This window comes from Pipistrellus hanaki (genome assembly GCF_964339955.1).
Source record: "Pipistrellus hanaki genome assembly, chromosome: 2".
NCBI classification, from domain to species: domain Eukaryota; kingdom Metazoa; phylum Chordata; class Mammalia; order Chiroptera; family Vespertilionidae; genus Pipistrellus; species Pipistrellus hanaki.
Genome location: NC_140504.1, coordinates 152,630,675 through 152,739,786, shown reverse-complemented (window position 1 = coordinate 152,739,786; position 109,112 = coordinate 152,630,675). Strand labels below are relative to the sequence as shown.

Below are 109,112 nucleotides of genomic sequence, written 5' to 3'. Positions count from 1 at the left end.
TGGGTATTAGGGGGGTAGGGGGGAAGATTAAATGAATCAACCAATCTTTCTCTAGTTTTGACAGTACATTTTTTTTTTCTTAAGACTACCACTGTTGTATTATATGTAATTATATTATCTGTGCCAGTTTTTTCCTTCTTTACAATAATGTGATGAGTAAGCAGCCTACAGCCAGGCATCTCTATTTCTAGAGAAAAATATCTTAGTACAGAGACTTTTACTTTCAGCAGCAACTGCATGTTTCCTCAACAGGAAAGCAATTACCGTAGCTGAGTCTCAGATGCCTAAGGTATGTCATTCATAAATTCAAAACATCTGGGGATATTTTATTGAAGAATATAACAAAAACATTAAATGTGAAGTTTATAAATATTTGTTGAGCATCAACTATATACCAAGGGATATTACATGGTCTCCTCTGCTCAGAATCTCATGATCAAGTGGAAAGATGAGAGAATTTCCAGATCAAAGACGGTACAAGACATGTGGTGAGTCCCTTTGTTCCAGCCCCTCCGACCCCCCACCACCCCCACTCATGTGTTACCAAAGGAAGCAGCCTCTTTAATCAAATCTCTTTTTGGGTAGAGCATGGGTGATCCATTTGAAGGTACAGATAAGTCTCCATACTGGGTCTTATGGCCTTTGGGAGGCCATTATAATTGTTTTTCTGGGATTTGGGCAACATCTGGTAAGCTAGTAGATACTTTTACTGGGCGAGGTAAATAGCAGTCAGACTCCCTTGAATCTCTGGAAAAGAATTTTGTCAGTTTGTCATAAAGAAAATAGGATATAATGAAGATGTCTCTTGCCCTGGCCCACCACCCTGTCTTTATGCCCCTGACATGATGAGGAAAAGAGATAGATATCAGTGCTCTAAAAGGCCTGGGGTGTTTGACTGGAAGGATTGGTCTATACTGAGGGTCCCTATAGGGTTTCTCCTATGACCAAAGCCTCTGGTAGACTATCAGGGCGCATGGGAGTCCATAAGATCCAATATTAGAATGACGTACTCAGAGATGAATGAGTTGAATAGTCATTGAGACAGCTGCATTTCATGTTCATTTGCTTCATTTCTTTCAGTGGGTGAAGAACATTTTCACTGCATGCTGTTCAGCATACCCCATGAAGATACTGTTGGCATGAGATTGGTCTCACATATCCACATATCATAGACCTCTATTTCTTCTTCAAAGTTTGATCCTCTGAACACAGGAATTGCTTGGGTGTTGTTTTTTCCTTCACTCTGTGCACACTTTGTTTTAGAGACCTGAAATCCTTACCTTCCCCTGAGCACTCCCTGTGCTTTTCAACCTCAGCCTTTGCCATGCGGGTCCCCTACTGGAATGTCTTCCTTTCCCCCTTCCCACTATAAACTATCAAAACTGTATGCAGCCTTCAAGGTCCAGCTTGAACATCACTTCCATGAAACTAAGAAAGAGAACTTTCTTCCAGTTAAGATTAAGGGACTCTTTGTGCTATGTTTCAGCTGTTGTGTTTCATTTCCCTTTAATGAGTCCTAAGGACCTTAACACTACCCAAAAAATTTTAATAAGTGTCTTTCATTTACTTAATTGAAGTACATCTATCCTTCTGATTTGCTTGGGTTTTATTTCTCTTTTTATAAAGTAGTCATGTGTCTATATGTCAGCAGATAAAAGAACGTGTGAGGTTGAATGGACAGAGCCATGGTTTTGGTCTTGCCAGGGTCTTAGAGATAACTAGCCCAGCTCCCTCATTTTACCAGGGGCCCAAGGTCTAGACAGGTGAAGTGACTCTGGGAACTCAGGAAACACATGTAGATGGTTTGAGACTCATTTTTAATGTTCTTCTACCTGTACTTGTGACTTGGTAGATTCCTTTACCCAGGTTATTGTTTAAAATTTGGAGGTGTGAGGAACAGTGAAGGAGTAGGGATATGGATTAGTATAGGATAGGGATAGGGATAGGGATAGGGATAGGGATAGGGATAGGGATAGGGATAGGGATAGGGATAGAGATAGGGATAGAGATAGGGAAAGATAGTTGGGAAGAGGGAGTCCCCAGCCCTATTTTAGCTCTAAAATGAATAGAGCTGCTGCTTTACGCTGCCTGTTCTAGAAAAATGAAAAATTGGAGCTCAGGCCTTTGGCCATAGTTCAGCATGACAATGTTTACACATTGCATTTTGGCATCCTTTCATGGACATATTCCACCTCCTGCATCCCTGAAGTGAAACTGTCATATACTCCAGCCAAAATTCTCAGGCCACTGCAAAAGCTATAGAATTAAAATGATTAACTATTTAGATAAAGCATGGAAAATCTGGGTTATCTTGATAAAAAACACATGCCCCCTCCCAAACTTTTATAGAGGTCAGAATCTGGCCTGTTGATTTCCAGGTTGAAAAAACACTACTTATACTGCCGTGAGCATTGGCTTCATTAGATATCTCCCTTGTAAGGGGTGGGGGGTGGGGGGAAGAAATCCTTGAAAAGAAAATACGTCTAGTGTATTTAGAGAGCCCTAGTTTGGTAAGCTCCTAAGCTCAGTTCCTATAATACCACATAAGATCAGGTAAAGTATTTTTTCCTTAGCATTCTCTCAAAAATATTTCCCATATTTTTCTACTCATGTTTCATAGCAAGTTGATTACAGAAGTGAATGAAATACCCCCCAACAAATCCATTTTTCATATGCTATTTTGCTTATGCCAGTAATACAAATTACTTCATCTGCTTCTGCCTTTTCATTTCTTTGTATGAAGAGACTTTGTAATTTTGGCTTCTCCTCATGAAACTTCCATTATCATTTTCTTTTACAGTTATGGTCCTATAGCTCTCCAGAGGCCTACATTTTGGTCCTATAGCCCAGGGTCTATATATTTATATGAGGAAAAGAATGTTTGAGCAGAAATGAAGTGAAAATGAAAAGTAAATACTAATTGAAAAGGAGACATTATTTTAGTGTAGTAAGTGGGCAAAGTATTTTAGAATAGTAAGAGTACTTTTTCTTTCTTTCTTTTTGTTGTTAAGAGTACTTTTAATTTTTTTAAGAACTAGTGGCCTGGTGCACAGATTTGTGCACATTGAAAGGAAATTAAGTAGAAGGTGGTCGGTGGGAAAGGACTGGGTGAGATAGGCCAGACACACCCTGGAGCCAACCTCCCATGGCCCCTGCTGACCGGCCACACCTGGGGCAGTGCCATACCTCGAAGGGCATCTGCAGTCACCATAGCTCAGCAGTAAACCAGATTCGGGGCCCCTAGTGCCCCAGCAACAACATAACCCACCACCAAAGGTGGAATTGTGCGGCCCCATGAGGATTCGGACTCCCTCCTCTCTGGTTCTGGGGTGCATCACCTGAAAGCCACTGCTACCAAGGCACTGCAGCTCAGCAGCTCCTGTGTTGAGCATCTGCCCCTAGTGGTCAGTGCAAGTCATGCCTACCTGCCGGTCAGATGGTCAGATGGTTGATGGTTGCTTAGCCTTTTGTATATGGAGCTATTTTAGGATCATGAGTAATAGATATGAGGACTGGAGGAAGGAGAGAAGGTAATAAGTAATTAATGGAGTAAAAATGAGAAAGCCATCAAAAAGGACATAAAAGACAGATAAAGTGGAACAGAAGGAGATCAGACTCTCCCTCTCCCTTCCTCTCTGAAATCAATAAAAATATATTTTTAAAAAACAGTATAGTATGGATAAAGTTCTGTGAGGAAATGGGGAAAATCATGGTTCTACCATAAGGCAGAAAAGGACCCTGAGGGGATCTGATTTATCTGTCTACCTTCAGGGAAGAATTAATGCTATTTTTAGATACCTCCAGAGAAGATGATATCACTCCCCCTCACTAAAACACTCTTATAAAGCAGCAAACCATATGTCTTATCCCAGTAAGACCCTGTTTAAATTACTGGGGCTCAAGTCCGACAAATACTGTCTTCTTATAGAGTTGGACAGACTCCCATACTTCTTGGGAAGATGTCCACAGTTAAAAAGAGGCGCCACTAGACGGCGACCTTATAGCTATATTTTATATCCGAGACTTGGCAATTCTCTGGCTTGGTTGACCACACTCTGGACAGTCCATTTTTATAGCTGTTCTAAAGTAGCTGTTAAAAAATATATTAACACCCCTTTCCATATTCTAGTGAGATAATTCATTTGAAACAATACTATAAATCTAAACACTATAAGAAGAAATATTTAAGAGCTGTTAGCTTACTTGAAGCAGGTTTGTTTTTTTTTAATTTCAGGGAGTGAGAGAGATAAACATCAATGATGAGAGAGATTTTTTTATTTTGTTTTTTAATAATTTTTATTTAAGAGAGGGAGAAATATCAGTGATGAGAATCATTGATTAGCTGCCTCCTGCATGCCCCATTTCAGGGATGGAGCCCGCACTCAGGCATGTGCCCTGAAGGGAAATCAAACTGTGACCTTCCAGTTCATAGGCCGATGCTCAACTACTGAGCCACCCCAGCCTGACAGCAGTTTCTATATTTTGCTTATTAAACCTCTCAGGTTGTGTATCAAACACTCCCAGAACTCAATCATAGGAAGAATTTGCTCTTTCTCTAGGCCTCGGGTGAATATGTGCTTTAAAGTTTGTTCCTAATTGTTCAGTTTAATTATTATACCTCCCAATTTAATAGTTCTCCAACATTCTTGTGCTTTCCAAATATTTTGGGCCTATCTGCCACTGTTTTTTTATTTTATTTTTTATTTTTTCTTGATTATGGTATCACATAATTGTCCTCATCCCCCCCCTATTCCCACCCGAAACCCCTCCCCACGTATGACCCTACCCCCCTGATGTCCGTGACCACTGGTTAGGCTTATATGCATGCACACAAGTCCTTTGGATGATCTCTCCCCTTTTCCCCCACCCTCCCCTGCCTTCCCTCTGAGGTTTGACAGTCTGATCGATGCTTCCCTGTCTCTGGGTCTGTTTATGTTCATCGGTTTATGTTGTTCATTAGTTCCCCTAGATGCATGAGATCATGTGATACTAGAAATACTTATAAGAACTGAAAATGAGACCAGCCATAATGGTTATGCTGAGAGGCAAATGAATTAGTCTGTAGTGAGTTTAGTTCTGGGCCAACAGTTCTTCTGAGTCCCAATTTCAATGTCAAACAGTTCCTTATGTGTACATGTCAGCCATGATATTTCAGATCTGGTTGGTGGACAAATGGTGGTGATGCAAGTCCGACCATCTCTGGTTTGCTCCCTGGGCATCCTTCAGCTGCTGTCTGCTAGTATTATCTGCCACTGTGTTAACTAAGCTTCCTTCACATATGTTCATTCCAAAATAAGATTTTTGCTTCAATGTACTTAAATATATATTTTAAACAAGCTCTCCAAAATTTAAACATTAGGAATTAAAGTTTGCTTAGCAAAGCCTTCCTAATATTCTAAAACTTAGTCCAATCTGAAAATGTCTGTATAGCTTTATTTCCAGGTGACATCTGGCAGTAACTAGGCATCCAGTATAAACTACTAATTTTTCATTTTATGTATGTGTACAAGAAAGTACCACAATATTATAATCAGATTTTACCTTATAAAGTACACAGGAATATACTTCAAAATACAGTCTATGCCATAAAGTGATCATCAGATTCCAGGGTATATTTGCAACCCCTTCTCAGGAAGAAGGCCTGGGCATGGGAGGCACAGAGCCACTGGCAGCTTTGGTGACGTGTCCTCATGCTGTTTTGATTCTTAGACATTTGGAACTTCCGGGCCACTAATAACTGGGCTATTCATTTAAAAGCCGAATGTTTCTGTTTACTTCTTCTAAGCTAATTATATCCTCGCCCTCACGGCTTCCTTTGGCCAGCACCCTTGTTTGGGCCTCGCCTTTGCAGATTCCATCAAAGCCCTACTTATCGGAAGGTTCCTGCCAACCACTTAATCTTTTTTTCTTCCAACCCCAAGCAATAGCAGAGAGAACAAGGTGTTCTTTCCCCAAGTCTTTGCGAAACCAGAAACTATTGAAATCCTCTGGCCTTTTCCTCCAGGGGAAGCAGTTTCCTTCAGGCCACCCGATCCCCAGCCACCAGTACAGTGTGGGCTTTCTTAGCCAACTCAGTTCAGCCTTCTTCGGCGGTTGTTTTCCAACGTCTTTATGACCTCAAACCGACGATGTTAGTGCATAGTCTTGGGTTTGCCTAACAAGTGCACTGCCTCTCTCTTCAGGGGAGATAAATGTCTCCTGAACAACAACAACAAAAAATTAACTTATCTGCCGAAACTGGTTTGGCTCAATGGATAGCGTCGGCTTGGGGACTGAAGGGACCCGGGTTCGATTCCGGTCAAGGGCATGTACCTTGGTTGCGGGCATATCCCCAGTAGGGGGTGTGCAAGAGGCAGCTGATCGATGACTCTCTCGCATCGATGTTTCTAACTCTCTATCTCTCTCCCTTCCTCTCTGTACAAAATCAATAAAATATATTTAACTTATCTTTATTGTTAGAAGTATTTCCAGTGTCTTCCCTTTTCTCCCCCATGGACACCCTCCACCCTGCACCCACCCCTCCCAGCCTTCACCACACTATTGTCTGTGTCCATGTTACGCATATAAATTCCCCAGTTAATCTCTCCCCACCCACTCACACCCCCATTTTCCCGCTGAGATTCCAGCTTGTCCCATGCTTCTGTGTCTCTGGATCTATTTTGTTCACCAGTCCGTTTTGTTCATTGAGATTCCACATATGAGATCATGTGATACGTACTTTTCTGTGGCCGGCTTGTTTCTCTCAGCAGAATGAATAAATCGAAATTGTATGCAATGTGGCCACACGTTTCAGAGTGCGTGCGGCAGGGGCCCCGCCATTCTGTTCCTCTGAACACAGCTCTTTGCTCTTTCGTTTGCCTTGTTTCCAGTTTCATCTTTTTCTACATCCCTTCTCACACTTCCATTCGCTTTTCATCATAGGTTTCGCTGTAGACTCTGGAACTAAGCATGAGAAGGGAAATTACGAAGAATTTGTACTGATACTAATGGGGGGGTGGGGGGGGGAAACTGGCTTGAAAGCTATTTATATATTCCCATTGTGTTTTTGTTTTGTTGCTACTGGTGGCATCTCTAGATTTTCAGTGTCAACTATGACTTAAAGTATTTTTAAAATATTTTTGTAACAGAGAGAGAATGCTTATTTTGTGTTCCTGGGAGCAATCTATAGGAAAGTACTTCCTACCCCGCCGCTGGCATAGGTCCCCTAAGTGCTGACCTATTGATTCCCTAAGAGCATGGGGGCCTGTGGCTTACTGCTTTCACCGGGGGCCTGAAGAGGCCTTGTCTGTTATATCCACCTGTACCCCATTATGCAGAATAGGATCATTTTTCTCTCTGTGCCATAATGCAGAGGTTGGGAAACTCTGCTTGTAGGTACAACAAAGGAAGCTCGCCAACGTTGGGTGGGAGAGTGGGGCCCTCAACAGCTGAGGGAAGAGAAGCAAGCATTGAGAAACTGTTACTTAAAATGCCTGGAGCTCTTTGAAGCACTCTGCTCTCCTCCCCACTCCCACCAGGATGCTGATGGTGCACGTCACCTCCCTGCAAAGTAGGAAGTGAGTGACAGTCACACTCAAGACTCCATTTACTTTCCTTGATGCCTGTTAGCAAGAATGCACCTGGAAAAGAAGAGGTAGTAGGTACTGGGCGTATATGATCTCCACATTTGATTTTTTTTCCTCTATGTATCATTAAACACACTGTTCCTGACTTACAATGTTTATTTATTTTTTTTATTAAATTATTATCTGTGTACATATTTTAACATTGCCCCCCCCCCATACATACCCTCCCTCCCCAGAGTTTTGTGTCCATTGGTTGTACTTATATGCATGTATACAAGTTCTTCGGTTGATCTCTTATCTCCCCCAGATCTCCCTACCCTCCCCGCTGTAATTTGACAGTCTGCTTGTTGCTTTACTGTCTTTATATCTGTCTTTTGGTTCATCAGTTTATAAAGTTCTTTAATATCCATAAATGAGTGAGGTCACGTGGTATTTATGTTTGTTTTAAACTATCCATCTTTGGTAACCAATCTTTGAATATAACTCTTCAGCCATACTTGTGGTGTCATTCAACTTAAGTGTTTTGTACTTGCTAGAATCACAGTCTTGTTATAATAAACAGATTCTCTAGCAAGTCATCATTCTGATATGTTCTTTTTTTTTTTTTTTTTTTTTGCTTGTGATACAGTTTATAAAACCATGAATGTTGCTATCAAGATGTATATTTATGACCATTTCCTAAAGAAATTCTAACTAAATGCGCTCTCTCTCTCTCTCTCTCTCTCTCTCTCTCTCTCTCTCTCTCTCTCTCTCTCTCTCTCTCTCTCTCTCTCTCTCTCTCTCTCACACACACACACACACACACACACACACAAACAATTAGGAACTTGTTTTTTATGTTTCACATACTTACCAAAAATAATCATTAGTTATGTGGCCAAGAGACCTAAACATAAATCTTCATAAACTACTCAATAGTAAGAGACAATGTCTTCTTTTCTTTCTTAAAATATATTGTTGCTGATTTCAGAGAGAGGAAGGGAGAGGGAAAGCGAGATAGAAGCATCAATGATGAGAGAAAATCATTGGCCAGCTTCCTCCTATACGCCCCCCAACTGGGGATGGAGCCTGCAACCCAGGTGTGTGCCTTGACCGGGAATGGAACCATGACCTCCTGGTTCATAGGTTGACCTTCAACCACTGAACCATGCCAGCTGAGCTTTTTCTTTTCCTTTCTTTTAACTTTCCATAATATCTCTAGCATATTCACCTACACTTCCCACAATGATACATACTCATAGACTATCCATTGTTGTATGTAAGTTTGGATAGACCCAACTATCCAAAGAGGTATATAAATAATTCTCTCCTAAGTCTTCCTCTGCATCATCCTAAGATTTGCCTTCTAGCTATTTATGTATTTATTCTTAAAAGTATATATATCAGTGACTAGGACAATTCGTTTTCTTGCTGTACATGCTATTTAATTGACAAATGTTAATGAACAAAGGATTTTGAGGGCAGTTAGAAATATGAATATAAAAAGCCATGGTCCCTCCCCTTAAGAAACACAGTCTCATAGGGGGATAGACACATGAGCAGTCTAATAAATGCTCCTGTGCAGGTACAAAATAGGAAGGAGGAATAGAGAACAGAACCGTATCACTTTCTCCCAGTCTAATAAAATGGCAAGTGCTTCCTTTCAGCTTTATTGTTTTATGATGTGGATGAGGAATCTTTTCTATTCCCTTAGGAAGGTAGGCTCCCATTTCTCTTATGTGTTCTTTTCTAGAAAGTCTCAGGTGACAGTGAGAATGTAAATAACTGCAGTCTCATCTTGAATGAACCATATCAGGGGGCGCAGTCACTTCGTTAAGTTCTCACTTTCCACGGAAATTGGACTTTGTCCCTCCAAGCCGTTGCCTCTTTGGAGTCAATTAGAGGGGTGGCAGGAGTCAAGAGCAACTTTCTCCAGGAGGGATGGCACTGAGGCTGGATGACAAAGGCTATTCTTCTACTGGAACACAGTTTCTCTTAAAATCTCTGCTTTAAAACAATTTGTATTTGTTTTAAACATCTAAGAAAAATGTGCATGGTTCTGGTGGGTTTGCATGTTCTAAATACTCATCATGCACATACATGCAAGGAAAAGGTGGCTCTCTTTCCTGTTAGCAAACGCCCCACCATTTGGGGATGCTTCGTGTTTTAAGAACAGAATAGGACCCATGAGAATTTAGTAAGAAGTGCAACTTGAACAGCACCTGTGACAAAATTTCCTAGGAATCCACTATTTAGGAAAAAACGAAAGAGTGCCCAGAACATACAGACAAGTCTCAGCCGTGTCAGTCAGGTGGACAGCTGGAAAAGCATGTGACCTAGCCCCCTGACACTCCGCGAAGGGCTTCCAACGCTGAGGACTTGAGCTGCCCTGGCAATGTAGCTAAGCACTAGGGAGGGGCAGCCATCTAAATTCCCACAAGTTATTCTGACAGAATAGTCTCCTCAGAGATAACATTGGCAAAAGGAATGGCAGATAGGTTATTATAGCCAACAAATCCAGAAATTGTGTTTGCTCTTAGAGGTTAAAATTGAGGATTTCCTAAACAGTGGATTCAAAATTATATGAATTCAACCGTGGTCTGGAAAATGGGCTGCCATTTGGTGATGAAGTGGTGGGTTGCACCTTGGAGCAATTTAGTGTCTTTGTGCTTCAACTTCAAAAGTGTGAGTTTATTAAAACTGTATGTAGCGGATTGTGTAGCATGCTTACATTGGAACATGAGATTGTGCTTCTTAAATACTTAATCACAGGGCTCCTGACCTTAAAGTACTACTCTGGTCATATTGCTGGAGATAAAGGGTGAAAGGTTGAAAAACAGCCTCTACCTATGTACGTTTATTCAATGGCCAACATTAAAAAGCCATCTTTTTTTTTTTCACAATTAAATTGAACTATTTGCTCATTTAGCACATCTTAATCCAGAAATATAAGCCATGGAGTGTAGTGCCCTTGCTTTCTTGTTTTGGGTGTGTTTTTTAAATTTAAAAGAATTGCATATACTTAAAGTATATATAGACATAGTAAAATGATTATTATAGTCAAGCTAGTTAATGTCTCATCTCCTCACAAGTTTGCCATGTGTGTGTGTGTGTGTGTGTGTGTGTGTGTGTGTTTTGAGAGCATCTGAAATCTATTCTTTTGGCAAATTTCCAGTGTTCAATACAATATTATTGACCACAGTCATCATGCTGTCCATTCGATCTGCAGACTTATTCATCAGATGCCCATAAGATAGACATAATCTTTTTACAGATAAATCAGCTTTTTTATTATTATTATTTCAAATACTTGTGGTTGACAGCAATGCATGTCCTAATATTGGCAAGATTGGTTCTTTTGCGGACTATATACTCACCTGTATGATAAACTAAAGAAAACTATGAACAAATACGTAAAAGTCAGTAATCATTTGAGGAATATATATATAGCAGGGAATCATTTATACAACCTCAAAGAAAATAAGGAGAAAAGTTAAGTTGGTTAAAAAATCTGGAGTCAAATTTAAATTCTCAAGATGTTATGTGCTTTATTACAACATGTTTTTATCTTCTTGCCTGAAGAATGAACAGATGTGGTAAAACTATTAAATACCTAGTGTCAGGCGGCCTTTCAGCCCGGAGGAGCTCCAACGTGTCCAATGAATGATTTTCCAGAGAGAGAACCAGTACCAAGTCACAGAAATCTTCATTTAATCCGGACCAGGAAGTCCTCCGAGCCTCTGCTGCCTGATTTTAGAGACGGTATCAGAAATGAACTAAGGCACTCTTTTCATGTCAACTCCAAAGATAGAGGGGTTGGTGAAGACCCTCTTAGAGTCTATTTGCCTGTCTCAGAAAGAGATCTGCTTACCTGTTAGAGTCACATCGTGCTTTGTGTAGCTTTTAAGGCTAGTCCTGCATCAGGTTATTCTTATGCTTCCTACCTGCAAAACCCTGCCCTGGAAGTCCCAAATTCCTAAATTCACTGGAATACTGGTGAAGAAATTATTTTAGCATAAGCAAAATCACTGTACTCAGATCTCTGTTTATTATCAAGTCTGCCTTCAACGTCTGTAAGTGGGAGAAAATTTAGACTTTATTGGATTTTAGAACTCTGTAAGCTCTCTTGGGAAAACAAAAATTCATGGGCTTTGGGCATTTCAAGAACTCGTTGTTGAGGTGGTCAAAGGAACTCTGACAAGTAGAACAGCCTGTCATTAGTGAGCTAGAAATGAGCATGTGTGGTGAAACCTGTGTCCAGTGGACCTAGCACTGCACCAAGGGCACGTTTTATTTAAACCATGAATAGTTGGTTAGATGTATCCTAAAGACAACTCTCTAACGATGGCTTGCCTCCTACTTCCTGGGTGCTGTTGTTTCTAGTCTTTAATTTCTGCGTGTTGGGAGGGTGGGTCGGGTGAAGGGTATCACTACTATTAGTTGAAAAGCAGGTCATCTCTAGTGTGACCTTCCCTTATCTCCTCAGGGCAATTGCATTTCAATGTGGACCAAAGGGTGAAGTCATAGGAGTGAGGCGTTCATCATAGGATCTCAGAAAGGAGCTTTTGGGGAAGCTTAAGGGGAGAGGACAGATATGGTCTCCCCTGAGCCTCTGCAAGTACAATGCGTAACGTAGGTCGACTTTCTCAGACTGGGCTGAAACCAAGCCCTTGTTATAGATTGTCCTGGAGTCCTGGAGTCTGGTTTGTTAGAAGGACAGAGGGGTGTCCACAGGGAAGACGTGTATCCGGTGAAGCAGGATTATTTCCTTAATGAAAAACTAAATTCTAGGTCGAGGCAATAGCTGCCTTGTTAGGGAGGGGGATGGCTGCGGGTTTAGAAGTGGTATTTTTTGTTTTAATACTTAGGAAGATGTTTCAAGCAATAATTGTATATTAGATGTGCAATACTGTTGTCAAGTAGTGTGTCCTGCCCTGGAAGGGTGAGAATTACGGCAGGCTTTGGTTTATCAAGGGAAGATGGACATACCTTTCAAAGGGCACCTTTGGACCACATGGCTAATTTACCCTTTGAACTGCTGCTCAGCCTTCCCAGGAATGGAACTGGATTTTATAGAGTTCCCCTTATCCAACCTACTGCATGCTTACTGCTTCCTCTCTGTATCCCTCACAGCTCAGCTGCCAGGACCAGCGACCGGCAAGTCATTTTATTCATTGTCATTGGTCTGGTCACCTGAGGAACATTTTGTTCTTTAAATCCCAAATGTTCAAATTGTCGTGTAGAAACCAACTCCCTATCAATTTTCTCCACATTTAATCCTCAGCTTCCTGTCATATTTTCATTTTTCTGCATTGGTTCCCATGGTAACTAGCCTGTTGGCAGAGAAAGTGTGACTCTGCTTTTAGCCTTCTGCACATTACAGAATCTTTCTCGTGATCCTCAGGCAAGAGTCATTACAAAGAGACAAAAGAGACTAGTTCACTAGGCTAATGCCTTTAATCTCTCACCCTACCATGTGCATTTACCACCCTATCCCCAAACCAGCCCCACTGACCCAAAAAACAGCATTCAAAGATGCTGTCCAGAATCCCTATTGGTACAACTGTTCACTTACAAATGCAAGGATTGAATCTTTTGGTTCAGGATTCCTTTTCTAGGTATGACTTAACTGACATAGTAAATGCATAATCAATGCAATGTCCCAGCTGACAATGGCCAGTTGGGGGCAGTGTGGAGCAGCAACTAGTTTTCTTATAAACCGCTCCCAGATTGTATCTGGGATGGATGTAGCCCAGGGAATAAGTATGTCCTGAATGGAGCCTTAAAGTGTCCAGTGATAATAGTGGGGACAAACAGATTTCCTCCTATTGAGTAGTTAAGTGTAACAGGAAGGGAAGCCAAGGAGTCATCACAGAACTCAGCTACAGATGAGGAAGAGCTAACAAAGACGTAGAGGAGTAGAAAGGACATTGTAATTGGTGGTTGGATGTGAGCAAGGGAGCTTCCTTCAGTTGGGAGAATTCAGGGTTCAAGCATGGAAACAGTCAGAAACCCACAGAAAGCTGAGGAAACTGTGCATAGAGAAAAGGGATTTTTTAAGAGGTAACTATCTGCAGAAAGGGAGCCTGCACATAAGAGAATAGCTTCATGCAGACTTTGGCCCAACTCTATCTATGATATAATTTTCCAAGTAATGTTTTCCTTCAAAATATATATTTTGTTTTGAATTTTAGAGCTCTATTTTGGTTTGGCATTGTTATATGCCTAGCAACCCCAAATCTCCTATGTCCTCAATATTTAGATGAAAGTAAAAACTGTTTATCAGAAAGTAAACAGTCCTCGTATCTAAATATGCTTTTATTTTTTGGAAAAGTTAATGAATTCAAGGGAATGAGTATAGATGTTAGAAATAAAAATGGGGGTATCAGTTATAGTTAAGAAAATTATCAAATGTAAATTATTCCTTTTTTGTTAAGCCTTATAAAATATGTGATACTTATTCACATTGAAGTTTTAGTTAGCTAATTATATTGTACAAATATATTTTTGGCCCTTTAAAGGTTATTTTCCTACATTAAGAAAAGATTTCTTATATTAAAAACTTTTTATTGTGACTCAGGTTTTATGTCTCTGCAGAGACACACGTACATAGGTGTTTTTCTTTGTGCATTTGTTTTGCACAGGTAAGGAGGTTAAATAATGCCCTAGTATTTGGGTCAATTAAGGAAAGCCTTTGGTGGACAAAAGAAATCACATTATATTTCTTTGTATCTTTCCCTCCCTCTTCCCCTTCCCCAGCACTCGACTAAAGAACCTCTCTTAGTCAGGAAATCTTATGTAATGTTTTGAAAGTCTATAAGAAAACCAAGATGAAACTCTCAGGCAGATAGAACACAAAGCAGTTCTCATATTTGTTGGAATGGTGATTTATTTTCACAATGTGGTGCTGAAATAAATTTTATTTTCAATACTTGTAGAGTCTTTCCACTCAGAGGAGCCTTATTGATCTTGAATGTGGAAAAGGCACCCGTTCAGGGCTGTAATGAATGTCGTATGCTAAGTTTTACTCTAGGAAATTTGGTTTTAGTTTTGATGACACCTAGTGTCAATGGAATGCAATAAATGTTTTAATACTGCTTTATAATGTTTGGGCATTTTCCTTTAACATCATCAACTACATTTTCCTCCTGGAAAAACCTTATTATTTTCTGTTTGGAATAAAGAGAAAAATAATTGATAAACTAGATATTTTTGTCCCAAGAGCTAATCAAGTTTCTCTTTGTACTCAGTGTATAGAAGAGACTAAAGGAAGCTTAGCATTACATTGTCTTCATATGAAGAATAAATTTTTTCCTATTTGAAATTCAGAGGCAAATCTATTGAATTTTATTTATAAATTTCAAAGACCACCTCAAATAACCTTGCAAAAGTAGTTTGCAAGTACTTTAATTTTTCCCATTTTATAGCCATGCAAGTGTACCCCACCCCCACCCCCCGCCCAACACATACACACCCAATTGTATAAAAGTAAACCATATGAACTATGGTCTCTTTCTATTAGGAGAAGAAACATTAGCAGCAATTCTAAACCAAGATAGTGATGTTTTTAATTGAAAGAATTGTAAGTTAAAAGGGTTTTAGGGTGTCTGAATTTTTTAATGTAGCTGTGAAAAAATATTCTTTAATTCCTAAACTATTTGATAATTGATTACTTTTGACCTTAGTTATTTGGGAGGCATAATTCTTTTATTACTATATAAGTAAGTATTAATTCCACCTCCTTATATTAGTATTTTTAAATTTGCTAAACACATGTACACACACAAATTTTCATTTCAAGTCATATAATTCGGGTAGTGAAATATTTCACTCTTCTGTAAGTTTAAGAAAAATTCCTACTCAGTGATGCAACATTAGGCCAGTACTTTAGCAAAATTAAGACAATCTCTAGACTCATATTCTTTTTGACAACTGACTTCACTACCATATGTGCAGTGCAACAGTGACATCTTAAGGCCAAGTAACTGGAGCTCCTTTAGCCAGAGAAAGACCTTGAATTGGTATTTGTTTTCACAGAAATTCCATTGTATTATCAAGTAGTTTTCAAGTTTACAATTTTCAGTTGATAGGTCTTTATAAGTGCTTCTTTATTTATGACTTCTTTGTGAACATTTTAACGTGCACTAGTAAATACTAACATTTTACATAAACATATTGTATATTAATGCATGCATTTCACTGCATAGTTTATTGACATTCCCCTTGTAAAGCTTTTATGGAAGAAACAAGCCACAGCAGTATAGCAAAAGAGGCTTAATCTTTATATATTGGGGCCTTTTCTATCTCTTTGCTAGCCTAGGTGGCTGTATACAAACTCGAGTGGGAGGGGGCGGGAAACACCTCTTAACATTTAAGGTTTTCTACATGGGTGAACTCTAGCCAATTCAAAACTAATTACTTACTTTATTAAAAAAATTTACCATTTTATAAAAAAATAAATCATAACATGTTTAATTGAAATGGCTGTATTGTAATTAATATTTTGAGATAATTGTGATTTTGAGCTTAAATTATACATAAAAATTGTCATTTTTGTATGTGTTAAAAGAACTACAGTACCACAATTAACAGTACTTTTTAGTTGAACTACAGAATGATGTAAATAAAACTGAATGAAGACATTTACTACTTTATTAACAGACTGTGAATGTACTTAATGGGTTTTTTATTTTTTGCAGTGTGAGACCATAACAAAGTTGAAAGCTGCTTTCATTTTATGTGCAAATAAGTCCTATGAATCTATATTTTAAATTTACTGAATCAGTGAAATTACTTGGTCAGTTAATTTGCAAATGCAAGCTGTATTCTGCAGTTTTATTTTATGTATTGACACTAATCGGCAAAGGTGTACAATGTGATTAGAATGCATTTTGAAGATGCTTTCTGTACAGATAAAAATACAGGGACTAAAATAATGCTGTGCAGTGTATAGCAGAGCCATTTTTCGGCTTTGGTGTACTCAACTTTTCCAGTATTTAAAAGTGTTTTGAATAACATAAAAGTCTCCTTATTGTATAAATAATAAAATGTCACCTTATTGTAAAGTGTCTTTTGTTTAATGTCAAAGCGGATTTTTCTTAGTCAACCAAAGTTATAGTATGAAAAAAGCATGTTTATTTTAAACCAAAAACACAAATTGTAATTAACATTTGAAAATGTAACTTTTATTATGAACATGTATTATATGTCTTTAGTAGCAATTGACTTTTTCATATAAGCATGCCTTGATCATACAAAAGCTATCTACCTATTTACCGACCTATCTATCCACCCATCTCTCTATGTAAGTTAATATACATTCTATTGATTGACTATTTAATGGAATCATATGGTAAGTTTTATAATGACTGATCAGCCTAGCCTACTTCTGATATTTCTGATGTAAATAAAAATGTTTATATTTGATATTTATTAAATGAAGTTCACCTATAACAACTTCCCTTTTAGAAAATTACTGCCTGATTACAAGTTTAATCTTATGAAGATTACAAGCAAATTTTTTAATTAAGGCCCTGGGAAAAAAAATATACAAAGTTGGATTACAACACACCAACAGAATAAATGTATACAAATACTTGATTAGTAAGTATTTAAACAAAACACATCTCAAGATTTCTATGCAGTATACATTATTGGTAATGTCCTGTTTCTAATATCTATAGAATAAAATAAGGTCTTCAAAATTAAAAAAGAAAAGAAAAAGTACTTTTAAACTGCTAACACTTTGAAGGAAAAATATGCAGATCCAATCTCTTTAAATTTCTTGCATCTAGAAGTACCAGATTATTTTATGGAAGCTTAATACTAAAACATCATTTTAAAAAACCTTGTCAACTTTTAAATTCAAAATGGTGAGAGTAATTATACCAGCACTATTTTCTCCACTATAACTATATCTTATGTAGCATTTCTGTGACATGATTTCCTAAAACATGGGGAAAAGGCTAAAGTCATTTCAACTAAATTAAAACAAAAACAATACAATGCATGTTAATTTAAAACTTACATTGAGACCAACCATATCACAAAAGTCCTATCAGTAACGAAGTCTTATTTTTAAATGTCAAAGAACAACATTGTATAAAATTCAAGTCAATTTTATATTAAACAAAAGAAACTGGATGGTCATACTCAAGTCAATTGGTCACATTATATGTAACAAAAACAAAAATGGGGGAAAAACCATTCTACAAAAACACTTTGTCATTATAAAAATATTAAAAATATTAAACTTCACTAAATAAAAATTCACTTTTGAAGAAACTGTTTTGTTACAATGGAATGAAAATGAGTAGGATAAATCTTATGCAAAACACTCAGAACACTGTTATCACTGTTACAAATGTACACAACACCTTAAAAAACATTCGTTATCAATATAAGAATTCTAAGAATTAGCATGACCAAGATTATAAAACAACTCCAATTTATGTAGGAATTCGGTCTCTCAAATATTCCAGAATAGCGGCTGTTCCTTTCATTAATATGGCTGCTCTCGGAACACGGAATGGATTTCCATCGAGTAGTAATGTTCTAAGCAAAAGAGAGAAATAACTTTAACACTGTCCATTAGGAAAGCTTTTCTTCTAATTTCATTATAATATTATAAATAAGATTTGTGTAGGTTTTTTTTTTTTGTCTTTTTTAAATCTAACCATTTAAACAGTTGAAATTATAACTACAACAATAATCAAGACAACATTAACAATACGTACGTGAAAGGTACTCTGCTAAGTAATTTAAATTCACTGATTCAGTTATCTTAACAACCTATAATGTAGGCCCCAATAATATTCCTCTTTTCGAGATAAGGAAATACAAGTTCAGGGAGGTAAGAAAGACTTGTCCAAGATCCTACAGCTATTATAGAGAGGAGTTGTGATCTGAACCATCATTTAACTCATCCATTTCTAAATCTTATAATGACCACATACTAAAAGGTTAAATTATACAGGCTATGTTTACAGTTGTGAGTACGTGAAACACAGTTCATTCCTGTATTATTTTTATTAATTATTGCATTACTTTCCATACAAACAACTTTAAAACTACTTTTGCCCCACCCTGTATTTACACAAGTACAGAATGAGCATACAAGTACTCATTCCAAGGTCTAAAACGTAACCAAAATATCCCCCTCCGCCCCGGGAAACACTGACACATCTGCCCTCTCCACCCACCTTGATCAGGTACACACATAAAAATCTATTTACATATTCTGAAATGAGGTTCCAATTTGAGATTTAAGGGCTTGTTAATTGGTTTCTTTAATAATTAATGAAATACCTTAACTTATGAGATAAACTTTTATATTAATTTTCAATAACTTGAGTGTTTGTGTAAACAAAAGTTAAAGGAATCACACCACACCTAAATTAAATCTTCAAATACTATGTGCCTTGGGAATTCTTTTAAAGACTGACTTTCTTAATTTATAGAAAAAGAAGTTAATTACAGCCAATCCTCAGTATTTGCTAATTTGCCTACTCACTAAAACTCATTTGCAACCCCAAAATCAACACAGCTGACACTTTTGAAAGCTATTTTTGACACACATAGAACAGCAAAAACTTCGAGTTGTTGGATGGGCACATTCTCCGCTGAAGTTGAGCATGTGGCACTGCCTTCTTGCTTCAGCTCTCATTCTGTAAACAAGTGTCCTATCCCTTGCCTATTTCATGTGGCATCTTTTTTTCATTTTTGTCCTTATTCACTGTTTAAAGTGGCCTGCAAGTGTAGTGCTAAAGTACTCTCTAGTTTCTTAAAAGAAGGCTGCCATGTGCCTTACAGAAAAAATACATATTAAGTAAGCTTCATTCAGGCATGTATTATAGAGCTGTTTGGGCATAGTTCAATGCTAATAAATTAACAATATTAAATAAGGTGTCTTAATACTAACACATTAAAAAAGGGGTAATGTACTGATTGAAAATGTCATAACCAGATGCTTAAAAGAACCTACCTCTTGTACTTCCCCTAGGAGTAACAGTTCAGGATTCGCTAATTTGGTATTTACAGAGACTTTATAGAATACAACTGCTTCCGGTAAGGAGAATCAACTGTACGTGCCTCCTATAATGCACTAATAAGGGCTACCAGAGCAGATGCCAGCGCTGCCCGAGCAAAGTAAAGTATGTCAAACCATCATGTGCAGTTTTCAATAATTATATTACTTCTGACACATTCTGCTTCACTATTTAGCTTTCTGTTGACATCTCCAACTCCCTGTATAGTCACTTAACAAGCATTATTGGGTGCTTTCTATGTTCCAGGTACTGGAACAACTCTTTCTTAAAGGAGGACAAAGAAATGGTATAAATGAGTCTAAACAAAGCAGGATAGAAAATTAGAGAAGTGACTAATTCTGCCTGGAGAATAAGGAAGGTTTTCCAAATATGATATTTAGATTGATTATTGATAAAAGCAGGATAAAAGGATTGAAGACTAAGGTGACAGCAAACACAGAGAGTGAGGAAGACCATGACCCAGCATGAAGACCATTTGAAATAAATGGTGATAATCTGTACTCAAATTTTGAAAAATCCCATATGCACAGCTAAATGTATTCCCCTGACATTTTACACATTCGTTTCAGGTTACATTGAGTGATGAGAAAAGTATCACTAGAAACAATCAACTACTTTATCTACACATATATAATACCACATAAACAAAGCTTAAAAAATAAATTTGGTAAAATCTAAAACACAGAATTGAGATTCTGGGTTTGTTATCTATTATTTTTAACAGGACATTACAATTTTATTTCAACTTTCCTGGTAGAGTACCGCAATAGAACAAACAAAAAACACAGAAACTTCAACAAAGCAATCAAATACATGGAAAATCTTAGTAGAATGAAGTAATTACCTTAAGTTCACACAATTACCAAGCTCTGGTGGAATTTGTAGGAGGTCATTATTTTGAAGGTCCAATGTGACCAGATTCTCCATTATCTTCAATTTTTCAGGATTCACAGATCCAACCTGATTGTTACTAATTAAAATTGTTTCAAGAGTGGAGATGCGATACAGAACTTCAGGTAGTATTTTGAACCTATTTAAAGATGAACAGCACACCTAAATATATTGGAATCAGAGGCAAAATCATTCCTTCAAACAAAGATCTTAAGTTTCATATCTTGAGATAAAGTTTTCTTTAGTGTAAGTTATTTTATATTTGGTTCAAGTTCTAGGTTCAAATTTACCCAGAAAATAAAGAAAATGAACTAATTTTGGAAACCTTGAAATATATGTTAAGTGGAGAGATTTGGAACAGTTTCTTTTATTGAATAAAATCAAACAAAAGTTTAGAGTAAATTCTCCAATGTTTTCTTCTTCACATTCAGGAGACAAGGAAATCTTCCTGAGATTCTTTACATAAAATGTCTCTGTGTAGGTATTCTTCCTTAGTTCGCTTTTATTATGAAACAGAATCACTGCCAATATTAAGTAGAAATTTAAGGTTCCTATTTTGCTTTGACTGAAATTTCAAAAATAAGTGCATTTTTGGTTCTTGAAAAGATGACAAACTAGCATAAACTATCAGCTTCCTCTTCCAAAGCAAGGCTGAAGATGCCACAAAAGAGATAAGAAAACTAATGGCTCTCAGAACAATTAATACAAAATCCTCGACTGTCTCTTGGGGGACAGAGGCTAGGATAGTGTGAGGCAAACCGCATCTCATAAAATGGACTAGAAAAGATAAAGATAGGCTGTAGAACTTTACAACTGTGGCCTTTCACTTCCCTACATTGCCCTTCCTTTGCTGCCTCGATATAAAAAAAAAAAAAAATGTAAGAGTAAAGGGTAAAATCAAGGCAGCTCTGTATTTCCAGAGGAATAGGAGTCAATACCTAGGAGTACAGACTAACTACCCTGCCTCCAAATAGTCCCTCCTCTTCTTCTTTTCCACCAACCCATGAAAAGGCGTGGCTCACATGCAAAAAGACAAGTGGTACCCTTACCTCTCATCATATACAAAAATTTACTCTAAATGGATTAAAGACCTAAATGTAAGGGCTAAGACTATAAAATTCTAAAGAAAACAGGGATTAAGTCTTTATTACCTTAGATCAGACAATAGATTTTTAGATATAACACCAAGAGCACAAACAACAAAAGATAAATAAACAACCTCATCAAAATTAAAACCTTTGTGCTTCAAAGGACACCATCAGGAAAATGAAAAAATAACCACAAAATAGAAGAAAATATTGTAAGTCATATATCCAAAAAGGAATTTGTATCTAAAATATATAAAGAACACTTACAACTCAATAGTAAAAGGAAAACCCAACTGACAATTAGAGAAAAGATCTGAATAGGCAGGTCTCTAAAGAATATACACAAACTTGAAGTCCGGTGCACGAATTCATGAACCAGTGAGGTCCCTTGGACTAGCCTGTGGGAACAGGCAAAAAACGGCTCTAAACATCCCCAAAAGGATCCTGGATGATGAGAGGGTGCAGGCCAGGCCATGGGATCCCACTGGTGCATGTTTGGGACCATGGATAGACACGGGAGATTAGCCAGCCAGGTAAGGATCACAGGAGGGCTCCAGGGTGTGTCTGGCCTGTCTTGCTCAGTCCAGATCAGCCAGACCCCTACTGGTCAGAGCGTCTACCCCCTAGTGGTCAGTGCATGTCATATCGACTGGTCGACCGGTCAACTGCCCCCCCCCCCCCCCCCCCGTCAGTACACATCATAACCATCAGTTTAGCAGCCTTAGCATATCATTAGCATATTATACTTTGATTGGTTAAACGGATGACTGGACAACCAGACACTTAGCTTATTAGGCTTTTATTATATAGGATGATCGATAAGGACATGAAAAGGTGCTTGGCATCATTAGAAATCATAGGAATGTGAATTAAAACTTCAATAAGATACCACTTTTGCCAAAACCGGTTTGGCTTAGTGGATAGAGCGTCAGCCTGCGGACTGAAGGGTCCCGGGTTTGATTCCGGTCAAGGGCATGTACTGTGGTTGTGGGCACATCCCCGGTGGGGGGGTGTAGGAGGCAGTTGACTGATGTTTCTCTCTCATCAATGTTTCTAACTTTCTATCCCTCTCCCTTCCTCTCTGTAAAAAATCAATAAGATATGTTAAAAAAAAATTAAAAAAAAAAAAAAAAAAAAGATACCACTTTTGCCCAGACAGTGTAGCACAGTGGTTGAGCATTGACCTATGAACCAGACGATCACGATTCAATTCTGGGTCTGGGTACATGCTGGATTTCAGGCTTGATCCCCAGTGGAGGGGGGGGGGGGGAGAGTGTAGGTGGCAGCTGATTAAGATTCTCTTCATTGATGCTTTTATCTCTCTGTCTCTTTCCCTTCCTCTCTGAAATCCATAAAATATATTCTTTAAAAAGGCAAATAACATTAGATGGCTAAAATAAAAAAATCAAATAAGAATTGATAGAGATGGGAGAAATCAGAGGATGTGGAGAAATCATACATTGCTGGTGGCATTGTAAATGGTGCTGCCACCTTGGAAGAGTCTGGCAGTTCCTCCAACAGTTAAGCACAGAGTTACCATATAATTCTACTGCCAAGAGAATTGATAAGATTTGTCCATTCAAAAGCTTGTTCATAAATGTCTAGAGTAGGGGTGTCGAACTCAATCAGAGAAGGGGCCAAAATCTAAAATCCAGCCTAAATCGCGGGCCGAATGGTTTACTGAACAGTCATAAACTGACAATGTCATAAACTGACAGCGGAGTGCAGTGATGACAGCGCGGTGCGGGCCACATTGCAAGGCCTGGCGGGCTGGATTTGGCCCGCGGGCCTTGTGTTTGACACATGTGGTCTAGAGCATCATTAACAATAAGAACCAAAAAGTTGAAAACAATGCAAATAACCATCAACTGATGAGTAAATAAATAAAATGTGTACATTCATAAAGAAAATGTTACTCTGCAATAAAAAGAAACGAATTACCAATGCATGCTACAATTTGAATGAATCTTGAAGACATCATGCTATGGGAAACAAAGCAGTCACAGAAGACCACATATAGTTCTATTTATATAAAATGTCTGGAATAGACAAGTCTAAAGACAGAAAGTAGATTAATTGTTACTTAGTGCTGAGAAGGGGGAGAAGAGGATATAAAAGGATGGCAGCTAAAGTGTACAATAGTTTCTTCTTAAGGCAATAAAAATATTGGTTGTAATGATGGTGTCCATATCTGTAAATATACTATAAATCATAATTGCACATTTAAAGGGGGGAAAAATTACATGGCCAACTGTTAACACAGAAGTTAGGGTTAACTTTTGCCACTTCTCCAAAGACATTACTTGACAATGCAACTGATTAACAGACAATTCAAGAGAGAAATGATAATTCAATTCACAAATAAAAATTGAGAGATCTGAGAAGTGCATACATTTTAAAATAAAAACAACAAGGGAGATCTGGGAGAGATAAGAGATCAACTGAAGGACTTGAATACATGCATATAAATACAACCAATGGACACAAAATTCTGGGGAGGGAGGGCATGTATGGGAGGAGGGAGGGCAATGGTATATGTACAAAGATAATAATTTAAAAAATTTAAAAAAAAAATAATGACAACAGTAGTATAATGTACCCATGAGAAAGCAAAACTAATGGAGCAGACAGAACAAAAATTTTAAAAACAGCATTTTAACATCATTATGTCAATGAGGAATAATAGTATGAAACTTATAAACTTACTATAGTCCCAGTGCACGAATCCATGCACAGGTAGGGTCTGGCCATCCCGCCCCACTAGGGGTGGATCAGGCCGGGCCAGCAGGGGGAGGGGATGCAAGAGATTGGCTGGCTGGCCCCATCCCTTTGGTCGGGGAGCTAAGAGCAGGGGCGGGGCCTACAGACAGTTGGTGGGCTGGCCCCACCCCTTGGTCAAACTACTGGTGGAAGGGACAATTTGCATATTAGCCTTTTATTATATAGGATTATCAGGATTGAATGAATATATCTGAAGACCGTCAGACAGTGGCTAAAATACAGTAAATGTTAGCTATTAATATTTGTTACCAAAAACAACTTTCATAATAAAAAAAACAATATGACACTTTATTAAGAGCCCAACTTCTAAAGTCAAACCACCTGGTTTCATATGCCAGCTCTATTATTTACTATCTATGTGAATGTCAGGTGAGTTAGCTCCTAATCCTCAGGGTTTTATTATTATTATTATTATTATTATTATTATTATTAAGATATTACATATGTGTCCTTATCCCCACAATGCCCCTCCACCCCCCAATTCATGCCCTCACCACCCTGGTGTCTGTGTCCATTGGTTAGGCTCATATGCATTCATACAAGTCCTTTGGTTGGTCTCTCCCCTATCCCCCACCCTCCCCTACCTTCCCTCTGAGGTTTGAAGGTCTGATCATTGCTTCTCTGAATCTGTTTTTGTTCATCAGTTTATGTTGTTCATTGTATTCCACAATGAGTGAGATCATGTAATATTTGTCTTTCTCTGACTTTGCTTAGCATAATGCTCTCCAGTTCCATCCATGCTGCTGCAAATGGTGAGAATGCCTTTTTTACCACAGCATATCATTCCATTGTGTAGGTGTACCAGTTTTTTAATCCACTCATCTGCTGATGGACATTTAGACTGTTCCAAATCTTAGCTATGGTAAATTGTGCTGCTATGAACACAGGGGTGCATATATCCTTTCTAATTCGTGTTTCTAGTTTCTTGGGATATATTCCTAGAAGTGGGATCACTGGGTCAAATGGGAGTTTCATTTTTTGTTTTTTAAGGAAACTCCATACTGTTCTCAACAGTGGCTGCACCAGTCTGCATTCTCACCAACAGTACACGAGGGTTCCTTTTTTTCTGCATCCTCACCAGCACTTGTCATTTGTTGATTAGTTGATGATAGCTATTCTGACAAGTGTGAGATGGTTCCACATTGTCATTTTGATTTGCATCTCTCGGATGATTAGTGACTTTGAGCATGTTTTCATATGTCTCTTGGCCTTCCTTATGACCTCTTTTGAAAAGTACCTACTTAAGTCTGTTGCCCATTTTTTTATTAGGTTGTTTATCTTCCTTTTGTTAAGTTGTAGGAGTTCCCTGTAAATGCTGGAGATTAAACCCTTATTGGTGATAACATTGGCAAATATATTCTCCTATGCAGTGGGCTTTCTTGTTGTTTTGCTGTACGGAAGCTTTTTATTTTGATGTAGTCCCATTTGTTTATTTTCTCTTTAGTTTCCATTGCCATGTGAGCTGTATTGGTGAAGAAATTGCCTCAGCATATGTCTGAGATTTCACTGCCTGCGTAGTATTTTTATGGTTTCCCGTCTTATGTTTAAGTCCTTTATACATTTTGAGTTTATTTTTGTGTATGGTGTAAGTTGGTGGTCTAGTTTCATTTTTTTGTATGTATCTGTCCAATTTTCCCAACACCTTTTATCAAAGAGACTGTCTTGACTCCATTGTATGTTCTTGCCTCCTTTGTCAAATATTTATTGAGCATAATGGTTTGGGTCAATTTCTGGGTTCTCTATTCTATTCCATTGATCTATATATCTGTTCTTGTGCCAGTACCAGACAGTTTTGAGAACAATGTTTTTGTAATACAACTTGATATCTGGTATTGAGATCCCTCCAACTTTGTTCTTCTTTCTCAGGATTGCTGAGCTATCCGGGGTCTCTTTTTTTACTCCAGAGGAATTTTTGAAGAATTTGTTCTAGGTCTGTGAAACATGCCATTGGTATTTTAATGGGGAGTGCACTGAATCTATATATTGCTTTGGGTAGTATGGACATTTTAATGATGTTGATTCTACCAATCCATGAACATAGTATGTTCTTCCATCTGTTTATGTCTTCCTCTATCTCTTTTTTCAGTCTCCTGTAGTTTTCCAAGTACAGGTCTTTTACCTCCTTAGTTAAGTTTATTCCTACGCAACTTAATCTTTTTGGTACAATGGTAAATGGGATTGTTTTTTTTAGTCTCTCTTTCTGTTAGTTCACTACTGATGTATAAAAATGCCATTGATTTCTTGGCATTAATTTTGTATCCTGCTGAATTCATTTATTAAGTCTAATAATTTTTTTATGGAATCCTTAGGGTTTTCTATGTACAGAATCATGTCATTTGTAAATAATGAGTTTTACATCTTCTTTTCAATTTGATACCTTTTATTACTTCTTGTCTAAATGCTATGGCTAGCACTTACAGAACTATGTCAAACAGGAATGGTGAAAGTGGGCATTCCTATCTTGTTCCTGTTCTTAGGTGAAATGGTTTTAGTTTTTGACCACTGAGTATGAATTTGGCTATAGGTTTGTCATATAAGGCTTTTATTTTGTTGAGATATGATCCCTCTATTCCCATATATCCTCAATTTTTTTAAATGGACACAGTAACAGAACCTACCACAGTATCAGTTGCAATGCTACCTCCTTTATCTTCCGGCTTTTGTGAGAATGAAATGAGAAATACACGTAAAAATATTTAGTCCAGTGTCAGAAGATAATAAGCTCCCCAAAAGTATTAGCTATCCTATGTAATAAAAGCTTAATATGGCCCTGACTGGTTTGGGTCAGTGGATAGAGCATTGACCTGTGGACTGAAGGGTCCCAGGTTCGATTCTGGTCAAGGGCATGTACCTAGGTTGCAGGCACACCCCAGTGAGTAGTGTGCAGGAGGCAGCTGATTGATGTTTCTCTCTCATTGATGTTTCTAGCTCTCTATCCCTGTCCCTTCCTCTCTGTAAAAAATCAATAAAATACATTTATTAAAAAAAAACAACAAAAAAAACTTAATTTGCTAAAAAAAAAAAAATAAAAAAGCTTAATGAGCTAAATGTCCAATCGTCCGGTCATCCATTCAGCCAAAGTGTAATACTGCTCGCTATGACATGTACTGACCACCAGGGGGCAAACAGTTGACCAATCAACCAGTCGCTATGATGTACACTGACCACCAGGGGCAGACGCTCTGACTGGTAGGTTAGCTTGCTGCTGGGGTCCGGCTGATCGGGACTGAGCGAGACAGGCCAGACATACCCTGGAGCACTCCTGTGGTCCTTTCCCAGCTGGCCAACCTCTCATGCCCCTCCCCAGCCCAGATTGTCCACAGGTGGGGTCCGTTGTCCTGGCCTGCACCCTCTTGCAATCCGGGACCCCTCGGGGGATGTCAGAGAGCTGGTTTCAGCCCAATCCCATAGGCCAGGTAGGCCAGGCCAAGGGACCCTTCTGGTGCATGAATTCATGCAATATGCCTCTACTTCTTAATAATTAGTGGTAGTTTTATAGTGTTTAAAGAATTAAATCTAAGTTTCATTTTGGATAAAAATCTCTTGAGGGGTTTTTACTGCTTACATGCCCCAACTTCATTTGTTACCTCCACTTCTCTAGCTCCATACTTTATGGTCAGAGCCATATTAAACTTCTTGAAGTGCCCCAAACACAGCATGTTCTCATATCTGTGTGCCTTAGCACATGTTACTTGCTCTACCTGGGGTGCCTTACCCCTGTGTATCTGGAAAATGTCTGCCTATTTTTCCTAAGTCTCAGTTTCAATGCTACCTCCTTTATCTTCAGGTAATTTTAGGAAACACTTTTGTCTGTGCACAATGCTTCCTTATAGCAATTATATTAAAATGATTAAAAGGATCAAAAAATCTACTACATGTCAGTGGTGAAAATTCTAAGAAAGCAACAACACTTTAAATTCTATGTAGGACTAAGTGAAAATAAACCTGGATATTTAAATGAAGTAAAAATATAGGGCCTTTTTTGTTTGCTCTTTTAGTTGTATTCTCTGATTAAAACTACAAATTTTCTATAGAATAATCATTAGTCACAAATTTGTTCTCTTACCTATTAAAGGAAAGATTGATTGTCTGTAGTCTTATCAACGATTCCATTTCTTCAGGCAAAGAATTTAAAAAATTGTTTCTAAATTAGAAAGAAAAAGATGATTTACAAAGAAATTTTGTTCAGCTTCAATTTATAATTAAAGTGTTGATCACACACAAGAAATACACAGCTCTGCTTATCAATCTTCGATCTGATTTGCTTAAGGCTGAGTCCTGAAAATACTAAATCAGTTAGTTACCTCAAGTATTTGATTACTGTGCCAAATTCTAATACCAATATGTATCCCATTAATAATATAGTCAATTCTTTGAAAATTGATTTAACAGGACAAACAGTGTTAACTAACCCCTTATCTCCTTCAAACTAGTTCAGCAATATTTCTCCGGATCAGGCCCTTTAGATCATGTCTATAAAAACCACATTCTTTGATACTACAGATATTTGATTGGTGTTAATACAGAGATATCTTGCATACAGACATGAAATGCTACTGAAAAAATTTTAAAATATTATATAAAACAATTGATACAGGAAAGTAGAAAGATTCTACATATTTAGAAATGTGGAACTTTCTAAACATAAGTATTATGCAAGTCCATTTCTACTCTAAGTTTAGAATTTAAATATGCACAGTGAATTAAAAAAAATTTTTTTTTAGATCTTATGGTGAACCATGAAAAAAAACCAGAATCTCATTTACATGAGAAGGATCTGGAAATAATGTTAAGAAAGGTTAACAAAAAGGTAGAATTATAGAGGCTATATCCCTAAAATAAAAAATATCTGTGAAAAAATTATATTCAACCTGATTGCTATATATTACAATTGAATAATTTTCTCTAAATTATTTCTTTACATTCAGAAGTCAAGTGTAATAGTTAAATTTCAATCTATGTTTTTTTCTTTTCTCTGTACTTTTCTCCAGTTATTTTCATTAAGTTGTACTGAATAACCTACTGCTCATTTCTATCCTTTTCCTAGAAAGTCTTACACCTACTGATATTAGACATAAAAGCATATTTTAGTCACTTAATTAGAAACCTCCAGATATGGTTACAGAAAAAGGCATTCATACATACACACACCACTGAAGAATAGTAAAAAAAAAAATAAAAATACAACAGCAATGTGGACATGAATTCACCCTTTTTACTCTGTTAATACTGAACTAAAATACAGTTTACACTGTTTTGCAAATGCTGCCACCTGAAAATAGAAACTAATTACATTTAGTAGGAGCAGAGTAGATTTGCTTTCATTCCATAAGTAAAAAACAGATATAATTTAATTTATTATTATTTGACTACTGTTTGAGCAAAACAAGAGCTATACTTGAACTAAAAAACACTCCTAAACAATATATGAACAGTATGAAGCCTTGGTAGTAGACATACAGTTTTAAAGCCCATGCAAATAAATTAGATAACCCAAACACATATATTATTACCTTCAGAGAATTGTGATAATTCTGATCCTGTCATGTCAACTTTGAGCATAATTAAATTAAACTTCCTACTACATCTGCAGAACCTTATTTTCTTTTTGTTGATACTCATAGTGTTCCTTTTCATTATTTCTGGCATGTATGTGTAATATAATATTTTGTAACCAAATAATTTTGTTTTTAAGAGAAGCCATGCTAACCCTAGCTGGTTTGGTTCAGTGGATACAGTGTCAGTCTGCGGACTGAAGGGACCCCAGTTTGATTCCAGTCAAGGGCACATGCCCAGGTTGTGGGTTGATCCCTAGTAGGGGACATGCAGGAAGCAGTTGATCAATGATTCTCTCTTATTACTGATGTTTCTATCTCTCCTTTTCTCTTACTCTGTGAAATTAATAAAAACATTTTTTTTTTTAAAGAGAGAGGTCATGCCAGCTAGTTGGAATGCCAGTACAGGACAGTTTAATGTTATTTATTTCCAGAAAAGAAACCATATGAAGCAAATACTTACATGTTATTTGTTATTTTGCATAAGCAAAAATCTAAAAAATGTGTTAATATTTTCCAATATCTAATATAATTTTGCCATGTAACCTAACTTATAAATTGCCTACCAATGATAGATATCTGATTAAAACATTTCCTAAATGCTATATTTTAGAATTACCCTAAAATATTATTAATAAGCTAAAGACCAATTTCCAGACTTACTTAGGAAAATATGAGGGACAGGGCAAAAGTTAGGCAAAACTCAAAGACAATTATAATGGAAAAAGTAAAGAACAGTATCAATACATACCTGAGATCTAAAAAACTCAACTTCTGAAGCATACATAATTCCAAAGAGATAAAGGAAAGCTTATTAAAACCAAGATTAACATCAGAAACCATTTCTTTCAGTTCTATAATCCTGAAAAAAAAAAAAATTTTTAAATGTTAGCACTCAAACCATGGGGGGGGGGGGGGGGGGAATCCTGTACTATTTCTGCTAATTAAGATCTTCTGTAAATTTTACTTTCCTCATAAAAATTTTAATCAGCTTGGATGTGTAACTGATAAAAATAGTTTTAAAGAATAGCTTTAATATTATCTGTCCTGGAATTTCTAGTTATCCTTAAATGTATGATGAAGTTTAACAGACACTTTATTTTATATTTAAACCAATTATGGACAAAGAAGAAAAGTCAAATCTAGGCAATTTTGTAATGATTTGAATCCATAAAATAAATGGTCAGGCATATATTCTACAATATAACACAGTAGTTTTCTTTTTAGAGTATATTATATAACACCATCTGGGTATTTCAAAGTTTTATATGCCCACATTTTAAAAGTATAGTATAGTATTTGTTACCCCATCATTACATTTAATCATGACTGCAAGAAAAATTATGTTAATTCCAAGGTGTGATAAGCGTCACTACTAAGCAACTTAAGTCAAAGATTTAAAAAGGAAGAACTGAACATTTCTAAGTAAGCCTAATCAAGTTAAATAGTTTAAAAGTATACTATATATATACTATGATATATATACTGGTCGGACCAACCAGTAGCTATGATGCACACTGACTACCGGGAGCAGATGCTCAATGCAGAGCAGAAACCACAGGCATAGAAACATGGAACAGACTGATGAATCTCAGAGGGAAGCGGGGAGTGGGGGAAGAGGGGAAGAGATTAACCAAAGATTTTTATATACATACTCGAGGCCTAGTGCACAGATTGGTGCATGGGTGGGGTCCCTCAACCTGGCCTGTGGGGGTTGGGCTGAAACTAGCTCTGACATCCCCCAAGGGTCCGGGATTGCGAGAGGGCACAGGCCAGGCCAAGGGACCCCACTGGTGCATGAATCCGTGCACCGGGCCTTTAGTTTAACTATAAAAACATGAAATGCTATACATGGTTAGCCAAGAAATGAATTAAACTATTGACTATAAATCGCTTTTGTCTATATGAGCAAGAAAAAAAGAATACCAAACAGTGTTAGAGAAGATACAATGAAAGATACAATGAGTTTGGATATTTATAGATAGCCATATTCTTTGATTTAGTAAGTCATCTAGAAATCTGGCCTAAAGAAATGTTTTATTTATTGCCATAATCAACTTTATAACATATAAATTTTTCTATATTTAATCTTTATTGTTGACAGTATAACATATGTTATACTTTTCCCTCCCAATGACCCCCTCAACCCTGCACCTAACCGCCCCCACGAGGACTAATGCACTATATTCTGTGTCCATGGGTTATGCATATCCTATCTAATAAAAGAGTAATATGCAAGCCCTAACTGGTTTAGCTCAGTGGATGGAGCATCAGCCTGCAGACTGAAAGGTCCCAGGTTCGACTCCGGTTAAAGGCATGTACCTTGGTTGTGGGCACATTCCCGGTGGGAAGTGTGCAAGAGGCGGCTGATCGATGTTTCTAGCTCTCTATCCCTCTCCTTATCTCTCTGTAAAAATATCAATAAAACATATTTTAGCCGAAACCGGTTTGGCTCAGTGGACAGAGCATCAGTCTGCAGACTGAAAGGTCCCGGGTTCAATTCCGGTCAAGGGCATGTACCTTGGTTGCGGGCACATCCCCGGTAGGGGGTGTGCAAGAGGCAGCTGGTCCGTGTTTCTCTCTCATCGATGTTTCTAGCTCTCTATTTCTCTCCCTTCCTCTCTGTAAAAAAATCAATAAAATATATTTTTAAAAAAATATTTTTAAAATGTGGTGGTTCTATATCACCAATTTTAAAAAATAAAAAATAATAATATGCAAATTGACCATCACTCCAACACACAAGATGGCTGCCAAAGATGGCCTGCATGGGAGGGCAGTTGTGGGCGATCAGGCCAGGAGAGGAGGGCAGTTAGGGGTGACCAGGCCTTCAGGAAAGGGCAGCTGAGAGCAACTGGGCCAGCAGGGGAGGGCTTGCAGGGAAGGACAGTTAGGGGTGACAAGGCTGGCGGGGGGGCGGGGGGGCAGTTAGGGGCAATCAAGCCAGCAGGGGAGCAGTTAGGCATCTATCAGACTGGCAGGGGAGTAATTAGGGGTAATCAGGCAGGCAGGCAGGCGAGTGGTTGGGAGCCAGCAGTCCTGGATTGGATTCCCAGATTGGAGAGGATGCAGGCTGGACTGAGGGGCACACACCTCACACCCTATGCACGAATTTCATGAACCAGGCCTCTAGTGTGCATATAAATTCTTTGGTTAATATCCTCATGCCACCCCTTCCACTCCCCACTTTCCCTCTGATATTTGTCAGTTCATTCCATGCTTCCATGTCTAAGGATCTATGTTGTTGTTTTTGTTAATCCTCAACCAAAGGTATTTTTCCATTGACTTTTTAAAAAAGTAGAAGGGAGGGAGACAGAGAGAAACACTGATAGATTGGCTGCCTCCTGCATGTGCCCCAACCCAGGTTGGAATAGAGACTGAAACCCAGGTACATGCCCTTGAATGAAATTGAACCTGCACTTTCACTCCTCCGGCTGAGTGAGGTTCTATCCACTGAGCCAAAATGGCTAAGACTCTGCATCTATTTTTATTTTATTTTTTAATGTGTTTTTATTGATTTCCGAGAGCAAGGGAGAGATAGAAACATCAATGATGAGAGAGAATTATTGACTGGCTGCTTCCTATACAACCCCTACTGGGAATAAAACCCACAACAAAGGCATGTGCCATGGACCAGAATCGAACCTGAGACCTTTCAGTCACTGGTCAATACTCTATCCACTGAACCAAATCGGCTAGGGCTGGATTTATTTTTAAAGTACTATTTACAACATGCTGAATTATTTAGAAAAAATAAATCAGTCAAGATACAAATCATAATCTATAATGATAAAAGCATAATATGCTAATTAGACCAGACATCCTTCTGGAAGTCTTTCCGGACAACCTTCCAGAAGAAGCCACAGTGGTGGGGGCTAAAGCAGAGGCAACTGCCACAGCAGGCATGGGCCGAGGCAGAGGCCCTTGGCCGCTGTGGCAGGGGTGGGGGGGTGGAGGGAGTTAAGGGGGTGAGGCTGCCACTGTGAAAGTGGGGGCCAAGCCACTCGCACGAATTTTATGCATTGGGCCTCCAGTATAATTATAAATAGGAATAGCTTGAAATAAAATATGCCATTGGTTAATAAATCAGTGATGGAACTATTAGCAATCTCTCCCTTCATTTAATATAAAATTTTATTAATAAATATTATTTTTACAATCAGATAAGAGAGAAAGTGGTTCAGAAACTCTCTCCAGTAAGGTATATCTTCACTGTATTTCTTCTTTGGTCTTGTAAACAGTGAAATTTATGATAAAATAATTGTGGTAACAGAATAACACTGTTTTGCACAACCAGACTGTGAGATAAAATAAGGAAGTAAGCAATAAGGTAAAATAAAGTCTTTTAACTCCTTTCATCTTTTTTCCCCAATTAGCTTGTTTGAATCTCCAAGACAATCCTATCCTATCTGACAGTGAATATCAATGCTTAACTATTCTATCAAATATCTTCTGAGCCCTTAAAGTAAGAAAGAATGAGGAAATGAACTAAATCTCCCTTTGCAGTGGAAACTCTTAGTTATCATCTTTCAAGATCTATAATTCCAAACTATGCTCTGTAAAGTAAGTTGTAGTTTGTTGGACTTTAAAAATTTTAAAGATCAGCTGAAACCGGTTTGGCTCAGTGGTAGAGCGTCGGTCTGCGGACTGAAAGGTCCCAGGTTCGATTCCGGTCAAGGGCATGTACATAGGTTGGGGCACACCCCAAGAGGCAGCTGGTCGATGTTTCTCTCTCATCGACGTTTCTAGTTCTCTATCTCTCTCCCTTCCACTCTGTAAAAAATCAATAAAATATATTTTAAAAAAATAAAAATAAAAATTTTAAAGATCAAAATAAAAATTTTTTGCAGTCAGATAAAAATCATTCTATTTTCCAAATACATCACTTTTTCTTCTTTTTTAAAAAGTACTTAAGTACTTACTACATGCTAGGCACTAGTTAAATGCTTTATGTGGATTATGCCATTTGATTCTTTTAAATAGCTATATATATGTGTGTGTGTGTGTGTGTGTGTGTGTGTGTGTGCGTGTGTGTGTATATGTATGTATGTATATATATATATATATATATATATATATATATATATATATATATATATATATATAAAAAAGCCTAATATATGCCCTAACCGGTTTGGCTCAGTGGATAGAGTGTCGGCCTGTGGACTCAAGGGTCCCAGGTTCAATTCTGGTCAAGGGCAAGTACCTTGGTTGGGGGCACATCCCCAGTAGAGTGTGTGCAGGAGGCAGCTAATCAATGTTTCTCTCTCATCAATGTTTCTAACTCTCTATCCCTCTCCCTTCCTCTCTGTAAAAAAAAAAAAAAAAAAAAAAAAAAAAATCAATAACATATATATATTTTTAAAAAGCCTAATATGCTAAGTGTCTGTTCAACCAGTTGCTATGCTATGCATGACCACCAAGGGGCAAACGCTCTGACCAGTAGGTTCGCTTGCTGCTGAGGTCTGGCTGATCAGGACTGGGTGAGATGGGCCAGACATGCCCTGGAGCCCTCCGTAGTCCATCCCCAGCCCCGATCATGCACCAGTGGGGTTCCTCAGCCTGGCCTGAGCCCTCTTGCAATCATGGAATCCTCGGGACATGTCTGAGAGCCAGTTTTGGCCCGAACCACGCAGGCCAGGCCAAGGGACCTACCGGTGCACAAATCCATGCACCATGACTCTAGTAGGTAATAATAAATTATTATCTCTACTTCAGAGGTGAGAAAACTACCAGGAAGAGCAGCTAGTTAACCTGTCCAAGGCCACACTGCTGGTGAATCTAGGATATAGATATAAGCAATCAACTATATTGTCCCAATTCTTTAACATTGCCCAATCCTGCCTTCCATACTGTTGTCTTAATTGCAAAGTTATCTGTTACCTTTCTCTGGGTATATAGTTAATTGCAAGAGAACATTCATGCCGAAACCGGTTTGGCTCAGTGGATAGAGCATCAGCCTGCGAACTGAAAGGTCCCGGGTTCAATTCCAGTCAAGGGCATGTACCTTGGTTGTGGGCACATCCCCAATAGGGGATGTGCAAGAGGCAGCTAACCGATGTCTCTCTATCAATGTTTCTAACTTTCTATTCTTCTCTCTTCCTCTGTAAAAAATCAATAAAATATATATTTAAAAAAAAAAAAAAAGAACATTCATTTGTAAAAGTTCAATGTTTAACGAATTTTTTCTCAAAACCTAAAATTCTGCTATAATTTACATCAAAAAGATGTTTAAAAAAATTTATAATGAGAAAGACTTCTAATATTTGGAAGTAAAGTATCCTTTTCTGGGAGAAAAATATTAACAGGATTCAGTCAATTTTATTTTTGCTATCAGTGGAAAAATTCAATGGGTTGGTAAGCCACTAACATAAAGCCTCAAATGAAAATTTCTATTAATCTACACGAACCTGGCTTTGGATAGTCTCTTAAAACTTCCTCATATATTTTTCATTATGTGGGAAAAAGTAATTTAAAACTTTTAATAAATCTGATATCTAGTCTCCAAGTTTAAAATATAAAAGAAGAAACGAAGTTTTAGGAAAAAATCTACATATATACACCTCTCATAACAAACAGTAAAAATATCTCAGGAAATATTTAAATAAATTTTTCTAAATCCCTCAAGTATTATTAATGCAAGAAATTTTATATATATACTTTCAAGTTTAAAAACTAAAACATATATATATATATATATATATATATATATATATATATATATATTTTTTTTTTTTTTTTTTTTTTTTTTTTTCAACAAAGATGAAACAAAAAAGAATGAGTAACACCTTAATAGAAATGGCATCATGGACAGTTCTTACCTTTTTGGAATTTCACATAGCTGATTCTTACTGAAGTTAATAGAAGTGACAATGTTGCTTTTTACTGCATCAAACACTTCATCAGGAATCAAGGTTGTTTGTTTATCACTAAATGAAAAATGTTTAACTTTGAGAAGTCCAGAAAAATATGATTATTACTTTTCAATTTTACAGAACTTTGAAGATTTTATAAGACAATTTTTTAAGGTAGTTGATAATTTAGTTCTATAAAGAATGCCACAAAAACCTGCCAACCCACAAAATGTTAACTGTCAGGAATTCAGACAACATACTGTGTCACAACACAATGTGTCTTCTGAGCATTCATATATGTACTCAATGTTAATAAAATAGAGATATATCTTCAGAGTCTAATGTCTAGAAGTCATACAGTAAATAGCTAGTAATTCAGTAAATGGATTCCTCTACCTCAGAGTAGAACTAAATCTGTAATTTAAAAAATTGTTTTTGCCCCTTTTTAAAAATCTCTTAATATAGGCTACCTGTCAATTTTCTTTAGGTATATATTTAACTGCAAGATAAGAATCATTTTAAATGCTCAATATTGTACTAAACTAGTGTTCTCATAACCTAAACCAATTTCTCTCTCCTTTAGCATGTGACAAGGTAGACAGGGTAGTGGCCTTAGAATAAACAATTCCTGGTTCTACCAATAAGGAGCTTTATCATTCACCTTTCCTGAACCTCAGTTCTTTAAAATTAGAATATAAAGAGTTATTGTTATTTATGCCAGATCTTTTACAAATGTAAATATAAATTTCCTTTTCAATAAAATTAAATTTTTCAGTAACATTTTTAATAAAATGTAAGTTTAATCTTAAATGAAACTATATCTGTTGATGTTATAATTAGCCATTATCTTTATGTTCTTCTTTTACAATTTTTAATGCTTAATACATCATCCACTTAAAAGCATCCTCAATAAAATGTCCACTGAATGACTGCATGTACAAGAAAGCAATATAATGTGTGCAGTATGGGAGAACTGTGTAAGAAAGTTATTGTAACACAGATAGGAAAAAAGACAGCCTAAATTTCATACGTATTATGCCTTCTACTTTTTCTGCTAAGGGCCCCATTTTCTGCTGGGCAGAGGTGGCATTTTTATCTTTTCAATCAGCAATGCTCAAGTCATCAGAAACTGATTTATTGTAATCAAACTTTGAAGACTCATGCTATTTTTAAAAATTTAGTTGAAGGCATTTATAACTTAAAATTTGGAATTTGTATCTTAAATGGTATACTCTTTCCCAATTAAAGTCTCTGAGGAAAACAAATTACAATAAATTCAGAATCTAGGTAATCTAAGATTTGTAGTCTTAAGTGTTGTATTTATTATGCTTTTGTGATATTTGTGTCTTTAAAAAGTAGGAGTGATTATCTCAAATAAAACTGTATTACTATTATTTTATACATGTTTTTTGGAGGATACTGACTATTGAGAAGGTGGTTCCTACTGACACATTGAGGAAAAGAGGCAAGATATTTAAGCTGGCTGTGTAAATGAATTGGTATAATTCTGTATTTTCATTACGTTACCAAGCCAACCATTACAAGAACTTTGATAGTATTGGTTATTTTTATCATTGTTGCTTCAGTACTGATAGAACATTTGACAACCACTCCCAAACTTTGCATAAGGTATCCTCATTCCCCAATTGAATGTACTTTTATAATACACAAAAATTTTTAAGCTTTGTCTCAGCTTACATACCAACACTGTAACTGTTTCAGATTGAAATGTGCTACCTGAGCACAATGCTACTATGACATTATTTACTTTCATTCAGATATATTAACACAATACAACCTCTCAAGCTTTGCACACTTGGGGTGTTCATTAACTAAATTACATTTATTTCTAATTTACCAACATAAGCACACCTCCCTCCCCTTCTCCCCTACCCTGTCCAAATATAAAAATCCTCTCTAGATGTTGGAGTCAGAAAATTTTATTACTAACTAATACTGTCACCCTTTTATTTTTCATAATAGCAAAAGGTCCTTTATTATAAATATTTTACTATTAATAACCATTCATCTCTAGCATAATACATACAAGCCACCTAAAAAAAGGGCATTTAAGATCATTGAACTTATAATATGCTTCTATCTCATCACTGCTTTTAGAATTGCTATTATTCTAAGTCAAGCATACTAATGCAATTTTTCAAAAATTTACTTCTGAAAATTTCCTGTTTTGTTACATTTTAAAAAAAATGAATTACATACCTATAGTCTAATATTTTTAATGTGATAATGGCATGCACATTTACTCTTGATTCACTTGGTAGTGTCATGGCAGTCTCAATAGCAGAGTCATTTTGGCTAGGTCCATCATCTGGGGGAGGAAATGTTATATGAAACCAATATATATATATAGTATAAACTCATTTTTAAAAATTTAGAAAATACATAAAATTACATATATGATTTATTTATGTAATTGGTGAGAATGTCTTAGTTGTATGCTTTATCTCCAATAACTCAAATCTGAGTTTGAGTTTAATATTTAAATAATAGAAAATAAGATTACTACAATATGGCTTCAAAAAGTCTAATAAATCCGAACCTAAGGAAATTCAGAAGTAGAAAAGGACCTTTAAGAATAACTAAAATGAGAGCCTAGACTGTTTGGTAGCAGGTGAAACTTGAGGGCACCTCACTCTTATAGGTGCTTGCAGCGAGTACCAAAGGACCCTGAGGAACACTGAGACTCAGGAGCCGCATAGGGCATGGCTGACTTGGCTGACGGAAGCCAAGGCTATAGGCTCCATCCTGAAACTCTGCCCCATCCAAGCAGAACACAGAGACTTTTAAGGCTACCAACTCAGGGAAGCTGAGAAAGTGCCGAGACAAGGAAACAGATCACAAACAAAAGAAATGGAGGACAAAAAGCAACTGGATATAGAGTTCAAAACCACACTTATAAGGTTTTTCAAGAATTTCCTAGAAAAGGTCGATAAGACCTATGAGGATATGAAAAGGGATCAACTAGAAATAATAAGGGATCAACAAGAAATAATAAGGAATCAACAAAAAATAAGAGATCAACAAGAAATAAAGAAAACATTGTCTGAAATAAAAAATATTATAGAGTCCTAAAAACAGAATGGAAGATTGCAAGAATCAAGTCAAAGATTTGGAACACAAAGAGCCAGAAGACACTCCTCCGCAGAAGAAAAAAGGCAAGAGAACCCAGAAAGTTGAAGATAATGTAAGAAACCTCTGGGACAACTTCAAGCGAACCAACATCAGAATTATGGGGGTCCCAGAAGATGAGAGAGAGCAAGATATCGAAAACATACTGAAAGAAATAGTGACAGAAAACTTCCCCCACCTGGTGAAAGAATTAGACTTACAAGTCCAGGAAGCGCACAAAACTCCAAACAAAAGGAATCCAAAGAGGACCACACCAAAACAAATCATAATTAAAATTCCAAGAGCAAAAGACAAAGAGAGAATATTAAAAGCAGCAAGAGCAAAGCAGGTAGTTACCTATAAGGAGCACCTAAATGATTGTCAGGTGATTTCTCAACAGAAACCATGCGGGCCAGATGGAAATGGCAAGAAATATTCAAGGTGATGAATAGTAAGAACCTACAGCCAAAAATAATCTACCCAGCAAAGCTATCATGCAGAATCGAAGGCCAGATAAAAAGCTTCATTAATAAAAAAAGCTAAAGGAGTTCATCATCACCAAACCAGAATTATATGAATTGCTGAAGGGGGTTATTTCGGAAGAGAAAGTAAATAAAGATAAAAACTATGAACAACAAATACGTAACTATCAACAAGTGAATCTAAAAACCGAGGAAATTAAAAAAAAAAATCTGATGAACAATATTAACTGTTGAATATAATAGAATCAGAGGAATGGAAGGGGAGTGAACTAAAGATTCTCGGGGAAAAGGGGAGAGGGGGGTGTGGGAAGAGACTGAACATAAACTGTGCACCTATGGATAAGGACAATAGGGAGGGAGGGAAGGGGAGAAGGTAGAGTGGGAACCTGGTGGAGGGGAGCAATGGAGGGGGGGTAAAAAAGAGGAACATTTGTAATACTATGAACAATAAAGATTTATTTAAAAAAAAAAAAAAAAAATAACTAAAATGGCCGAAACTGGTTTGGCTCAGCGGTTAGAGCGTCGGCCTACATATATATAAAAGATTAACTAAAATGGTTTGGCTAAGTGGATAGAGTGTCAGCCTGAAGACTAAAAGGTCCCAGGTTCGATTCAGGTCAAGGGCATGTACCTTGGTTTCGGGCACATCCCAGTTAGAGGTGTGCAGGAGGCAGCTGATCGATGTTTCTCTCTCATCAATGTTTCCAACTCTCTATCCCTCTCCCTACCTCTCTGTAAAATATCAATAAAATAAAAAATCCTTCCTCTTAAGCAAAATAATATAATCCATTAGAATAAATATATTTAAAAAAATTATTTCCCACAAATGTCTACCAAATAGGCATATGCCTATCTTTTCATTTTAGAATACAATGAAGCTGATTATCAAAATCTGGCAATTTGTGTAATCCAGGAAGCTTTAAATATATTACTTACATTAAGTTTTTTTGTTTTTTGTTTTTTAAGCAAATGTAAGACTATTTTCTTGCTTTCTTCTTCTTTTTTTAAATTGATTTAAGAGAAGGAGGGAGAGGGAGAGAGAGAGACAGAAACATCAATGATGAGAAAGTATCATTGATCAGTTGCCTCCTGCACACCCGACACTGGGGATCAAGCCTGCAATCTAGGCATGTACCCTGACTGGGAATTGAACCATGACCTTCTGGTTCACAGGTTGATGCTCAACTACTGAGATGGGCTATTTTCAATAAATATTTCCTAACATGTCTGTGTCCTCACACATTCACACACAAATCACCTGTAGTCACACATTCACACACAAATCACCCCTCTCACTAATCTTTAGAGACATTTAACAATGCCTTGGCAATATTTCCAAAACTGATCTACAAATTCGATGCAATCCTCCCAGCTGTGTTCTTTGTAGAAATTAAGTTGATTATAAAATTCGTATGGAATTGAAAGAATCCCAGAAGAGCCAAAGCAAGCCTGAGAAAAAGAATAAAGGAGGAGGGCTTACATTTCCTGATTACAAAACTTACTACAAAGCAATGGTAATCAAGACAGTGTGGTCCTGGCACAGAATAGACATGGAAATCAAAGGAATAAAACCGAGAGGCCCTACATTTATGGTCACCTGATTTTCAACAAGGAAGGAAAGATCTTATTAAAAATAATAGCCTTTCCAACAAATGATACAGGGAAACTGGATAGCCACATGCAAAAAAAAAAGAAAAGAAAAAGAAATAGAACCCATATGTCACACCATATTTTAAAAATTATTCAATATAGATCAAAGACATAAATGTCTTTGTGCTATGGTAGAGGAAGGACAGAATGGACTGGAGCTGTGTGAGCAAAAAGCCAGGAGTGGGGACTAGGGGGTTAGAGCTCAGAAAGCAGATACCCCAGATTCCTGTGCTGAGTCATTCCCTCATGCATCTTTCCCACACAGACATTTGCCTTGCCTGGGGGAAGACAGTTGACCCACCCTATTGGAAAACACCTTGCCCTGAGGCCACTAAAGATATTCGATATAATAATTAGCCTCCAGGCAAAAGCAACTTCCCCACCCTGTTGACAAAAACTCTCATCACACCTCAGTATGACTGCCTGAGACCATTCAAACCAGAATCTTATCAGTCTGTAGGCAAAGGCAGTCTCTGGAAGCTTTGAGTTTTTGCCTGATCTAATTAGTCATAAAGTGTTTGACACTCTCCTGAACTAAAGATTGAGATGCATAGAGGATCTACCTAATACATAGTCACAAACTCAAACAGACAGCCAAAATAAGGATATAAAGAAAAATCCCCGAATGAAAGAACAAAAGAATTCTTCAGAAGAAGAGATAAATGAAGCATAAATGTAAGAGCAAAAGTACAAAACTTAGAAGAAAATATAGTGGCAAATCTTAATAAAATAAGATTCTGCAAAGGATTTTTAAATATGAAACCAAAAGCATAAGCAAATAAAGAGAAAACAGATAAAATAACTTCATCAAAATTCATTAAGACTTTTGTGTTTCAAAGGACATCAAGAAAATGAAAAGGCAATACATACAGAGCTAGAAAATATTTGGAAATCAGATATCTGACAAAATACTTACTACTAGACTAGAGGCCCAGTGCACAGGTTCGTGCACTGGTGGGATCCCCCAGTCTGGCCTGTGCCCTCTCACAGTCTGGGACCCCTTGAGGGATGTATTATAGTAGTGCTCGAAGTGGCAGACAGCTGGGGAGGAGCCCTAACCCTGGCCAGGTGCTGAGCCACTCCCGCTCATCCTGGCCCTGCTGTGCTTGCTGCCGCTGCCAAATGGTAGCACTGCCGCGGAGACGGGAGAGGCTCATGCTGCCACATTTGCACTTGCCAGCCATGAGCCTGGTGTCTGGTGCTCCTTGGTCAGCTGAGTGGCGCTCCCACTGTGAGAGCATACTAACACCAGGGGGCAGCACTTGGGTTGAACATCTGCCCCCTGGTGGTCAGTGAGCGTCATAGAGACTGGTCAACTGGTCATTCTGTCACTTAGGCTTTAATATATAAGATATCTATCTATCTATCTATCTATATATAGATATCTTATATATTAACATAAGATATATATATATATATATATATATATATATATATATCTTATATTAAAAAAAACTAATATAATTCAATAATAAAAAGATAAATAATCTAATTAAAAACTGGGCTAAGGATCTGAACAGATGTTTCTCCAAAAATGTATAATGGCCAATATGTACATGAAAAGGTACTCAAACCATTAGTAATCAAGGAAATGCAAATCAAAGCTACAGTGAGATACTTCACACCCACTAGGATGTCTAGAATCTGTAAGTCAGAAAAAAAAAGTGTTGGTGAAGATGTGGAAGAATCAAAACCCTCATACAATGTTGATGAGAATAAAAAATGGTGTGACTTTTTTGTAAAATAGTTTGGCAGTTCTTCAAATGACTAAACATAAAGTTACCATATGACCCTGACATTCTAAATGGATATAAACACAAGAGAAATGAAAACCTATGTTTACAATAAAACTTCTAAATATGTAAATTTAAAAGTATAGAAATCATACAATATCTGCTTTTAGAATCTTAAACTAGAAATTTGTAGCAGAAAGACAACTGGAAAATTCCAAATTATGTAGAGATTAAACAACACATTTCTAAATAACACATGGCTCAAAGAAAAAATCTAAAGAGAAATTTTTAAATATTTGAACTACTTGAAAATAAAAATACAACTTGACAAAATTTGTTGGATGAAGTGAAAGGAGTGGTTAGAGGTAAATTTATAGTACTGAATGCATATACTAGAAAATATAGATCCAAAATCGATAATCTAAATCCAACAAAGGGGAGAAGTCAGAGTGACGTAGGGAAGCTACTTGCCTATCATTCCAGCCTGGGAAAAAATGGATTGGTTAGGGGCATGGACCCCAATGCAAGCTCATGAAAATTTTGGACTATATAATTCTCAAAGAGTTCCCAGTCTCTTGTTCTTCTCTTGTACTCTGACATTCTTGCTTCATGACCCGCACTCGTCCTGTGTGCTTGCCTGTTCTCTCTCTATAGCCATGTGGCCTGAGAAGCCACATGACTCATGGCATGTGGACTCCACACACAATGGAGCACAGCTGGGAACACAAGGTAAGCTGGCCAGATGCTGGACTGGACTGTGCTTTAATATGGAGCAGAGACTGTGAGAAGTGGCCTTAATTCTAGCCCTGCTGAAGACAAGACTGTACTTTTTTTTCATGGCAAGTACATTGGAAACCCAAGGGCTTAATTCCATGGAAATAAAGATCACTCATCTTCCCTGTGAGTCTCAGGAAATTCCTTTCCTTGTGACATCCCAAGAACTCCACTTCCACTGGTAACAGATGGGGACACAGATGGCACCCCACCGATAACAATAGCAACAGATGCATAAAAAAGCATTTGACAAAATCCAACTCTCATTCATGATTTTTTAAAAAACAACACACTCAGCAAACTAGGAAAAGAGGATGAAGAGGACCAAAGTCTTGCCACCTTGAAGCTTCTTTTTAGAATGTTGATTTTAAGCTGTTATTAAGAAACAACAGGTTCTTGGTGCATTACACTTAACTCCTGGCTTGTGGGGGCTCTTTTGCTCCTGCTTTCCTGCATTCGCCACACACAATGGACTAATGGACTATATAGCTAGCCTGATGTTATACTGGGGTCAGCTGCAACACAGAATGGAAACTCTGGACTTTGACTCTGCTTCTAACTTTACTAAAACTCCAGCTATATTCTTCTATGACTGGACTAAGGGAAATGGGATGTGACAAATCCAGGGTTGATTCCATGAAACTAAAGCTTTCTATCATTAAAAAAGAAACAAAAGACTCAGGGGGGAAAAACCTTTGACCCCTTTCTTACCCAAGATATTCAGATTAAAAAAGAAAAATTAAAAAAAAAACAAAAACAAAACCTACTTCAGGAAGGAAATCTTACAATGTTTGCCTTAGCCCAATTTGAAATAAGTATGGTAAATAGAAAGGCTTCAGGTAGGGGTCTGTAAACTAGATACCCGAGTCACACTGCTTCTAAGTTGCATAGCAAGGATTTGCCTACCATGTGTTCTACTCTTCCTCAACTACCTATAAATCATGCAGTCATTTCTGAAATCTAATATCTTTTTCCTTCCCTTTTCTCCTTTGTCTAAAATGTCATATGTACCCAATATTATATCACTGTTTATGGAATTTTCATACTTATGTGAATTCCCCATACACATATACCAAAATTTTATTTTCTCCTGTTAAACTTGTCTCTAAATTTATTAGCCCAGCTAGAAAAAGTTAGAAGGAGGAAAAGGTATTACTATTTTAGTTTCCACAAGAGGAACTTTCTCAACTTGATAAAAACTATGTACAAAAACCCTACAGGGTAACATCAAACTTAATGGTGAAAATCTCAAAGCTATCCCCTTACAATCAGGTACAAAGCATGGATATCCCCTCTCACCACTCCTTTTCAACACTGTACTGTCTCTGCTAAAGCGATTGGGAAGGAAGGCATAAAACTATTTTTGTCCACAGATGACACAATCATCCAAATAGAAGACAAGAAAGAATCGGGGAAAAACCTTCCTGAACTAAGTAAGTGATGACAGAAGGTTAAGGATACGTGGTTAATATGGAAAAGTAAATTGCTTTTCTCTATATCTATATTAACAATGAACAAGTAAAATTTGAAATTAAAAACACAATGCGATTTACATTAGCTTCTGTCAAAATAAAATAATTTGTATAAATCTAACAAAATATGTAAAAGAACAAACTGAGGAAAACTACAAAACGCTGATAAATGAAATCAAAGAAGAATAAGAAATACCCCATTGTTCATAGATTGAAGACCAAATATTGTCAAGATCAATTATTCCCTACTTGATCTATAGATTCACACAATCACAATAAAAATCTTAGCAAGTTATTTTGCCAATACTGGCAAACTGATCCTAAAGTTTATATGGAAAGGCAAAAGACCAGAATAGCCAACAATCTATTATTAAAGGAGAAGAAAAAGTTGAAGGACTGACACTATCCAACTTTGAGACTTATTATAAAGCTACAGTAATAGAGACAAAAGTACAGAAGAGAAAGCCATAATTAGAACCCTTTTAATATAGTCAACTGATGTTTGACAAATCAGCAAAGGCCATATAAAATAGCAAAGGTCATGTTTTCCTCATATAGTACCAAATCAACAAGGCATCTACCAGCAAAAAAAATACTGCTTTATTCGTAACTGCCAAAACATGAAATCAAACAAGATATCCTTTAGTGAATTAATAAACTGAGGATATCCAGACAATGAAATATTATTCAGCATTAAGAAGAAATGAGTTATCAAGGTATAAAACATATATAGAGAACACTTAAATTCATAACACTAAGTGAAAGAGGCCAATTTAAAAGATTACGAACTGTATGATTGCAATATATGACATTTTGGAAGGGAAAAACTATGGAAACAAGAAAAAGATCAACTGTTGCCAGGGATGGAGAGGTAGATCATAGAGAATTTTTACAGTAGTGAAAATATTTTATGATATTATAATGACGATACATCAGCAAGAGTGAACCATAAGATAACTATGGACTTGGGTGATTATGATGTATCAATGTAGATTCATCCTCAATTAAAAAATAAAAAATAAAAATAAAAAAGCTTTTTTTTTTAAAGTATCATTCAGATAAGTGATATTGATAATGGGGAAGACTATCATATGGGGGTCAAAGGATATATGGGATATTTCTATACCTTTCTCTCAATTTTGTTGTAAACCTTAAACTATTCTTAAAAATAATTAAGTCTTAAGCCAGCCGGTGTGTCTCAGTGGTTAAACATTGACCTATGAACCAGGAGGTCACGATTAGATTCCAGGTCAGAGCACATGCCCGGCTGCGGGCTTAATCCCCAGTAGGGGGCATGCAGGAGGCAGTCGACTAATGATTCTCTCTCATCATTAATGTTTCTCTCTCTCTCTCCCTCTCCCTTCTTCTCTGATATCAATTTAAAAAACTATTTTAAAAAAATTAAGTCTTAAAAAATTCTGAATATTCTGAAATGACTTGGTTCATATCAGAATAAATAAATTTTTCTGGAAGAGAAAGCATACCTGGAGAAGAAAGGAAACTCTTTGGCAGGAAATACCGTATTTTTCAGACCATAAGACGCACTTTTTTCCCCCCAGAAGTGGGGGGGAAAAGTCCCTGCGTCTTATGGTCCAAATATAGCCTACACATATACTGTAAAAAAAAAGTTTTTTTACTTGCCCGGCTCTGTGTGGTCTCTGTGTGCTTGCCCGGCTCTAAAATGGTTCTAAATGCTGCTGTTTATTTTACAGGGTTGATTACATGTGTTTATGACTGTGATGTTGGGTTTTAATGCACTTAAAATATTTTAGGACACTATTTGTTTCAGAATCTTTTTTTCTTCATTTCCCTTCTCTAAAAACTGGTGCGTCTTATGGTCCAGTGCGTCTTATGGTCCGAAAAATACGGTAAGTCTTACAGTATGATTTTAATAATTAGTTTAAAGGGCAAGTTAGAAAATGGAATATACTGAAGTATACAATTACTTATATAACATACTAGAGGCCTGGTGCACGAAATTCATGCACAGGGTGGAGGGTGTCCCTCAGCCCAGCCTGCACCCTCTCCAATCTGGGACCCCTCGAGGGATGTTAAACTGACCGTTTAGGGCAGTCGGACATCCCTCTCACAATCCAGGACTGCTGGATCCCAACTGCTCACCTGCCTGCCTTCCTGCTTGCCCCTAACCGCTTCTTCCTGCCACCCTGATCACCCCATAACCACTCCCATGCCAGCCTGATTGATGTCTAACTGCCCCCCCTGCCAACCTGTTTGTCCCCAACTTCCCTCCTCTGCTGGCCTGGCCACTCCTAAAAGCCCTCCCCTACAGGGTTGATCGCCTCCAACTGCCCTTCCTTGCAGACCTGGTCCCTCTCAACTGCCCTCCCCTGCTGGCCATCTTGTGGTGGCCATCTTGTGTCCACATAGGGGCAGGATTTTTGACCACATGGGAGCAGCCATCTTGTGTGTTGGGGTGATGGTCAATCTGCATATTACTCTTTTATTAGATAGGATACTCACTAGACATGTTATAAGAGGCTAACATGCTAGGCTAAGTTGTGCATAACCAACAGTTCTGAGCTAAATTAACAGCTGCTATAGTTAGCCACTAAGTTTTGGAGTGGTTTAGTGGTATCTGCAGCAATATACTCATACAACTAACATTTTTGTTTAAATCTTAATGCTCTAATCATGTATGCCACAGTGACATATGCTAAATAAAAATTTGGAATATATCACAATTTTAGTGAAGCATTAAGAATTAAATTTATAGTATCATTTTCTCCTTTGCTCATACTAAATGAACATATCCTGAAAAAATGTGTTTTGTATTTATTTTTTGTCAGAAGTTAGCTAAGGCAAAAGATTCAAATACTTGCTATTATACTTCCTAATCAATATTATTTATATCCATATATATTATTATATACTAGAGGCCTGGTGCACAAAATTCATGCATGCGGGGGGGGGAAGGGGGGGCAAGTGTCCCTCAGCCCAGCCTGCACCTTCTCATAATCTGGGACCACTCGGGTAGGGTCCCTAAGCCTAGCCAGTAATAAGGGCCTATTGGAGCTTTCCTTCCTCTGGCTGCCAGCAGCTGGCCCAGCCCCGCCCTGCCACAGGTCACCTCCCTGTGCTGGTGGTAGGCGTGGGGTGCAATCACTTGGCTGGCCTGGGCCTCCCACTGTGGGGCGATCAATCGCCGCACACAGGGAGATCCCGCCCTCCCCTGTAGTGCTGCCAGCTGGGTAGCCTGGGCTTCCCTCTTTTGGGCAAGTGATTGTGGAGCCCCCCCATCAATCACCCCGTAGAGGGTAGTCTGGGGCTTCCTCTGAAGGGCGATAGTAGGCAATGGAGGGTATCCCTGATCAATCTCATTGCACCCGCCTTGACTGGCCTGGCACCAGTATGTCATAGTGTGGTAGTCCAGAAGGTCATCTTGCAGTTCGGTCATTTGGTCAATTTGCATATTGTGCTTTTATATATTGTCACAGATTATACAATGTATATAAAACCCATACATTATACTACATAAATAAGCATATATATGCATATGTGTATATAAATATAGACAAAATCCATATATTATTCTATAGAAGTCAAATTTTTTGTTTTGTTTTTAAATATATTTTATTGATTTTTTACAGAGAAGAAGGGAAAGGGATAGAGAGCTAGAAATATCGACCAACTGCCTCCTGCACACTCCCTACTGGGGATGTGTCCGCAACCAAGGTACATGCCCTTAACCGGAATCGAACCCGGGACCCTCTAGTCCGCAGGCCGATGCTCTATCCACTGAGCCAAACCAGTTTTGGCATAGAAGTCTAGTTTTGCTTTGTTTTCTAATTGGTATACTGTAACACACAAATCAACAGATTAAAAGACAGAACATTATTATTGTGGATTTAAGGATATTTTTATATCTTCAACATACTTATGGCCTATATGGATTGATTATTGCAACCAGACCTGGCAGGAACCATTCCCTCTAATTATTTATACCCCAAATACATGTACTATTAGTACTTGACTACCTTTCATATATCCTTCTAACACAGAAGAAAATTGATAAGTACCTTTAATCTTGCTTCGTAGATATTTTAAGACTTCTTGGGTTCCTTTCTGAAAAGGTAGGAAAGGCACATATTCACTAAGACATCTTAAAAGTTTTATACATCAACACATATGTATAAATTTCAAGTTTAAAAACTGATTTCCAAATATGCTTACATTTATAATTTCTCTTCGAATCGTTCTCATAGGATTTCCTTCTAGTGCCAGGAATTTCAAATGAAGTTTTCCCAATGAATAGGGCAGACTACAAAAGATTAAACTGACTTCAGGGAAAACATTAAGGGTAAGAATAATTCAAACAAATAGTTGATTATGAAACTAACAACATATAAGTAAGTGTCAAAGAAAACCCAAGTAATATAGGCCTACCATATTTCCCTTTGAAGTAGCTATATATACACGTAAAAGAAAAAATAGATTTGTTTGAAATTATATTGTGATTGCTAAAAAAGAAATGTGAGCTATGAAACATTCACTAAATTGTATCCAGTGCTAAAAGTAAATGGTCAAAATATAAATTTGACTGAATCAGTGATTCAAAATAGTTATCCTCACTGATACTAAATATTTTGATTCTGCCCTTAAAGCAAATAAATAAAATTCTTCCTAAATAAAAAAGACAAAAAGAAAAAAATTAATTTTAATAGCCCAATTCATATTTTCACTCAATAAGAAAAGTCATTTTTATCTTTGTCACACAAAAAGATAACCTGTTGAAATTAAATATCCAATCTCAAAATTAAGCATCTAAAATTAAATAAATAGGCACTGGTATAGAATATGATTATTGCCCTTAAAGAATTCTCAGGGGAAAAGATACATATGCACTTAACCAAAATATTATAAATAAAATTATCTTATGTTAGTGGTGAGATTTAAATTAGTACAGCCACTCATAAAGATCATCTAAAAATATTACTTCTTCCACAAAGTCTACCCTGATACCTCTCAATAACTTGTAATTCCTATAGCTCCTTCAAGCCCCCAAAGCATTTTATATCTCTCCCATGGCTTTACAGTCATTTAACAAATTCAACAAATATTTACTAGACACCTTCTATAAGTCCAGACACTGATCTAGAAGTTAGAGCAGTGAACAAAACAGATAAAAATGCAGCCTTCTGAGAGTTTAGTTCTAGTAGGTCAGAGTAGCTTGTAGATGAATCGCATTCTATTAGCATATTAAGCTTGATGTAAAGGACAAAATCTAATTACTCTTTGTAGGTCTGTACCTGATACCTGCACAGAAAACATTTAATTTAGAAAAAAAAAATTTATGTACTTTTTATAAATATTTTAACTTATGAATTATAACCAAACACAAATACAATTTCTTATTCACTAGATCTTTAAACTTACCTGCTAATATCATTGTTGCTTAGGTCAAGCCTTTCCAATGATTGTAGTAGTGTAATTTCCTCTGGAACAGATTTTAACTTGTTATCCTGAAGGTCTAGCACAAGGATAGAATTCAGATGCTTAAGATGTTCTGCCCCTAACATTTCAATTTGGTTTTCACCTAAATGTAATTCCTACAAAACCAAAGATCAATCATGTATATTTCTGTAATCAATGTTATACTACATAATGAAAATAAAATTGAAATCTTAATTTCAAATCATTGAAAAGCACATAGAAAAAAACATAACTTCCTAATCATTACAGTGCTTAAATTTTCAATTACATTTAAGCTATCTTACAGGTAAAGAAAAATGACAATAAGAAAAATTTTCAAAATTTTTCTAGTAATTTACAAATAATTAAAGGTCTAACCTGGTATAAAGTTCAAACTTTACAAAACCAAAGAAGAGAAATGACTTAATAGTTACATTTATAGAATAAAAATACAAATCCAAGAACTATACTGATGAAAGATTAGTTTTTTGTGTATTTTTTGAAGGGAAGAACGGGAAGGAAAGGAGAAGGGGAGGGAGAAGGACAGAGGGAGAGGGAGCAACAACACATCAATTGGCTACTTCCTGAACACACCTCAACTTGGGCCAGGGAACATGGCCAGGGAATGCCCTGCAATGCAGATACATGCCCTGGACTAGTAATTGAACCCCAGACCCTGTGGACACATGGACCAATGCTCCAACCACTGAACCACACCGGCCAGGGCAAAAAATTAAAGTGTTAAAACAAATCAGTATAAGTGAAAAAGTTATTTATCTTGTTATGTTTGTTATTCCACACTTTCAATGATAATTATTATGTGATTTCTCATTAACAGTATCTTTTAACACTATTAGCATCATGTATTAAGAGAAATTTTTTTAACACTAATGCATAAAAAGTATACATAAAAGAAAGCAAAACATGGCAAATTTACAAGATAATGTTAATGCTAAATACTTATAACCAGACAGATCTGATTATGATCAGGTAAATGTGAGAGGTGGCAACTTACAGAAAAAGATATATAGTGGTATTCCAGGTCTCCTACAATATGGTCCCAACTTACCATGTTTGCCTCATCATCTACTACTTCTCCAGGTATAAACTAATCATCAGGTAAAATGAACAAATTTCTATTTTTAAGTTATTTCTTTTAAAATTATATATACTACTAATACCATTAATGCATTTAGCCATATTAAAATTCCCAAAACTATTAACATAGGAAAAACGCAGCACTTACAACTAATACATATTTCCAACGTAAAGAAAGATTAAAAAATTCATTTTCATAAATAACTTTTGAAAATATATAGTTACTCAATAATAAACTAAATAGTACCTTTAATAATTTACAAGAAGGAAATTCTGGTAAAAAACGTAATTTATTCCTCCGCAAATAAAGCAATTCTAGTGATTCCATGCCAGCCAATTCAGAAGGTATAGATTCCAACAGATTTGAATTACAATCCAAATGCTTTAATCCTGTAATACATATTTAGCAAAAAATTATTTTAATAGAGAAAAAATATTGGTCTCTAATTTTGTGTACATTCAAAAAATATATAATGATGAGAACTTATGTATCTGTGTTGTTGTATACTTTTATAATAATCAAGAATCCTAGAATGCCACTGAATTAAATATGAACTAAGATTTTTTTCATTTAATTATAAGATAATTGCTATTAAAATTAATGTTTTATAATAATCCATGTCATCATAACAGATTTTTAAAAACTTTGGTTCTCTGTTAAATTACTCTAAAATGTACAAGGTGGGGCAAAAGTATTCAATTTCTCAGACATAAAATTTTATCACAATTTATAATCATTATTTCTTTTCCTTATTTTTTTTTTTTAATATGTCAAAATATCTTTTTGGTGTAGTTTGAGGAAGTTGATAAATAATAATGGCCTGGAGAAAATCTGACTAGTTGCTATTGTTTGCATTTACCACCATAAAATCTATTATTTTATTTCTCTGCAAATATCTGTATTAAAATTTATTTTGATAAAAGTATGTTTCACCAACTTCAAATATATGCATTTTTTTAAAACTGAGATTTACTTTTCATTCCACTTATTTCTGCTGGTAAATTCTTCAGTTGATTACTGGAAAGATTGAGTCGCACCAGACTGGATAGAGAAGAAAAACTAGCAGGAACAGTTTTAAGACAATTATTTGAAAGATCCTTTAAAAAGAGAAAGACAGAATGAATGAATGAACAATAAAAATAAATTATCCCTAAAGAGTATTCCAGAATTATGCAAAGATTGAAACATTATTACATCTATCTATATCTATCTATCTATCTATCTATCTATTTCTGAGGCTATTTTTTAACTCACCTTCACTAATAGTTTCACAAATCATCATTCAATTACCTCAATATTCTGTGGGCCCACCACATACCCAATAATGTAGCAGAGAGAAATCAGAATAAATTCTGACTTCACAAACCGTTTATAAAAAGTCAGTCATGCTCTACTATGTATCTTACTTTCAATAAAAAAATCCATTTGTTTATCAAATATTTACTGGCTGCCTGTAAATAGGGCAAACTATGGGTAAACTGAAGTCCGAAATGAAATATAACTTTGCAAGAAGAAAAATATTCTTGGGGGAAAAAAAGAAACTAAAGCTGAATATATCACCATTTTAATTTTCGATGAAAAAATATTCCCTCTTGATTTTCTGCTCACCTCAGTAAGTCTGCTTTGACTAAGTCTAGAAGTCCACTACACTACTACAGTACTCATTCATTCAAGCTTGCCTAATTAATCTTTATACCACAATGTTTCTTTTAGTCATTGTTTCTTTTTTATCTTTAAACAGTTACACAAGAACTTGCTTTTTGAAACTCCCCTTAAAAGACAATGTTATAAAACAAATAATTCTTCTTATAATATTTGAATTCGGTATAAGTACTCCATTAGCTATCAGGAAACTGTTAGATAGGGCCAATAGTAATAATGAATAGAAAAAAATAATTTAAAGGAAATGCTCTCTGAAGACTTTCAATTAATCTAAATTTAAACAATTGTATTCTGTAATTCTAAATAAATCAAGAAGATACAAAAAGGTAAAAGTGCTACATCACCATTTTTAAAAATACTGTTGTAAACAATAGAAAATAACATCATAATCTTTAATATACAACATAATAATCTCCAACTCCAATACTCTAAATTCTAAGAATTAACAGATTACTAATAAATAAATATTGTATAATATTAAAAGTTACTGACACTAAATGCAATGTAGTATTCTGGATTGGATCCTGGAACAGAAAGAAGAACATTAGTGGAAAAACTGAAAAAATCTTAATAAAATCTGTAGTTTAGTTAGTAATGTACCAATATTAATTTCTTACTTTTTACAGATGTCCTATGGTTATGTAATATGCTAACATTAAGGAAATCTGGGTGAAGGGAATACAGGAACTCTCTTTATATTTCTCCTAGTGGCCCAGTGCACAGATTCATGCACATTGAAAGGAAATTAGAGGAAAGATTCATGCAGTAATTACGTTGCTGCAAAACATTACATGTCAAAATAGTGTGTGTGTGTGTGTGTGTGTGTATAATACTATATACACACACACACACACACACACACACATATATATATATATATATATATATATATATAGTATTATTATAAAATTAAAACGTATGTGTGACTGGCATCAGTGAGTGCTTTACATGTATCGAGCATGCCCGAGTCAACGTTTATTTTTAAACTGCTTGTGTGTGTCATATGTACTCGATGGTCAGTGTCGGATGGATGATTGGTCAGTCACTTAACCTTTTATATATATAGAGATAAATCTAAAATCATTCCAAATAAAAAGCTTAAAATAAAAGTTCCTACTAAAGAAGAGATATTAATTCTTCACAAATTCATCTTAAATAACTCAAATCAACAAACCACTAAAAAAGTTAAACATTTAATTATTGTAGTTAATAATTAAATTAGATCTAAAATTTAATTAATGTCTAAATAGATATTTATACTGCCAATTCTTCAATAAATATTTATTTAGTACCATTATACAAAGTTAGTTTTTACCTAAGAAATATTACCAGTGCAAATTATTACAGATGCTTAAACTTTTAATGTTTTAATATATTGTTGCTCACATTATGGTTTATTTGATACTGAATCCTTAACACAATTCTCACTGAAACATCCTTTCATGATGCTACCTATAATCCAGGAACCTATTCAAAGAAATAACTGGGAACTGCTATAGTTTATTAGGTTTTTTTTCTGCTATAGACTCTTCAAAATAATTCAATTGCTCCCTTTTTCCATTAAATTCCTAAGGAAATCCCTCCTTTGCCATTCACTTTATCTACCTAACTTTCCAAACCTTATTTCCAATCTAACCAGATGGACAGAGTTATTGAAGGAATGGTTGAAGAGACTGTATATTTTTATTTCAAACACTATAGGAGATAATGGGATATATCAAGAATGTTTTTACAGAAAAAAAAAAGTAATTTTCCCTTAAGAAATAAACTTTGAGGCAAAAATGACATGAATTAGTTTTCCAAACCTGTAAGAGGGAAAAGAACAAAAATATAATACTAAATTACTATGTGGAGTAGAGATTATTACAAAATCTGATCTAACATAGCTAAAGCCTTTCTGATGGGATACCTTACAGTGGAATGTTATTCTTTCAGTGGTAAAGTGGAGAGAAAAATATACTTTGGAATCAAACTGGCTTATATTAAAATCCTGAATTCCTTACTTATTAGTTGAATGACTTTAATAAGTTGCTTCTTTGTATAAGCCTAGTTTCTTATCTGTAGTAGGGGATAAACTATCTACCTTGCCATAAGTAAAGGACAAAACAAAGTGCCCGTTGTTTTTATAATGCTTAATAATATGATTAAAATAATATTTCTATTGCTTTATAGTTATCTTTTTATTAAGATGTGACAGAAATGTAATAAAAATTTTGCCAGATTATGTTGCCATTTAAAAAGATAGAGCAAAAAGGCAGACCTTAAAGGTTACCTGGGTAAACTGAGGACAGGAAGGCATAAGGTCTATAAAGGAGGAAGTGGAATGGGTATAGTAAAGGGAATTGGTATTTGCTCAAAACACCTTTCCTCTAATTTGCTAAACTAGGGGTGTCGAACTCAATCGGAGAAGGGGCCAAAATCTAAAATCCAGCCTAAATCGCAGGCCGAATGGTTTACTGAACAGTCATAAACTGACAATGTCATAAACTGACAGCGGAGTGCAGTGATGACAGCGCGGTGCGGGCCTCATTGCAAGGCCTGGCGGGCTGGATTTGGCCCGCGGGCCTTGTGTTTGACACATGTGTGCTAAACCATAAAAAGCCTCTGAATAACAAAGTGATTCTCATCACCCCGTTCCCAAACTCTATTCCTAAATTAAAACTAAGGAGATTTCATAAGAAAACAAGATAAACAAATTTACAATTACTAATTTAATGATCTAATTGAAATGCATACTGGTAACCTAATCATATAATCAGTTGCCCATTTCCTCATGATTTTAATCATACATAAAGATTCTCAGTCTAATGAAAAATGTGATCATTCCCAAATTATACAAAAATTGGAAAATCACAACTTACCAAATCTTCTAAATTGAACAGTTGCTCAAATCCCTCTGGTATAGAAGTTAGTTCGTTATGCTGGAGATACAGGCCCTTCAGGTTTCTGAGATTTGTAATTTCTTCAGGGAGTATCTTCAGTTTGTTATGGCTATTAATAAAATAAATGCTGAATCATCAGCTGACAACTTATAAATATTTATAAACTTTTTTATGCTGAACAACTACATGGACTAATTAAAAACATGAAATATGTTTACTAATATTAAAGTTACCAAGCTTCATATCCTAAAGTAATCAAATTGAGGGTTTCAATGAAAAACAACATAGAAATAAAATATTTTTAACCAAATAATTTGTGAACTTTTGATTGCTGCTTTAAAATCAACTCTTAATTTTACATATAAAGTGAAAGAATACACTGGATTCTTATAATTTTATATTGCACCTGAGTTTCAGAATTTTTACAAAGATGTGCGCACACACACACTACAATGCAGCACATCTTATATGGGGATTATGTTTTAAAGTTATCACCCAAGACAAAATTAGCTGTTTCTGTCTGAGGACCTGGCATGTCCATTTGAATGTAATATAAAGCTCCACTCTTCTTTGTACCTAGTTTTAACATTTCAGCTCAGTCCTTCTATAGAGATATTTAGCTTACTGTTTTAAGAGAAGGCCCAAGTCACCAAGGATGACACACTCCCGGATAATTAAGAGATGACTTAGGTTGTTCCCAGATTTACCTCAACTATTCTCTTGGGAATTCCACTCTCTTTTCATTTCATGCCACATACAATTACTCAACAGATAATGGAGAAATGTATAATAGGGTAACTAACAATAACCTTAAGTTATATTAAAATAGAACTAGTTGAAATAAAAATGCCAAAAGATGTGTTCTAAAAAAAGAACCACTGAAAATTGTCAAAAATTGGTTACTACTGTTGGTTATATAATCAAAATCTTTATATACCTGATGGGGATCTAGTTGAGCAGAGTAATTCTAGCTATATACTTCCTCCATTTCTTGTCATCATTTATTTCCTCCATCCTAATGTTCATACTCGGAAGCTAAAAGTAAAGCCACATGCACTCTGTTCTCCCTCACCTCTTCCAGTCAACCCAACCTAGTCTAGCTTTAGCAAGCCACACCCATGCCTTGACTTGTAAGGGCAAGTTCTAAACAATTAGTACCTTTTTTGTATATAGATAATTTTGTTGATTTATGGTGATTTTAAAGTTTTTACCAGATGAGCAGTGTTGTTTGAGGTATTGTTTTTCATCAAACCAGTTAACATGCCTTCAGAAAACTGACACTTGGCTATACTATGTTAGATAGATCTGTAACAATATCTATTTTATAAATCATAGTTTGCAAACTATGTTTTGAATACTTATACCTTTTTGTTTTTTTCTCCTAAATGAAATCTTCCCTAATCCATTTTCTCCTAATATGTGTATATATATGTATATAAGGTAGTTGGTTATTCTGGATGTGCAATGAAGAGCCTTGGCCACCTGGCCACCCAGACATCTATCAATGAGTACCAGAAGCATATCCACAGAACCCTAGGAGTCCCCAGAAAACATTAACAACCACCAATATCAAAACCATCAAATTTTTCGTCATTAATAAAAGAACTGTTTTCAGTTTATTCCTATTGCTTAACACTTAGATATTTTATATCAAAGTAACTTAAAACTTCAGATATTAACAAAGAGGTTTTCTAAAATAACCACATAAAATTGTTTCATAAAACAAATTTTTTAATTCTCACCAGAAGATATGTTTTATTGATTTTTAGAGAAAGAAGAAAGGAGAGAGACAGGGAGAAAGAGAGAGAGAAACATCTATCAGTTGCCTCCCACAAGCCCCAGAAGGAATTGAACCCAAAACCTAGTAATGTCCCTGACCAGGAATTGAACCCCCAACCTTTTTCTTGTTCAGGATGACATGCCAACAAACTGAGACACCAAGCCAGGGCAAAAACAAAAGTATTTTTTTTAAATCAACTGGCTTTTAATCTGTAAAACCAGAAAGTATGTATACAATTCTAAAACAAAAAATAAAAATAACCTGAGAATTAAAACTCATTCTTATTCTGCTTTAACCACTTTCTAAGGTAATAAAAAAAAATACTTTAAAGTGTTAGAAAAAACATTTTTTAAATATATCTTTATTGATTTCAGAGAGGAAGGAAGAGGGAGAAACAGCAATAATGAGAGAGAATCACCAATTGGCTGCCTCCTGTACACCTTCTACTGGGGATCTAGCCCAAAACCCAAGCATGTGTACTTGACCTTAATCGAATCTGGGACCATTCAGTCTGCAAGCCAATGTTCTATACCCTGAGCCAAGACAGCTAGGAATAGAAAAAACATTTTAAAGAATATTAGGTTGATAGTGCTGGTGGTGGTGGCAAAAGCAGAGAGGGGATTGAGCAAAAAAGAAAAGAAAGAGAACTCATGGACATGGACAACAGTGTAGTGATTGTGTGTGGGGGGTGGGGGTGTTGGAGGAAGGCATAGAGGATGGAAATATAAAGTAATAAGTATTCTTTTAAAAAAAATAAGTTTAAATTTTACCTGACATTAAGTTTCTGAAGATTTTCTAATTCTCTTATAGCAGAAGGAAGGGATGTCAGCTGATTGTCATGTATCTAAAAGTTATTAAAAGAGTCAATATCTAAATCTTATAATTAACCATATATTAGCTTTGCCATTGTACAAAATTCTTCAACAATAATCCCATTCTTCTAATTCAATAGCATCGAGTTGAGTATTGGAAATTTGTTCTGTGTATAGAAGAGGAAAAGGAGTTTGAAATTGACCAAACTGCTGTTCAGATATCATGAAGTCATGTGATCACTGTTAAATATTACAATTTAAAAAAAAACTTCAGCCGAAACCAGGTTAGCTCAGTGGATAGAGTGTCGGCCTGTGGACTGAAAGGTGCCAGTTCAATTCCGGTCAAGGGCAGGTACCTTGATTGCAGGCACATCCCCAGTGTGGGGTGTGCAAAAGGCAGCTGATCAATGATTCTCTCTCATCGATGTTTCTAACTCTCTATCCCTCTCTCTTCCTCTCTGTAAAAAATTAATAAAATATATTAAAAAAAAACAAAAAAAAAGTTCACCTCACTGAGTAGAATTAGAATTCCAATCTCAAATGAGAGATGGGAGGGTTAGAAACTAAAAATAGTCCTCCGAGGGCATGATTTATGTCAACATATATAAAAATAAATGAGAAGTGGGTGAGGGACTTCTCTCATGGTTTCAAATAATCATATTGTTTTCAAGGTAACAGGAATCTAAGCCAATCCATTCATTTTACAAATTAAAAAACAAAAACAAACAAACAAAAACTTCTCTAGAAATCTAACTAGATCCAACTTTTCATGTATGAGTTGGAAGATAGTTGATGTTCCTAAGTTAAGGATATTAGAAGTGTGTAGATTGTGAAATAAACTATTCACCCTTTATGGCAATTAGAGACTAAAACACAGTCCCTAAATAAATACACAAAAATTTAAGTTCAATAATTGAAGTCAATGTTGAAAGTTATATAAAAAAATTTAATCTTAAGTGTATTGATCCTTAAACCACATGGGTTTGAACGGTACAGTTTCACGTATACACAGATTTTTTTTTCCAGTAAGTACTGTAAATGTATTTTCTCTTCCTTATGATTTTCTTAATAACACTTTCTTTTCTCTAGCATAATTTATATGGTATGTAATACATATACTGTGATTAATATATGTTAATCTACTGATTATGTTATCGGTAAGGCTTCTGGTCAACAGTAGGCTATTAGTAATTAAGGTTCTGGGGAGTCCAAAGTCATACACAGATTCTCAATTGTGCAGAGCCTAGAGTCCCTAATCCCTGCATTTTTCAAGAGTCAACTGTATTTGCTTTAATTTCCAGAATAATATTAAAAATTATAGCAATAGAAAAATATAAATAGCAGCAACTACTTGTTAAATACCAATTCTGTTTGTAAAACAATGTTTACAATTAGGTAGTAGTATCAGTTCTAGTTTACAGATGTGGAAAAAGAGACACTAAGAGGTAACTTTTCCAAGTTTGCACAGCTATCAAGAGGCAAAGCCAAAATTTGAAGCATGATGTTCTGACTCTACAATCCTAACCATTATGTTTTGTCTAATGATAATTTGTTATTCTTCCTTGTGTTTTACCAAGTGAAATGGTTTTTCTGCTCATCAAAACCTAAATTTATAATTAGAGTCTCTTTACCTAATGACCCATATTTATAATCAGTCAACTTACATCAAGAACAGTGAGTGCAGGTAGGAGTCCGAGATCATCTGAAAGTGACTGAAGTTTATTGTTGGATATTATTAACTTGGTCAAATCCGTCTGTTCCCACCATCGCTCAGTAGCACTGAATGAAAGATTCTGATTAGCTTCCTCAGGGATATCCAAATTTATTCTCCAGACACACTGAGGCACTATTTCCAACACAACCAAACCCAAAAAGAAAGACATAAAACAAGCAGTTAGATACAAGTGACATATTTTATAACAGCTATTCAGTTTACCTACTGAAAAGCAATTGTTGAAACATTTAAATAAAAGAAAAAAATACTTCAAAAAAGTCAAATAACAATAACTTGTAACTAGATTAGAGTAAAAATTGATTTTATTAAAAAACAATATGTGAGCCCAAACCGGTTTGGCTCAATGGATAGAGCGTCGGCTTGGGGACTGAAAGGTCCCGGGTTCGATTCCGGTCAAGGGCATGTACCTTGGTTGCAGGCATATCCCCAGTAGGGGGTGTGCAAGAGGCAGCTGATCGATGACTCTCTCTCATCGATGTTTCTAACTCTCTCTCTCCCTTCCTCTCTGTACAAAATCAATAAAAATATATTAAAAAAAAAAAAAACAATATGTGAGCCCTAACCAGTTTGGCTCAGTGTATAGAGCGTCAGCCTGCAGACTGAAAGGTCCCAGGTTCGATTCTGGTCAAGGGATGTACCTTGGTTGCGGGCACATCCCCAGTTGGGGGGTATGCAGGAGGCAGCTGATTGATGTTTCTCTCTCATTGATAATTCTAACTCTCTATCCATCTCCCTTCCTTTCTGTAAAAAAAAAAAATCAATAAATATATTTTCAAAAAGACAACGTAATATGTATTTTACCTATTACACCTCACTATTATCTTTATTCAACTACATCTATTATACATGCAATCTACATAGCACCTAATGGAGAGAAAAAAGGGATTCTACCATTAAGCTAACAGAGTAACAGAAGGCACGAAAATCAGCATTTATAAGGTAATGTTATAAATTTCATAACAGAAGAGTGTGTGAAGTCTGAGAAAGCACTGGTATTAACAAAAATAGCTAATAATAATAATAGATAAGAAGTACAAATAACAGGCAATTTTCTAACATACTCATTTAAACCTCATAACAACTCTGTGAGGTAGGTGTTAATACTCTTATAGTTTCATAGGTGAGAAAAATGGGACACAGAGAAAATTAGAATTTACCCAGCATTCTACAGCCAGTAAACACTAGAGAAGGGATCTTGGCAAAGATATATAGTCTTGCCTCTCAGTGAGTTGGAAGGCATACCTGATTTTGGTAGCTGCTAATTTATCTGACATATTCAACAGAAATGATAACATATGTCCACACAAAGACTAAACTTGAAAGTTCATGGCAATTTTACTCATAATAGCCAAAAATTAGAAAAAATCAAATATCTTTCAATAAGTGAATAGATGATTACTATCTATCTATCTATCTATCTATTCTCTCTCTCTCTCTCTCTCACACACACACACACACAGCCTATCTAATAAAATAGTAATATTCAAATTGACCATCACTCCAACACAAAATGGCCACCCCCATGTGGACACAATATGGCTGCCACAAGATGGCCTGCAGAGGAGGACAGTTGTAGGCAATCAGGCCAGCAGAAAAGGGCAGGTGGAAGGGACCAGGCGTGGAAGGGAGGGCAGTTTTGGGGTGATTAGGCCTGTAAGGGAAGGCAGTTAGGGGTGACCAGGCCTGCAGGGGAGGGAAGTTGGGGGTGACTAGGCCTGCAGGAAAAGACAGTTAGGGGTGGTGACTAGGCCTGCAGGAGAGGGAAGTTGGGGGCAATCAGGCCTGCAGGGGAGGGCAGTTGGGGGGACCAGGCCTGCAAGGGAGGGAAGTTGGGGGTGACTAGGCCTGCAGGAGAAGACAGTTAGGGGTGACTAGGCCTGCAGGGGATGCCAGTTAGAAGCAACCAGGCTGGCATGGAAGGGCAGTTAGTTAGGGGTTACTGAGCCAGCAGAGGAGGGCAGTTGGGGGAGACCAGACCTGAAGGAGAGGACAGTTAGGGGCAACCAGGCTGGCAGGGGAGAGCTGTTAGGGGTGACCAGGCCCGGAGGGGAGGGCAGTTAGGGGCAATAGGGCTGGCAGGGGAGCAGTTAGGCATCAATCAGGCTGGTAGGGGAGTGGTTAGGGGGTGATCAGGCTGGCAGGCAGAAGTGGTTAGTGGCAATCAGGCAGGCAGGCGAGCAGTTGGGGGCCAGCAGTGCTAGATTGTGAGAAAGATGTCCAACTGCCTGTTTAGGCTGGATCCTACAGGGATCGGGCCTATATGGGCAGTCGGACATAGCTCAAGGGGTCCCAGACTTGGTTGAGGGACCTCCACTCCCCCTGTGCACGAATTTTGTGCACCGGGCCTCTAGTATATGTATAAAAGCCAAAATGACTGGCTGACCATTCGACAGGTAGCTATGTTGGGCACTGACCACCAGGCGGAAGACACTCAATGCAGGGGCTGCCCCCTGGTGGTCAGTGTGCTCCCACAGCAAGAGTGCCGCTCAGCTGACCAACGGGTGCCAGATGCTGGGCTCATGGCTGCAAGCGCAGCTGTGGTGGCAGGAGCCTCTCCTGCGGACACTCCCCCTGTACGCCCCTCCCCAATCTGGACCAGGACTGGGATCGGAAACAGCATCGGGAATGACTGGGAGCAAGCCTGTGGCCACTTCTCAGTAATGGGCGTGCCGGTATCACCCTAAGACAGGTGCACAGAGACAACAGTGGAGCAGCAGTAAGCTTACTGAGCAGTGGTGGCAGCACAGCAGGGCCAGGATGAGCAGGAGTGGCACCCTGGGCCTGGCTCAGGCTCCTCCTGGGCAGCCTGCCACTTTGCACACTACTACATCCATCAAGGGATGTAGGACTGCTGATTTCTTCAGCCAATCCCGGCAGGCCAGGCCAAGGGACCCCACAGGTACACGACCAGTGCACAGATTCGTACACCGGGCCTCTATTTTAAAAATAAAAAGGACGCTGAAACTGGTTTGGCTCAGTGGATAGAGCGTCGGCCTGCGGACTGAAAGGTCCCAGGTTCGATTCCAGTCAAGGGCATGTACCTTGGTTGAGGGCACATCCCCGGTAGTGGGTGTGCAAAAGGCAGCTGATCGATGATTCTCTCTCATCAATGTTTCTAACTCTCTATCCCTCTCTCTTCCTCTCTGTAAAAAAAAATACAATATATTTAAAAAAAAAAAAAAAGGATGTCTCTAAAAACAAAATTAACAACAACAACAAAAACAAAACAAAACAGTATACTAAGCAAAAGAAGCCTAAAACAAAAAAAATCAGAAATGTAAAATTCCATTTAAATGAAATTCTGGAAGAGGCTAATCTCTATTTGTGTGGAGCACTGGGTTAAATTGACAGCAAAGGGGCATAAGAGAACTTTCAAGTGTTGGAAATGTTCTATAACATGATTGTGGTAGTGGTTGCACAATTATACATCTGCCAAAACTCATCAAACTATACACTTAAAATGGATGTAAATTATATTCTAATAACATTAACTTGAAATAAAAAAAGATGCCAATTTTTAAAATCCAGATAATGTAGTATGTAAAAGTAACCGTGTGAGTGTATATTAAACAAATATCCACATATACGTGTGTGTATATATGAAGGAGAAAAGACTTGGAATATAATCACAAAAATTTATTATTTAACAAATGCAATCCTATATGATTCTATATAATAAAAGCCTAATATGCAAATTGTCCCCGTGGTTGACCATTCCACCAGGAGAGAGGGAGTTCAACCACTCGTCACGACATGTGCTGATCATCAGAGGGCAGCGCGGAACATGTTGGGCATCAGCAATGCGCTGTGACTTCTTGCCAGCTACCTGGGTTTGGGGGTAATGGGGACAGAGGTGTGGTGAGATGTGGGGTGTCCACCGAGCTCACACTCACTCCCCTGCTACCCTCGCACTGGACTCCAGGGCTTTCGTGCCAGGCGCCCACAAAGAGCCTAGCCCGCACCCACGTGGCCTTTTCTGGGTGAGCCAGGCCACAGCCATCGGGACTACAGGGGCCAGTTGGGCTCCCCGTGGGTTCGCACAGGAGCCAGTCTGTGAGGCTGCCTGCTCAGTTTCCAGGTGGTACCTCTGGGCCCAGAGGACCACGCTGTATCCCAGCCCATGGCATCTGGCTGCACTCACCTCATCTGTGTGGGGACTCGGGTGCCCTGTCACAGATGGAGAAGGATGCATGGGGAGACCAGGTGCTGCCAGGGCCCAGAGGTCAGCTGGGACCTGCCCTTTCATGCCCAATGCTCCTGCTATGAACACCGCCCAGGCCTAGAGACTGCAGTAGTGTACAAATTTCGTGCACTGGGTCTATGGTTCTTAATAAATAAATTTGAATAGAGCTCATATTAAAGTGCTTATGTGACTATGAGTTGTTCTAAGTGTCTCTTTGCTTCCTGGGTACCTAACTAGTACAATATCTGGAAGAAACACACAGAGTATACAACAAATGCTGTTTAAATAAGTACGCGGCACTCCCCATTGCCTCTCTGACCTGGGACCTCTGAACAGAGTCTTACAGGAAGCAAAGGAGTGAGCCTGTCAGGTATAAAGGAAATTTTTTCAAGCTTTGGGATAACCAAGTATATATATATGCATGTCATTTATAAATACTTACATTCCCATAGATTAAAAGCTTTATCAGGCAGAGCAGAGATTTTATGTCATACACCCTTTCATTCATTCAGTAGGATTTCTTGATCTACTCTATAGATGCATGGCACACACAAAAAGCAATCCTTAGAAGGTAAATGGAAAGCTTTTAATACCAGATAAAGAACTATAATTAAAGAAAAACATTAGGGGAAGAATGATATATTGTCTCACTCCACACTTCCCACCTCCTTCCAGGCAGTCAGAACAGTATCTGGCTATTTATTATTCACTCATGGTAATCAAATTTGTACTCCAGCTTTTATTAGGTTCATCAGGATGACCCCAAATTCACTCCCGTATGGCATCTCTATCCTGACCCGCAATTTGGGAAATAGGCTCCTTATTTCTTGTATTTTAGGACTGCTGAGGTGCACAAAGAAAAGTGTGTTGTCAGGGAACAGTGGCATTCAAAAAGTTCACAAAGAAGCTGATAAAGTACAGAATTTTAGGTCAAATTAAAATGAGGGAAATGAGGGCCAAAGAAACAAAGTATGTGCCCATCATCTGATAGCTAATTGAGTCACACATTAGGGTGTTATCTCATGGGAATCCCGGAACGCTCTTCCCGTTTAAATTTTGGCCCATTCCCATCAGGGCCCATTCCTGAAGAGAAAAAGTCGGAACCGAACCGGGCTGACCGAAACAATGAGAGTGTGATGAGTGCCTCCATTAAAGCCAGCGGGGTCCGGGCCGGAAGCGTGAGGCAAAGGGGGCCAAAGCCAAGCCAGACTTTGAAAGGGAGGCTGCCTGGAACCAGGGCTTTCTGACAGGACGCAAATCGGGTCGCACCCCGGGACCGTACCTTCGCTGAGGTTCCGCCCGGACAGGTTTAACTGGCCGCTCTTCCGCGCCGCCTTTAACAGCCCCTGGGGTACGGAGGAGGCCCCGCCGTCTCCCCGTTCAGCTCTGAAACCCGCTCGGGGGTCCCGCGCCGCGACTCCTTTCAGGCGCGACATGTTTCAACCCCACCCACCCGGGTCCAGAAGCGGAGAGCCCTGCGCGTGACGCAAAAAGGCGGCGCCGCCTTCGGCCCCGCCCCGCCCCTGCGGCGCGCGCGTGCGCGCTCGGTGCGCGGGGCTCGTGGCCTCCGGCGCGGGGCCTTCGCTCTCCGGCGGCGCGGCCTGGGTGACGTCACTGTCCGTGACTGGAGCTGGAGGACAGAGGAGCCCTTCCCGTTGCCGGTGCCAGCCCCCGGTCTCTTGGAATTACTTCGCTCAAGTAAGTGTGTCTAAGCGGCTGAGGAAGGCCTTGCGGGTTTAGGTGTGCAGTGTTACCGCGATGCCGTCTTCCCCATCGGTGCCCCCGCCGCCGCGGCCAGGGTGGCGGGAAAGAGTAACCTTTTCTGCTTCCTCCTTCTGGCCTGGACGGAGCGCGGGCCTGGACTCAAACTTGAGCCCTGGGCGCGGTCTGCAGCCTCGCTGGACCCTAAGCCTGTATTGGGCGCTGCTGGCGGTGGCGCCAAATCTCCGCCCGGTGTAGGAAATAAAGCGGGTTTCTGTTCCTCCGGGCGATACTCTGGTTCCTGGAGTGGGTGTCCCTGGCCTGTGTGGGGTATGGAGTTCGTAGCCCAGCATAGGAAGTAGTGTGAGGTGGACGTGTTTGGCAACAGGGAAAGGACGGGGGGGGGGGAGCTTAATAAATGTTTCCCAGGGAACCAAGTGGAGGCACAAGCTTCACTATAGTGAAAACAGCTTGGACTTTTGGAAGCCCGGAGATACCAGTTCGAATCCCAGCTGCTTCTGTGTCTTACAAGCGACGTAGCGTTAGGCAATTTACTTCACCTCTTTTATTTTATTTTGTATTATTTTTTTAAGATATATTTTATTGATTTTTCACAGAGAGGAAGAGAGGGATAGAGAGTTGGAAATATCGATCGCTGCCTCCTGCACATCTGCCGGGGATATGCCCGCAACCAAGGTGCATGCCTCTAACCGGAATCGAACCTGGGATCTTGCAGTTCGCAGACCGACGCTCTATCCACTGAGTCAAACCGGTCTCGGCTACTTTACCTCTTTTAAAGCTCACTTTTATAAATAATTTTTTATCTCATTCGATTTTTAAAATAATTAAGTGAAGCTAACGTTTTAAATATTGAGCGCTTAGTGAAGAAAGGGACTCCAATCCAGAATAGAAAAGGAATTTTTAAAAATATTTCTATTGATTGCAGAGATGGAGTGAGAGAGAGAAAGAAACATTAGACATGAGAGAGAATCATTGGTCGGCGGCTTCCTGCACGCCCACGCTAGAGATCTCCCGCCACCGCCACCCGGGCATGTGCCCTGACCAGGAATCGAACCGTGAGCTCCCGGTTCATCATAGGTCGCCGCTCAGCCACGCCTGCCGGGCAAAGGACAATTTTGTTCAGTTAGGTCGGTTTTCGTGGAATGTTAGTTTCTGTATGAAATGTAAGAACTTTAGACTTTTCCTTTGCCTGAAGTGGTTTTGTTTTTAAAAGCTTCTGCCGGGAAATGTCCTCCTAAGCCCCCATCTACTCGGTGGGAGATCGGTGGGATATTTGAAAGGTAGAACAACAAAATCTGCAGCACAAACAATTTTGCCTCAGTCCTGGTTCTTGCTACTTCTCATATTCAGTTTTTAACTCCCTCTCGCTTTAACACAGGAGGTTGTGGGTTCAATTCAGGTCAGAGCACATGCCCAGGTTGTGGGCTTGACCCCCAGAAGGGGGCCTGCAGGAGTCAGGCTTGATGTCCCTCTCATGGCTATTTCTCTCTCTCTTATTCTTTTTATAAAATCTATTTTTAAAAATGGGTTTTAAAGCAAGAACCATAGCAGATTATGCAAGATCACTAATGAGATCTCCCCTCCCTCCAGTTTGTCTTGACAATTTGATTATAGCCAGCTTATTAATATTAAGCCTTTACTAAGTGCCAGGCTCAATGCTAAAAATGCCTTTTTGCTATCTCTGATTTAGTGCAATGACCAATTTTGCAGATGAAGGACTGATGCTAAAAGGGATTAAGAAATTGACCTAAGGTCACAAGTTTCTATAAGTTCTACAGCCAGAAATTTGAACCGAGGTCTCTTTCCTAAACCTGTCTTGTTAATCATTATTTGGCTAGTGGCTTTTATTTCATCATTTTCAACTTGCTTTTTAGTCTGGACCCATTTTACGGGACCCTTGAAATATGTTTTAGGAGACATTTATTTATTAGAGAAAACCCTTTTTTCTCTTTTGTAGGATTTAACCTACCTTTAAAGAATAAATTGCTCAAGTATCAAATTTTACAATGGCCACCCCCCATCCCTACAATAAGTTCTTTAACATTGCTTTAAATAACATGCAAGGTATAATTTGTTCATTTATTGTGCTTCTACTTGAAGTTAAATATTTCATTATTGGTATTTAATTTGCTCTGACGGGGGTTTGAACCTCAACCTTGGCTTATCTGGATGACACTAACCTACAGAGCCACCCTGCCAGAGTACATTGTTGCATTTTGTTTAAGAGAAGCACAGCCTATTTAATGGAAAAGTACTTGTGAAAAATCCAAGTGACTTACATTTTTAGTAAACAACAATAGACATAAAGTGACATGTAAAAATTGTAGCAGTTTGTATTCACAGTACCACTAGTATTGTATCTGTGAAGCAAGTGCAAATGGATGAAAATTATTTCCTCGTGTTATTTGGGAAATTACATGTTCTATCAACTGTATTACTTTAGGAAGAATGCATTACAAATTTTTAAAAACTCAGCCCTTTTTCAACATGAACATATATGTTGAAAAATATTTAAAGTTAAAGTATTTGTTGTTTTTAACGGATTATTAAAATAACATGTATATCTCCTTTACAGGGGCTGGAGACTCCTGCATAGGTACCTTTTGCAACAAAATTTGTCTAGCTATAACTTACTCAATTTTTTTTTTTAAGTAATGGGAGGCTTCACTCTTGTAACTTATTTGCTAAATTAAAAAAAGTGAAGAAGCTAAAAATATATTGAGCCTAAGAACTACATTGGCTCTGAAAAAAATGTTTTGTTTTGTTTGTTTTTTTCATAAGGGAAAATAAGACTATTATCAGAGTAAGAGTAGCTTATCTCCATCATTAAAATTTAATGACATTTTCAAACGTAGCTGGGTTACTCTTATAAACATTACTACATTTGTTTTCCATTCAGCTCCATAACTGCCAACTTTTAAAAGTAGCAAGAAATGCTGTATTATTTCTTTGAAAGCATATATATTTTGCATTTGTAATCATGGTTTCAAATGTGGCTTTGATTTATATTTTGTTGCTATTGGAGTTGCTTGTGGCAATTTTTTTTTTTTTTATGGAGACAGTGTATTTTATTTTAGGTTATTCATTTGTGTACTTTTTATTCCCATTGCTTCTCTTTCTTGTTTTTGAGTCATAAAGTAGTGATCTTACCCTAGGAGGTTTAATATTTGATTCAAATGTTGAGTGATATAATTCTCTCTACTTTCAATACAAAAGAATTTTAGTCCTCCAGCTTTAGGAAAATATTTCCATTTTCCTTTTATAAAAGGGTTTTTATATGCTAGTGTTTTTCACATGAATAAAAGTGGAAGAAATACTTTAAAATATTTTTCTTTTAATCCTAATTTCAGTTTTCTTTTATTTGTTTTTTATTGGGGGGGGGGCGCAAACAAGCTAAAATCAGGGTGGGCTGAAACCAGTTTGGCTCAGTGGATAGAGTGTCGGTCTGCAGACTGAAGGGTCCCATGTTCGATTCCAGTCAAGGGCATGTACCTTGGTTGCGGGCATATCTCCATTTGGGGGTGTGCAAGAGGCAGCTAATCAATGTCTCTCTCATCGATGTTTCTAACTCTGTCCCTTTTTCTTCCTCTCTGTAAAAAATCAATAAAATATATTTTAAAATAATAATAGTAAAATCAGGGTGGTTGTAAAGCATTCTTATGTCATTAAATAAAAACATTATGGTATCATTTATTGTTTTTTCTCAAATCAGCTGAAAATGTTTCCCATTATTCCAGTGATTCTTACACCTAATAATAAAAATAGCTGTTTTCTTGCTCATTTTTCAAGATTAATGTGTTCTGTGACCTAAAGTCTTAATTTTAATATTAATTGTATAGGTTTTATGAGTTTGTTCACTTTAAAATGGTAAGTTATACAGAGAGAAAATTAGGGCACCAAACCCTAGGCCTAGAAGGTACTTCAGAGTAGCATTCTATTTTTGTTTTAAACACATATAAACCCACTATCAAACAAATCTGTTTAAAAATTAGTTTGATTAAAATCCACTAAATTTGAAGTTGACATATCATCCCCTGCCAATAGCTTTGTCCTATTGGATTCAGCTTGCAACCTCATTTGCTCAGTACTTCTGAAAGAGAGTGACATTGTCCTCTTGGAGTGGCTCAGTTGGTTGAGCATAGTCCCATGAACTGAAAGGCTCACCATTGGATTCCTGGTCAAGGCACATGCCTGGATTTTGGGCTCAATCCCTAGTAAGGGTTGTGCAGGAGGCAACAGATCATGTTTCTCACATTGATATTTCTCTCTATCCCTCTCCCTCCCCCTCCCCCTCCCTCCCTTCATCTCCATCTCCATCTCTATATCTCTCCCCATTCCTCCCTCCCCCCTCTTTTCCTCTGAAAAAAAAGAGATCAATAAAAACATTTTTTTAAAGGGACATAAATGATAATGCTTGGCATGTATTGTTCTATATGAGGAAAGCTCCTGTCTTATGAAGATAAGCTATGGTCCCTGAGATTATTTTTAGTGTCCACTTAAGTTGATAAGGATGGGAAATGTGAATAATTTGATAGCTATTGACAATCACAATCAGATTTTTATTTTAAAAAATTGATACTCAAATTTTGAGTTGGAATATTTATACTCACAAATACAACTGATATAAATTCCAATTTAATTTTTTTCTACATCAATTTTTCTTAATCCTTTAAAATATAATTAAATTTGAAAAATACCATCTTTGGCATATTAAAATACTAGTGAACATTTAAATACTTGGTCTACAATGCAAATCTGGGAACCCAGCTTTACTGTTCATATTTCTAAAAATAAGTGTTTTACACTCATCACTAAATTTATCTACAGTTAATATAACTTTGACTTTTTTCATTTTAGAGATGCTAACCTTTTTGCTTTTCTTTTAGCTTCTCGTTTTTTAGGACGTTACCTTTCCACTATCTCTTCCCTCTTCAAAATAATTATTTGATCAATGTCTCCACATGCTTTAGACTTCAGTTTTAGCAAATTGTGGCTTGAAACTAACGTCATAGTTTCAAGTGACGAGGGTGGCAAACAGAGGAAAGAAGCATTATAGCTCTTAACATTAGTGCATGTCTGGAATTCATAGTGTTTCATATACTTAGTAATATTTTCCTTTTTTTTTTAATCTGTGCTTTTGGTTATTTCCTAGTCTATTGCTCTGACCCATGTCACAGTACTTTTATTTTAGACTAGAGGCACAAAGGATGAAATTCATGGGGGCGAGGGGGGGCGTGTCCGGCCTGCACCCTCTCACAATCCGGGACCCCTCAGACATCCCTCTCACAATTTGGGACCACTGGCCCCTAACCACTCTCCTGCCTGATCACCCCTAACCACTCTGCCTCGTTGCCCCTAACCACTGTGCCTGCCTGCCTCATTGCCCCTAATCACTCTGCCTCCCTGCTTCATCACCCCTAACTGCTCACCTGCCTCTCTGATTTCTCCTAACTGCCTCTGCCTCTACCCCCACCCCCACTACAGTGGCTTCTTCAAGGTCTTTCGACTGCCCTGTCTAATTAGCATATTATGCTTTTATTAGTAAAGATTACTGAAACATATCTATAGTTGTATCCTTTGAAAATAAGAATAATACTCTCGCTCTGAAAATGTAGAAAAGTAATTGAATCGAAAGAGTTTTCCATAAAACATTTGTGTTTTGTCATCCATCTATCTATGCATGCAATTAGTTGGTAAAATGCTGCTTTAGGATCAAAAGGAATATGAAAATTTGAAATCTGTTGGTGTCGTGTTTCCGTTACGACAGTCTTAAAGGAGAAAGGGCATCTAAGAATAGTGTATTTCATGTTCACTACCACTTAACAGTTTGCAAAGTATTTTCACAGTTGACAATAATTCACTAAGTAAGACAAAAATATTATTGTTATTATTCATCCATTGAAAATATGAGATAGTTGAACACATTTTCCTGTAATAGTACATACCATTTGTTGAATGCCTGTGTGCTAGGCACTGTGGTAGGTGCTTCATATCCAAAATATTTCAAATCTTGGAAACTTTAAATATATTATTATTTTTCACATAAGGGAATTGGAGCTCACTTAGCTAATTATAGGCAGTAGTTATAGTAGCTGACAACATGCATAGGATAGTGAAATGGGAGACTTATACTTTGTTACACTCACATATATATGCACTACTTAGCATTTTGCATTTATTACTTTATAATAAACTTTTACTATGCCACAAAAAAGAACCATGTTAAAATGTGGGATCTTAAATAAGAAATTTCTGTATATATGTTCACTCTTCTGATTCATATTTTTCATGTGAATGATAAAGTAGCATTAGTCCGAAGTACTAGCCTAAAGGAATGGTATATATAAAATGGAACCCAGTGGAGGTAACCTATCACTATAGAGTAGTTAATGTTTAGTTTTACTAATCATTTCCATTAGTATTCTCACTTCAACCTCACAACAACCCAGTGAGGTCAGCATTATTTCAGAGAAGGAAATTGAACAATAAAGTAATGAACCAGAGGTCACAACCTAATTGGTGATAGATTCCATCAGTCTATTCTCCGTATCTGTGAGTCTATTTGTGTTGTTTTTGTTTTCAAGCTGTGTTTAGACCTTGATTATAGTATGTTGTTGTTGTATTTTAATCCTTCATCTAGAAGTGTTAGCTATTCTTTGGGGTTTTTTTGTTTGTTTTGTAATATATATATATTTTTTTTTTTAATATATTTTATTGATTTTTTTTTTTTTGCCCCCCACCCTGTAATATATATTTTTATTTATTTCAGAGAGGAAGGGAGAGGGAGAGAGATAGAAACATCAATGATGAGAGAGAATCATTGATCAGCTGCCTTTTGCAAGCCTCCTAATAGGCATCGAGCCCAGAACCCTCAGTCATGTGCCCTTAACTGGAATAGAACCTGGAACCCTTTAGTCCACAGGCCAACACTGTATCCACTGAGTCAAACCACTATTTCTGTTGGGGATTTTGTTGTTGTTCATTTATATTCTTTATGTTCTACATATAGTAAGTGAAATCATATGGTATTTCTCTTTCTCTGATTGGCATTTCATTTAGCATAATACTTTGTACATCAATCCATGCTGTTGCAAATGATGATTTTGTTCTTTTTAATGTCTAGGCCTACATTCTTAATGACTTGTAGTGCCTTTATATGTTGTGAGGATTAACAGGCATTTTAAAAGCATTCAGTTAATGTACATTCGCTTGTTACTGAATTAAGTATACTTTTGTTTTGTACCAGTTTTATAAGACTAGAAATAATTTTCTTTTATGAAGAGAAACTACATTTTATAGCATAAGGGGGGAAAGAAGTTCAAATGGTGCAAATGTTTAATTCTTTGGTTCAGAAAAATTTAGTATTATAATGCTTGAAATGTTTAAATACTTAAAGATACATATAACACTGGATTTTTTTTTTTAAGATTTTTTAAGATTGTGAAGCCTTTTGTCAATTGAGACTCCAGACGAATCTCACATAGCATAGAGTAATCAGTGCCTGGAATTTCCCCATCCAAATATTTCTGTTTAGCCCATTCAGACAAAAAAATCAAATATCTGGCTCTAGTTAGTTGGCTCAGTGGATAGAGCTTTGGCCCACGGACTGAAGGGTCATGGATTTGGTTCCAGTAAAGGGCCTGTACCTTGGTTGTAGGCTTGATCCCCAGCCCCCATCAGGGCACATGTGGGAGGCAACCAATCGATGTGTCTCTCTCACATTGATGTTTCTCTCTTTCTCTCCCCGTCTTCCACTCTCTCTATAAATCAATGGAAAAATATCCTCGGATGAGGAATAACAAAAACAACAAAAAAGCCAAATATCTGTTCAAATAAATTTACTGATTTTTCAAGCATGGGCATTATAGCTGAGAATACTGTGCATATGGATATAGCAGTATCTTAATATTCAAACTACTACTTTTTTTTCTCTATGTTAATCATAAAAATAAAGCTTTGAAAAAATGGGCATATACAGATTTTGCCTATAATTTCAAAGTGCTCACAGACCCTGTGCTGTCAATTTTAAAATATAGGTCTAGAATCCCTACTGTTAATAAGTTGAACAATATGAAGCAAGTATTTGGAAATAAACTTAGACTTTTATTATGTCTTGATGTGTGTGTCCATCTATCCAACCATCTGTCATCATCCCCTAGTGCTAACTCATTCTTTAGTCTCTCCCTTTCATTTAGATAGAAGCAGAAGAAAGGGGAGCATGAGATTTACAATTTTGATTTTAAAATAAAGTTACAGATTTGTAAGTAGTAATTTATTTCCTAGGTTTTTCTTATTGCTGTCTATAGCCAAATACTTTGAGAATGTATCTCAATCAAATTTCCCTAGAAATCAAACAAATGTATTCCTCTCTTCATTCACCCAACCTTTGTTTAACAGATTATGTTGTAAAGTTCCCAGCACATCGATGATATTCGTAAGTTTTTGTCAAATGCTAAATTAGTTCCAATATAATATTGTTGGGTATTAGAAACACAAAGATTAATACATTGTCTTTCCTGTCCTCATAAAGTGTATTTGTTAGAGGAAAAGATCTACTTAACAACTAATTTTATAAAAGACCTGTTACTTTTGCAGATATACAAAATTGTGTCAATTTGCAGGACTCCACCATCTTTTCCATTAGTGGGTAAGAAGGTATTTAACAACAGAGGTGGCAACTTAGGCAACTGAGAACTTGTTATCCAGTAGATAGGGTGATATCTGTGTCTATTCTGTTTTTAAATTGGAGAACTTCTATGTAAATATATGGTGTGTGTTTTTTTCTCAGAAATGTCTTTGCTACATGTGGTTTTCTTTTGTTGTTTTTTATTGAGATACTAGAGGCTCGATGCAAAAATTTGTGCAGGGGCTTGGCCCTCGCAGCCCCTCAGCCCTGACCTGCCCACTGTTCGTTCTGGAAGGTCTTCTGGAAGGTTGTTACACTGTCTGGTGTAATTAGCATATTAGCTTTTTATTATAGATGATAACAGAATTATACCACTGTGTAAGTTTAGCTTGTACAGCATAAAGGTTTGACTTGAAATGATTAAATAAGTTTAGTTAACATTCATCTCATATAGAAATAACGAAAAAGATTTTTTTCATTGTGATGAGAACTCTTGGGATCTACTCTTAATAATTTTCATACATACCACACAGCAGTGTTAAGTATTGTCATCATGTTGTGTACTATATCCCTAGTATTTATTTTATATCTGGAAGTTTGTACCTGTCAACTACCTTCTTTCACACTTTCTGGTAATTACAGGCAGCACCCGCCATGTTCTGTGCTCTGGCACCTGCTGCTGATGCCCGCCATGTTCTGTACGTGCCTCCTGGTGGTCAATGCACTTCATGGTTGTTTGGTTCTACCATTCAGTCTATTTGCACAATAGCCTCTTATTATATAGGATTGTCATAGAATAAATGGCTCTTTAGTAAGGCATGTGTTCAACATATGTATTAGGTATTGACTGTGTAACAGACATTGTGCTAGGTTCTAAACTGACCCAGAAAATTCACAGCTTTGCTGGGGGACAGAGAGGTGCATGTCAATATAACAAGGTAAATTGTTGTTAAGCCGAGAAGAGGAAGGCCTAACTGCTTGCAGAAGTTGTGGCAGTGAAGGAAGAAAACCCTACAAAAGATGGCAGTTAGATAAAATGAGGGAGGTCATTAATAACTTGTATAAAGACACAGTGAAATGAAATATTTTGTCAGGTTTGGGGAACTTGTAGTCATTAAATAACACTAGATTGAAAGAAAATTAATTTAGATGTGGTTGAAAAATTATGCAAGTTTTTTTATAGTTAAAAGCTTCAGAAATTATTAAACAAAAATATGCATGTAAATTATTTTCTCTAGTTTTCAGATCTTATACTTAAATATATTTAGGTACAGCACAATGTGCTTTTAAATAGTCAACCTGGTAAAATAAAATTAGCTTATAAAGCACTAATAAGTATAGCATTAAAATACATATTTTTGAAGGTTTACTGGCCAAGCAAATTATAACAATTTAATGTTACCAAGATGCAAAATATTTTATATTGGTGGAAAGGAAAACCTTGGTAGGTAGGGTGGAAATTTCATTAGTTAACTCCACAGATCTGTAGTTGAAATATCTGTATATAGAAATACCGTGGGCATTTTTAACAAGAATAGTTACTAAAGTGCGCATGTTTATTTTGCAGGGGAGTGAATATTGCCTTTAAAAAATTCCACTTTTCTTTTTAAAAAAGGAGGGGGGAGCGGGACGAAAAGAGATGACGTCTTTCACTAGACCGCGGAGCCTCTCGCGACCTCCTGGCCGCGAGCCAGGCTTGCTGCGCCTGCGCGGGGCGGAGCCGACGGTGCCGCCCGCGTGCCGCCAGGCATTGTGGGAAGTGGGGCCCTCGACTGAGGGGGTTGGAGGCGAGGCCGTTTGTTTTCCCGTGGGCTCCGACTCGCGCGCTCTCCCCTCCCCCCGGCGAGCGGCGGGGCGGAGAAACGGCGGCGGAGGCGGCAGCGGCGGCTGTAACAGAGGACGCCCTCGCGTCTCCTCTCCGGCGAACGGTTCCTCTCTCCCCTCCCTCTCACTGTTTGTTGTGTGTTTGATGTGTTAAAGCAGGAGCGAGCAGCGCCATGAGCAACACTACCGTCGTCCCCAGCACTGCGGGCCCGGGCCCGAGCGGCGGGCCGGGCGGCGGCGGCGGTGGCGGCGGCGGCACCGAGGTGATCCAGGTGACTAATGTCTCCCCGAGCGCCAGCTCTGAGCAGATGCGGACCCTCTTCGGTTTCCTAGGCAAGATCGACGAACTGCGCCTCTTCCCGCCGGAGTGAGTATCGTCCACCATCACCGCTTTTGCTAACTCCTCCCCGCCGGGGCCTAACCACACCATTTCCTAGGCCCTCGTCGGTGCTTCCGTGGGCCGGTAGCTTTAGCTGAGCTGGCTTTGCGTTTACTTCAAAAAAATCTGCACATCGGGCCTCCTACAGAGGCGGGGCATGGTTTGGGGGGTTAGGAGGGGTCACTGGCTCTTAATCTCAAACCCCCGCCCCCTTAAATTGTGCCAATAGCGTTGTTTTTGAGCAACTAAAGCATAACGGCATTTTATGTGTTTTGATTAATTTTTTAAGTTGTTTCTTTGCGTTCTCTGGAAAGTAACAGAGTTGCCCGTTAGTATATAAATTTATCATTGAACTTTGTAGGTGATCGTTCACTTATTGCTAGGAATTGCTGTTCGGATTCTGGCCCACTGAATACATACAGAGTTAATCTATTAATACTCTGTACTTACTTTTAATGACAAAAAAAAATGGGTTATAGCTGAAAGCTAGAGTTTTCCTTTATTTAAATAATATATATATAGTTATGTTTTACAGTTCTAAATTTTTAATTTAGAGTGTGTGGGGGGTTTTTTTATCCTGTCGTCTCACATTTTTTTTATTGCGAAAGTATTAGATGAGTGAATTGTAAAGAAGCTGTGACGCTAGATAAGATGTAATAATTATTAGAACAAACATTTGGAATAAAAGAATCTGCACTCTTTGGGAAGGGTGAAAATTCAAATGTTATTTTGAGTATATTCTCCCATCCCACTTAGTTTTATGATTTCACTTGAGTTCTAAACAGGAAATAGGAATCTGCTGTTTTGTTGGATGTGATAAATCATTACTCTGTGTACTCTGTACACCAAAATAATACAAGTTGACCATACTGTTGTATTTGTTAGGTGTTATCGTATTTCATCACTTTCTATTTAAAATATTTTCAGGACCTTAGTGTTTTCAGATTGTTGTATTTTAATATTTAGGGGAATATACATAGAGAGATTTTAGAATTATTTGCATGAAGTGTACAGTTTCAGGAACAGGTTATTTGTAGTAACCTTGAATAGAAACTCAATTTGCTTTGGTAATGAAGGACAAATAGCTCTCATAATTTGAACATACAGAAATAGAAGTTTTCCTATTACTCAGTTTTTCTCACAACATATTCCTCCTTAAGTTGTTAGTAAACTTAATAAACAGTAAATGGGCAGAAAATGAGTGACACATTTGATTATGTTCAAAGTATTTGAGATACTGGATTTATTTACAAAATAATTCTTTCCAGTCCCACACGTTATTAAGAATTTTCTTATAGTTGCTGACCTTGGTTTTATTTATTTTGAAGATGCTCTTTTTATGATTCATTTATTAAAAAGATGACAAAGGGAGGTGTAAGTAGCTTTCTGGTTTATCTTTTACCCATTCCTTGGCTTTTTTGGTATCTTAGAGGGAGTCTTGGCTTTTTTGCTTTATAATCCAAGGAGTAGTTTCATCATGTAACCAGGATAGCAGTTAATATGATTTGGGGTACTGTACATTAAGAGGACATTCACTGTATTGGAAGAAGGAGTTGTAAATTGACACGTTTCTGCTCTTTGACTCCTTCATAATGTGCCCCCACATGCAGACTGTTTTCTGAAAATGTACAGTTACAATGTAGTAAATGCTATATTATCTTAGTGGCTTTCCTAAATGGAATAGTACTTATGTAATTATCTACTTTTGTTGCTAATCTCACATTCCAATAGCTCATTTGACATACACAATTTGAAAATATTTTGTAGACAATTTCTTTAAGCTTGCTACAGTGACGATGTACTATGGAGTTTTAGTAGTAGTCCAAAAGGGTTCATATATCAAAACTTTGCTCTTAGAATCTGCTTAATTGGCTCATATTACATAAAATTATGACTGTTATAAACATATTTGCACGTGGTGTGTGTTTGTTTGTTTGTTTGTTTGTTTGTTTTTGTTAGGGTGTACATCTCCTTACCCCCCCCCCAAAAAAAAGGCATTCATATCCATCTAGAACTCTTTTCCTAGGTATGACCATAACATGTTTATTTCCTTTTGTTGCTCAGATGCCACCTAATCTGTTTCCGATCAACCTGTATAAAAATACATCACATCTGCTGCTTCTTTATTCAATTTAACTGCTTTGTTTTTCTCTGTGGCACCAATCAGCAACAGGTTAAATTTAATTCTCTCTCTTCTAGAATATGAAGCCATTGGTTGGGGTCATCAATATTTTGGAAGACTGGGAGTTAGCATGTTCTAAACTACACATATGACTGAGCCCCTGCCTATTTGGGGAGAGTGAGGGGGACCTTGGGATCTGAATCATGCCAAACATTTCAGTGGCACCTCCTCAAGAAGGATTCTCCCTTTGTTTTATTCTTGAATCCATCTATTTCCTGGTTCTTTTAAGCCAAAAATTGCTGGTTTATAATTTCACCCAGTGATAAAATTGCCTATCTTCACAACAGATATTCTAACCCTCTCTTCACTATGATAGCCCTATAGGCATTAAAAGTATCTGTCATTGTTCTTCCCATTTATTCTCTTTAAAAAAAAAAAAATGGTTACTATAATTGTAGTTCCTAAAATTCATGTTGGCAATTAAATAGTTCGTATGCTAGGTGCTTTCTAATTTTATCTTACTCTGCTGTTATAAATCTAGAGGGGAAACGTATTAGCCATATTTCACAGATGAGTGAACTGTAATTCATGTAGGTAGTTTTTTATACCCAAGCCACTCTATCAGTGACAGACCTAGTATTAAAATGTCAATGTTGTGACTGTCGTTTATAACTTGATCAGAATTTTTTTGGTTTAGCCTAGCAGCTTGTGAGTGGAATCACTCTTTTACACATAGTAGGTATTCTTCATATGTTTGGTTTTAGTGGGATTTCAAAATGGGAAATAAAACTGGAATGTTGATAGGGCAGTGATCCCAGCAAAGCATATATATGTCAAAAGTATGCAGTAACTAAAGGTTACTGTAACACTGCAGTTAACAATTTCATTATATAAGTATTTCAATAACCAAAAATAGATACTTTAATCTATTAAAGTATAAGTAACTTATATGCTACTTTACTTTTAAAAAAATTAAGGTAAACTAAGTTCTCTAACCTAGAGCATTTAAAGGGCTCTTTAATTTAATGGTCAAAAATACGGATATCAGAAAAGAAATACAAATTGCTATATATAGCTTTAGTACTAAAACTGCTGGAATTGTATTCTTTCCACTATTCTGTATGTAACATTATTAAATTTTTCACCAGTGGTCCTTCACATTAAAAAAACAGTATGTCTACATTAAAAAACATTGTAGCCTTTCAAAAACATTTTGCAGTAAGCTTCTATGACAATGTGGCTTAAATTCTCTGTGAATGGATATATTGTCAACTTTGCTTCGAACTTGGATTAGAACTATGCTTAGTATCTAAGGGCAATGCCTTTTATAAACTTGCAAATTCTAACAGGTTTGAATTCTCACGTTATACAGCTTTATGTTAGTCTTCGTTTTAAGTAATGAGTTTTTATTTTCGCGTTAGTGCACAAATTGGGGGAGTCAGCAAATACTTATCCATGCAATACCTCTCTTAACCACACCTGATGTAAATGTTTTTGTATACACTTGGAAATCCAGTTTATTAAGAAGATTAACAATAAGCCTCATTCTAATATTAAAAGATACTACAGGATTTTCCTTTTCATTGAGTCTTAAAATGTAATTGGCTTACTGTAATAAAACAGAGGTTCTTTACCCTGGTGCATGTAAAAATTGTCAGAATTAAAACAAAGGAGAAAACACTTAGTACTTCATAAGAAATTTAATTGCTGTGGAGTAGAGTTTTCTCCACAGAAGATTCTAATGTATGACCAGGATGATGTGATTACTGCTGCCTTAGGGCATTGGTTTTAAAATAACTTTTGGTTTGGGATTAGGGAGCAACTCCTGCCCATATTTAATCTTTCCTTTTCATAGAAAGTTTTGTGGCGGAAATTTGAGCCACCCTATATTTAAAACAAAACAAAATCTGTACTCTTTAATTTATCTTACCTTATAGTCTGCCATAACTTGTACAAAGAACGGGGCATTTTATTAAGTAAGCAGGAAAAGAAAACTCGATTGTCAAATACACTTTTCCACAATATTTTTTTGTTCCTGAATTGGCAAATTCTGTATATTTTTGCTCTGAAAAATTTTCTAAGCTAAGACTACTTTCTACCTTTATTTAAAAATAACTGGTAATGGTATTATTTTACTTCAAGTGTTGACATTTTTGTGATCTGCTCAAATTCTGACACCTGAGTTTCAAACTGTCTTTAACTTGGTAAACTATAAAGTTAAACAGTGATTACACACGTGCAATTTACTCTACATGAGTTTAGTGGATAGTTCTTTATGTGTGATGTCATTTTTTTTAACTAGCTAATATGTGCAATTACTAATATCTGCCTATTTTGCTTATGAAATGCAAGAGTGGGTTTATGAATCATACATAAATGTTTTAGCTAATATTCTTTTCCTCTACTTTTATGAAATTTGTTTTTCAGTGATTCGCCTTTGCCGGTCTCATCCCGTGTCTGCTTTGTTAAATTCCATGATCCAGACTCGGCAGTTGTGGCTCAGCATCTGACAAACACTGTATTCGTTGACAGAGCATTGATAGTCGTACCATATGCAGAAGGTTTGTGCTTTGTTTACCTACCTATGTGGGCATCCAATGATGACCATCTACCTCAGTATAGTTTTAGAGTGAGTGTTAGTAGCATGTTAAAAACCTAAGCTATTAACAATTTGAAACCCTTGTTATACTGTGGTCCATATTTTTACTTAATATTTTAATTCTAAAAATTAGATATCAGATCTGTTTTTATAAAATATTTAACCATTCCATTATTTTAAAACATTTTTAAGTTCTTTAAAACCATGTCCCTAATTGTAAATCCTTAAGTACATTTACTTAGTTAATGTAACATTGAGTTTTATAAAAAAGTCCTAAAGGTGAATGGTTCATTCCATGCACATTACACAGGGACCTTCAAATAAATGCATGATGTTATTTCTGTTTTGAATAAAGGACTGGGCTTTATTTTTTTAGTGCTTCCTCACTGACAATTTTACAAAAAGATCCCATATTGAATTCCAGTATACCAAGGGTTGCAATGATTTTGGTTTGTACGAATATTCAAGATTTCCTATAGCCTAGGTGCCAGATGGGCACTGGGTGTTTTGTTTTTATTGCCAGATTTTCTTGTTCATTCTTGCTATATTTTCTAGAATATCTCTAAATAATAAATTCTTCTCTCTGTTATTTGTGTGTGTGATTTTTGTAGTGGAGAAGGCAAATGCAAAACTCTTCCTGATGACTGAAAAACAGTGGGTCCTCTGCAGCTACAGGGGATTCTAGACATTAACTAAAGGCCAGCAAGCACTCAAGTCCCCCAAGTGTTTTCCTGGTGTAACCATTTGTTAACTACATTTTCTTTTTCTTTTTACATTTTAGGCGGTTAAAGTAACTTGACAGAAATAATGAGCAGGGTTTTGGGATCTTAAAAAAGCCACTGTGACAAGACAGCACTATTTTAATCCATTTTGTAAATTTTCTAAGCCATATTTTATAATTAGTTTGTTCCCAATGTACTGCTACTTTATTTGCTTTTTTGTTATCTATAGATTTTGATCAAAGAAATAACAAATATAAAATTACTGGACTTTTAATTAAGTTAATAATTATGGGGTTTTAAGTTAATTTACAACATTAAGTTATTTCTGACCAGGATTTAATGCTTTCCTCTTTCCTTAATGTACTGGTCAGTGGAAGCAGAATCTTGATATTGTTTACTTTAGATGCTATCTCAGATCTTTGAGTACCGATGTGAACATTTACACCATATCTTGTAAAAGTTGTGAAATGTCTAGTCCTTAAAACTTAAACAAATTGCCTCTGGTTTTCTAAAGAAATTAAGTTGCATTCATAGGTGGGGTAAAGGCATCTATATAATAGTACATCTATCTCGATGATATTAAAGTGTGTGGACCAATTTAAAGGTTTTAAAATATATATACTGATAAACATTTGATTTAGTGTGTTTTGATTAAGCAATTCTTTGTATATCGGTTTGCCTGTTGTAGGATAAGACTTGCCACCAAAAGAAAATTTATAGAATTCAAATTTAGAATAAGTAAAATATAGATGATAGTTTTTGGAACAAGGGTCAAATCATGTGAGTACTGTGCAAAACATTAGCCTTTAAATTTAAAGAATTCTTATTGGCTAAGTATTGTATCATAGTTCCCAAGCCCTGGACATAATACAGTATATCATCGTATTATTGGCTTTTATAAATACTTTTAGACTGGTAATTTTTCTGAATTTGTTTCAAAAGTGAAATATTTAGGAATTTGTTTAGAATTACCAAAATACTTTGATCTGGAATCTATTTTTAGTGTATTTAATAATGGTATGGTATGCTGTATTAATGTTATCTCCACTAAATAACTGATGTACTCAATCCCTTTGTCACCACTCACCCTAGTTTTAGTTTTGACACTTTGGTGTTGCTTCTTGATCATGTTTTAGAACAATAGACACAAAGTATACGGTAAGGAATAGTCTTAATTGATAAAACTGAGGTAGCTGGATTTGGAAGGAACTCTTAATAGTAATGGATTTGGGGGTTATTTAGGTTCCTTGGTTAATGTTTGTTTCTTTTGTCTGTTTCTTTTTCTTTCATTTCTACACATTCATGCAGTATTTCATGGTTCTATCAAAGCAGCAGTAAAAAAAATACTCTTGACGCATGAAAATTAACTGGTGAGGGGCCTCATTGCTATTTTTAAATTGTAGTTTTATTTTTAAATAGTCTTTTTTAAATCAGAGGATCAGATGCATGACTTTTTTTTTTAATGGATGCAGATCTTCTATCAGGTGTCTCAAAATAAATTCAAGAGGATTGTAGTTTGCCAGAAATGTTGCAAATGCACTAATTTGAATAAGATGTTGATACTTAATATTATCCTCTTGAGACATAATTTTGCATGCAAGATTATCCCAATAATCTTTGTAGGTTTGTTAATATTGATGCATTAATGCCCTATATCTAAATGATCTTCTCCCTCCCCCCTCCATAACTCTGGGTATCTAAATTGATGACAGCTCTGACACAAGCAAGATAACAGTGCTGTGTAGTATACATTTGTTTATATTATCGGCACTTCTCAGTATAGGTGGAAGGAACCATTACCTTTATTTAACAGTGGTTTTTCTTTTTTGTTGTTGTGTTTTACAGTTCTTTTCCCTGGTTCAGCCTGAACTATATACCAGGCCCTGCTGAAAATACCACCCAACAGTTTTCTTCTGCAGCTTATCCAGTTTCTCTTAAGTGCCCTGTACATATTGTATGTTTTATGATGAGATGCAGTTTCTTAATATGTATTACAGAAATACTACTGGTATTTGCAAATATATAATTTAATTGTATTATTGAACTCTCATTTTGGGGGCTTGGGCACATTAACAGATTAATCCATCTGTATAGGGCTTTTGCTGTTGGATAGAATTTAAATTGTATACATAAATATTTGTCTTAGGACCCTTAGATGTTATCTGAATACACAGATTAGGCTTTAAAAACAGATATACATGTTGTTTTCGACTTTAGGAGTTTGCTTAAGTTAGCTTTTGAACTCACACTGTATAGCAGCATTTTTTTGGTATGGTTAGCATGGCACATGCTGGAATATAAAGCATTTTACTCTACAGGTAAGGAATGTGCCATGTTGTTTTACCCATTCTCTCTCTCTTTCTCTCTCTCTCTCTCTCTCTACTCCCCCACACACACCCAGTGTGTATTCAGAGACCTTCAGAAACATTTCATTTTCATGAGTCAGCAAAAGCCCTACACTTGATTCCAACAGAATATTTCCTTTACATACTTTCTTTCTCTGAATTTTTACAAAATTTGTATGGTAGGTGTAAAAGAAAATCATAGTAACTGTACCATATTATTAACCCCTAAATCAAACTTTTTTTGTCTTGTGTATCTTGATTTTTCTGTGTGCTTTATAGTGAAGCAGCCGACACGAGTCGTTGTTCATAAAACAGCTTTTGAAAGTTGAGAGCACACCCCTGGAGAACCGACTGTGCTTGCTTACGTTTGGTTCATGACTTAAAAATCGAGTACAGGTGATGAAATCTTGGCAGTGTTAACAAAAAAGTAGTGTGTATTTGTGCTATTTTTTTTACTCTAGAAACTTAACCATTTGTAGAGAAAAAAGGAAACATTTTCACACATTGAAGTTTCATTCTGACATAAAATTAATGATAAATAATAATAGAAATCAAGCTTTATATTTTAGCGAACATAAGTACTTTCAGCAAACTCAGGTGGTGTATCAGGGAGACATTTTCTGGGTGTTTTTGTGTGTTTTCTGTCTTGCAAAAGGGTGTGTACTAATGCAAGGATGTTTCTCTGCAGGAGTTATTCCTGATGAGACTAAGGCTTTGTCTCTGTTGGCACCAGCTAATGCAGTGGCAGGTCTTCTGCCTGGTGGTGGACTCCTGCCTACTCCTAACCCACTTACCCAGGTATTAGTTTTTTAAGTATTGTAATTCTAGTTCACAGAATGATATCATGTGTTAATATTAAAGGCTATTGCAATCATAAATCCTAAAGAGAATTCTTAGAAGTTTGCATTTTAAGAATATCTGTTATATTGGTTTTGCCACTGACTCAGAATAACTCAGTAATATGAAAAAAAATTTCGTGGAGCATAAGACTTCAGTTGAACAAACTTAAAAATAATATGTTTGCTTTGATCAGGAAAGAAAATACAGGTGAATTTCAGACTTCTTTGAGAATGTTTTTCGATCTTTTGCTCTTATCTGGGTGTTTTAATTAAATTGATTTCTTGAAATAAAAATGTATTTGTGGATATATAGTTGATATGGGGAATAAAATATTCAAGTTGGAGGAAAATTTACTTGGCAATATAAAAAGCATATCAATAGACAAAAGGTTCTTTAAAAGTTATGTATTGAAACAACTCTAACTGGTCAGTGGTTTCACATATGAAGCAAATGATAGAACCTCAACTAGAACTTTATAACAGCATTCCTTTAATTAAATCATTTTCCCTGTCTAAATAGTTTAGTAAACTGTTAAGTGAACTATATGGTATTATTGAAGGAGAAGGAGATCAGGAATTCCCAGCTTTTATGAGTATGACTTTGATTGTCACATATAAAATGTGGACCTGAGAAATTTGTAGACACCTTTGATGTTTAAAGTTGTGTAAAAGCTGAAACAGCTTATACAATAGTATCAGCACAGTTTTTTAACTTTTTAGTAAATAGTTAAATCACTGAAAGTTTGGAAACTTATATTTTTTAAAAATGAATTGAAGCTAGGAGAACTTTTGTAGAGAAGTCAACTGCCTGCAAAGCTATAGGATTTTGTGTGGTTTGTGTCTTAAATTATTAATCAGAATTATATTTCGAAGGAGATGCAATCACACAATAATTTGCGGTGAGAGTTTATTATAAGGAATTAGTAACTTGTAACTGGGCCTTACTAAGGGAACTCTAAGAACACATAAGTTGCAGATATAGGAAGCAACCATTAATTTTAGGGCTGAGGAAGAAATACAGGGATTTAGATGAGGGGCTTTGCAACCCTCCTGGTATAAGATTAAGATCTCCTTTGAAAGGGGTGGATACTAGAGAAGTTTCCCAGCATGGCACAGATCTTGTTAGATAGCTGCCCAAGAAGATGGCGCTGAAACTTTCTGAGAGGTAAAGGCCAATGGATATTTCATATGGTGCAATAGTAACAATTCAAAAGAGGACATAGGAACCAGGAAGAGAAATCCATTTCACAATGTCATTCTAGTTCTTTATCTCCTGATAGATAAAGCTTTTAAGATTCCATCTGCCAATGGGGAATTGCTGCCTTAAGTATCACAAAACAGGGCAAAGAACTGGATTTGGAGCTAAGAAACAAATATTTATGATTGGCACAAGAATATATTGACTTTTCCCCCCCTAAATTCTGACTGTAGGGATAAATGTGCTATAATGGTAGGTGGAAAATGAGACCAGAGGTAGGCAAACTATGCCTATTTGTTTATTGTGTATGCCTGTTTTCAAGCTATAATGGTAAAGTCAAGTAGTTGTAACAGATTACATAGCCTATGGACTTAAACTTAGTTCTTTGCCCTTTAGAGGAGAAAATAAGGTGACTACCTCCCCCACCCCCCCTACACACACACACACACACACACACACACACTGTAAGGAACAGAAATGATACTTTAGATAAATAAAATTTGTAATTTCACAGATTGGCGCTGTTCCATTGGCTGCTTTGGGAGCTCCTACTCTTGATCCTGCCCTTGCTGCACTTGGGCTTCCTGGAGCAAACTTGAACTCTCAGGTATAATTTAATACCCTTCAACTTTGAGCTCATTCTTATAATTAAATACTTTATTTTACTTACAACTACTACTGGGCACTTAAAAAGCATACGATAACTAATTGCTATGGTGTAGTATTTTTTTTCTCATATAGTCTTGTTAAAAGGTCACTGCATTATTAGCCTACTAACCCATTAAAGAATTTTACTTCATATATTTTACTTTTTTTTCCCCCCTCATCCAAGATTTGTTGTTGTTGTTGACTTTTAGAGAGAGAGAGAAACATCACTCAGTTGCCTCTTGTGCACACCCTAATGAGGCATCCAGTCTGCAACGGAGGTTATGTGCCCTCACCAGAAATTGAACCTGCAACTTTTTTTGGTATACAGAATAATACTCCAACTAATTAAGTCACCTGGCCAGGCAAAAGTTTTTCGTTTTATATAGTTCACTGTAGAGAGTAGTTTCCCAGAAATATAACACATCCTCAATACGTTATGGAGGTTTTTTTTGTTTGTTTTTTTCTTCTTCCTTTTGTCATTTGCTCAGTTGGAAGTTCTGTTTTCTCCTTGTGATTTGAAACTTTTTGGACATCCTTTGTGGAAATATTTTGATTTATTATATTGGCCAAGTACTTTGAGTTGTGTTTTACATGTTTCTTTTAAGCATTACTTTCCCTCATAAAGTCTTAAATAAGCAGAAGGTAATCCTGTATAATAAAAGTGTAGTATGCAAATTGTCCCCTCGACCTGAGTTCTTCCCAGAGTTCAACCAGGGAATGGGGCTGGCCAGGGGAAGAGAGGAAAGCCCTGGCTGGCAGCTGCTAGGGACCCTGTTGGTGCATGAATTTTGTGCACTGGGCCTCTAGTTGTTCTATAAAAACTAGATAGTTCAATAACATAATCTTCCCTAGAGGCCAGGTGCACGAATTCATGCACCAATAGAGTGCCCTCAGCCTGGCCTGCGGGATTGAGCCAAAACCGGCTCTCCCAACATCCCCCAAAGAGTCCCAGATTGTGAGAGGGCGCAGGCCAGGCCCAAGGAGGATGTGGGAGGTTGGCCACTCGGCAGGGGCCGTGGGAGAACTCCAGAGCATGTCCGCCCTATCTCACTCAGTCCCAATCAGCTGGACCCCAGCAACAAGCTAACCTACCGGTGGTCAGTGCACATTATAACAAGCGGTTGAGCAGCCTTAGCATGGTGGTCAGTGCACATTATAACAAGCGGTTGAGCAGCCTTAGCATGTCATTAGCATATTAAACTTTAATTGGTTGAAGGACCAGCTGGACAACCGGATACTTAGCATATTACTCTTTTATTATGCCCTGACCGGTCCCTCCCTAGCTGGCCAATCTCCAGTGTCCATCCTTGGTTGCCATAGTGCACCAGTGGGGTTCCTTAACCTGCACCAGTGGGGTTCCTTAACCTGCTTGTGCCCGCAGTCTGGGACCCCTTGGGAGACCTGGGTTTGATCCAGCAGTGGAACGACTGGTCGCTATGACATGCATTGACCACTAGGGGACAGATGGTTAACATAGGATCTGCCCCCTGGTGGTCAAGTGTGCTCCCACAAGGGGAGCGCCACTCAACCAGTAGTGGCTGGCAAGTGCAGCAGCAGTGGTGAGAGCCTCTCCCACCTCCATGTCAGTCAGACATCCTCTGAGGGCTCCAGGATTGTGAGAGGGTGCAGGCCAGACTGAGGGGACACTCCCGCCCCACCCACCCAACTCCACCCCCAGTGTACAAATTCTGTGCACCAGGCCTCTAGTATAGTATATTTAACTTCAATAAAGCACTCTTGAGTATCCAATCGATACTATAGTCACTAATGTCATCTGTTTTTTTGTTTCATTTTCTACTAGAAAACCTACTATCACATTTTTCTGGCATTGTAATTTTGTTAGTCATTGATGTGCCTGGTATGTATTTTTTGTAGGTTTGCCAGGGTCTCCTAGGACATTTCAACATCCTGAAAAAATAAAAGGAAATCGTTATTGCTTTACATATTCTCACTGTTGTTATATTTTGTTTTGTTTTTAGTCTCTTGCTGCAGATCAGCTGCTGAAGCTTATGAGTACTGTTGATCCCAAGTAAGGATTTTTTTTCTGTGTTTTCATTGATGATATGCATATAGTATTTGAATGTCTAGACAAGTTATTTTTTTATAAGCTAAAAAAGAAAGTTGTCTCAAGGCATGTAATATGTAATTCAGTTTTCTAGAAACGAAGAAAAATCCAGTGTGAGTCCATCTATAAGAGAATTTTGATTTTGTCTTAGTGTTAAGTCCTAGGGGATGAATAGGGTTGGAGACAGAAATGAGGGAATCACAATCCTAGAACCAAGGACTGGCATATATCACCATAATAATGGCCAGCATCTTTTTTTTTTTTTTTTTTCTTTTTAATATATTTTTTAAATATATTTTTATTGATTTTTTTTTTACAGAGAGGAAGAGAGAGGGACAGAGAGTTAGAAACATTGATGAGAGCGAAACATTGATCAGCTGCCTCCTGCACACCCCCTACTGGGGATGTGCCCCCAACCAAGGTACATGCCCTTGACCGGAATCGAACCTGGGACCTTTCAGTCCACAGGCCGACCCTCTATCCTCTGAGCCAAACCGGTTTAGGCATGGCCAGCATCTTTTAGGTGCTTTGAAAAGTTCTCTTTATGCTCTCATTTTTCTGTTTCCTACTTGGTATACATGTAACAAAGTCATGGTTACTTTCATTGGTCATTTGTTAGAATGTTAAGTTTGAATTGAATGATTTTTCTCCTTGGTGGAAGTTACTATCAATAAGTGGAAGAGTATGGGAAAAGGGAAGACAGGATTACTTTGATGTATTGGTTTGTGGGCTTTTTTTTTTTTTTTTTTTTTTTTTTTTTTCCCCCCCTTAAAAACGATGAGAAAAAAATCCAAGTGGTGGGTACATGTCCAGCTTATAAAATGAAATATCAATAAAGTTGAAATTCCTTGCATACCCATCCATTTTTATTTACATTTCCCTATCTCCCCACAAATGACTATTGTCCTAAATTTTGTGTCTAATTTTTTTCTCACATATATAAACCCTTAAAGGTACATCTTTAGCCTTTCTGATCCGGAATTTCATGAGTAACTTTGGTATGCCATCAGCCTCTGCCCCATTTCTTCCACAAACTTAAAATGCTCTTCCCCAATAGAATTAAAACGTAGAAAGTTTTTAGGTCATATGAAGAAAAGTTTCATTATTCAAAAATCTTTAAATTAGCATATTTCCAGTACTAGCATTTCTTAAAATGTGTATGGAAATTTGATGAATGTTTGCTAAGCAGAATTAAGTAGGCATTTTTCTTATTTCAGATATCCTGAGTCTTTAAAATTCAGGTGGCATTTAAATTTTCAAAAGGGTTTAGTATATTATTGTCGAAACCAATCTGGCTCAGTGGATAGAGCGTTGGCCTGGGGACTGAAAGGTCCCAGGTTCGATTCCGGTCAAGGGCATGTACTTTGGTTGAGGGCACATCCCCAGTAGGGGGTATGCAAAAGGCAGCTGATCAATGATTCTCTCTCATCGACGTTTCTAACTTTCTGTCCCTCTCTCTTCCTCTCTGTAAAAAATCAATAAAATATATTTAAAAAATACATTCAAAATGGTACTTATACTATGTATAGTTTTACAAAAAAAAAAAAAAAATGTAATCCTCCCCTTTCTTCCCAAGGAATGGCTTACTAAAATGTTATATGAAACATGTTTATTTTAAATGCTATTGTGCGTTTTAAAATATTTGGTTCTTGGTTCTGTTTCAGATTGAATCATGTAGCTGCTGGTCTTGTTTCACCAAGTCTGAAATCAGATACCTCTAGTAAAGAAATAGAGGAAGCCATGAAAAGAGTACGAGAAGCACAGTCCCTAATATCTGCTGCCATAGAGCCAGGTAAAATATGTTTACGCACTTTTGTTGAATACTAAACTACATGATTGTTTGCAAATATGATTCGTGCATTAGTTTGAATAATTTTTTTACTTAAAACTCTAGTCATTTTTTGATTTTTTCAATTCTGATAAAAGATCATTTAGTAGAGTGATTTCATTAGGGGGCAGTGCAGGAATTGTAGTTGACACCCAGACAAACTTGGAAATATTTAGAGACACTTAGTTATTGTGCTGGTACCAAATGTATCCTGTGGGCAGAGGGGCAGGGGTACTGCTAAACATCCTTCAGCATACCCTGCTTCGGATGATCCATTCCAAAATGTTAGTAGAGCCTAGGATTATCTAATAATTGATCTGGCTTTTGTTTTGTTTTATTTTTAATTTATAGTTTGGGATTGTTCTTTATCATTTATGGTTGTTATGTGTGGCAATAGCCCAATTGATTTTAGTCTTTTATTTGACCAAGAGATGATGCTTCTGATGATGCCATTTGTTTAAAGAAAAGCAGACCTTATTTTTTTTTGCAGATTATCTTTTTGAGATGGAATGAATGGTTATCCTACTGTTGTCCTATGTTTTGATCTTTGGTTCCCCCATTAAGTAATGTTTTATTTTTCACTGTTATTTCTTAATAGGAAGATGTTTTAGTAGGTATGGGATTTGGAAAATAAGTACAATATTGGATGAATTAATACTAAGTGCTTTATGTGTGTTACCTCATTTAACAAAATATTATCCCAAGGTGACATGTCAAATAGGAGCTTTAATTTTCAGTACACAACTGGATCGTTGATTCCAAAGCTAGAACACCATGCTGTAATTGTGTTCAGTGAAAGCGTATAACCAAAATGACTAAAAGTGGTTTCTGTATGATCTTTTTTCCAATGTTTTTTAAATTAATAATGGCATTACAATAATTTGGATTCTAATAATAAAAGACTCTTGAGTGTGAAAGAGGACTCATTCTCACTGAGATGATTGTTCATAAGTGTAATGGCTTTATTTCTCTTGTTACCTGTTATTTAAAAACTAGGAAATTGGACAAATCATTCCTCTATTTACACAATTAAACATTGGTGAGGAAGAGGAGAGACAGATTGTGCAACCATGCCTGTTTTCTCAGTGGTTAGAATGTTTTCCCATGGACCAAAGGAATAATGTATTAATCTCAGTGAAATATAGTTAAATTTGGGAAAGTAATACCTAGGAGTGGAAAAGGGGACTTCTTGTTTATAAACCTTTAAAGAATAAAGGGTTTAAAAGATAACTCTTTTTATAGATTATTTTATGGACACTTGACAGGCTCCTGAGTCTAAAAAATGAAATTATTAATTTGACTAGCCGAAAATCAGAATTCTAATTTGGATCTATCAAAACCCTACATAATTTGTGTCACTTCAATAAGCTTCAACATTTTGATTGTAAAATGATTACTTGTAACATTTAAGGATTTAATGTAAATGCTAAAAATTAAGATAAATTCTTACACAATCCCTTAATGGGATTACTTTATTAATTCCTGAATGGGATTAATCTATTTGATGGTTTTAAAATCCAGATTTTTTTCTTTTAAATCCAGATAAAAAAGAAGAAAAACGAAGGCACTCAAGGTCAAGATCACGCTCTAGGAGGAGGAGGACTCCTTCATCTTCCAGACACAGGTTAGATAGATTGCTTTTGGTATTCAGTTGTACAAAGATAAGTTCTGTGTGCCACATCCTTCTTAATTTACTGACTCTTCAACTTGCAGCTACTGGTTAAACTGTGTCTAAGTAACCAATCCTGTTAGCAGAGTGTGTAAATAAGTGTTCACACATGTATAAATGGAGAAAAGGTATGGGCTAAAATAAATGATTGTTACTTCAAAACTCAAAAACATTCAGGGGTAGGAGGAAGGCAATACAAGTCATTCAGATTTTTTTTTTTCCATGCGCTAGCAGTATTTTTAACTTTGCTGTTGTAGTTTCAATGGACATGGACTAGTTTGACAGGTTGAACAAACAGTATTCATATTTCTAAGGTAATAAAAATGTTTATTATTATATGGTGTATTGGCTTTCTTTAGGCGGTCAAGAAGCAGATCTAGAAGGCGGTCTCATTCTAAGTCAAGGAGTAGGCGACGATCCAAAAGTCCCAGACGGAGAAGATCTCATTCCAGAGAGAGAGGTAGAAGGTCAAGGAGCACATCCAAAAACAGGTATAGTAGACTGTTGACATTGGGTTAGAAGACAAACATTAAGAGTTCCCAAGGCCCAAATACTGTGCTACTTAATTACAAAAGCGATGGTATTGGGAAATAGCAATAGAAGGGGGAGAAACTAAAGTTTGTTGAGACTAGCATTTGTTTCTCTTGTTTCCTTTGTAAACTTCTGATTTCTATTTATACCTGAATATCTAGGTAAGATTTTTGTGTAGTAGAAATTTTTAGCTGTCCTACCACCTTTATTTCCTCCTATCCATTCAACCACCACTCAGGATGTAGTGCTACTAGCCATTCTTTGTGGTATGCCAAAGAGTTTATGACAGACAGCCATACTTTAATTCATGTTTACATATCACATCATTGACACTTAAAAATATGTATTAATGGAGTCCCGAGAGAGGATCCAAGATGGCTGCACAGGTAAACACCTAACCGCAGCCGCACATAACAATTTCAATAAAATACAACTAAAATATAAAATGGACATTGCCCAGAGCTACAGGAAAGTTGACTGACTGGAAATTCTACAACAAGAAGGAAAGAGAAGACCAGGAGGAAAATCAGAGGAGCTGTAAAAGCCTAAGGTACGGAGACACACTGCGGGCACAGAGTGGACAGAGCCAGAGAGGAGGGGGAGGCTGAGTGCCTGACTGGCATTCCCTAGTGGGAAGGAGATAAAAGCTCCAGATTGTGCTGAACCCCAGTTCCGACAGCACTGAACTCCAGTTCTAGGCCAGACCCCGGGGACCCAGGCTCATAGAGAGGGAGACTGGGCTGTAAGGCGGGAACTCGGGGGAGCGGGTAAAGGCAGAACCCCAGGACGTGCGCGCATTTTGCGCAGAGAAGGGACCATTGGCTGTGCTGTGAGATTGCCCTGGCGGGAAGGAGACAAAAGCTGACGTGGCTGACAGAAGCCAAGGCTGTAGGCTCCACCCTGAAACTCCACCCCACCCAAGCAGAACACGGAGACTTTTAAGGCTACCAACTCAGGGAAGCTGCGAAAATGCCGAGACAAGGAAATAGATCACAAACGAAAGAAATGGAGGACAAAAAGCAACTGGATATAGAGTTCAAAACCACGCTTATAAGGTTTTTCAAGAATTTCCTAGAAAAGATCCATAAGAGCTGAAGCTGGTTTGGCTCAGTGGTAGAGCGTCGGTCTGTGGACTGAAAGGTCCCAGGTTCGATTCTGGACAAGGGCATGTATATTTGGTTACGGGCACATCCCCAGTAGGGGGTATGCAAGAGGCAGCTGGTCGATGTTTTGCTCTCATCGACGTTTCTAGCTCTCTATCTCTCTCCCTTCCTCTCTGTAAAAAATCAATAAAATATATATTTTTTTAAAAATCGGAAAGACCTATGAGGATATGAAAAGGGATCAACTAGAAATAATAAGGAATCAACAAGAAATAAAGAATATATTGTCTGAAATAAAAAATATTATACAGAGTCCCTAAAACAGAATGGAAGATCGCAAGAATCAAGTCAAAGATTTGGAACATAAAGAGACAGAAGACACTCCTCCACAGAAGCAAGAAGGCAAGAGAATCCAGAAAGTTGAAGCTAGTGTAATAAACCTCTGGGATTACTTCAAGCGAACCAACATCAGAATTATGAGGGTCCCAGGAGATGAGAGAGAGCATGATATCGAAAACATACTGAAAGAAATAGTGACAGAAAACTTCCCCCACCTGGTGAAAGAATTAGACTTACAAGTCCAGAAAGCGCACAGAAGTCCAAACAAAAGGAATCCAAAGACCACCACACCAAGACAAATCATAATTAAAATTACAAGAGCAAAAGACAAAGAGAGAATATTAAAAGCAGCAAGAGCAAAGCAGGTAGTTACCTATAAAGGAGCACCTTTACGGTTGTCAGCTTATTTCTCAACAGAAACCATGCAGGGCAGACGGGAATGGCAAGAAATATTCAAGGTGATGAATAGTAAGAACCTACAGCCAAAGATAATCTACCCAGCAAAGCTATCGCTCAGAATCGAAGGCCAGATAAAGAGCTTCACCAATAAAAAAAAGCTAAAGGAGTTCACCACCACCAAACCAGAATTATATGAATTGCTGAAGGGAGTTCTTTCGGAAGAGAAAGTAAATAAAGATAAAAACTATGAACAACAAATACGTAACTATCAACAAGTGAATCTATAAACCAAGGAAACTAAAAAAAAAAATCTGAGGAACAATATTAACTGTTGAATATAATAGAATCAGAGGTATGGAAGGGGAGTGAACTGACGATTCTCGGGGGAAAGGGGAGGGGGGGGTGTGGGAAGAGACTGAACATAAACTGCACCTTTGGATGAGGACAATGAGGGGTGGGGAAAGGGCAGAGGGTGGGGTGGGAACCTGGTGGAGAGGAGCAATGGACCGGGGTGGGGGGGCGGGGAAGGAGCATTTGTGACAATATGAACAATAAAGATTTACTTTTAAAAAAATATGTGTTAATGCCTGGCCGCTGTGACTCAGTGGCTGAGCATTGACCTATGAACCAGGAAGTCAAGATTTGACTCCTGGTCAGAACACGTGCAGTTGGGGGCTCAATCCACAATAGGAGTTGCAGGAGGCAGCCGAGAAACAATTCTCATCATTGATTTTTCTATTTCTCCCTTTCTCTTCCTCTCTGAAATCAATAAATATATGGTACGTGTTTAAGATTGACTCTGTACCATATTTAGAGAGTCTCTTATCCCAAGATTTGGGACCAGTTAGTGAACTGAAGATTTATTAAAAAGCAAATATATTGCCCTGCCCATATGGCTCAGTGATTCAGTGTTGATCCATGAACCAGGAGATTGAATTCCTGGTTAGGGCTTCTTCTTTAGATTGCAGGTTTGATCCCTAGTGGGGTGCTTGCAGGAGGCAGCTGATTGATGATTCTCTCACCATTGATGTTTCTATCTTTCACTTTCCCTGTGTCTCTGAAATCAATAAAAATATAATTTTTTTAATAAAAGGCAAACATTTTATTTTTTCATTTTCTTTTTTATTTAAACTTTAAATTTGCATGCTAGTCTTGGGTAACATATACAAATCTATTATTTTCTTCTGAACGATCTTTAAAGTGGCAAAGAGAATTCTATCACTCGAAAAATGCTCACCCGTATTTTCCGGCGTATAAGACGACTTTTGAAACGAAAAAAAGCCTGCTCATATTGGCCAGAATCAAAGAGGCGGTCTATTAAAAAAAGAACTGATGTTGCCTCAGAAGTGGGGGGGTAGTCTTATACAGCAAACATAGACCTAAACCTATCTTTTAACTATAAAATTAGGGGGGTCGTCTTATACGCAGGAAAATACGGTAGTTTTTTCCCCCAATGTATAGTTGTCACACATTGTTTCACAACACTTTTCTTTTTTTTTTTTTTTTTTTTTTAGCAATTGTCCTTTATCTCTTTCTAAAATATTTGCCTTATTTTTCTAGAAGCAGTTCTTTATACTTCTTTACCCATTTATGCATTTAATTATGTAATTTTTTTAAAGGTTAGCGGGGGACCAACAAAATTTATTTTGGTAAACATATAACAACTGGGAACATAAATTCTGGGATAGTTTTGCTGACTGTTTGAGACTCTAACAAGGCTGTTAGTTGTGTTTTACAGAGTGGGTCATTTCTTAATTTAGTCAAACAAACGAGCTTCCTCACACATATGCCCTGAAGGATCCTGGCCCTGGTCAGGGCATGTATGGGAGGCAACCAAACAATGTGACTCGAATTCTCTGTGTGTGTGTGTGTGTGTGTGTGTGTGTGTGTGTGTTCCTCCCCCTCCCTTCCACTCTCTAAAAAATCAATGGAAAAAAATATCCTCTGGTGAAGATTAACAAAATGATTTGAATGAAGAGAGGGAATAACTTGACGGAACAGAGTGACCAAGGAGGGAGGGAAGGGAGAATAGCTTAGAGCAACAAGGGATACTTTAATCTCTAAAATTATGGAAGAGTTAAGAATAAATGTATATATATTTATGGATATAAGGGATTTCTCATTTAACAAATATATTATTGATCCCTTTGTCCACAGCCTTGGGGGAAATGGTGATTTAAGGGGGGTGGGAGGCGGTATTTCTGTAGCAAATCTCACAGGGAACACGTGTTCTCACTTGGTCTCAGGCAAGCTGTTAGCTTAGAAGCAAAGACCTTTGCCTGTGGGAGACCTGTTGTCTAAGACTGTTTGTGATCAGATGCACACCTGCACAACACACAATGTGGATGGGAGTGAGCCTCACATTCACCCATCCTGAGGAGATTCTTTCCACAAATGAGACAACAATATTCAAAACCCAATTATAATAGGAAATCCCAAGTTACACAAGGGACATTCCTAGGCTCCCTACCCCCCCCCAACTCAAGAGATCTGAGAGACTGCAGCAATGAGTCCCACAAAACACTTACTGTATAACACGATCCCATGAAGACTGGAAGGCATAGCAATTTGATCTAATACATAGAAACAAATACAAAGGGACAGCAAACATGGGGAGACAAATAAAAGGGGGAAACTCCAAAAAGAAAGCTAAGTGAAAAGGAGGCAAGCAATTTATTAGACACGGAGTTCAAAGTAATGGTTATAAAGATGATCACGGAACTTAAGATTTTCAGAAACTTAGAACTATAACAGCATGAAATAGGAAATAGAAACCATAAGTAAGAATCAGTTGGAAATGAAGATTAATATCTGACATAAAAAATACATTGGAAGGATTCAAAAGTAGATTGAGTGGGGCAGAAGATAGAATCAATGACTTGAAATACAAGGTAGGGAAAAAACCAATTGGAGCAGCAAAAGGGAAAAAATTGAAGATCAGGAGTATAGTGTAAGGAAACTTGGGGACAGTGTGAAACAAAACATTTGTATCAAAAGGATGCTAGAAGGAGAAGACAGCACAAGTAATAGAGAAACAGTTTTAAAGAAATAACAACAACATTCTTTATAAAACATGCTCAGCCCTAACTGGTTTGGCTTAGTGGATAGACATGGCCTTGCAGGCTGGAAGGTCCCAGGTTCGATTCCGATCAAGGAGTTATGTAGGAGGCAGCTGATGGATATTTCTAACTCTATCCTCCCTCTCTGTACAAAATCAATAAAATATACTTTTTAAAAACATGCTGCAGGGAATAAAAGTCAATTTATAACAATCTGTTAAAAGACTCAAAATTGGTATGGTTACAGTACCAGTTGATTATGATGCAATGTTTTTTCTGGTAGTACCAAGTAGTCCAGAATAGTTAGCAGCAGAAACAAAGGTAGAAAGTTGGCTAGGTCAATGAAAGAGGTTAACGTGTGGGTGCTGTGGAAGAATACTAATAATTAATTTTGATAGTGCATTATAATGAGCTTTGGCCTGACAGAGGACATAGAGCAATGGTGAATTGGGATCACTCAGAGAAAAAGGTCTGTTGAAGAGCCTAGAGACAATTATTAAACTACTAGAGGCCCAGTGCATGGATTCATGCACCAATGGAGTCCCTCAGCCTGGCCTAGAAGATTGGGCCAGTACCAGTTCTCTAACAACCCCCAAGGGGTCCCAGATTAGGCCAGGTCCAGGTACCCAAAAGGTGCATGACGGGCTGGGGAGAAACTGGGAGGGCTCTAGGGCATGTGTGGCCCATCTTGCCCAATCCCAATTGGCCGGACCCAGCAGCAAGCTAACCTATTGGTCTGAGCATCTGCCCCCTGGTGGTTAGTGTGCATCATAGCGACTGGCCAGATGGTCAGACACTTTGCATATTAGGCTTTATTCTATAGGATTGGTGTTTGTGCCAGTCAGTCAAGAAACTGTCCAATATCCTTTATCATTTTCTCCCTATAGTCAATGCTCTCTATTGGAGAGAAGTTTTCTGTAGAATACCAAAAAGAATTTTTTCTTAAAAATGTTTAATCACAAGTAATGCCATTCAAATTATATTTCTACATACAGTATCAAAATAATGTTCATATTTTAAAAATGGGATTAGATCTCACTGCTTTTCTGTTTATTTGATGCATTATATAAGTTTTTACTCTCTGAAACTTACTAATGCATTCATAAATTATGTTCATTTATTAGAGACAAAAAGAAAGAAGACAAAGAAAAGAAACGTTCCAAAACACCACCAAAAAGTTACAGCACAGCCAGACGGTCCAGAAGTGCAAGCAGGTAAGGCATTATAAACTCCTGGCATTTCTTAAAATTATTTGCAAGTATATCAATAGATTGTGAACATTGCATGTTTTCTAGTACATATAGGGATGGGCAAGTTCTTTTTACTTACTATTTATGGTTTAGAAGAGTTTGACATGCTTGGTGTAGAGCATCATTGGCCAGCCTTTAGGACAGCATGGACCATCAGTGGCCTGTGGACCACCAGTTGGCAACAGCTGGTATAGTGTGTATTTGACATAATATGGAGTTCAACAGCAGTCATTTTTATATTTGCTACATGCATTTTGTATCCTGATTTGAATTACATTAAATTTATTTTTATTACATAGTCATTCTTTAAATGTCCACGTTAATAGTCAAAGAGTTTTTTCTCCTATATATAGGGTTTCGTTGATAAAATAATAGCAAGCAGTCAAGTTCAAATTCGTATCATTCTTAGACTTGTAATTCTGCCATAGTGTGAAAATTAATATGTTGCTAACTTTACTCCACAGGAATGCTTTTTGCACTGGTATTTAAACTTTGGTGTTTATATGAAACTACCCTGTTTCCCCGAAAATAAGACAGTGTCTTATATTAGTTTTTGCTCCCAAAGATGCGCTAGATCTTATTTTCAGGGGATGTCTTATTTTTCCATGCGCTAGGTCTTATTTTCGGAGGATGTCTTATTTTCAGGGAAACACGGTAGTGAGGGCTGGCCGTACTTATTGTAGTAACTCCGTTTTCTTTCCAATCTTGTCTACACATTTTGCAGTAGTGATTATTTTCTTATATTGATTATTAAATGCTAGGAGGGTCACTCTATATGCAAAAATTAATTCAAAATGGATGCATGACCTAAATGTAAAATCTAAAACTAAAAAATCTCTTAGAAAAAAAGAAAAGCAGAAGTAAGTCTTCATGACCTTAAATTTGGCAATGGTTTTCTAGATAAGACATCAGAAGTATAAATAACAAAAGATAAATGTAAATTTTGGATATCATCAAAATTAAAAACTTTTGTGTTTCAAAGAATACTATCAAGAACTTAAAGACAACCAGAGTGCTAGAAAGTAACTAATAATATATTTGAAAAGGGACTTGTAACTAAAATATGTAAAAAAAAAAAAAAAAAAAAAAAAAAAAAAAAAAACTATTACAATTCCATTGTAGAAAGACAACCCAATTAAAAAATGGCCAAAGACTCTGAATTGACTTTTCTCCAAAGAATATATGCAAGAGTCTGATAAACATAAAAAGATATACATTAGTCTATCAGGGAAATGCAAATCAAAACCACAGACACTAAGATGGTTATTATAAAAAATAAAAACAAGTAAAAAAAGACAGATGGTAACTAGTGTTGACAAGTATGTGGAGAACCTGGGACTCTTGTGTGTTGCTGGCATGAATATAAAATGGTGCAAATGCTTTGGGAGACAGTTGGTAATTCCTTAAAAAGTTTTGACACAGTATTTTCACTTCTAAGGATATACCCAAAGAAAGTGAATATATTACACTCAAAACTTTGTACACTAATTTTCATAGCAGTATTATTACTCATAATAACCAAAAAGTCAATCCAAATGTTCATTAACTAACGTGAGAACAAAATGGTATAGCTATACAATGAACTATCCAGCAATGAAAAGGAATAAAGTACTGATACATGTTACCATATGGATGAGACTCATCAAGAAGTCAGTCACAAAGAACTATAAATTGTAGGATTCCACGGACAAGAAGTGTCCAGAATAGATAAACCTTTAAAGACAAATAGACAAACCTTTAATTAATGGTTGGGGTGTGATACCTAAAGGGGTTTCTTCTCAACGGGAGGAGTATTTTCAGAAAAGGTAAATATACCAGGACCCCTTGCAGGAACCAAAATCCAAGAAGTTCAAGTCCCTTATACAGGGTATTCCCAAAAAGATGTATGTACAGTTTAACAGCTGATACCTCAATTTTGAAAATTTTATAAACACTGCCTTTATAATTATTCAAAATATGTGTATACATTTGGGGGGAGGGGACACCCTTTATTAAATGCCTTAGAATAATGCATACAGTTGGCCCTCTGGCATCTTTGGATGTAAAACCTGCAGATACTGAAAGCCAAATATTTAAAACCAGGTGTAAGTATTTAAGAAAATGCCAATCTAGGTCTTAGGGGAAGATGGGGTGTGCAGCATGTATTTTTTCTTACCTTGCTAACTAGTGGCTTTTTTTTTCTTTTTGTTCTTGTTTTTGCCTATTCCTTTATTTAAGTACTTATTTATAAGCAAGTTACACTGCTTAATTATTGGATCGCCTTAATATTTGATGAATGAAAAGTTGTGTATAATGTTTTGAGGACTGTAAGGGAGAAGGGGAGGGGTATGTGCCACAGAGGGCTGTAAAGGTAATATTTTGTTTGGTTGAGTTTTGTTTTGTTTTTCTAAAGCTTTTATAGATTCTAGACAACTGAAATTATGGGGTTTTACTTTTATTTTGTGCCTAAATTGTAATCTCACAAGTCCTAATAACTTTTGAGAACAGTAACCAGCAGAATTTTTTTTTAAGCCACACTTTAAGCCAGAAGTGGGGAACATCATACCAAGAGCAAGGAAGGGACAGTGAGAGAGAAAAACTGTGAGAGCAGAACATTGATTGGCTGCCTCCTGCAACTACTCCCCCCACACCGGGGATTGAGCCTGCAGCTGTGCATGTGCTCTGACTGGGAATCAAACCAGCAACCTTTTAGTGCACAGACATTGCTCAACCGTGTGCAACAGCAGGCTAATCTTTAAGTTGATAATTTTGTATGGCCCACAAATGATGTTGCAAATATCCAAATGGCCATTGGCAGGAAAAAGGTTCTACACCCTGTTTTAAAGAGAGGGAAAAGGCTATATTTCTTAAACAATGACTGCTCAAATCAGTTGGGGGCTATGGTTTGCCGGAGTATATGGAATCAATTTGCTCCCATGTTAACATTAACTCTATAAATTTTACCCAGTGAATTTAAAAGTAATGTTTTTATTATAACGTATGATCCTATACCTCTTCTGGACACTGATACATGAATCAAAAACTGATAGTTAATCTCCTTGAGTTTAACAAATCTGATGGTATGATAATATGATTTTTTTTTTTTTTTAAGAATTGCTGGAAATTGGGGTTTTCTTGAGAACATTAAAGAAAAGGCATATAGTTTGGAAAAGAATTGTGATTTATTATTACTCATTTGATTCTTGAGCTCAAATCTATATTTGAAAATGTCCATCATAGACATATCTGCTATGATGTGTCTGTATTTTAAAGTGTAGTTTGTACATTTGTGGTCCTAGAGAGAGACGACGTCGACGAAGCAGGAGTGGCACAAGATCTCCTAAAAAGCCCAGGTCTCCGAAAAGAAAACTGTCTCGCTCACCGTCCCCTAGGAGGTAAGAATGCTAAATGATTTAGGTATACGCTTTCTAATTTTCAGAACTTTACTTTCCATAAAATGCTTATGAATGTGCTTTTATTTTTCTTTCATGACTTTAGACACTTAGAATAAAGATTGAACATTTTATGCCTGTAACCAAATTAGTTAAGGATTAAGCATTTCATGCCTGTAACCAAATTAGTTTTCTTCTATTGCTGAGCATGGCTTGTGTCCAATGTTTTGAAAATGGATATTTTCTATATTTTTTTAAAATATATTTTTATTGATTATAGATAAGAAGGAGGGGGAGAGAGAAACATCAGTGATGTGAGAGAATCATTGATTAGCTGCCTCCTGCACACCGCACACTGAGGATTGAGCCTACCCCTGACCGGGAATTGAACCTTGACCTCTCCTGATTCAGAGTTTGACACTCAACCACTGTGCCACACTGGCAGGGCTAGTCTTTTTTTTTTTTTTTTTTTTTTTAATAGAGAAAAACATCAATTTGTTATTCCACTTATTTATGTATTCATAGTTGCTTCTTGTATGTCCAGGGGTGGGGAACGTCCAGATGGCGGGGCACACTAAATTCTGGTCTGGCCCTGCCAAGGTATTAGGGGGTGAGTTAGTTAAATGTTTGACCAAATACAGCAGGCTAATTTTTTAAGTTGATAATTTTGTATGGCCCAGGAATTGATATAAAAATTCAAATGACCCTTGGCAGAAAAAAGGTTCCCCACCCCTGTTGTACCCTGACAAGAGATCAAACCTGCAACCTTAGTGGTGTATCAGGACAATGCTCTAACCAACTGAGCTACCCGGCCAGGACCCTGTATCCTCTTTATATCATGTGAACTTGGGTCAAGCTTAGCATCTAAACAAGTTAAAACTTACTGCTATGCTTATGGGTAAAAATTATTAACCGTATCCCTTAAAGCATCTTTTTTTTCTTTGAGAACATTTTCCTGTTATCCTAGGCATAAAAAGGAGAAGAAGAAAGATAAAGAAAAAGAAAGAGGCAGAGATGAACGAGAACGATCAACAAGCAAGAAGAAGAAAAGTAAAGATAAAGAAAAGGACCGAGAAAGAAAGTCTGAGAGTGATAAAGATGTAAAAGTATGTTTACAAAACTAATTTATTTTGGTATTTTAGGTGGTACTAGTACTTACAAGAATTGATTTTTCTGTGAAGACATTTACTTTTATTATTCTCCTTGGCAAAGCAGGTTACACGGGATTATGATGAAGAGGAACAGGGGTATGATAGCGAGAAAGAGAAAAAAGAAGAGAAGAAACCAGCAGAACCAGTTTCCCCCAAAACAAAAGAATGTTCTGTGGAAAAGGGAACTGGTGATCCCCTGAGAGAATCCAAAGTGAATGGTGATGATCATCATGAAGAAGACATGGATATGAGTGACTGAATATGGCCTCCATGAGAATCCACCTGTATACATGCATCAGTGTCATTCCTTTGTGTGATTTCTTCATGCTGTATTTGTTCATCTCAAACCTTAGATGTATACAGCTCTGAGCTATAAATGGTTATAAAGCTCCTGATATTGATATTATTTACATCCAAAAGTTTTTAGAAAATGCTGTGTGGGTAACCAATTCTTGACGTGGTGAAATCTGATTGAGAAACCAAGCAGCTTGACTATTCTGGCACTGCTTCATAACAGAAGTGAAAAGCTGCATGCATCTACAGCAGGCATGGATTGTTTATGTTGTATAATCTCCTTTATTAAGTAAGTTCACATAGTATTTCTAGAATTTGATTCATTGCCGTAATAGAGCCATGTAGAGAATGCACTGATTGCATGTTAATTGTGGCAGGAGTATCCTCATTGTCATTAAAATCTTCCAACATGATGGATCTACTTAATGGTCTTGTTTGTTCATATGACAAATTAACATTCTTATAGATACATCTGGAAATAAGCATTTGAATTAGATAATCCTCTAAGCCTTGTGGCTGAAATTTTGTGGCGTTTAACTTGGAAAGGTTATATATGCACTAACCTTTTTTGATGGCTGCTTAGGCTTTAATTACAGAAACAAGATTTCAAATGAAACTGTCTTTGGCAGTAAGTAAATATAATAGCATATTTTGAAGTAGAGTTGTATACTTTTTCATAAGGTGTTTGGGAATTTTTTCCCCTGAAATAATTTATTCCACACCTGTATCATTGAATGCTAACTGCCTATCCTGAGTCCATCTGTAAAACAGTTATCTCGTCCTAATTTTCAATTTTTCACTTTAATTTGTTTTAATCTTAAGTGTTGGAAAAAGGGGTAGTGCATTTTAAATTGACGATATGCTTTTAAAGTGAGACAAATGTACTTGATAATGTACTTTTTATTTTATCTCAAGTTGTATAAAAACAAATTTGTGTTATTGTTACTGCAGTAGTAATCTTATGCCCACAGTGATTCCATGTTAAATGCAGAGTAGTTTAGGCAACTGTTTTCTTAGTTACAGGAGTTTCCAGCTTCACTTTTGTGCAGTAAAAACAAAAGTAGGCTACAGTCTGTGCCATGTTGATGTACAGTTTCTGAAATTGTTTTACAAGACTTTGATAATAAAACCCTTAAACCTATGTTCATGTTCCTGTAAAACCGTATTTGTATTTATTTACAAGCTGTTGAATGTATGACATTTACCTCATTCATTTTACAAATCAAGTACTTTCTCCTACAATCCACATATTTACTATACAATCCTATCACTGTAGTGATTAGTTACCATCAGAATTGTTAAAGTTGCTTTAATTTCTATCTAAAACAGTCTATTTCTTAGTGTAAATTTCTCATTTTGGGTGTAGGGTTTGGGTTGAGTAAAACTATGATAAACAAATGGTCCCTCCTGTATCTACTAAATTTATATTTTCAGTGAAATATTTGCCTTTGCTGGAATAGTATAGCAACTCAATGGTATGTATCTACTGTACAATACTAAATATTATATTTATTCATTTATGAAATGAGTAGAGTTAGAGTGGCTGGGATTAAGGGGGAAATGAGACTTGGAAGTATAGCTCTTGATCCAGGTCTGATAATTTTTTTAACTTTTAAAATTGAAATGCCATATAGAAAAGCAGCATTCTTTTTACAGTTTATAGTAACTTTTTAAAGATTTTATCAAAAGGAATTTTGTCTATAGTTAAGAAGTTCTGGTAATGGCCCTAAATAGTCATTTTAAAACACAAGTGACATTTAAACCTACAAAAACTTTCTTAGTAGGCAATGGTTGAACCTTAAGACTGCCATTTTTATAAATGAAAACAGTAAAATATTGGCAGTTGCACCTGGTTAAACCTAGTATTAGTCTATTTCCTCACTTCTAATCTCTGAATACAAATATACTTTTCAAAAGGGATTAAGAAGTTTTGGGCTGTAAAATAGTGCCACTGATGTGAAATGCAGTGAAGGGAACCCGTACCTAGGTTATTTTTCAGTGAACCTTTTATGCACAATGATAGGGTTGCACAGGGACACAAGCCTTTTAACACAGATAATCAAGTGAATACTGACTGCCTCCACACTTGAGTTTTGTTCTGTATTTAGTAGTAATTAAAAAATAAAAGTGGTTTTGTTAGAAAAAATGTTTGTCCTATTTATTTGCTTAAATTCTTCAGGAGTGAATGAGGTAGTGGCTATATGAGTCTAGTCATGAGTTTTGGTTTCATTTACAACTGGGAAAACCTGTATCTTTTACTTTGCATTTCCTAATTGTGATATGAGATTGATACCTGACATACAATGTAGTTGATAATTGGGGGAGCTGCAGGCTTGTGTTGCCTGGGTCAATAAATGTTCAACACTTAGGGAAAGAACAAATGACTTGTACTAGAACAGTACAAACTAATTGTACTTCAAGCTGCATCTTACAACTGAGTCAAGTTCTGGTGTTGGTATCAAAGAAAATGTATGTACAAGCCAACTTTTCCTCTAGCAAACAAGACCCACTTTCTTCAGTTGAGTTCTAGATTAAGTGCCTCAGGGCCATGCAATCAGTATTTAAATTGTGTTTACTTGTTAAATATGGATGTTATGGAAATGCTACTGGGACTTTCAAGAGCATCCAGAATGTCTATTCCGAAGGCTTTATTAGCATAGGTCCTTTCTAAATGAGACTAATTCTGGAGTTGTGGATTTATTTGCCTATTTTACTCAGTTTTAATTTTGTTGCCATTTTCACTGTATGTGAAATTAATTTAGAAATTCTTTTAGGAGCCCTAGCGGGTTTGGCTCAGTGGATACAGCATCAGCCTGTGGGGTTCAATTCTGATCAAGGGCACATGCTTGATTGCAGGCTCCATCTCCAGTAGGGTGCATGCAGAAGGCAGCCAATCAATGATTCTCATCATTGATGTTTCTATCTCTCCTCCCTCTCTGAAGGCAATAAAAATATATATATATATATATATATATATATTTTTTTTTTTTTTTTTTTTTTTTTTTAATTCTCACCCTAACCGGTTTCACTCTGTGGATAGAGCACTGGCCTGCTGATTCAAGGGTCCCAGGTTCGATTCCAGTCAAGGGCATGTGCCTTGGTTGAGGGCACATAACCAGTACGGAGTGTGCAGGAGGCATTTCTTTAGCAAAATACATGTGAACCATACTAAATTCTTCAACTGTGGGAATATTCTTAAGAGTACACTTACTACTTTTAAAATATATATATACTTATTACAGAATTCACAGAATAACGAACGTATTTTATATATTTTCATTCATTTCAGAGGGAAAGACGGGAATATCACTGATAATCACTGGTCAGCTTCCTCCTGCATACCCCTAACGGAACCGAGCCCACAACCCGGGCACGTGCCCCTACTGGGAATTGAACCTAGATCTCCTGGTTCATGAGTCCATGTTCAACCACTGAATCACACCAGC

At 37.0% G+C, this 109,112-nt stretch overlaps 2 protein-coding genes across 21 annotated transcripts; one reads left to right on the top strand and one right to left on the bottom strand.

Annotated features, from left to right (window-relative positions):
* Positions 1 to 16,707: 16,707 nt before the first annotated feature.
* On the bottom strand, positions 16,708 to 67,072 carry LRRC40 (leucine rich repeat containing 40). Of its 4 annotated transcripts, none has more exons than XM_084871863.1 (15): positions 66,866 to 67,072; positions 61,330 to 61,511; positions 59,624 to 59,697; positions 57,053 to 57,182; positions 53,503 to 53,626; positions 52,776 to 52,918; positions 51,395 to 51,567; positions 50,192 to 50,294; positions 50,038 to 50,083; positions 38,981 to 39,089; positions 36,728 to 36,835; positions 30,658 to 30,768; positions 28,418 to 28,495; positions 20,436 to 20,621; positions 16,708 to 18,098 (listed from the first exon to the last, which is right to left on the bottom strand). In XM_084871863.1, the coding sequence occupies exons 1-15, from the start codon at positions 67,017 to 67,019 to the stop codon at positions 17,993 to 17,995; spliced, it is 1,827 nt and encodes a 608-aa protein (XP_084727989.1). In that variant the 5' UTR covers positions 67,020 to 67,072; the 3' UTR covers positions 16,708 to 17,992. The 4 variants fall into 4 exon arrangements, with proteins under 4 accessions (XP_084727989.1, XP_084727990.1, XP_084727991.1 ...); XM_084871864.1 differs by having other exon boundaries at positions 50,192 to 50,279; positions 66,866 to 67,071; XM_084871865.1 differs by lacking the exons at positions 59,624 to 59,697; positions 66,866 to 67,072 and having other exon boundaries at positions 61,330 to 61,497.
* A 99-nt stretch (positions 67,073 to 67,171) lies between these two features.
* On the top strand, positions 67,172 to 107,812 carry SRSF11 (serine and arginine rich splicing factor 11). Of its 17 annotated transcripts, none has more exons than XM_084871873.1 (13): positions 67,172 to 67,281; positions 77,912 to 78,122; positions 82,684 to 82,817; positions 86,611 to 86,720; positions 88,474 to 88,566; positions 90,587 to 90,636; positions 92,337 to 92,464; positions 94,043 to 94,124; positions 94,529 to 94,660; positions 100,725 to 100,814; positions 104,108 to 104,224; positions 105,189 to 105,327; positions 105,434 to 107,812. In XM_084871873.1, exons 2-13 carry the CDS (start codon positions 77,929 to 77,931, stop codon positions 105,629 to 105,631), a joined length of 1,467 nt encoding a protein of 488 aa, XP_084727999.1. In that variant the 5' UTR covers positions 67,172 to 67,281; positions 77,912 to 77,928; the 3' UTR covers positions 105,632 to 107,812. The 17 variants fall into 17 exon arrangements, with proteins under 17 accessions (XP_084727999.1, XP_084727998.1, XP_084727996.1 ...); XM_084871872.1 differs by having other exon boundaries at positions 105,168 to 105,327; XM_084871870.1 differs by having other exon boundaries at positions 67,175 to 67,281; positions 77,915 to 78,122; positions 104,129 to 104,224; positions 105,437 to 107,812.
* Positions 107,813 to 109,112: the final 1,300 nt, after the last annotated feature.

What these genes read in the sequence shown, in the direction of transcription:
- LRRC40 (XM_084871863.1), bottom strand. Translation starts at nt 67,019, where the DNA reads ATGTCGCGCCTGAAAGGAGTCGCGGCGCGGGACCCCCGAGCGGGTTTC. An exon ending in CTTCTTGTAAATTATTAAAG is followed by an intron (nt 51,568 to 52,775) that starts GTACTATTTAGT and finishes TTGGTTTTGTAG; the next exon opens with GAATTACATTTAGGTGAAAA. An exon ending in TTGAGTTTTTTAGATCTCAG is followed by an intron (nt 28,496 to 30,657) that starts GTATGTATTGAT and finishes TTTCTAATTTAG; the next exon opens with AAACAATTTTTTAAATTCTT.
- SRSF11 (XM_084871872.1), top strand. Translation starts at nt 77,929, where the DNA reads ATGAGCAACACTACCGTCGTCCCCAGCACTGCGGGCCCGGGCCCGAGC. An exon ending in CTGCGCCTCTTCCCGCCGGA is followed by an intron (nt 78,123 to 82,683) that starts GTGAGTATCGTC and finishes TTTGTTTTTCAG; the next exon opens with TGATTCGCCTTTGCCGGTCT. An exon ending in GAGCAAACTTGAACTCTCAG is followed by an intron (nt 88,567 to 90,586) that starts GTATAATTTAAT and finishes TTTTGTTTTTAG; the next exon opens with TCTCTTGCTGCAGATCAGCT.